Source organism: Neoarius graeffei, chromosome 9, assembly GCF_027579695.1.
Source record: "Neoarius graeffei isolate fNeoGra1 chromosome 9, fNeoGra1.pri, whole genome shotgun sequence".
Lineage (NCBI taxonomy): Eukaryota > Metazoa > Chordata > Actinopteri > Siluriformes > Ariidae > Neoarius > Neoarius graeffei.
The window spans coordinates 88,201,141-88,323,036 of record NC_083577.1 but is presented as its reverse complement, the minus strand read 5'-3'; the positions used below and the strand labels follow the sequence as shown (position 1 = coordinate 88,323,036).

General features: G+C 44.5%; 2 protein-coding genes across 2 annotated transcripts; both read right to left on the bottom strand.

The window, feature by feature from the left end:
* Positions 1-380: 380 nt before the first annotated feature.
* dars1 (aspartyl-tRNA synthetase 1) lies at positions 381-76,179 on the bottom strand. The gene is made up of 18 exons (XM_060930433.1): positions 76,031-76,179; positions 59,079-59,184; positions 58,584-58,613; positions 58,393-58,450; positions 57,980-58,072; positions 44,350-44,452; positions 31,228-31,330; positions 26,018-26,098; positions 25,796-25,855; positions 21,236-21,347; positions 19,266-19,400; positions 12,945-13,092; positions 5,156-5,302; positions 5,023-5,065; positions 4,203-4,283; positions 4,018-4,129; positions 2,603-2,674; positions 381-1,264 (listed from the first exon to the last, which is right to left on the bottom strand). Exons 1-18 carry the CDS (start codon positions 76,054-76,056, stop codon positions 1,173-1,175), a joined length of 1,602 nt encoding a protein of 533 aa, XP_060786416.1. The 5' UTR covers positions 76,057-76,179; the 3' UTR covers positions 381-1,172.
* An 11,925-nt stretch (positions 76,180-88,104) lies between these two features.
* cxcr4b (chemokine (C-X-C motif), receptor 4b) lies at positions 88,105-90,287 on the bottom strand. The gene is made up of 2 exons (XM_060928897.1): positions 90,184-90,287; positions 88,105-89,914 (listed from the first exon to the last, which is right to left on the bottom strand). The coding sequence occupies exons 1-2, from the start codon at positions 90,196-90,198 to the stop codon at positions 88,862-88,864; spliced, it is 1,068 nt and encodes a 355-aa protein (XP_060784880.1). The 5' UTR covers positions 90,199-90,287; the 3' UTR covers positions 88,105-88,861.
* Positions 90,288-121,896: the final 31,609 nt, after the last annotated feature.

Here is a 121,896-nt window from a genome sequence, read left to right as displayed (position 1 = left end):
AAAGGTTCACATACTTTTGCCACTCACAGTTATGTAATATTGGATCATTTTCCTCAATAAATAAATGACCAAGTATAATATTTTTGTCTCATTTGTTTAACTGGCTTCTCTTTATCTACTTTTAGGACTTGTGTGAAAATCTGATGATGTTTTAGGTCATATTTATGCAGAAATATAGAAAATTCTAAAGGGTTCACAAACTTAAGCACCACTGTAAGTACAATAAAGCCCATCTCTCTCTCTCTCTCTCTCTCCCTCTCTCGTTCTGTACATTTGCAGTTGTGCTATTCATCAATTTTCCTTCCTTTTTTCCTCAATTTCTTCTTTTCATTCATTTCTTTTCCTTCTTGAATAAATAAAAAGTCCAACACCTGTGACAGTCAGGAGAAAGTGCTCTTTAATTCTTTTATTTGTGTTTTAATTAATTAATCAGTTTATTAATGATGTGTTTAAAACTCCTCAGCAGAGTGAGCAGGTCAGAGCACTACTTGGTGTACTAGCTAGCAAAAATTACTTCAGTAGGAAAAACCACTGGACTGAAAGTTTATCTTCGTCAGTATAAGACCTCGGCCACGCCCAAGTCCACATCCGCTACAGCGCGTGAGAGACATGATTCTCTCACATGATTCATGATATCCACATGATTTTATACACACACACACTGTAATATCAAAATCATGGCATTTCATACACTACTATTAAACATGGCAAGTTATTAAGTACACTATTTTAAAGTCCTGGGCTGTGTCCCAAATCACATACTTGCATAATAAACTGTCGATTAAAATTCCTTTGATTTCACCCCAAATTACAGACAACAGAACTGTTGAAATCCTGCTGTAATAATCTCACACTGTTTAGTACAGCTGTGTGTGGTTTGAGACGTGACCTCACCCACCCCTTCACCAACATTAGAGCACAGATTCCCTTTAAACACTTTAAAGTACACTTATTTAATGTTCACTCTGTCCCTTCAGCAGTCAGGACTGACCTCGCGCGACACTTCAGTATCAAATGTAAAAAAAAAAAAAAATGTATATATTTATAAATAAACGAGCTGGTTTTTATTTATTACTGTTTAATCACAGAGAGACACGCCCACTTCCTGTTCCCCATTCTGTGTGTCTGTGTGAGCGCGCGCGAAGTCAGCCAGGAAGTGCCACATTTGACCTTTAGGGTGTGAGGCGCTTGGGGTCACGGGGGAACATGGAGGTCTGACGCACGTTGTGGAGGCCGAGGTACAGCATGGTGACTCGCTCCAGACCTGACAGAGGACACACACACACACACACACACACACACACACACACACATCACAGCACTCAACATATCAGAGCAGTAGGCAGTTATATCATTAGGATACGCTAATGTTCAGGGTTGTGTCCCAAATCACACAGAAGTGCACACTAAACAAACAGGGTGTTAAAATTTTTTTTTTTTAGAGATTTTTTTTTTTTTTTGGGCTTTTTCACCTTTATTGGATAGGACAGTGTAGAGACAGGAAATGAGCGGGAGAGAGAGACGGGGAGGGATCGGGAAATGACCTCGGGTCGGAATCGAACCCGGGTCCCCGGATTTATGGTATGGCGCCTTATACACCTGAGCACAACAGAAGACTTGGGCTGTGTCCCAAATCACAAACCATTTTCAGTACACTGTACTCTGCTACACTCGTATCTGGACTTGGGCTGTGTCCCAAATCACATCCTACTGTACAACAGTTGAAGGACTCTATGTGCACTATTCAGTATGGAATGATTTACACTCCATCCTAAACTCCTAATAGTGCACCCAGTCAAAGTCATGATGGTATTTGGGACATGACCCAATCCATTTACGACAAACAGGACAGAACTTTGGCCACGTCCCAAACCATATACTAGTGTCATAGACTTGAAGGAAAACTCGGGGATTTTCTGACCTGGGTCCTGTTTTCACATCTCTATTGGGACTAAATATTCTTGAAGGATGAAAACGAGTGAAATCGGTGCAGTATAGAGCTAAAACACGAGAACTGGCAACCACAAAACAGCTGTACAATGTAATTCTAAGGGGAAATCATTCTCGTCAAAGTAAAACGCTCGTTTTCACCACTGACAGGTTTATAATGTTGTTATAAACATGTGAGAACAGACTACAGACACACACCTGTGTGTTTACCTCAATAACTGGAAATAAACCGTATTCTTAAAACTAACGTCCCGTATTATTTAAACTTCACACGGTACTCTGGAAATTAATTTCTTCACAAAATCTGCGTGACTCCTCCTTCTGTAGACGTCAGAGTTTCCCTTCAAGACTAAAGTTTTACCCTGATTGTACACTCGGGTGATAAGTTTTCTGTTACAAGTACTTTGTACACTTTGGTTGTGTCCCAAATCCTACTGTGTTGTGCTAAATAGTATACATGAAGCTCCCTTATCCCACGACATTCACTTACATCCCAAAAATATTACGACTGCACACTACCAAGTCAAAACAGTGCACTGCTACTGAACCAAGTCCAGTAATATTTAGTACGTAAGGCTTGGGCTGCGTCCTAAATCGCAACCAAAAGTGCTTAAGTAGTAAAGAAAGAGAAACACAGGATATAGTTTCTCACCGATTCCTCCTCCAGCATGGGGCGGAGCTCCGTAACGGAATGAGTCGATGTAGCCTTTAATCTTCTCCAGGTCTACACACACACACACACACACACACACCTGATCAAGTACAATTCAAATTAAACAGCAGTGACTTCGCACTGAATCAATCCTGATTAACTGAAATCATTCGAATCACTTCATTTGACTCATCTGATTCTCTTCAAAAACTAGCATCGTTTATATGACTCTTTATCGTCACACAAATACACTGATTCACCACTGAATCAACTCATTTGAATCACTACACTGACACATTTGATTCAGTTCAAACACTGATATGACTTGCATGACTCACCACTGAATCAAATAATTCGAATCACTGCATTTGACACCTCTTGATTCACTTCAAAGACTAATATTTATAGGACTGCAGTTACACTTAAATATCGATTAACAACTCAATCAAATCATTTGAATATCTGCATTTGACTCATCTGATTCACTTCAAAAACTAGCGTCCTTTATATGACTCTTTATCATCACGTACACACACTGATTCACCGCTGAATCAAATCATTCAAAATCACTGCATCGATACATTTGATTCACTTGCTCCCTACTCACTATATAGGGCACTATATATAGTGAAGACGCCACTTTGTAGCGCTGTCCGAAACCTTTAGTGAGGATTATTTACACCCTATATAGTGCACTCAAAGTATCCCACAATGCATCACGGAAACTAGTGTACAATGGTCACTAACCAAAGCAATATATCCCATCATGCATTGCAGTCGCGCTGAAAGAAATCAAATTAAAAGTCTGAAATGTGATTGAATAAAAGGCAGCGGCGAAGAAGAAAGTATTCAGCCTTGATTTAAAAGAACTGAAAGCTGCAGGTACTTTGTATTGATTAATGTGTGAAATGCGCTCAGTATAATATGGATTTATCACAAAAACACACGCATGCGTTTATTATTGTGAAACCCACCAGCCGACTGATCTGGCACGTTTTAATTGTGCGACAGTAATGACGTAAATACCAGCGCGACGGACTAGTGTCCGAAAGTGTTTTTACATTTTACCAATGCGCTCACTGTATAGTCCTCTATATAGTAATTCCCTATGCATGAAAAGTGAATGAATCACCTGATTCACTTTAAAAGCTCATGTTACTTATGACTGTAAACAGTCTGAATCAAATCATTTGAATCATTGCATCGATACACTTGATTCACTTCAAACACTGATGTGATTTGTATACCTGGTTTTACTGATTCACAAATGAATCAAGTCATTTGAATCACTGCCATTTGACTCATATGATTCACTTGGGAGAATTTACACCTGCAGTACAAGTTTCACACTTGAATTAATTTGAAAACTTTAATTCAGGAACACAAAAACAGTGCTCTGCTGTGTGTAGAATTACCGATGCCGTGATGAAGTGCTCTCTGAGTGAGCAGCTGAGCATCGTGGACTCTCTGAGCTCCGGATAGGATCTCCTCTCCCCTCATGAACATGTCATACGAGTTGGAGTATTTCTGACACACACAGACACACGTTAGCCGTGCTGCTGAGGTTCAGCTGAGCAGTGTAAAGCAGACACAGACTCACCGGGTCGTGGGGATCAGGCATGGTGTAGAAAGGCCTCACCGCCAGAGGATATTTATCCAGGACGTAGAAATCTGTATCATACTGCAGCACACAGGAACATATCAACACGTTAGTGTATTTTATACACACACACACACACTCCACCCTCACCTACACAGCAGTACACTCCAGAGCCTGAATGTCACGTTTGCAGATATGGACCCTTTTCACGTGACGTCACGACAAACGCGGCCGCCATTTTGGACGTGTACTACCAGTAGTTTACCACAGCCAACATTGAGCTGTTAACATTCCATTCTAGTTTACTGTAATTATGATCTGGCAGCTATTTACACCGGATCCAGTGTAAATAGCTGCCGGAGCCAACGTCCGAGGTTCCGGGGTGCGCTAGCTCGTGGCCGACCGGGGCGCGCTCCGGCAAGCTCGGACGTTGGCTCCGGCAGCTATTTACACTGGATCCGGTGTAAATAGCTGCCAGATCATAATTACAGTAAACTAGTAAATACAGTTTTCTGCATCTCGCTCTTTTTTCTTTTATGTTTGTCGCCTTCCTCGCATTCAAACCGATTCGAGCCGAAGTCCACTACATGTCCAAAATGGCGGTCGTGTTTACGAAGGTCACGTGACTGAAAAGGGTCTATACAGACTAACAAACACGATAGAAATCAGATAAATATTCTTTTTTAGGCTGAAAATAATTCAGACCAAATTCTACAGTCACCTGTAAGAGAGAGTACTCTGGGAAAAGTCTATTTATGGAGCTTTAAATGGTCTTTACTATCACACTGTGTGAAAACGCAGAGCTACAATCAATACACACCTTTTCTTTGACGAGACGACCGAGCAGTTTCTCATTAGGCGTGCTGAGGAAGTCAAATACACTCATTAATAACTCCACTGGGTCAGAATGGAATGTAGGAATAGGGGTGTGTGTGTGTGTGTGTGTGTGTTACCTGAGATCCTCCTCATCCCCCATCTCCACTCCAGCTGAGCGCAGCAGAGCGACGGCTTCCTTGAACTCCAACCTCAACATCGGCTCCAGGAACTTAAACGGCTCGCTGGGGTACTGCTTACACACCGTCTGGATCTCCGTCTGGAACCTGGAGCGCACGCACGCACGCATGTGCACAGAAAACATGAGCAGTGTGTTTGTCATTTACTTTATTTGGCCACTAGATGGCACCAAAAGCCTTCACACTCTGATCGACAGTACTGAAGAACCAACACTTCCAGAGAATGAACACCTTTAGGAGAGTTAAAGGGGAACTGAAGTCATTTTTAAACTTGCTTTATTTCTTAACGCGTTATTCAATTACGTTTTCGGTTTTAGTAACCTTATATCGTGACTCGTATTTGCATATTATATTACACTCATCAGCCTGTTCGGTTTTTAGCCGTGTTGAATGTACGGTAGTTCGTTTGGTCCACGGCGGGCGTCGCTTATCCGCGCGATCTTCACGAGACTTGTGCGAGACTTCAAACATGAAGTGTCAGCGCCGCCATTTTGAAAACCGTTTACACAGCGGCCAGATCGCCATATCGGTCCAATTTAGATTAATTTCGAGATTTGCCAGCTTCATCAGTGATGGCGATTATTCCATACGACTTCGAACCAGCGTGGAGTAGAGAAGAGCTGGAAAGACGACAGGATAAGGACGAGTCCGTCGTGCTGGTATTTTCGTCATTACTGTCGCACAATTAAAACGTGCCGGATCAGGCGGCTGGTGGGTTTTCAAAATGATAAATACAGTGGTATGCAAAAGTTTGGGCACCCCTGATCAAAATCGCTGTTACTGTGAACAGTTAAGCAAATTGAAGATGAAATGATCTCCAAAAGGCATAAAGTTAAAGATGAAACACACTTTTCAACATTTTAAGCAATATCAGTGCATTATTTTGGTTTTGTACAATTTTAGAGTGAAAAAAGGAAAGGAGTAGCTTGCAAAAGTATGGGAACCCCAGGAGATTTGAGCACTCCGATCACTTTGACCATGGTCTCAGATCTTAATTCATTTGTTCGGGTTATGGCTTGTTCACGCTCATCATTAGGGGCTCATTTCACCGAGTACGATCTGGAAAAATCACGCGCGACTATGATCGCAGCTATGTTTTCCCGTAGTCGCGGGCAAAACCCGTGCGACCTAAACCCATTATTTTCTGTGTGCGCCCTATGTTCGATGTTATCTCGTTCGACCTTCGATGTGTGCGCTCTACCTGCGTCCTATACGCTCTGTGACGCTTTACATACAGTACAGTCCGCTCTACTATCCACTCGATCTGATGCGATCTTAACACGACCAAGGCTCGTTCTGTTGGACCAATCTGCAACATAGCGTCGATCTCTCAGCGATCAAGGCTCAATCTTGGCCGATCTAGCTATGTACGAGTTGCAACGTACCCTCGATCAATACGATTTAGCCTGCGATATAAACGTTCTAGCCTCGCTCTGTATGCTCAGTTCTCCAGCTTTTCCAGACACATTCTCGCCTGAGCTCTGCGCAAATTTGTCACGGTCGCCCGGATTTGCGCGCGACCCACTGTGACCGTATAAAAAGGCCCGGTGATCGGTGGCCGACCATCAGTTTTTGACCCGCCTCCGAAGGGACAACATGGATCCAATCGCTCTGCATCATGCTATTGCGCCCTATTTATATGACGTTCAGTACACGTGGCTTTAATCGGATTAGGCGAAGGTAGGTCGCAACTTAAGCGATGGTCGATCTTTATTGGTTGAAGAAGGTCGCACCTTAATCCTCTTTAGAATCCAATCGTGGGAAGAACAGGGAGCGTACGGGTCTAGGGAAGGTCTGGGACAGGTTGCGCGGAGCGAGGCTTGATCGCAGAAGAGTGAAGCTCGATCGCACGGATCGAGTGAGTGTGGAGGACGGGCTGAGCAGCGCAACCATGCGCGCAATCAGTTCCCGCTCGAGAAGACCGAGCATCGCTCATCCCCGTTCTAGCCTCGACTGTCTCTCGACCAGTGCGTCCTTTCCTCGACCTTGTTCGCTCTTTCGACGCTCTCTGTGCGACGTTTAGGTCGAGGCTCAGTTTTCCAAGCTACGATTCCATTCCTCGACCACGTGCAACCACAGAAGACCAAGGCGTGACCAACCCTCGGTCAACCACCGACTGCGCACGACCTGCGGCGACCAAGCCACACTCCGAGATTGCAGCGCGGTCTTCCGGGAAGATTTCTCGGTGAAATGGCCCCCTTAGGAAAGGCCAGGTGATGCAAATTTCAAAGCTTTATAAATGCCCAGTTCTTCTAAGCAGCTTCCTACCTCTCTGAAAATGAAAATGGTTGAGGCCCACAAAGCAGGAGAAGGCTATAAGAAGATAGCAAAATGTTTTCAGGTTGCCATTTCCTCAGTTCGAAATGTAATTAAGAAATGGCAGTTAATAGGAACAGTGGAGGTCAAGATAAGGTCTGGAAGACCAGGAAAAATTTCAGAGAGAGCTGCTCGTAGGATTGCTAGAAACGCAAATCAGAACCACCGCTTGACTGCAAAAGACCTTCAGGAAGATTTAGCAGACTCTGGAGTTGTGGTACATTGTTCTACTGTTCAGCAACACCTGCACATATATGGCCTTCATGGAAGAGTCATCAGAAGAAAACCTCTCCTGCGTCCTCACCACAGAACTCAGTGTCAGAAGTTTGCAAAAGAACATCTAAACAAGCCTGATGCATTTTGGAAACAAGTCCTGTGGACTGATGAAGTTAAAATGGAACTCTTTGGCAGCAACAAGCAAAGGTATGTTTGGAGAAAAAAGGGAACAGAATTTCATGAAAAGAACACCTCTCCAACCGTTAAGCATGGGTGCGGATCAATCATGCTTTGGGGTTGTGTTGCAACCAACAGCACGGGGAACATTTCACAGGTAGAGGGAAGAATGGGTTCAATGAAATTCCAGCAAATTCTGGAGCCAAACATAACCCCATCTGTAAAAAAGCTGAAGTTGAAAAGAGGATGGCTTCTACAAATGAATAATGATCCAAAACACACTTCAAAATCTACAACGGAATACCTCAAGAGGCCCAAGCTGAAGGTTTTGCCCTGGCCCTCACATGCCCCTTTTCCACCAAAGCAGTTCCAGGGCTGGTTCGGGGCCAGTGCTTAGTTTGGAACCGGGTTTTCTGTTTCCACTGACAAAGAACTGGCTCTGGGGCCAGAAAAACCGGTTCCAGGCTAGCACCAACTCTCTGCTGGGCCAGAGGAAAGAACCGCTTACGTCAGCGGGGGGGCGGAGTTGTTAAGACCAACAACAGTAACAAGACCGCGAAAGATCGCCATTTTTAAGCGACGAGAAGCCGCAGCTGTACAAACGCGAAGTCATCCTTTATTATTATTATTGTTGCTGCTGCTGCTGCTTCTTCCGTGTTGTTTTTGCTTCGATATTCGCGCCAAGGTTTAAGCAAACGTAGAGACGTAACTGACGTATACAGCGACGTAATGACGTGTCTTCCCTTAGCACCGCGAGCGATGGAAAAGCAAACTGGTTCTCAGCTGGCTCGCAAGTTGAACGAGTTGTGAACCAGAACCAGCACTGAACCAGCCCTGGAACTGATTTGGTGGAAAAGGGGCATCTGTCCCCTGACCTAAACATCATTGAAAATCGGTGGATAGATCTCAAAAGAGCAGTGCGTGCAAGACAGCCCAAGAAACTTGTAGAACTGGAAGCCTTTTGCAAAGACGAATGTGTGAAAATCCCCCAGGTAAGAACTGAAAGATTATTAGCCGGCTACAAAAAGTGTTTACAAGCTGTGATACTTGCCAAAGCGGGTGTTACTAGGTACTAACCATGCAGGGTGCCCAAACTTTTGCTTTGGGCCCTTTTCCTTTTTTGTCATTTTGAAAATATAAAAGATGAAAATAAAAAAATAGTTTTTGCTTAAAATATAAAGGGAATGAGTCGTCTTTACGCCTTTTGGAGATCATTTCATCTTCAACTTGCTTAACTGTTCACAGTAACAGCAATTTTGACCAGGGGTGCCCAAACTTTTGCAAACCACTGTACATGCATGTATTTTTGTGATAAATCCATATTATACTGAACGCATTTCCCACTTAATACTCACTAAGGTTTCGGACAGAGCTACAAAACGGCGTCCTCACTATATAGTGAGCAGGGCGCGATTTCAGACGCGGGGGAAACTTCCGGCTTGATTACGTCAGCATTCGAAAGAGGGCGTGCGCATCTTCTGACAATGCTGGCAGACGTCGGTCACTTTGATTTCCGCTGTACGTTTTACTTCCGTCCTACGATGTCTCGCACAGGTCTCAACGAATCTCGTTTACGGCCATCGCTTTGACATATGGACTGATATACAGTGGCATGCAAAAGTTTGGGCACCCTGCATGGTTAGTACCTAGTAACACCCGCTTTGGCAAGTATCACAGCTTGTAAACACTTTTTGTAGCCGGCTAATAATCTTTCAGTTCTTACCTGGGGGATTTTCACACATTCGTCCTTGCAAAAGGCTTCCAGTTCTACAAGTTTCTTGGGCTGTCTTGCACGCACTGCTCTTTTGAGATCTATCCACAGATTTTCAATGATGTTTAGGTCAGGAGACTGTGAGGGCCCGGGCAAAACCTTCAGCTTGGGCCTCTTGAGGTATTCCATTGTAGATTTTGAGGTGTGTTTTGGATCATCGTCTTACTGTAGGACCCATCCTCTTTTTAACTTCAACTTTTTTACAGATGGTGTGATGTTTGCTTCCAGAATTTGCTGGTATTTATTCGAATCCATGCTTCCCTCGACCAATGAAATGTGCCCTGTGCCACTGGCTGCAGCACAACCCCAAAGCATGATCGATCCACACCCATGCTTCAGAGTCGGAGAGGTGTTCTTTTCCTGGAATTTGGCCCCCTTTTTTCTCCAAACATACCTTTGCACATTGTGGCCAAAAAGTTCTATTTTAATTTCATCAGTCCACAGGACTTGTTTCCAAAATGCATCAGGCTTATTTAGATGTTCATTTGCAAACTTCAGACGCTGAATTTTGTGGCTAGGACGCAGGAACGGTTTTCTTCTTTGACCTCTCTCATGAAGGTCATATTTGTTCAGGTGTCGCTGCATAGTAGAACAGTGCACCACCACTCCAGGGTCTGCGAAATCTTTCTGAAGGTCTTTTGCAGTCAAACAGGGGGTTTTATTTTATTTGCCTTTCTAGCAATCCAACGAGCAGTTCTTTCAGAAAGTTTTCTTCATCTTCCAGACCTCACCTTGATCTCCACTGTTTCTGTTAACTGCCATTTCTTAATAACATTACAATCTGAGGAAACGGCTACCTGAAAACACTTTGCTATGTTCTTGTAGCCTTCTCCTGCTTTGTGAGCATCGATTATTTTATTATTCAGAATGGGAGGGAGTTGCTTAGAGGAGCCCATGGCTGTTGATTTTAGGGACACATTTGAGGAGTCAGAGAATTTATACAGCTTTGAAGTCTGCATCATTTGACCTTTCCGGAGAACTCAAATGTATTGGGGTGCCCAAACTTTCGCATTGTGCTCCTTTTCTTTTTTCACTCTCCAATTGTACAAAACAAAAATAATACATAAATCTTGCAGAAAACGCTGAAATGTGTCGTCTTTACCTTTATGCCTTTTGGTGATCGGTTCATCTTCTGTTCACTTAACCAGCGTTTCTCAACCTTTTTTCAGTCACGGCACGCTTCAGAAGTATGCAAATTCTCAAGGCGCCCCCATATAAAATATACACAGTCACGCTGACCCCGGCAGTGACGTTGTGACATGGGAAAGGGGGCCGTGAGAAATTTTGATGATGCATGAGGCGGTGATGAGCTGCATTAGTGTAACTATCGTTTTTTGGAATTTTAATTCATTTTATTTATTTCAGTGTTAGAATATATAATTTTTTGACGGCACCCCTAACGAAGCCAGACGCCGCCCCAGGGTGCCGCGGCACGCCGGTTGAGAAAGGCTGCACTTGTCTGTTACTGTGAATAGTTATTTTCAGTAAGGGTGCCGAAACTTTTGCATGCCACTGTATTACATAGCATATTTCACACACTCATCACTTGCTATAGCAGCGACAAAAAAACTATCAAAAATGCATTCCTATATTTAATAAAATGAGACAAATAGAATTTTGATGCTAAAAAATTTGCCTTGAGTTCCGCTTTAACACATCAGGTGACAACAAACACCTCCAGAGACATCTTGCTAAGATGTACACGCTAACAGATTAGATCAATTTAAAAAAAAGAAAAAAAAAAAACACGAGTATTGAAATGAAATGTTTTTCAGTCAAGTGTTGGATCTTAGGAATAAACACCATTCCCAAAAATCACACACCATTCCACAGGAAGTGACCCTGTTCTCCAGAATGGTGATGATTTCCACACCACTCTCTGAACACTGAGCACCCCCCCCCCGATAACCAACACCATTCTCCTCAACAAACACTACTGAAGAACCAAAACAATGTTGAGAGCCAACACTTTCGGAAAAAAAAAACAAACACTTAAAAACCACAGCTGTGAAAAAACACACCATTTTTGAAACACCCCGCTGGAGAACCAACAGTTAAAGAACCAAAACTTTCACAGAGTCAACACTTTTTAATATTTAACACTACAGATACCGTATTGTAGCAATAACGTTAAAACCACCAGCTCCAGAGCGCAGTTAGGAATCAACACCATCTCCGAAGATCAAACACCACTTCCCAATAACGTGACTTCCACAAAACCAAACACAGTCCATGAGAACAAACTGTTCCTGTGAACAAACACCGTTCCTGACATCCAACACTCTCAGAGAACACAAAGGTTTGAAGAACAAACACCATGCTTGAGAATTAACAATTGGACAAACACGTTCTGAACACCATTCCCAGAGTCCCAAACACTCATGAGCTCCAACACCATTCCCTTGATGAACCAACACTTGTGGAAGACACAAACATTTGGAAAACCAACACCATGCTGGATAACCAACACTTTCAGAGGGAAAAACAAACACATTTTTATATAAAAAAAAAAAAAATAGCATTTTTGAAAATCCGAAATCTCCTTTGACAAGGGAACACTCTTGGAAAAACATCCATGAGGGGGGGAAAAAAACAAAAAACCCATGATTGGAGAACCAACAATTAAAGAACCAACCCAACACCTTGAAGTGCCATCACATCCTGATCTCTCAACACCATGGACCCGACTTTCACATCACACCCCAAACAACTGTACGCTCCATTAGAACCAATACCGTTCCCCTGAACACATACCATTCAACAGTTTAGAAACAAAAAGCTTTCGAGAACCAACGCCATGCTCAAGAATTAGCAACTAGTGTGTGTGTATGTGTGTGTGTGTGGGGGGGGGGGGGGGGGGGGGGGGGGACACGACACTCATGCAAATTAAACAAAACGAGCATTTAAAAATACCACACTTGGAAAAACACACCTTTGGAAGGAATTAAATAATTAACATTCGTTTTATTGAACAAAAGCTTTTTGAGAACCAAAACTTCCTTTTTCTGAGAACCAGCTGTTCCAGAGAACACACACAGCTGGGGTTTTTCCCCCTCAGGAGTTCTAAAGAGTAAACATCTCTGGAGCATCAATATTTTGGGGAAACTAACATTTTCCCCTCTCCATCCGAACACATGATGAAACATAAATCATATTTCCTCTGAAGGTCATGCAACACTGCGCTGGAGAGGAAAAAAATAATAAATGTGTGTGTGTGTGTGTGTGTGTGTGTGTCTGTCTCTCACTCACTTGTCCCGGAGTCCTTTGAAGATCTGCACCATGGTGTCGGTGATGGAGTCAATAACCTCGTGGTAGTGATAATTAAACGCCATCTCAATATCCAGACCAACAAACTCAGTCAGGTGACGGTGTGTGTTTGAGTCCTCAGCTCTGAACACTGAGAGAGAGAGAGAGAGAGAGAGAGAGAGAGAAGAAATGTATAGTGTGAAGCCAATCTGTAGTTACTATTCATAGCAGTTAGTGTTAATTTTTTTTTCTTAATGACCTTCACTTGAGGTCATAACTCAGAATTCCCAAACTCTGACCAGGAAAAACCAAGCGAACGCCCCGTTTCCCCGGAATTTCTACAAAGGAAATTACAGTCTCCCCCTGTTACGGTTACTCCTGTTATTATTGTTCAGTTGGTGCCGTTACTGTAATTATTGCACATCAGTGCGTAGTAGAGATGCATCTGTGAAGATACTCAGTCATCCAGGTACATAGTAATCTGTGGTTGGTAGAAGAGAGCAACTGGACTTGCTTGAAAAGTCTTGAAGACGTTTCGCCTCTCGTCCGAAAGGCATCCTCAGTTCTGTCTGACTAATAGGGAGTATCAGGTATTTATGATCCATGAGAGGATAAATACTTGATACTCCCTATTAGTCAGACAGAACTGAGGATGCCTTTCGGACGAGAGGCGAAACGTCTTCAAGACTTTTCAAGCAAGTCCAGTTGCTCTCTTCTACCAACCACAGAGTAGTAGAGATGTCTTTCTGAATTTTTTTCAATCAAAAAATTAAAATATGGGGCAAAAAAAAATTCAGACGACAAGTTGATAACTAACCAGAACATCAGAATACTTAGCTCCCATCAAAAAACAAAAAAATTAATTCACTTATCTCCTTTTCAAAATCCTTACCTACGGTATACACAGCCTCAAACAGACCTGACTGGAAGCAATCCATCGTCTATTAAAAATAATCAATTCTTCCTCAGAACTGGCGACGGACCCAAATCCTTTAAACTAGCAGTTACCAAACTCCTGATTAAAAAAACTTGACCTCGACCTGTCGGCTGTCCAATTATAAGCCAGTATCAAACCTCCCCTTTATCTCCAAGATCCTAGAAAAAGCTGTGGCACAGCAGTTACCGGTATGCTCATACAGTAGTGCTTGAAAGTTTGTGAACCCTTTAGAATTTTCTATATTTCTGCATAAATATGACCTAAAACATCATCAGATTTTCACACAAGTCCTAAAAGTAGATAAAGAGAACCCAGTGAAACAAATGAGACAAAAATATTATTCTTGGTCATTTATTTATTGAGGAAAATGATCCAATATTACATATCTGTGAGTGGCAAAAGTACGTGAACCTCTAGGATTAACAGTTAATTTGAAGGTGAAATTAGAGTCAGGTGTTTTCAATCAATGGGATGACAATCAGGTGTGAGTGGGCACCCTGTTTTATTTAAAGAACAGGGATCTATCAAAGTCTGATCTTCACAACACATGTTTGTGGAAGTGTATCATGGCACGAACAAAGGAGATTTCTGAGGACCTCAGAAAAAGCGTTGTTGATGCTCATCAGGCTGGAAAAGGTTACAAAACCATCTCTAAAGAGTTTGGACTCCACCAATCCACAGTCAGACAGATTGTGTACAAATGGAGGAAATTCAAGACCATTGTTACCCTCCCTAGGAGTGGTCGACCAACAAAGATCACTCCAAGAGCAAGGCGTGTAATAGTCAGCGAGATCACAAAGGACCCCAGGGTAACTTCTAAGCAACTGAAGGCCTCTCTCACATTGGCTAATGTTAATGTTCATGAGTCCACCATCAGGAGAACACTGAACAACAATGGTGTGCATGGCAGGGTTGCAAGGAGAAAGCCACTGCTCTCCAAAAAGAACATTGCTGCTCATCTGCAGTTTGCTAAAGATCACGTGGACAAGCCAGAAGGCTATTGGAAAAATGTTTTGTGAACAGATGAGACCAAAATAGAACTTTTTGGTTTAAATGAGAAGCGTTATGTTTGCAGAAAGGAAAACACTGCATTCCAGCATAAGAACCTTATCCCATCTGTGAAACATGGTGGTGGTAGTATCATGGTTTGGGCCTGTTTTGCTGCATCTGGGCCAGGACGGCTTGATGGAACAATGAATTCTGAATTATACCAGCGAATTCTAAAGGAAAATGTCAAGACATCTGTCCATGAACTGAATCTCAAGAGAAGGTGGGTCATGCAGCAAGACAACGACCCTAAGCACACAAGTCATTCTACCAAAGAATGGTTAAAGAAGAATAAAGGTAATGTTTTGGAATGGCCAAGTCAAAGTCCTGACCTTAACCCAATGGAAATGTTGTGGAAGGACCTGAAGCGAGCAGTTCATGTGAGGAAACCCACCAACATCCCAGAGTTGAAGCTGTTCTGTACGGAGGAACGGGATAAAATTCCTCCAAGCCGGTGTGCAGGACTGATCAACAGTTACCGCAAACGTTTAGTTGCAGTTATTGCTGCACAAGGGGGTCACACCAGATACTGACAGCAAAGGTTCACATACTTTTGCCACTCACAGATATGTAATATTGGATCATTTTCCTCAATAAATAAATGACCAAGTATAATATTTTCATCTCATTTGTTTAACTGGGTTCTCTTTATCTACTTTTAGTGCTTGTGTGAAAAGCTGATGATATTTTAGGTTTATATGAGCAGTGATATGAAACAAGTTCAGTTACACAAATTGAAACGTAGCGATTTTCTATGCTATGGAAAGTGCGCACTATAATGACAGGCGTACTAACACCTTCTGCGTGCTTCGACAGTGCATTGATATGGAGCTCAGATATCGCAGAAGGTGTTAGTACACCTGTCATTATAGTGCGGACTTTCCATAGCATAGAAAATCGCCACGTTTCAATTTGTGTAACTGAACTTGTTTCATGTCACTGGTCATATAAACCTATGTAAACAGGAAAAACGCGGAAGAGTTTGGTCACATCTAACTACAGCCCCAAAAAATACCATTGGCCATGCTGAGCCTAGCTACATTGCTAACAGGAGTGACAGCGCGTCTGACTGCGTCTGACTGACTGGGAGGTCGTGCAAAGCTCGGAGAGGTACGAAGCAGCTCGTCTCAATTCAGATAAGAGCATATTTCATTATGGAAGTACGGTGGACTGTTCCTTTAATGTTCCACAAGGTTCTGTCTTCGGCCCACTGCTTTTTCTTTATACACGTTACCTCTGGGTGATGCTCTTTGTAAGCATGGCACTGTCGCCTCACAGCAAGAAGGTTCTGGGTTTGAACCTCATGGCCGGCGAGGGCCTTTCTGTGTGGAGTTTGCATGTTCTCCCCGTGTCCGTGTGGGTTTTCTCCGGGTGCTCCGGTTTCCCCCACAGTCCAAAGACATGCAGGTTAGATAAAATACACATAAGCCAGTGCATACTTAATTGGGAGGGTTGCATCAGGAAAGGCATCTGGTGTAAAACCGATGCTAAATCAAATATGTGCATCATGACAATCTGCTGTGGCGACCCCTAACAGGAACAGCTTATAGATTATACATGTCGTCCTGGCTGCTCCTGTGTGTGTGAGAGAGCAAGAGAGTGAGAGAGAACGAAAAAGAGATATTTACACGCACACATGCCCCTGCCGATAAGATATTTAAATCTGGCTATGACTCACAGATCCCTGTGGGTTTGCTGGACCCCCTCAGAGGATACTGAAAAACCACAGCAACACCACAATACTGAACTGAGTAAATATATATGAGAGAGAGAGAGAGAGAGCGCGCATGTGGGAAAGACAGAGAGAGAGCGGGAAAAAGAGCGAGAACAAGAGTGAGACCTTGGTGTTTGTTTGTGACAGAAACCTGTATAAAGTGTGTATTCATTCTATCGGATGGATGAGTAAGTGTGTGATGGAGTGAACAGCTCTGTGGTTGGGTGTTTTCTGTGGGGGAGATCCCCTGAGTTTGAGAACCCGGGGAACCCCAAACCCACTGATCTGCGTGACTGGGCGAGTCACTGACCTACAAAACACACGTCAGGAAGAGCTCCGTAAAACAGGAACGTCTCATTTCTGTCACCAACAGCATTCTCTCTGACGTCTAAATAATCCCTTTAAACGGCATATCAAGTTCTGGGGAAAAGTGAACCATATACATGACGGTGCAGACACACAGCAAGTTTGTATTATTATTTACTACTACTACACTACCGTTCAAAAGTTTGGGGTCACTTTGAAATGTCCTTATTTTTGAAAGAAAAGCACTGTTCTTTTCAATGAAGATCACTTTAAACTAATCAGAAATCCACTCTATACATTGCTAATGTGGTAAATGACTATTCTAGCTGCAAATGTCTGGTTTTTGGTGCAATATCTCCATAGGTGTATAGAGGCCCATTTCCAGCAACTCTCACTCCAGTGTTCTAATGGTACAATGTGTTTGCTCATTGCCTCAGAAGGCTAATGGAGGATTAGAAAACCCTTGTACAATCATGTTAGCACAGCTGAAAACAGTTGAGCTCTTTAGAGAAGCTATAAAACTGACCTTCCTTTGAGCAGATTGAGTTTCTGGAGCATCACATTTGTGGGGTCGATTAAATGCTCAAAATGGCCAGAGAAATGTCTCGACTATATTTTCTATTCATTTTACAACTTATGGTGGGAAATAAAAGTGTGACTTTTCATGGAAAACACAAAATTGTCTGGGTGACCCCAAACTTTTGAATGGTAGTGCACTCCTAATTTTTATTTTTCCACTCTTGGGACACTTCAGTTTCTCCTGTACAGTCATGTGACCACCAGAGGACACCAGAGCGCCGGTCTGCTTCTCCGTTTCCAACCATTCACACCAACATCCCTTCACAGTTCACTCAGAAACCGGTCGGTCCCAAACCAGCACACGCAGCTGACAAAAACATCGTTCTACTTATTGCTGAAATTTATTTTTGTGCGTTTCTTCTCCCTGAACTCGTGTACGATTTTCCAAACATAATAAGCACCAGTCAGCACCGCTGTTAAACGGCTCCACGCGGAGCCCGACCCTGAGCACGTCTCGGGGGGTGTAAACCGTAACGTGATCAGAGAGCTGGTGATGAGATCTGAGCGCTCTCTCCACCGGAGGAACAGAAGAGGACCGAGCTCTCCTGATCCAGGCCGTGACTCCAGGCTGACCTTCACGTCCTCCTCACACGCCGCCATTTTTACTTTTATCGCTTATTCCATCTTACTCCACTTCATCCAGCTGTTATTCCCACATTCACCTCCTTCCTGTTATTCATTACTGTGTTTCAGTGCAGCACAATTAATCACCATTTAATCTCCATTAGGAACCTGAGCTTCCTGAATTCATCACAACACTCATTGCAGAGAGACAGACAGCTGGGCAGATAGACAGATATAATGAAAGGCAGACAGACAGACGCATAGAAAGGTAGCGAGACAGACAGACACGGGCATGCAGAGACAGACAGATGAAGACAGCCTGTTAGACAGACAGCCTGAAAAAGATGAGGAGACAGACAGACAGACAAGAGAGAAACAGATAGACAGATACTCTGACAGACGTACAGTTGAGACTCATAAGCAGACGGACAGATTGCTTGAAAAAGATTAGCACACAGTGAGACAAACCAGACAGACAGACAGACAGACAGACAGACAAGCACACAGTGAGAAAAACCAGACAGACAGACAGAGAGACAAACCAGACAGACAGACAGACCAGACAGACAGACCAGACACAGACAGACAGACCAGACAGACAGAGAGACAAACCAGACAGACAGACCAGACAGACAGACAGACAAGCACACAGTGAGAAAAACCAGACAGACAGACAAACCAGACAGACCAGACACAGACAGACAAGCAGGCACATAGTGAGACAAACCAGACAGACAGACAGTGAGACAAACCAGACAGACAGACCAGACAGACATAGAGACAAACCAGACAGACAGACAAGCACACAGTGAGAAAAAACAGACAGACAGACAAACCAGACAGACAGACCAGACACAGACAGACAAGCAGGCACATAGTGAGAGAAACCAGTCAGACAGACCAGACAGACATAGAGACAAACCAGACAGACAGACAAGCACACAGTGAGAAAAAACAGACAGACAGACAAACCAGACAGACAGACCAGACAGACAGAGAGACAAACAGGCACATAGTGAGACAAACCAGACAGACAGACAGGCAAACTGATGGCCAGACAGATAGATGGATAAACAAGCAGAGAGGATAGAGGTGTGTGTGTGTGTGTGTGTGTGTGTGTGTGTGTGTGTGTGTGTGTGTGTGTGTGTGTGTGTGTGTGTGCGCGCGCGCACTCTACCTGGTCCGACACAGAAGACCTTGTTGAAGTCGGCACAGATACACATCTGCTTGTAGAGCTGAGGAGACTGAGCCAGGTACGCACTCGTCTTAAAGTAAGACACGGTGAAGACGTTCGCACCTCCTTCACTCGCAGCTACACACACACACACACACACACACACACACACACACCACAGTTACCACTCTTACATGTCTATGATCATGATATAAATATAAACAGAAGTGACTGGAGCTGTAACGCTTCACTCCATACAGGAAGTGATGTCATACACTACCATTCAAAAGTTTGGGATCACTTTGAAATGTCCTTATTTTTGAAAGAAAAGCACTGTTCTTTTCAATGCAGATCACTTTAAACTAATCAGAAATCCACTCTATACATTGCTAATGTGCTAAATGACTATTCTAGCTGCAAATGTCTGGTTTTTGGTGCAATATCTCCATAGGTGTATAGAGGCCCATTTCCAGCAACTCTCACTCCAGTGTTCTAATGGTACAATGTGTTTGCTCATTGCCTCAGAAGGCTAATGGATGATTAGAAAACCCTTGTACAATCATGTTAGCACAGCTGAAAACAGTTGAGCTCTTTAGAGAAGCTATAAAACTGACCTTCCTTTGAGCAGATTGAGTTTCTGGAGCATCACATTTGTGGGGTCGATTAAATGCTCAAAATGGCCAGAAAAATGTCTTGACTATATTTTCTATTCATTTTACAACTTATGGTGGGAAATAAAAGTGTGACTTTTCATGGAAAACACAAAATTGTCTGGGTGACCCCAAACTTTTGAACGGTAGTGTACATAATGGAGCGAAAACCATGGGAGATGTTGTGAGAACTGCTGTTGACGTGCGTGTGAATCCGAGTTTCTCTGTTCCAGGGCGCTGCTGCTCCTGCTGGTTAAACACGCCGACGCACTGGAGCACGAACTCGAGCAATTAGCACTAGTGAACAGTCAAAACAGGAAGCTGCTTCACCTGCGTGTCAGGATGTGACCCGCTTCTCACTACTTGTTTATGTCAGTGCTCGTTTTCAGTTTCGGATTTTAGTGCACGTGTGTGGGGGTGTGTACTGCTGGAGGAAAAGCACAGGTTTCATCGATAAGTTTGTAAGGAAGAAGCAGAGATTGTTTGCAACTCATTACTACAGGGTTTAATTTCTGCTTAATGAGTCAGTTTTAGAAGCTACATACAGCTACTACAGTTTCTCATGGGAACGGGGGGGGGGGGGGGGGGAGGATAGGCCACGCCCACAAGTGACACAGGCGAGTGTGAATATAGAGGGTTATTGTGGCCCTCTACAGATATACCGTACCGGGGGGAGGGAAACTGGGAGGTAGGGGGTGCCAAAACATTACACTGAAAACAGGCTTCAGAATGTAAATATAGCCCTGTGTCACCATAGCAACAAGACCCACTGATGTTTTTGATAAAGATGGAAAGTACGTTTTGTACAAATGTGGTCGAAAAGGACTGAGTGTTTTACTCGGGGGTGTGTGTGTGTGTGTGTGTGTGTGTGTGTGTGTGTGTCACACCGGATGTGGTTTTTCATCAGAACAATGTGTTTTTCCAACCACAGGTGGCACACCCAAGAAGAGCGCCAAGTTTGAATCTGAACACTGTGCTCCGATTGGCCGGCGGCAAAAATGAGGAATCGAAAACGACCGTTATAATTTTTTTCTCTTGTTCCCTTAATGGGGCGTAACAAAAACCACAAAACTACGCAAGTGTCACAAGTTAGAGGAGTCTAGATCTCACAACCTGATTGGTGGAACTAAAAAAGGGGACTATATAAAGATAATGTGCATGTGAGAGAGACACAGTGTGCCATGAAAGACTGACCACACACACACACACACACACACACACACACACAGTCCCTTTCTGTACCCACAACCCACAGAAACATGCTGAACTTCACTCTCTTAATGGAGGGCGATCCTGTGTGTGTGTGTGTGTGTGTGTGTGTACCAGAGATGATTTTAGGTGTCTGGATCTCGACGAAGCCCTTGTTGATGAGTGTGTCCCTGAAAAGCTGGCACACTCCTGACTGCAGACGGAAAATTGCCTGACTCGTCGTTGTCTGTGAGGAGAGAGAGGAAAAGAAAAAAAAAGTAGCCATAAATAACTGGAAATAATTCACACACACACACACACACACACACACACAGTACTGATAGACTGGCTCATCATCCAGCATGTTAGTTATGTTGTTAAATTAATGTTATTAGCGTAACCATGACAACAGACAGAATCAGTTAGACGCGATGTGGATGGGACACTCGGTGATATGAATCACTGAACATCTCATTTGTTCCCAAACTGCTTCCTCCACATTCGAATCTCCAACATCAGAAAACTCCTCATGGTTCCACTGTAACAGGCTGCATTTCCCCATCAGCGCTCTGCTCTCCTCCTTGATGTTCGGGTTCCTCCTTGAGCCTGACGACACTCAGTTCTCTCAGAAAAAAATTCTTAAACTTCTGAAATCACTCAAATTTATTTAATTTGTTATTTTTAATCTAAAGAACAAAAAGTAAATCCTTCCAAAACATCTTCATGTGACCGCTTACGGCGGCGCCGCGGGAACGGACGCCGCGCCCCGACCGCTTACGACGGCGCCGCGGGAACGGACGCCGCGCCCCGACCGCTTACGACGGCGCCGCGGGAACGGACGCCGCGCCCCGACCGCTTACGGCGGCGCCGCGGGAACGGACGCCGCGCCCCGACCGCTTACGGCGGCGCCGCGGGAACGGACGCCGCGCCCCGACCGCTTACGGCGGCGCCGCGGGAACGAAACCGCGCTCCGACCGCTTACGGCGACGCCGCGGGAACGAAACCGCGCTCAGACCTCCTACGGCGACGTCGCGGGAAGGAAACCACGCTCCGACCGCCTACAGCGACGCCGCGGGAAGGAAACCGCGCTCCGACCGCCTACAGCGACGCCGAGGGAAGGAAACCGCGCTCCGACCGCCTACAGCGACACCGCGGGAACGAAACCGCGCTCCGACCGCTTACAGCGACGCCGCGGGAACGAAACCGCGCTCCGACCGCTTACAGCGACGCCGCGGGAACGGACGCCGCGCCCCGACCGCTTACGGCGGCGCCGCGGGAACGGACGCCGCGCCCCGACCGCTTACGGCGGCGCCGCGGGAACGGACGCCGCGCCCCGACCGCTTACGGCGGCGCCGCGGGAACGAAACCGCGCCCCGACCGCTTACGGCGGCGCCGCGGGAACGAAACCGCGCCCCGACCGCTTACGGCGGCGCCGCGGGAACGAAACCGCGCTCCGACCGCTTACGGCGACGCCGCGGGAACGAAACCACGCTCAGACCTCCTACAGCGACGTCGCGGGAAGGAAACCACGCTCCGACCGCCTACAGCGACGCCGCGGGAAGGAAACCGCGCTCCGACCACCTACAGCGACGCCGCGGGAAGGAAACCGCGCTCCGACCGCCTACAGTGACACCGCGGGAACGAAACCGCGCTCCGACCGCTTACAGCGACGCCGCGGGAACGAAACCGCGCTCCGACCGCTTACGGCGACGCCGCGGGAACGGACGCCGCGCCCCGACCGCTTACGGCGGTGCCGCGGGAACGGACGCCGCGCCCCGACCGCTTACGGCGGCGCCGCGGGAACGGACGCCGCGCCCCGACCGCTTACGGCGGCGCCGCGGGAACGAAACCGCGCTCCGACCGCTTACGGCGACGCCGCGGGAACGAAACCGCGCTCCGACCGCCTACGGCGACGCCGCGGGAACGAAACCACGCTCAGACCTCCTACGGCGACGCCGCGGGAACGAAACCACGCTCAGACCTCCTACAGCGACGTCGCGGGAAGGAAACCACGCTCCGACCGCCTACAGCGACGCCGCGGGAAGGAAACCGCGCTCCGACCACCTACAGCGACGCCGCGGGAAGGAAACCGCGCTCCGACCGCCTACAGTGACACCGCGGGAACGAAACCGCGCTCCGACCGCTTACAGCGACGCCGCGGGAACGAAACCGCGCTCCGACCGCTTACAGCGACGCCGCGGGAACGAAACCGCGCTCCGACCGCTTACAGCGACGCCGCGGGAAAGAAACCGCGCTCCGACCGCTTACAGCGACGCCGCGGGAAAGAAACCGCGCTCCGACCGCTTACAGCGACGCCGCAGGAAAGAAACCGCGCTCCGACCGCTTACAGCGACGCCGCGGGAACGAAACCGCGCTCCGACCGCTTACAGCGACGCCGCGGGAACGAAACCGCGCTCCGACCGCTTACAGCGACGCCGCAGGAACGAAACCGCGCTCCGACCGCTTACAGCGACGCCGCGGGAACGAAACCGCGCTCCGACCGCTTACAGCGACGCCGCGGGAACGAAACCGCGCTCCGACCGCTTACAGCGACGCCACGGTTAAGAAACCGCGCTCCGACCGCTTACAGCGACGCCGTGGGAAAGAGACCGCACTCCGACCGCTTACAGCGACGCCGCGGGAAAGAAACCGCGCTCCGACCGCTTACAGCGACGCCGCGGGAAAGAAACCGCGCTCCGACCGCTTACAGCGACGCCGCGGGAAAGAAACCGCGCTCCGACCGCTTACAGCGACGCCGCGGGAAAGAGACCGCACTCCGACCGCTTACAGCGACGCCGCGGGAAAGAAACTGTGCTCCGACTGGTTGCCGTGGTGATGTCGACCCAAGCTGTAGCACTGGCTCTCTGTGCTTTTAGATTAAAACCCATCGTGTTGAGAGAAAACAGAAACGCTAACAAAACTTGAATAACCTCTTTTATTATCGTTCGGTGTCGGAGTGTAACTGAGGTGTGCAGTACAAACAGGAAACAGGTCAGTGTCTAGACATTATGTCACCAAAAAAAAAAAAGTGTTGCTCCTGTCCTTGTTCTTTTTTTCTCTTGTTAATTCTGTTGTGTTTTCTGGCAGTTGTTTTTTTTCTTTTACAGGAAGACAAAAAGTTCAAAAGATAAAAATCAGCAGGCACACGAGCAGGCCAGTGCAGTTCTTCCTGTCTGCCTTGCACACGTTTCTCACCCAGTTGACTTTTCTCAAGTCTTCCATGCTTTTATGAGACAGTATTCTGCGCTGGATTAAAATGTGCGAACTCTCAGCACAGGTGCGGTGTTCACACGTCCCACAGCTTACGTCAACAGGAGACGGAGTGTGAAAAACACACCATGCTCGAGTGCAGACTGAACTTCCCCCTTCGCCAGCCGACGCTCTGCTCGTGGCACGCAAGTGCTCTCTCTCTTTCACACGCACCGTGCATGTCCATCGGAAACAGCGCAGAGTCAAACCAAACCACATTCAGCTCAACACCGCGTCTTTAATCAGCGTGTGTTGGTAAGGTACAGTTTGTCCAGTAAACCTTCAGGTGTTGTGAAAATAAACTAAAGCCACACTCATGTTGAAGAGAAGTCTAAAGCACCACGCTTCACAGGTCCGAGCTCCTGGAATAAAAGTTATCCTGGATAAATATAAGGTCATCCTGCATAAATACTCCTGCTATTCAGGACAGTCACATGACCTTACTCAAGGCAAATGTGAATCCACATCCTCCATTCAGGGGACATTCGACAGGATACGAGTGCGACATCATCCAGGATAATAACAGGATGTGATCCAGGATTAAAATGACGTTACCCAGGATAGTAATGTGACATCAGAGTTACTAATCTAATCTCAGCCAGGGTTAAAGCGGGGTTATCCAGGAGAGTAAAGTGACTTCATCCAGGATTAAAGACATGCTATCAAGAAGAAAAGTGGGATATTATTCAGGATTAAACTGAGTTTATCCAGGATAAGTTTTGATGTGTTCCATCATGCAGGATTAATATTATCCAGGAGATTAATGTGACATCATCCAGGATAGTGATGTTCTGTTAACAGTTATCCAGGACCGTAATCTCACATCACCCAGGATGATCTTGCGATGCTAACACCGTGGCAATTTCAGTGGTATTTTCTTGTTTACACGCTCTGATGACTGATCTGACAAAAGCATAGTTGCACCATGAACATGTGCGTCACCATGGTTACGGTCCTTTGCCTCCACGTTGCGTCTTATCTGCTGCGTGTCAAGACATAGTACTGAACGTTCTGTACAACAGCGTCTGGTATTTCTACTTGTTTATCAACCAGAGGGAACAAAGTGACACCATGGGGCACGTGTGTGTGTGTGTGTGTGTGTGTGTGTGTGTGTGTGTGTGTGTGTGAGAGTGAGAGTGTGGGTGTGTAGATGGGGGGGTGGTGTGTGTGTGTGTGTGTGTGTGTGTGTGTGTGTGTGTGTGTGTGTGTGTGTGAGAGAGAGAGAGAGTGTGGGCGTGTAGATGGGTGATGGGGTGTGTGTGTGTGTGTGTGTGTGTGTGTGTGTGAGATTGTGTGTATGCACAACCCGAAAGTGGTTTTCTTTATGACTCAATGTGACCCATCACTAGAGTTCACCGCATCAAGAAGCAGATGACACTGGCGTGTGGTTAAGAGAGAAAAAGCCCAAACTGAGAGTAGCAGAGGGAGGAAAAGCCCCGGACTCACCCTCAGGTCGATAACACGATTATCCAGCCTGGTGTCCTGGTTCACTGTGGCTCTGCCTTCCTGCATGAAAACCCCCACAGAGAGAAAATCCTCAACCCAACACCCCTTACAGCGCAAAACTTAAACTCGACCTTTTACGGTTCTAAAATAAAGGAATGTAATCATCACAATAAAACAAAACAAACAGTGGAATTAATTTGTGGTGTGTGTGAGGGTTCGTACCTCCTCGCCTTCAACTTCAGGCCTCACAGCGTCCTCCAACTGCAGAGGCAACCGAGGCTCAGCCTGACTCACCACAAACAGCTGGGAGACAAATCCACAGAGTCAGACAAAAGAAGAGGCAGACAGACAGTGTGTCAGAGAGTCAGACAGAAAGAGTCAGACAGAGACAGTGTGTGTATCAGAGAGACAGACAGAGTGAGCCATGTCAGCATCTTGGGCCATTTCCTGGCAAGAACATTTCTCATCTCATTATCTGTAGCCGCTTTATCCTGTTCTACAGGGTCGCAGGCGAGCTGGAGCCTATCCCAGCTGACTACGGGCGAAAGGCGGGGTACACCCTGGACAAGTCGCCAGGTCATCACAGGGCTGACACATAGACACAGACAACCATTCACACTCACATTCACACCTACGCTCAATTTAGAGTCACCAGTTAACCTAACCTGCATGTCTTTGGACTGTGGGGGAAACCGGAGCACCCGGAGGAAACCCACGCGGACACGGGGAGAACATGCAAACTCCACACAGAAAGGCCCTCGCCGGCCACGGGGCTCGAACCCGGACCTTCTTGCTGTGAGGCGACAGCGCTAACCACTACACCACCGTGCCGCCACGAACATTTCTAACAGGTAAAATAATTACTTCACAAATAATTAAAACAAATTCCATAAATAAACCAATAACTGAATGAGCTGCTTCAGATCCACATGTGATTAAAATTCTAAAACGGATTTTAGCAGCACCTTGTTAAAAACAATCCGAAGTACTCTGAGAATAAAACCGTCCCCGTGCGGTGTTCGGACCGCGACAGCAGAGGAAAATACGCAGGACTGTCAGAGATCCGACAGAAACGGCACGATGGTGGATCTCAACCTTTAATAAACCCATGGGAGAGTGGGGAGTGGCCAATCCCGCCCTGGGACACACCGTGCGATCATGTCCGGTGTGAAAGGACGATGAAAGAGTCTTTACTGATGGCAGGGTTGATTTCGTACCCTTTGTTTTCAGGACGTTCATCCCACTCAGTCCCACTTCTGTGCTCACTGTTACTTATATTTATTTATATTTACTATGTCATCTTTGCACTATGCACCATACTGCACCAAAAGGGAAATCCTTTCTGTGATGAACAGCTACAATCCAGATTCATATATCAGCAATATCACTTGTAAAATATCTGCTCACTCATACCGTCATTCTGTGCACACTGGATACTTCATATTTATTTATCTATTTCATGCTTGACTTACTTTGCACAATGCACCTATTGCACCATGGTTTTTTTGTTTTGTGTATACGCTTTTTATCTGTTTGTACTAAGAGAGCTAAGTGAAACCGGAGTCAAATTCCTCATGTGCGTCCACATACCGGGCAATAAAAGTGATTCTGATTCCTGTAGTACAGGATGCCAGCGCAGGTCTGAGGCTTTTACACTCACGGACCTTCAGTGACGGAGCTTTCAGTCACAGTACCCGCCCACTACTCCTTACCCGCCCACTGCTCCTTAACCCCGCCCACTGCTCCTTAACCGCAAGGAGTTCAAGTTTATCTAAAATACTGACAATAACAGGACGATCAGTCTTTAAAAACACGAGTGTCTGGAGGGATGAGATCCAGTCTGTAACCAGTAAAGGGTTCTGTTTGGTGTTGAAATATTCCAGTGCTAACTGCAAAGCGCAGACCTCAGCTGGACAAACTGAACTCCACTCTGAAACGTGCAGTCAACACAGAGAGAGAGAGAGGGTCGGAGAGAGAAAGAGAGGGTCAGAGAGAGGGGGTCAGAGGGAGTCAGAGAGGTGGGTCGGGGGGGTCAGAGAGAGAGGGTCAGAGACGGTCAGAGAGAGAGGGTCGGGGGGTCAGAGAGAGGGGGTCAGAGGGAGTCAGAGGTGGGTCGGGGGGGTCAGAGGGAGTCAGAGAGGTGGGTCGGGGGGTCAGAGAGAGAGTCAGAGAGAGGGGGTCAGAGACGGTCAGAGAGAGAGGGTCGGGGGGTCAGAGAGAGGGGGTCAGAGGGAGTCAGAGGTGGGTCGGGGGGGTCAGAGGGAGTCAGAGAGGTGGGTCGGGGGGAGTCAGAGAGGTGGGTCGGGGGGAGTCAGAGAGGTGGGTCAGAGAGAGAGTCAGAGAGAGAGGGTCAGAGACGGTCAGAGAGAGAGGGTCGGGGGGTCAGAGAGAGGGGGTCAGAGGGAGTCAGAGGTGGGTCGGGGGGGTCAGAGGGAGTCAGAGAGGTGGGTCGGGGGGTCAGAGAGAGAGTCAGAGAGAGGGGGTCAGAGACGGTCAGAGAGAGAGGGTCGGGGGGTCAGAGAGAGGGGGTCAGAGGGGGTCAGGGGGGTCAGAGAGAGTCAGAGAGAGGGGGTCAGAGAGAGTCAGAGAGAGGGGGTCAGAGAGAGTCAGAGAGAGGGGGTCAGAGAGTGGGTCAGAGAGAGGGGGGCCAGAGGGAGTCAGAAAGAGGGGGGTCAGAGGGAGTCAGAGAGAGGGGGTCAGAGAGAGTCAGAAAGAAGGTCAGAGAGAGGGTCAGAGAGAGGGGGGTCAGAGGGAGTCAGAGAGAGGGGGTCAGAGAGAGTCAGAGAGAGGGGGTCAGAGAGAGTCAGAGAGAGGGGGTCAGAGAGAGTCAGAAAGAAGGTCAGAGAGAGGGTCAGAGAGAGGGGGTCAGAGGGAGTCAGAGAGAGGGGGTCAGAGAGAGTCAGAGAGAGGGGGTCAGAGAGAGTCAGAGAGAGGGGGTCAGAGAGAGTCAGAAAGAAGGTCAGAGAGAGGGTCAGAGAGAGAGAGTCAGAGAGAGGGGGTCAGAGAGTCAGAAAGAAGGTCAGAGAGAGGGTCAGAGAGAGGGTCAGAGAGAGAGAGTCAGAAAGAAGGTCAGAGAGAGGGTCAGAGAGAGTCAGAGAGAGGGGGTCAGAGAGAGTCAGAGAGAGGGGGGTCAGAGGGGGCTCAGAGAGAGGGGGTCAGAGAGAGTCAGAGAGGGGGTCAGAGAGGGTCAGAGAGCGGGGGGTCAGGGGGGGTCAGAGAGAGTCAGAGAGAGGGGGTCAGAGAGTCAGAAAGAAGGTCAGAGAGAGGGTCAGAGAGAGGGGGTCAGAGGGAGTCAGAGAGAGGGGGTCAGAGAGAGAGTCAGAAAGAGGGGGGTCAGAGGGGGCTCAGAGAGGGGGTCAGAGAGAGTCAGAGAGGGGGTCAGAGAGGGTCAGAGAGCGGGGGTCAGGGGGGGTCAGAGAGAGTCAGAGAGAGGGGTCAGAGAGAGTCAGAGAGAGGGGGTCAGAGAGAGTCAGAGAGAGAGAGTCAGAGAGGGGGGTCAGAGAGAGTCAAAGAGAGAGGGTCAGAGAGGGGGGTCAGAGAGAGTCAGAGAGAGGGTCAGAGAGGGGGGGTCAGAGAGAGTCAGAGAGAGAGGGTCAGAGATAGTCAGAGAAAGTCAGAGAGAGGGTCAGAGGGAGTCGGGGGGGTCAGAGAGGGGGGTCAGAGGGAGTCAGAGAGAGGGGGGTCAGAGAGAGTCAGAGAGGGGGTCAGAGGGAGTCAGAGAGAGGGTCAGAGAGAGAGAGGGTCAGAGAGAGAGAGGGCCAGAGAGTCAGAGAGAGAGGGTCAGAAAGAGAGAGAGGGCCAGAGAGAGTCTGAGAGAGGGTCAGAGAGAGAGAGGGTCAGAGAGAGAGAGGGCCAGAGAGAGTCTGAGAGAGGGTCAGAGAGTCAGAGAGAGAGGGTCAGAAAGAGAGAGAGGGCCAGAGAGAGTCTGAGAGAGGGTCAGAGAGTCAGAGAGAGAGGGTCAGAGAGAGAGAGAGAGAGAGGGCCAGAGAGAGTCAGAGAGGGTCAGAGAGGGTGAGAGAGAGGGGGGGTCAGAGAGGGTCAGAGAGAGGGGGGGGGTCAGAGAGAGTTAGAGAGAGGGGTTCAGAGAGAGTTAGAGAGAGAGGGTCAGAGAGCGGGGGTCAGAGAGAGAGTCAGAGAGAGAGGGTCAGAGAGAGTCAGAGGGGGGTCAGAGAGTTAGAGAGAGGGGGTCAGAGAGGGCCAGAGAGAGGGGGTCAGAGAGAGTCAGAGAGAGAGGGGGTCAGAGAGAGTCGGAGTGAGTCAGAGAGAGAGGGGGTCAGAGAGAGAGAGAGAGAAAAAGAGTGAGAGAGAGGGTCACAGAGAGAGAGAGAGAGAGAGAGAGAGAGAGACTGAGATGTAAGAAAGCATCACAGGCAGTATGACAGGTTCCCTCCCCCTGCACTAACAGGAGCATTCGATATCATTAGCAGTACTGTTAGTACTGTTAGTACCGTATACTGTTAGTATTAGGAACCACAGTAATAGTATTAGTAATTGAAGTAGAAGTAATATTGTTCTATCCACATTCACTGGATATGAGCAACCACACGCTCTGATTGGCTACTCTACCACTAGGATATCAGCTCATATACCATGAGGAGAGAAAAACAAAATGGCGGCTTTGTTATCAAGTATTTAAAAGAAACAGAATCAGCTAAAAGACTGTTTGTTTTCTCCCCCCCAGTACATCCTGTTCCACACTCCAGCCCAGTCGGTGGCAGTAATGCATCTTTAAGTTGGTTTACCAACTGACAAAAAACAAACAAAACCTAAAGAAGAAAAATAATAAAATGGCGGCGCGTTACTGAACCAACTGAGGACGAAATAAAAACCTACTCAAAAACAAAACCACAAAAAATACAAAAAAAAAGCAACAAAACATGGAATGAAAGGATTTGATGGTAAGAACATTTTTTAAAAAAATTTTCAAGAGTTATTATTATCACATTTTTCACAAATTGCTCCTGTCATTTCGCCGGTTTGTTTCCAAGTGGAAATGATTTTGTCAGATGTTTTGTATCAAAAGTTTTTATTTATCGAATTTGCAAAAAAATAAAAATGCTCTGTTTCTCAGTGAAGGTGGAGAGAATAACACAGTTATTCCACTCAATCTCATCGTACATGGATTAGAGACGACTCGGTGCTACGCGCCTCGTCACCTATCAGCTCATGTACGGCTGGATTTTGTGGAATAACTTAATTATTAGTAGACAGACAGATGGACAGAGAGACAATTTATTGGTCCATGAGGGGAAATCTGTGGTGGAAACAGTGTTAATTGAAATAATTTTAGCCGTTATTGATCGCAGCGTGAGTGGTCCTTGATCATAGTGAAGAATGGACAGACAGACGGATTTTTATTGATGTCCAAAGAGAAATTTGGGACAGCAGTAATATCAGTAGCGGAGTTAGTGGTGGTGTTTCATAAGTTTTACCCTCTGGATGTGCAGCTCTACATCCTGCTGAGAACAACTCTCAATCTTCTGCTCCACCTTCTGCACCACGGCCTCCACGTCCACGATACTCTCCTTCGTAATACTGAGAGAGAGAGAGAGAGAAAATTTTACGTCTTTTCCCAAATGTGGCTGAATCCCAAACAGCTGACTCTTCAGTGTGTCTGCTCACTACACAGGGTCTCGGAGAGGACATTACAGACCCGATCTCGGGCCCTACAAACACCAAACGAAAATCATTCAGTGGCTGATAACGCCAACACTCTCACTCTCCAATTTTGCTAGGAGCAAAAAATATTGGCACCCTCCGCTTTGTTTGGACCGCATGCTCACCCCGTGAGGAAGACCTCCCTCGGTCACTCTCACTAACAGAACCGTGTGGCTCTGATCCAGACCCTCGCTACGAGCGAGTGTTTTTAACCCATCCAGCCACTTCGGAAAGGTCACGCTCCATTTTCACCATGTTGATGTGTGTGTTGAGACACAGTGGTGAAACATTCGATGGAAACCCTGAGCCCATGCTGTGGTGTAACTCCACCTTGGTCTTGTTGTATATAGGTGTTTTTTTTTTTTAAGTGACTGCACAATTCCTGTTTTTCACCACTACAGTGGTTTGTCTTGGTAACCACACACTTTCACTATAGCAGCTTTCAACATACTGCAGGTATTTCAAGACCTCAGGGCCAAAAATAACAGCGGCTACGCTTTCCTCACCGCACAACACGCCACAAAGAAAAACACACACACTAATGTGTTGTTTAGTTCCTTAAATATGATGTAATAAACGGTCAGTTGAAGCCGAGCTTCCTTTTTTCCGCTTTATATCCACACAAACGCACAACAATCTGAACTGAACAAACTAGCTACTTTAGCTACCTTCGTATTAACCTCGGGCTGTACCAGTGACTTGTTACGAGTCATCACAAGAACGTTAAATACGATTAATAAAAACATGTTTGGAGAAACGTGTCTGAAATAGTGTGAACTGAATGATAGTGTATGAGTGTTGCATGTACGATCAAAACAGACATGCACAGGTTTATTGCTCTTTATTAGCTAAGCAATGCCAGAGTAACCATGGCAACCAACCAGCAGTAACCTGAGCACCTAATATTTACCACCACGGGATTAATAATAATAATAATAATAATAATAATAATAATAGGATGAGGGCCTTGCTTTTCTGACAGGGATTATGGAGGTAGCTGAATTTCGCTGCACTTCAAATCTGTTGCCATGACAACACGTCCATAAACTACGCAGTCGTAGCAGCGCCATCACATACTCATCTCTGCACAGACCGATGTTTTTGTTGAACTGTTCTTGAACCCAACGTGTTCTTTTGTTTTCTGTTCTATGCGGAGATGCTTTTCTGCTCACCAGGGTTGTAAAGAGTGATTATATGAGTTACGATATCCTTCCGGGCAAAAAAGCTCGACCCAGTCTGCCCATTTTCCTCTGATCTCCCTCATCAACAAGGCGTGCGTTTCCGCTCACTCACTCGATGTTTGTTTTTTGTTTTCCGCACCATTCTGTGTAAACTCTAGAGACTGTTGCGTGTGAAAACCCCAGGAGGAGATCAGCAGTTTCTGAAATACTCAAACCTCATACTCATCTGACTCAAACCGACACCCATACCGTAGTGAAAGAAAGTCACACAAAAATTGAGATCACAGAGATTTTTCCCATTCTGATGTTTGAACATTGTGAGCATTAACTGAAGCTCTGGATTTGCATCTGCAGGATTTGATGCATCGGCTGATCAGAGAACTGCATCAAAACTACTGAGTGTTCCTAATAAAGTGGCCAGTGTGTATATACAGTAAAAACAGGAGCTCACACTGATCTCAGACGCCTCACTCCGACTAAACTAACCCACGAACGAATAATAAATCAGTCAATCAGCACGCACTTTACTGCCGAGTCACAAATCAGGAACATCTCCGAGCTTTTAGTCCATCGAGTCAGAAAAAGCCCCGCCCACTACACGCTCATTAGCCAGTTGCTCTTAATTACCCCTTTTCGACCAACAGGGAACCCGTTCTGTTCAGGATTCGTTGATCCTTGGTGCCAGCTTGCGACCCAGCCCGTACTTTCAACAGTTTTGATCAGAATCGGTGTAATCAAGGATGAGTCATGAATAAAAGAAGGCGTGGCACAATTCACAACGGGAGCAAGATGGAGGTGCGCGCTGATTTGTTGTTGCAGATATTTATTTCCGGTCCATTTTTTTCTGAAGATGTTTCCTGTTCCATCACTGGGTTCCACTTCCTCTCCAAACTAATGACACGCTCACTGATGTCATCACGGCTCGTGGTGGAAAAACCAGCCATATTTTGGTCCCCATTTATCAGATTCTGAACCTGTTCGGTTTTGGTTGAAATGGACCAAACGGTTCAAACTTTAGTGCAGGAACAAGAACCGAACCTGTTCCGTTCCCGTTTGGTGTGAAAGGACGAACACAAGAGAAGGAAATGAAGCTCTGACACACTGCACATCAAATAAAACCCAAATTATAGTGCCTTGCGAAAGTATTCACCCCCCTTGGTGTTTGTCCTGTTTTGTCGCATTACAAGCTGGAATTAAAATGGATTTTTGGAGGGTTAGGAACGTTTAATTTACACATGCCTACAACTTTAAAAGTGAAAATTGTTGTTTTATTGTGACACAAACAATAATTAAGATGAAAAAACAGAAATCTGGAGTGTGCATAAGTATTCACCCCCCAAAGTCAATACTTTGTAGAGCCACCTTTTGCTGCAATTCCAGCTGCAAGTCTCTTGGGGTATGTCTCTATTAGCTTAGCACATCTAGCCACTGGGATTGTTGCCCATTCCTCAAGGCAAAACTGCTCCAACTCCAAGTTAGATACAGCAATCTTCAAGTTATGCCACAGATTCTCAATTGGATTGAGGTCTTGGCTTTGATTAGGCCATTCCAAGATATTTAAATGTTTCCCTTTAAACCACCCCAGTGTAGCTTTAGCAGTATGTTTAGGGTCATTGTCCTGCTGGAACGTGAACCTTTGTCCCAGTCTCAAACCTCTGGCCGACTCAAACAGGTTTTCCTCCAGAATTGCCCTGTATTTAGTGCCATCCATCTTTCCTTCAGTCCTGACCAGCTTTCCTGTCCCTGCAGATGAAAAACATCCCCACAGCATGATGCTGCCACCACCATGCTTCACTGGAGGAATGGTGTTCTCAGGGTGCTGGGTTTGCACGACAGATGGCGTTTCCCATGATGGCCAAAAAGATCAATTTTAGTCTCATTTGACCAGAGAATCTTCTCCCATGTGTTTGGGGAGTCTGCCACATGCTGCTGGGCAAACTCCAAACGTGTTTTCTTAAGCAATGGCTTTTTTCTGGCCACTCTTCCATAAAGCCCCACCTGCTCTGTGGAGTGTACGGCTTAAAGTGGTCCTATGGACAGATACTCCCATCTCCGCTGTGGATCTTTGCGGCTCCTTCAGTGTTATCTTTGGTGTCTTTGTTGCATCTCTGATTAATGCCCTCCTTGCCCGGTCTGTGAGTTTTGGTGGGCGGGGCCTTCTCTTGTCAGGTTTGTAGTGGTGCCATATTCTTTCCATTTTGCTATAATGGATTTAATGGAGCTCCCTGGGATATTCAGAGTTTGGGATATTTTTTAGAACCCAACCCTGATCTATACTTCTCCACAACTTTGTCTCTGACCTGTTTGGAGGCTCCTTGGTTTTCATGTTGCTTGCTTAGTAGTGTTGCAGAGTCAGGGTCCTTCCAGAACAGGGTGATTTATACAGACATCATGTGACACTTTGATTATACACAGGTGGATCTTAATCAACTAATTATGTGACTTATGAAGTGAATTGGTTGGAGCAGCTCTTATTTAGGGGTTTCATAAGAAAGGTGGTGAATACTTATGCAAGGGACTGTATTTCTCAAACTTCAGGTTATCAGACGGACGTCTAAACAGAGGTTGTTTAAATTTCTGAGCCATAAAGTGTGACTTTTTTTTTTTGCTTCATTTCTCTGTTGTCCCAAAAAAAAAAAGTCTAAATATGTAAAATAGTCAAAAAATAGAAACTGCATCAATAAGAACTCCTCAAATCCTGACACACAGACACACAACGCCCGCGAATGAACACCTGAGTTGCACTTTACACCTGTACACACACGATCAAAAGGTCTGAGAGAACCATGCTCTGTGTGTGTGTGTGTGTGTGTGTGTGTGTGTGTGTGTGTGTGTGTGTGAGAGAGAGAGCGCGAGTGAGAGAATGTTGCGCAGTATTTCTGATTTGAGTAAGGTTTTGTGGTTAATGTGGCAGTTGGAGCTTATTGCATCTCTTTGAAAGTGTGAAATCAAGAGTGACACAACCAGTGAGAACACACACACACACACACACACACACACACACACCTCAATTCACCCTCATACAGATAACTTCAAAACTATATCCTGCACATATCTTTCACACGCGTCTCCCCGCTGCGCTGTGGAGCTCTGAACTGTAACTGTGATTGGTGTTGATTAGTTTTCTGCAACAGCGGCTCCGACAGTCGTGCAGCTGCACATAGTGGGTTAATTTCTGATCACTGTGTTACCGTTTCTATAGCAACAGCGCACTCACACAATGGGATTTTAAAAAAAAAATGCTTTTAAAAGTCCGTAAACATTGACACGGTGCAGTTTTTATTAAAGTAAGAAGACGTTGATGTAAATTTCTTGAAGGAGTGTCCGGGTCAGGGGTCAGAGGTCAAGCTGTAACTCGGTTTTGAGACATTTTCAGGATAAAGGAGCTTGTGTTTATGATTCTTGGTTTCTCAGAAATGTGACATGCTGCTTTTTTTTTGTCATTAAGGGACAGGAGAGATGCCAGTGAGGGAACGAGTGTTTCCTGTAACTACAAACATAAAAAATGCGACGTTGTTTGAGAATTAAAACCCTTAGGGACGCGCTGTTAGAGGAAAATAACTCACGCTAAGTTTCGTTGCAGTTTCTTAGAACAGCAACACACCAGTCTATTCATTCCATGTAGTTTCATTTGCACGTGTGTGTGTGTGTGTGTGTGTGTGTGTGTGTGTACGCATCAATCTGTCATGCACAGGCAAAATTCCCCTCGGTGTTTTTCTCGCCTTCTTACCCAACCCAGTTCTCTTTTCACTTTGCTTTAATAAACAGACGATGTGTTTATATCAGACATATGACAAGCTGCGAGAGGTCAGAGGTCAGACCAGAGGAAGTTCGAGTGGAAAAGTGAAATAGGAAAGAGCAGAAAGGGAAAAAATTTTTTCACTCGTTCGCTCTGTGCTCATATTCCACTGGAACACGAGACAGACACTCACGCTATAGATCACATGAATTAATCTGAAATACCACACAGTGCACTCAGTTCTGCTGAACAGAAACACACGGCAAAAACGTCACCCGAGACTAAATATCACACATCGTCCACATGACCCGGGGTCACACGTTACAGATTTTTGTTTTGGAGGAAAAAAAAAAAATAATAATATATATATATATATATATATATATATATATATATATATATATTTTTTTTTTTTTTTAAAGAATTTTATAGCTCAAACATTTAACATCACATCGTCTGCTTGTATTTGGTTTATAATTCATAAAAAATAAAAATCAATAAAAGCTGATCGCGATAATTTACAACATCGATATCACCACATGGTCCCGAACTACTGTGGGTTTAAAATATTACTCCATAATAACCTCAGTATTTAATAATAATAATAATAATAATAATCTCGAGCTTATATGAACTCACAGTGAATCATTCTATCGATCTTTACGTCAGAAATTAAACGTATGTAATGAGTGTTATAACAGAGAGATGTGAAAAATAAAACGTGGATAAAAAAGTGGCAGAAAGTTTACAAAGCACCAAACTTAAAGAAAGAAAATCTGGACAACAGAGAAAGTTCTGTGGATCGTTTCTTACTGTAAAAGTGTGTTGTAAGTTGTGCAAAAATTAATCATTATTATTCAGTATAAATACGGAAGAGATTAGAGGAAATCGTGCGTGCTGATTGGTCGAGAGTTTCGGACTATTTCTCAATAAATCATCTCGAGTGACTCGGCAAAATCACTTGAGGCGGCCGATCGCTTCGTCACTGTAACTGAGGAAGAATTACAGATGATGAAAGAAAATGTTGTTCCTAAAAGCACTAAAGATGCTCTGAAGTTTGGTCTAAAACTATTCAAAGGTGAGGCGGGGTTGGGATTTATTTTATCGATTTCAAAACAAAGTGTTTTATGTGACTCGGCGTAGATCAGCGACACGAGTCTGCGCCGTAAAGTTATTACATTTACATGAAGATTTTGAAGTCTGAAATATTTTTTTTTTAACAAAATCACCTGTGTATTTATACTAAAACAATTATCCACCTCAGGCTCAGTGAATATCAGCGATTATTACAAACAGGCCACTTTTTCCCTGGAATAAAAACATGTTCTATTCCCTTCTACTGGGTTTACTGATGGTGTGCAATATTATCATATCGCTTATCCTCCGTGTATTACACCGCTCTCCCCAATGTCAAGACAACACGACGTCACACATCAGAGCTCATGTGAAGAACCAAGACAAAACGTTTCTGCTGCAAATGCGCATTATCATTTCTTTGTCGGCCGGGAAAGAGAGAAAACGAGGTGAATCCAGGGCTCGGTTTAAGCACTAAATAAATAAACTGAAACTAACAACGCGTTAAACACCCGAAAGGCTCCCAAAACTTCATTATATATTCTTTATGCATATTTACAAGAGAAAAACATACAACCCCGATTCCAAAAAAGTTGGGACAAAGTACAAATTGTAAATAAAAATGCAATGCAATAATTTACAAATCTCAAAAACTGATATTGTATTCACAATAGAACATAGACAACATATCAGATGTCAAAAGTGAGACATTTTGAAATTTCATGCCAAATATTGGCTCATTTGAAATTTCATGACAGCAACACATCTCAAAAAAGTTGGGACAGGGGCAATAAGAGGCTGGAAAAGTTAAAGGTACAAAAAAGGAACAGCTGGAGGACCAAATTGCAACTCATTAGGTCAATTGGCAATAGGTCATTAACATGACTGGGTATAAAAAGAGCATCTTGGAGTGGCAGCGGCTCTCAGAAGTAAAGATGGGAAGAGGATCACCAATCCCCCTAATTCTGCGCCGACAAATAGTGGAGCAATATCAGAAAGGAGTTCGACAGTGTAAAATTGCAAAGAGTTTGAACATATCATCATCTACAGTGCATAATATCATCAAAAGATTCAGAGAATCTGGAAGAATCTCTGTGCGTAAGGGTCAAGGCCGGAAAACCATACTGGGTGCCCGTGATCTTCGGGCCCTTAGACGGCACTGCATCACATACAGGCATGCTTCTGTATTGGAAATCACAAAATGGGCTCAGGAATATTTCCAGAGAACATTATCTGTGAACACAATTCACCGTGCCATCCGCCGTTGCCAGCTAAAACTCTATAGTTCAAAGAAGAAGCCGTATCTAAACATGATCCAGAAGCGCAGACGTCTTCTCTGGGCCAAGGCTCATTTAAAATGGACTGTGGCAAAGTGGAAAACTGTTCTGTGGTCAGACGAATCAAAATTTGAAGTTCTTTATGGAAATCAGGGACGCCGTGTCATTCGGACTAAAGAGGAGAAGGACGACCCGAGTTGTTATCAGCGCTCAGTTCAGAAGCCTGCATCTCTGATGGTATGGGGTTGCATTAGTGCGTGTGGCATGGGCAGCTTACACATCTGGAAAGACACCATCAATGCTGAAAGGTATATCCAGGTTCTAGAGCAACATATGCTCCCATCCAGACGACGTCTCTTTCAGGGAAGACCTTGCATTTTCCAACATGACAATGCCAAACCACATACTGCATCAATTACAGCATCATGGCTGTGTAGAAGAAGGGTTCGGGTACTGAACTGGCCAGCCTGCAGTCCAGATCTTTCACCCATAGAAAATATTTGGCGCATCATAAAACGGAAGATATGACAAAAAAGACCTAAGACAGTTGAGCAACTAGAATCCTACATTAGACAAGAATGGGTTAACATTCCTATCCCTAAACTTGAGCAACTTGTCTCCTCAGTCCCCAGACGTTTACAGACTGTTGTAAAGAGAAAAGGGGATGTCTCACAGTGGGAAACATGGCCTTGTCCCAACTTTTTTGAGATGTGTTGTTGTCATGAAATTTTAAATCACCTAATTTTTCTTTTTAAATGATACATTTTCTCAGTTTAAACATTTGATATGTCATCTATGTTCTATTCTGAATAAAATATGGAATTTTGAAACTTTCACATCATTGCATTCTGTTTTTATTTACAATTTGTACTTTATCCCAACTTTTTTGGAATCGGGGTTGTACCAACGGACATCAAAAACCTGGAAAAGAGACACATCAGCGATGTAAAACTTCCACGCTAGCGAGCGACTGGGACAATTTGTAAACAAACATGGCCGCCAGGTTTGCTTCATTAAAAGCGGAAGATTTTGAGAGAGTTTTGGCTGCCAGGTCGCTCCGTTGTGTGGAGCTGCCGATGTTGATTTTAAAAGTAACTCAGTAAATTACACAGGGAAAATAATAATAATAATAAGATTCAGCTTGACTGTGCTAGCATTGGCCTTCGCTAACACTACACTGGCTGGAAGGTAACTGGACTGCCGCGCTAACAGCACCGGGTCGCACGTAAGCTAGTGTTGGCCTTCGAGAATGTCGACATAAAGTGTGTGTGTGTATGTATTATAATAATAATAATAATAATAATAATAATAATAGGTTGTCTTATTTTTCATGGTCTATCAGATATATTCCATTCAGCTACTCATCTTCGACTCGTTCAGTATCATGCCCGCTGAATGGAATATATCTGATATACCACTCAACATTATTTAAATAATAACTTTGGCGAATAATTGTTAAACATAAACATTGTAATAATAATAATAATAATAATAATAATAATAAGGACCCAAGCTACTCTGGGTGCCTGATCATTTACTGCCGCAGCCTCCAGACTATAGAACAGTTTGCCTGTGTTTATCCGAAACACCACTAATGGAGAGGCTTTTAAACGCGTCCTGAAAACTCACCTCTTTAAGGAGGCGCATCACTGCCAGTAGAATAATTTTATCTTCATGATTATATTCTGGCATATTTAATTTTCATTTTCTTTACTATTATGGGATTAGCTAGATATAATTTGTATGTAATACATATTTAACCTCTTAGGGCTTAGCGGTCACATGCGTGGACAGCACTTTATGGAAATTCGGAACAAGAATCCACATATGTGGACATACTTTTTCTCTAAAAGTACATCTTATCAAAAGATGATGCTTAGTTTTTATTCTAATCAGGTTCTAATAAGCCTAAATAGCAAAGAGAAATAAAAAATGCATGTAAAAAAAAACAGCTTGGGCCTTAGGAGGTTAAGTGAAGTTTGTGTAATATTTATAGTTATCTATTGTAGGCCTGGGCCGAGCCGGATACAGGTGAGCAAAACCTCTTGTGTTGGGCTGGTTTGTGCCGGGTTCGGCCCGTATGCGGTGCGGGGCTTGACCCAGGCATAAGACAGGCTAACTATATTTTACTGTAATTTATTTCCTCTAATGCATGTGAGAGCTTATTCAATATAACACACACCAAGTCAATAACTTATGATGAGAATGTAACAGTGTGTTTGCTGTGTGGATCGACAGTTAAATCGATTTCTAAATCGATGTCTAAATACCAAATTTAAGGCATTTCTGTAAAACGGAGGAAAAAAATCCTGTGGTCAAACATGAAAGTTCTGTAAAAATGGTTAATAATAATAATAATAATAATACAGGGATGAGAATGGGACATTTAAAAAAAAAAAAAAAAAACTCTGAAATGTCTGGCATCTTTCCCACATAATGTGTGTGTGAGCGATAATGGAGGTAACCGTAATGATATATTAGATTCCTCCTGACTCTATCTTTGACAATTTAAGTAAAACGTACCTTTGTGCTTTTTTGTTTTGATGTGCTCCTGGATGTTTCTAGCTCCTCTGTTTCCATAATTGATCATATCTGAGCACAGAATACACAGAACCTTTCCCGGCACGCCCACTTTTCGGATATGTTCCGTCAGGCACGTCGTCACAGTTTGTGTCCCTATCTGCACGGTAACGCTACTATCAAGCCATGCCCATCGGAAACAGTTCTTTATCCCGTTCGATTTATCGATTTCCCTGGCACGATCCTCATTTTTGCGGTCCAAAACTTTCGCCATATTGGCGAAGTAACTTTGAAAACTAACCAAAATAACTGGAACTTAAGAAGTGATCAAAACCGTGTATGTATAGCTTGTTTCTCAGCGAATTGTAGAAGTGAGCTGAAACTAGCGCCAAAACGTTGCCAGAAATCGTCGTGAGTTGTCGTTAGCATAAATATTGAAGAAAGCAATGACGATTTCCGTTATCACAGCTGCAACTAATTTTGTGATGAGCGTTGCCGAAAGATGCTGGCGGGCGGTCGGTCGGTCCTGCTTGTGCCACCACAAGCCTCGCCTCGCGCCGACCCCCCCCCGAAATTTTCTCAACGGATTTACACGTTTCACAAAAATGACATTTTCAGCGGGAAAAACTCGGAATTCTGCAGATCCGCGGAAAATTCTCATCCCTGATAATAATAATGTGTTTGTTGTGTTTATAATTCCTTTGTCAGCTTTCTACCATTTTTCCCCCATTCATTTTTAATTCAGCTCATTTCACAGCCTGAACATTAAAGATGTCCCGTTTATTCTGTTTGGTGAAAGCTTGTTAAACGTTGTATAACACTAATAGTCTAAAAACAGTGTGTGTTGTGTGTACATATAGTTCCACTGTACTTTTATATAAACTAATTGCAAAACCTAAACTCCTGGATATCAGAGGGGGCATAAAAGAACTTTTGAATAAAATATGATGGTGTGTGAGATTATTCCTTCACAACCTTTTTTTTTTTTTTTTTAAATTGCAGCAATGATAAGATCCAACTTCATTTCATGTTAAAAGTGTGATATGTGGGCTGCGAAAAATGTTGTGTAGGTCGACAGTGAAACACAGTGTCCAAATACTGAATTTACAGCATTTCTGTAAACCGGAAAAAAACCTGCAGCTCATTTTCTTCCTGTACTGTTTAAAGTTCTGTAAAAAGTATTTAATGTGATAATATAATATAAAGGTGTGTGTGTTGTGCATACAGTTGTGTACAACCCCGATTCCAAAAGAGTTGGGACAAAGTACAAATTATAAATAAAAACGGAATGCAATGATGTGGAAGTTTCAAAATTCCATATTTTATTCAGAATAGAACATAGATGACATATCAAATGTTTAAACTGAGAAAATGTATCATTTAAAGAGAAAAATTAGGTGATTTTAAATTTCATGACAACAACACATCTCAAAAAAGTTGGGACAAGGCCATGTTTCCCACTGTGAGACATCCCCTTTTCTCTTTACAACAGTCTGTAAACGTCTGGGGACTGAGGAGACAAGTTGCTCAAGTTTAGGGATAGGAATGTTAACCCATTCTTGTCTAATGTAGGATTCTAGTTGCTCAACTGTCTTAGGTCTTTTTTGTCGTATCTTCCGTTTTATGATGCGCCAAATGTTTTCTATGGGTGAAAGATCTGGACTGCAGGCTGGCCAGTTCAGTACCCGAACCCTTCTTCTACACAGCCATGATGCTGTAATTGATGCAGTATGTGGTTTGGCATCGTCATGTTGGAAAATGCAAGGTCTTCCCTGAAAGAGACGTCGTCTGGATGGGAGCATATGTTGCTCTAGAACCTGGATATACCTTTCAGCATTGATGGTGTCTTTCCAGATGTGTAAGCTGCCCATGCCACATGCACTAATGCAACCCCATACCATCAGAGATGCAGGCTTCTGAACTGAGCGCTGATAACAACTTGGGTCGTCCTTCTCCTCTTTAGTCCGAATGACACGGCGTCCCTGATTTCCATAAAGAACTTCACATTTTGATTCGTCTGACCACAGAACAGTTTTCCACTTTGCCACAGTCCATTTTAAATGAGCCTTGGCCCAGAGAAGACGTCTGCGCTTCTGGATCATGTTTAGATACGGCTTCTTCTTTGAACTATAGAGTTTTAGCTGGCAACGGCGGATGGCACGGTGAATTGTGTTCACAGATAATGTTCTCTGGAAATATTCCTGAGCCCATTTTGTGATTTCCAATACAGAAGCATGCCTGTATGTGATGCAGTGCCGTCTAAGGGCCCGAAGATCACGGGCACCCAGTATGGTTTTCCGGCCTTGACCCTTACGCACAGAGATTCTTCCAGATTCTCTGAATCTTTTGATGATATTATGCACTGTAGATGATGATATGTTCAAACTCTTTGCAATTTTACACTGTCGAACTCCTTTCTGATATTGCTCCACTATTTGTCGGCGCAGAATTAGGGGGATTGGTGATCCTCTTCCCATCTTTACTTCTGAGAGCCGCTGCCACTCCAAGATGCTCTTTTTATACCCAGTCATGTTAATGACCTATTGCCAATTGACCTGATGAGTTGCAATTTGGTCCTCCAGCTGTTCCTTTTTTGTACCTTTAACTTTTCCAGTCTCTTATTGCCCCTGTCCCAACTTTTTTGAGACGTGTTGCTGTCATGAAATTTCAAAATGTCTCACTTTCGACATTTGATATGCTGTCTATGTTCTATTGTGAATACAATATCAGTTTTTGAGATTTGTAAATTATTGATGTAATGACAAAAATATAATTTTAAAGACAGAAAAAGTTTGTGGGTTGAACTGTTCATATTGTGATGTTAATGCAGGAATAACGTGTGTGTGTGTGTGTGTGTGTGTGTCCGTCCCTCATGTGACCCCGAACACGCACTAATTCATTACGCCGAGGCTTTTAAACTCCTTCCGTCGCTCTAATCACGCTGCTGTTTGTTTTCGTTGAGGCGATACGACTCATTTGTGCGACGGTGAAACAGTGTTATCGATTCGGAGAGAAACTTTAGTGAAAAGAGAAATGGAAGTTCAGAGTGTTAGCGATTTTTCCCACCATTGTTCTGCAGGACAGGAAGGAGCTTTCTGTACTCACTTAGCGGCAAATTTCACCATCTGCTTGCTGGCTTGCTCTCCCACAGCCACCAGAGCCTGGACATTAAACTGCTGCTGACGCAGGACCAAGAAACACTGCTTCCCTGAAACACACACACACACACACACACACAGGTGAAAAACTTCAAAAGCTTGACTCGTTTAATGACACAATACTACAATAAAACCCAAAGGTAACAAAGCTTTTCCAACGTTGACGAGCTCCACATGATACGAGCTCGCGTTTCCTTATCAAACATTAGCTACCTGCAACACTGGCTAGGGTTTTTTTTTTAATTTATTAGGCATTTCAAACATTAACCAGAGATTTTTTTTTTCACTAAATTAGCTCTCCAAGTTTTTATTCCTAAACTGTCTAGCTATATACAGTGGTGTGAAAAAGTGTTTGCCCCCTTCCTGATTTCTTTTTTTTTTTTGCATGTTTGTCACACTTAAATGTTTCAGATCATCAAACAAATTTAAATATTAGACAAAGATAACACAAGTAAACACAAAATGCAGTTTTTAAATGAAGGTTTTTATTATTACGGGAAAAAAATCCAAACCTACATGACCCTGTGTGAAAAAGTGATTGCGTCCCCTTAACTGTGGTTTATCACATCTTTGGAAAGCTGAGTTCAATTTCTCTAGCCACGCCCAGGCCTGATTACTGCCACTAGGGATGTTAACCGATGACCGTTTGACCGGTGGTTGACCGAATCAACGTCAACCGGTTAATTTTTTTTTGGTTGTCGGTTAAAAAAAAATCAATCGTTTTGAAGCTGCCGATTTTGGAGCGGAGAACCTGGAATTCTGTGTTGTAAACGCTTGGGGCGTGCCATGCGGTGCAAGGACGACAGCTGACAAATCAGAAACACCCATTCAGTCATGTCCCGCCCTCCCGCCCCAGCTGAAGACAGCTGCCACTCGGCGAAAGGAAAGTGTAGACACAGGCTTTTTAGCTTACAAATTACTATTCTGTTTTTTTTTTTTTATTATTATTAGAAGGCGCATGGAGTTTAGTCCTGCCTTGGCCAGTGCATTCTGAAAGTATGTTTCGGTCTGTAGCCAACAATGCATGTTATTGCAGATCAGATCTCTCCACACAAACTAAAGGCGCAGATGCCGACTTTTGGAGGGAAGGGGAGAGAATGAAATGACAGCGGTGTGTGGAGGGGGAGTGACAAACGCAGCTTTTATGTCTGTGAGCCAAGTCGGTGACGGCTTCAGAGCAACTTCAATACCATGCAGTAATGGCGTGTTGATATTGGTAACGGCGTTATAACGATTGTAGCCAATTAATTAGATTACCCGGCGTTATAACAGCCTTTATTTTAACGCCGTTATTCCCATCACTGAATGTTATGTACTTCTTCTAGCACTTGACTTTATTTTCAACGCCATCATGGCCAACTGAAACTGTCTCTAAGCTGGAGCCATTTGTCCTCCGCTCCGATACAAACCCCTCGACATCAGTGCCGCATTTGACTAAATGTTTCGCGCTGTAGAAAAGGTAATGTGAGTGGAGGGCAGCGACTGGGACTGAATGTGCGGATGCTCGCGGTTGGATTTAGAATAGATTCTAATAATTCCAATTCTAGAATTTTAAACAGGGATGCAAACGTGTGCAGCTTTCTGATTTACTGTTTTCTTCTCATACTTCTGTAACGGCATTTGCTTATTTAGTAATTTTAATACAGAATTTACTCTGATGAAATTATTCAGACACTCCAACGCCCCCCCTAAAAAAAAAAAAAAACGGATCTGCACGATTCAGCCGTGAAAAAGGCGGCATCCGCCAAAAGGCGCGCCGTTTGCATCCCTGTTTAAACTCATAGGTTAACCGACTTTAACCAGCTAATGAGGCTCCGTGGTCGGTCAAGATTTTTTTTAGTTTTCGTCATCCCTAACTGCCACACCTGTTCTCCATCAAGAAGTCACTTAAATAGGACCTGCCTGACAAAGTGAAGTAGACCAAAAGATCCTCAGAAGCTAGACATCATGCTGCGATCCAAAGAAATTCAGGAACAAATGAGAAACAAAGTAATTGAGATCTATCAGTCTGGAAAAGGTTATAAAGCCATTTCTAAAGCTTTGGGACTCCAGCGAACCACAGTGAGAGTCATTATCTACAAATGGCGACAACATGGAACAGTAGCGAACCTTCCCAGGAGTGGCCGGCCGACCAAAATTACCCCAAGAGGTCACAAAAGACCCCACAACAACATCCAAAGAACTGCAGGCCTCAGTTAAGGTCAGTGTTCTTGACTCCACCATAAGAAAGAGACGGGGCAAAAATGGCCTGCATGGCAGAGTTCCAAGACGAAAACCACTGCTGAGCAAAAAGAACATAAAGGCTCATCTCAGTTTTGCCAGAAAACATCTTGATGATCCCCAAGACTTTTGGGGAAATACTCTGTGGACTGACGAGACAAAAGTTAAACTTTTTGGAAGGTGTATGTCCCTTTTCATCTGGCGTAAAGGTAACAGCATTTCAGAAAAGGAACATCGTACCAACAGTAAAACATGGTGGTGGTAGTGTGATGGTCTGGGGCTGTTTTGCTGCTTCAGGACCTGGAAGACTTGCTGTGGTAAATGGAACCAAGGATTCTGCTGTCTACCAAAAAATCCTGAAGGACTTTTAAAGTGGCTTGAAAGCTACTTGACGGACAGGCATCAACGGGTTGTTCTTGACGGCACATTTTCGGAGTGGTTGCCCGTCACTTCTGGAGTCCCTCAGGGATCCATCTTGGGTCCATTACTGTTTTTGATACATGTTAACGATATGCCAAGGTATCTTGAGTACGGGTCGAGCTTCGCCCTCTTTGCAGATGATAGCAAGCTTTATTGCCCCATTGAATCTGCAAGTTCTGGCGTCTCTTTGCAGAGCGACTTGAACTGTCTCCATGACTGGAGTATGGATTATGGAATGCAGTTTAACATCTCTAAATGCAAGGTTTTGCACATGTCAAAGCTGAGATCACAAAAAGGGACTCCAAATAATTATCAACTAGCTGGGAAGGTACTGGAAACAGCCTCTGAAACTTTCAATCTTGGGGTGGTTGTTTCTAATAAGCACACGTGGGCTACCCATATTGAGGAACTTTGTGCTAAGGGAAACAAAGTGTTAGGTCTTGTGAAGCGCGTTTGTAGGCGTGATATTTACGATGTATCAACTAGGAAGTTACTGTATATGACTTTAGTTAGGCCAGTATTAGAATATGCATCGCCTTTGTGGTCCCCTTATACAGTTAAACATCGAAAGCTGTTGGAAAACATCCAGCGTCGCGCCACAAAGTTTATTCTAAACTATCTGGCCATAGAGTTTACATACAATGACAGGCCGTAAGCTAAATTTACTCCCTCTAGAATTTTGTAGGGAGATACATGACTTAGTCCTCCTATTCAAACTCAAGGTTGGGATAATAACAGCAAATTTTGTCAATTTGTCGTCACCTGCAACCAGCCATTATAGAACTCGTAACTATTGCCGCTTTTCCACTACAAACGCGGCTGAGCCGTGCCGTGCCGAGTCGAGCTGAGTCGAGCTGAGCGGGGCTGTTGGAGTTGCATTTCGACTACAACCGCGCTGAACCGTGCTGGCTGGAAGTGGGTGGACACATTGGGTGGAGTTAGCGAAAGTGGGTGGACGTCATGTGATGCCGTTAAGCAGCGCAAACAGTGACATCAGTGACAGTGGCGGAACAAGTCAGAGCCGGGCCGGGGGCGGGGCAAATGACCGGGCCCTTTATTAAAGCTTATCATAACATCATTTTAGGCTACAAAATGTCCGCAACTGCGGTGTTTACCAATTTCAACACTACCGGGTGCAACTATGTTATTTAGTACATCAAGTCCTTCAAACGGACATGTAACTCAGAAACAAAAAACATTAGGATACTGTACATGGCTCATAATAAAACATCAATAGCCTATACTGCGCACATTATTTGAAGGGCATACGAATGAGCGCTCAGAGGTTGCAACGGTGACAGGAAGAGTCAGAAATAAAAGGAGGGCGGTGCAAACCTCACTGAATGCACTGTGTTTACCAATTTCAACACTCCGGGGTGCAACTATGTTATTTTGTACATTAAGTCCTTCAAACGAGCATGTAACTCAGAAACAAAAAAAACATTAGGCGACATACTGTACATGGCTCATAATAAAACATCAATAGCCTACTGCGCGCATTATTTGAAGGGCATACGACAAGCCTTGCGCTCCGCGAACTCGTCCACGATGCTCTGTATGTCACTGATTCAGTGATCTTTTAAGCAGTAGTCTCACGACCCGAATAGTAAACAATAAACATGGAGGACATGGAGTCGTTAGTGTTGCTGGTCTTGGTGCTGTGGCTTGACAACGCGGACAGATACTGGCAAGAGCGTATAGATGAGGCGAGGCGCATAAGGCTTCAGAAATTCTCGTAATTCATAATTATTCTTCTTCCGGGTTTGCGGTGTTTACAGATCCCAGCGTGCTCGCGGGGCGTGTGTGGGCATGTGAGGACACGCCTCCTCACCAATCAGTGCACAGGGGAGTGTCTGCTCACGCCCCCAACCTCACTCGGCACGGTTTGGCTCGCTTCAGCCCCACTCCAAAACGGTGCGAGTTTTAGGGGCTAAGCAGGGCTGAAACGAGCTGAGTCGTGCTGGTTTTTGGTAGTCGAAACGCGAGCCGTGTCGGGCTGAAGTGAGCTGAAGCGAGCTGAAGCGAGCTGAAAAAGGGTAGTGGAAAAGGGCCATATGATTTTAACAACTTTTGTCCTTTTACGTCACATAAGCAAGATTATTTCACTAACTCATATTTTCCTCAAACTATAAAATTATGGAACAGTCTCCCTAGTTATATAAAGCAGTCTACGTCAGTTCCTGAGTTCAAAAAACTACTTCGTAGCCATTATAATTCAAGATTGCGCTCATACCGGGCACCATGACCTATATTTATTTAACTTGGATATTTTTGTTACTTAGTCAATTGATAATTATTTTTTATATTTATTGTTTTTAATCATCTAAATAAGTTTTGTAATGTTTTGTATTTTGTTAAGGGGTTGAATGTTAATTGGGGCTTTGCCCTGTATTCTTCTCCTGCCACTTTTGCTATTTATGTATTTATTGTGGCAAACCTCAATCAAAGAAAAGAAAAAGGAGAATGTCCGGCCATCTGTTTGTGACCTCAAGCTGAAGCGCACTTGGGTTCTGCAGCAGGACAATGATCCAAAACACACCAGCAAGTCCAACTCTGAACGGCTTAAGAAAAACAAAACGAAGACTTTGGAGTGGCCGAGTCAAAGTCCTGACCTGAATCCGATTGAGATGCTGTGGTATGACCTTAAAAAGGCGGTTCGTGCTCGAAAACCCTCCAATGTGGCTGAAGTACAACAATTCTGCAAAGATGAGTGGGCCAAAATTCCTCCACAGCGCTGTAAAAGACTCACTGCCAGTTATCGCAAACGCTTGATTGCAGTTATTGCTGCTAAGGGTGGCCCAACCCGTTATTAGGTTTAGGGGGCAATCACTTTTTCACACAGGGTCATGTAGGTTTGGATTTTTTTTCCCCCTTAATAATAAAAACCATTTAAAAACTGCATTTTGTGTTTGTGTTATCTTTGTCAAATATTTAAATTTGTTTGATCTGAAAACATTCAATTGTGGCACATGCAAAAAAAAAAAAAGAACTCAAGAAGGGGGCCAACACTTTTTCACACCACTGTACAACATTATTAAACTCTATAATAAAACTGGTAAGGTACCTGCTGAATCGGCCAAGTTTTTACTAAAACTAGCTCAGTACCGACAGCCTTGACTACGGGTTTTTTGTTGTTTTTACTAAAATTAGCGAGGTACTTACAAACTTTTTGGGGTTTGACACTTTTTCCCCTTTTCTATACATTTATTATTTTTATTTATTTAAAGTGAATGAATGATAATGGCCTCAGACTGAGATGGAAAAGCTACAATGCTTGAGCACGTAATTTATCTGGCGAAGCTTTCTATTCAATAGATTACTGATGCCCGATTGTTGCTATGGTTACATCTCAGAGAATGTTCTGCCGTTGTTCTTGTTGATTTTAATGAAAACATTTTCCACACTGGAACCTAAAGTTGTTCATTTCTGTGAAACTCCATGAGTTTTCCAACCACGCAAGAAAATAAACAGCAGTAACCATGAGCAAATCCAGCGTGTGAACACGAACATCATGGCATCTCAGACAAAGAGCTGTCAATCAAGTGTGCCCATTAGAATATTAGGCCACGCCCATGAGCACAGCTTGAAGATCCAGTTTAACTGCAGTTTTAGTGTTTTATCACATTCCATTTGAAAGCTTTCAGAATGTTTAAAGATAAACGTTTCAGTTCCACTCCACTGCCTGAGACGTTTAGTGAACACTCATCCCGAGCTCTGCATCGGACTCAACGCCACCGTGCTGATAACACACCTGAGTAAACCAAGGAGTGTGTTTTGGGTTTTTATGGAGCTGAGATCAGAGTGTGCTCGGACTCTTTGATGCTCTGCTGTGAGGAAAAACCCAATCAGGATGTTATTGTGCTCTTCTATTCTTGCTATTCTGCTCTCAAGGACATCCTTCAAACAGAGAAGCAGGTCAACTGGGTCGCGATATGGAAGCAGTCCAGGAAGGAAACCACAACAACACAGACGAGGATCGGATACAGTATTCCCAACTCAGGAATGTGCAGGTCGCGATCTGCTCAGAGTCAAAAACCACCGTTTATTATTTTATACACAACTGTAGCTGATTATTCTGCACGGCTGTCCATCTCTCTGCCGGTCTTTGCACCTGTTCGTCCGTCTGTCTGTCCGTTCGTCTCCCCGGGTGCCTGCCTGTCTCCCTGCCCGCCCGTCCTTGCACCTGACCGTCCCCCTGCCCGCCCGTCCTTGCACCTGCTCGTCCCCCTGCCCGCCCGTCCTTGCACCTGCTCGTCTCCATGCCCGTCCTTGCACCTGCTCGTCTCCCTGCCCGTCCTTGCACCTGACCGTCCCCCTGCCCGCCCGTCCTTGCACCTGACCGTCCCCCTGCCCGCCCGTCCTTGCACCTGTCCGTCCCCCTGCCCGCCCGTCCTTGCACCTGTCCGTCCCCCTGCCCGCCCGTCCTTGCACCTGTCCGTCCCCCTGCCCGCCCGTCCTTGCACCTGTCCGTCCCCCTGCCCGCCCGTCCTTGCACCTGTCCGTCCCCCTGCCCGCCCGGCCTTGCACCTGTCCGTCCCCCTGCCCGCCCGGCCTTGCACCTGTCCGTCCCCCTGCCCGCCCGGCCTTGCACCTGTCCTTCCCCCTGCCCGCCCGGCCTTGCACCTGTCCGTCCCCCTGCCCGCCCGGCCTTGCACCTGTCCGTCTCCCTGCCCGCCCGGCCTTGCACCTGTCCGTCTCCCTGCCCGGCCTTGCACCTGTCCGTCTCCCCGCCCGGCCTTGCACCTGTTCGTCTCCCTGTCCGTCTCCCCGCCCGCCATTGCACCTGTTCGTCTCCCTGTCCGTCTCCCCGCCCGCCATTGCACCTCTTCGTCTCCCTGTCCGTCTCCCCGCCCGTCATTGCACCTCTTCGTCTCCCTGTCCGTCTCCCCGCCCGTCATTGCACCTCTTCGTCTCCCTGTCCGTCTCCCCGCCCGTCATTGCACCTCTTCGTCTCCCTGTCCGTCTCCCCGCCCGTCATTGCACCTCTTCGTCTCCCTGTCCGTCTCCCCGCCCGTCATTGCACCTCTTCGTCTCCCTGTCCGTCTCCCCGCCCGTCATTGCACCTCTTCGTCTCCCTGTCCGTCTCCCCGCCCGTCATTGCACCTCTTCGTCTCCCTGTCCGTCTCCCCGCCCGTCATTGCACCTCTTCGTCTCCCTGTCCGTCTCCCCGCCCGTCATTGCACCTCTTCGTCTCCCTGTCCGTCTCCCCGCCCGTCATTGCACCTCTTCGTCTCCCTGTCCGTCTCCCCGCCCGTCATTGCACCTGTTCGTCTCCCTGTCCGTCTCCCCGCCCGTCATTGCACCTGTTCGTCTCCCTGTCCGTCTCCCCGCCCGTCATTGCACCTGTTCGTCTCCCTGTCCGTCTCCCCGCCCGTCATTGCACCTGTTCGTCTCCCTGTCCGTCTCCCCGCCCGTCATTGCACCTGTTCGTCTCCCTGTCCGTCTCCCCGCCCGTCATTGCACCTGTTCGTCTCCCTGTCCGTCTCCCCGCCCGTCATTGCACCTGTTCGTCTCCCTGTCCGTCTCCCCGCCCGTCATTGCACCTGTTCGTCTCCCTGTCCGTCTCCCCGCCCGTCATTGCACCTGTTCGTCTCCCTGTCCGTCTCCCCGCCCGTCATTGCACCTGTTCGTCTCCCTGTCCGTCTCCCCGCCCGTCATTGCACCTCTTCGTCTCCCTGTCCGTCTCCCCGCCCGTCATTGCACCTGTTCGTCTCCCTGTCCGTCTCCCCGCCCGTCATTGCACCTGTTCGTCTCCCTGTCCGTCTCCCCGCCCGTCATTGCACCTGTTCGTCTCCCTGTCCGTCTCCCCGCCCGTCATTGCACCTCTTCGTCTCCCTGTCCGTCTCCCCGCCCGTCATTGCACCTCTTCGTCTCCCTGTCCGTCTCCCCGCCCGCCATTGCACCTCTTCGTCTCCCTGTCCGTCTCCCCGCCCGCCATTGCACCTCTTCGTCTCCCTGTCCGTCTCCCCGCCCGCCATTGCACCTCTTCGTCTCCCTGTCCGTCTCCCCGCCCGCCATTGCACCTCTTCGTCTCCCTGTCCGTCTCCCCGCCCGCCATTGCACCTGTTCGTCTCCCTGTCCGTCTCCCCGCCCGCCATTGCACCTCTTCGTCTCCCTGTCCGTCTCCCCGCCCGCCATTGCACCTCTTCGTCTCCCTGTCCGTCTCCCCGCCCGCCATTGCACCTCTTCGTCTCCCTGTCCGTCTCCCCGCCCGCCATTGCACCTCTTCGTCTCCCTGTCCGTCTCCCTGTTCGTCTCCCTGTCCGTCTCCCCGCCCGTCATTGCACCTGTTCGTCTCCCTGTCCGTCTCCCCGCCCGTCATTGCACCTGTTCGTCTCCCTGTCCGTCTCCCCGCCCGTCATTGCACCTCTTCGTCTCCCTGTCCGTCTCCCCGCCCGTCATTGCACCTCTTCGTCTCCCTGTCCGTCTCCCCGCCCGTCATTGCACCTCTTCGTCTCCCTGTCCGTCTCCCCGCCCGTCATTGCACCTGTTCGTCTCCCTGTCCGTCTCCCCGCCCGTCATTGCACCTGTTCGTCTCCCTGTCCGTCTCCCCGCCCGTCATTGCACCTGTTCGTCTCCCTGTCCGTCTCCCCGCCCGTCATTGCACCTGTTCGTCTCCCTGCCCGTCATTGCACCTCTTCGTCTCCCTGTCCGTCTCCCTGCCCGTCATTGCACCTCTTCGTCTCCCTGTCCGTCTCCCTGCCCGTCATTGCACCTCTTCGTCTCCCTGTCCGTCTCCCTGCCCGTCATTGCACCTCTTCGTCTCCCTGTCCGTCTCCCTGCCCGTCATTGCACCTCTTCGTCTCCCTGTCCGTCTCCCTGCCCGTCATTGCACCTCTTCGTCTCCCTGTCCGTCTCCCTGCCCGTCATTGCACCTCTTCGTCTCCCTGTCCGTCTCCCTGCCCGTCATTGCACCTCTTCGTCTCCCTGTCCGTCTCCCTGCCCGTCATTGCACCTCTTCGTCTCCCTGTCCGTCTCCCTGCCCGTCATTGCACCTCTTCGTCTCCCTGTCCGTCTCCCTGCCCGTCATTGCACCTCTTCGTCTCCCTGTCCGTCTCCCTGCCCGTCATTGCACCTCTTCGTCTCCCTGTCCGTCTCCCTGCCCGTCATTGCACCTCTTCGTCTCCCTGTCCGTCTCCCTGCCCGTCATTGCACCTCTTCGTCTCCCTGTCCGTCTCCCTGCCCGTCATTGCACCTCTTCGTCTCCCTGTCCGTCTCCCTGCCCGTCATTGCACCTCTTCGTCTCCCTGTCCGTCTCCCTGCCCGTCATTGCACCTCTTCGTCTCCCTGTCCGTCTCCCTGCCCGTCATTGCACCTCTTCGTCTCCCTGTCCGTCTCCCTGCCCGTCATTGCACCTCTTCGTCTCCCTGTCCGTCTCCCTGCCCGTCATTGCACCTCTTCGTCTCCCTGTCCGTCTCCCTGCCCGTCATTGCACCTCTTCGTCTCCCTGTCCGTCTCCCTGCCCGTCATTGCACCTGTCCGTCTCCCTGTCCGTCTCCCTGCCCGTCATTGCACCTGTCCGTCTCCCTGCCCGTCATTGCACCTGTTCGTCTCCCTGCCCGTCATTGCACCTGTTCGTCTCCCTGTCCGTCTCCCTGCCCGTCATTGCACCTGTTCGTCTCCCTGTCCGTCTCCCTGCCCGTCATTGCACCTGTTCGTCTCCCTGTCCGTCTCCCTGCCCGTCATTGCACCTGTTCGTCTCCCTGTCCGTCTCCCTGCCCGTCATTGCACCTGTTCGTCTCCCTGTCCGTCTCCCTGCCCGTCATTGCACCTGTTCGTCTCCCTGTCCGTCTCCCTGCCCGTCATTGCACCTGTTCGTCTCCCTGTCCGTCTCCCTGCCCGTCATTGCACCTGTTCGTCTCCCTGTCCGTCTCCCTGCCCGTCATTGCACCTGTTCGTCTCCCTGTCCGTCTCCCTGCCCGTCATTGCACCTGTCCGTCTCCCTGTCCGTCTCCCTGCCCGTCATTGCACCTGTCCGTCTCCCTGTCCGTCTCCCTGCCCGTCATTGCACCTGTCCGTCTCCCTGTCCGTCTCCCTGCCCGTCATTGCACCTGTCCGTCTCCCTGTCCGTCTCCCTGCCCGTCATTGCACCTGTCCGTCTCCCTGCCCGTCATTGCACCTGTCCGTCTCCCTGCCCGTCATTGCACCTGTCCGTCTCCCTGCCCGTCATTGCACCTGTTCGTCTCCCTGTCCGTCTCCCTGCCCGTCATTGCACCTGTTCGTCTCCCTGTCCGTCTCCCTGCCCGTCATTGCACCTGTTCGTCTCCCTGTCCGTCTCCCTGCCCGTCATTGCACCTGTTCGTCTCCCTGTCCGTCTCCCTGCCCGTCATTGCACCTGTTCGTCTCCCTGTCCGTCTCCCTGCCCGTCATTGCACCTGTCCGTCTCCCTGCCCGTCATTGCACCTGTTCGTCTCCCTGTCCGTCTCCCTGTCATTGCACCTGTTCGTCTCCCTGTCCGTCTCCCTGTCATTGCACCTGTTCCTCTCCCTGTCCGTCTCCGTCATTGCACCTGTCCGTCTCCCTGTCATTGCACCTGTCCGTCTCCCTGTCATTGCACCTGTTCGTCTCCCTGTCATTGCACCTGTTCGTCTCCCTGTCATTGCACCTGTTCGTCTCCCTGTCATTGCACCTGTTCGTCTCCCTGTCATTGCACCTGTTCGTCTCCCTGTCATTGCACCTGTTCGTCTCCCTGTCATTGCACCTGTTCGTCTCCCTGTCATTGCACCTGTTCGTCTCCCTGTCATTGCACCTGTTCGTCTCCCTGTCATTGCACCTGTTCGTCTCCCTGTCATTGCACCTGTTCGTCTCCCTGTCATTGCACCTGTTCGTCTCCCTGTCATTGCACCTGTTCGTCTCCCTGTCATTGCACCTGTTCGTCTCCCTGTCATTGCACCTGTCCGTCTCCCTGTCCGTCTCCCTGTCATTGCACCTGTTCGTCTCCCTGTCCGTCTCCCTGTCCTTGCACCTGTTCGTCTCCCTGTCCGTCTCCCTGTCATTGCACCTGTTCGTCTCCCTGTCCGTCTCCCTGCCCGTCTTTGCACCTGTTCGTCTCCCTGTCGTTGCACCTGTTCGTCTCCTTGTCCGTCTCCCTGCCCGCCTCCGTCATTGCACCTGTTCGTCTCCCTGTCCGTCTTCCTGCCCGTCTCCGCACCTGTCCGTCTCCCTGCCCGCCTTTGCACCTGCCTGTCTCCCTGCCCGCCTCCGTCATTGCACCTGCCCGTCTCCCTGTCCGTCTCCCTGCCCGCCTTTGCACCTGCCCGTCTCCCTGCCCGCCTCCGTCATTGCACCTGTCCGTCTCCGCACCTGCCCGTCTCCGCACCTGCCCGTCTCCCTGCCCGTCTCCGCACCTGTCCGTCTCCCTGCCCGTCTCCGCACCTGTCCGTCTCCCTGCCCGCCTTTGCACCTGCCCGTCTCCCTGCCCGCCTCCGTCATTGCACCTGTCCGTCTCCCTGCCCGTCTCCGCACCTGTCCGTCTCCCTGCCCGTCTCCGCACCTGCCCGTCTCCGCACCTGTCCGTCTCCCTGCCCGTCTCCGCACCTGTCCGTCTCCCTGCCCTTCTCCGCACCTGTCCGTCTCCCTGCCCGCCTTTGCACCTGCCCGTCTCCCTGCCCGCCTCCGTCATTGCACCTGCCCGTCTCCCTGTCCATCTCCCTGCCCGCCTTTGCACCTGCCCGTCTCCCTGCCCGCCTCCGTCATTGCACCTGTCCGTCTCCCTGCCCGTCTCCGCACCTGCCCGTCTCCGCACCTGTCCGTCTCCCTGCCCGTCTCCGCACCTGTCCGTCTCCCTGCCCTTCTCCGCACCTGTCCGTCTCCCTGCCCGCCTTTGCACCTGCCTGTCTCCCTGCCCACCTCCGTCATTGCACCTGCCCGTCTCCCTGTCCGTCTCCCTGCCCGCCTTTGCACCTGCCCGTCTCCCTGCCCGCCTCCGTCATTGCACCTGCCCGTCTCCCTGTCCGTCTCCCTGCCCGCCTTTGCACCTGCCCGTCTCCCTGCCCGCCTCCGTCATTGCACCTGCCCGTCTCCGCACCTGTCCGTCTCCCTGCCCGTCTCCGCACCTGTCCGTCTCCCTGCCCGTCTCCGCACCTGTCCGTCTCCCTGCCCGTCTCCGCACCTGTCCGTCTCCCTGCCCGTCTCCGCACCTGTCCGTCTCCCTGCCCGTCTCCGCACCTGTCCGTCTCCCTGCCCGTCTCCGCACCTGTCCGTCTCCGCACCTGTCCGTCTCCCTGCCCGTCTCCGCACCTGTCCCTCTCCCTGCCCGTCTCCGCACCTGTCCCTCTCCCTGCCCGTCTCCGCACCTGTCCCTCTCCCTGCCCGTCTCCGCACCTGTCCCTCTCCCTGCCCGTCTCCGCACCTGTCCATCTCTCTGCCCGTCTCCCTGCCCGTCTCCGCACCTGTCCGTCGCCCTGCCCGTCCGCACCTGTCCGTCTCCGTCTTTGCACCTGTCCATCTCCCTGCCTGTCTTTGCATCAGTTCGTCTACGTCTGTCTCCCTGTCTTTGCACCTGTTTGTCTCCGTTTGTCTCCCTGTTTTTGCACCTGTTTTTCTCCGTTCGTCTCCCTGCCTGTCTCTGCACCTGTTTGTCTCCCTGTCTGTCTGCCTGCCTGTCCTTGCACCTGTTCGTCTCCCTGCCTGCCTGTCTTTGCACCTGTTCGTCTCCCCATCTGCCTTTGCACCTGTTTGTCTCCCTGTCTGTCTGCCTACCTGCCTGTCTTTGCACCGGTTCTTCTCCCTGTCTGCCTTTGCACCTGTCCATTTTCCTGTCTGTGCACCTGTTTGCCTGCCTGCCCACCTGTCTGTCTGTGCCTCTCTCTATATCACACACTTATTAACCGCATTCTGTCTGTCAGACTGAAATGTCTCTCTGAACATCCAGCCTGAGGACAGAGACGGTGTAATTACATACACACACAATCTCTCTTTCTCACACTCACTCTTACCTTTAGCTCTGCTGGTGTGAACCCTGGCACGCACCCACACCGTCTGACCCGCTCCATCCGGAGTCAGCTCACACACCCGCACCAGAGACCTGTCTGTCTCAGAGACACACACAGTCAGTTTACAGGAGTGTGATGGGTCACGTCAAAGTTTCACTCACACAGCATGTGGCTCACTTTACTAAGGTGTGCAGCTGGACTTTACATCAGGGCCAGGTGTGTGTGTGTGTGTGTGCGTGTGTGTGTGTGTGTGTGTGTGGTGGGGGGGGTCTTTAACACTGTTATTACTCAAGTGGGGGTCTTTAACTCTTATTACCCTGTTATTGGGGCAATTTACAGGAGCTCTGTTGGTGGTCTTAGAGAGAGACAGAGAGAGAGAGAGAGAGAGAGAGAGCGAGCGAGCGAGCAGCACTCACCCAGTTTCTCCTGCGACTGCAGCATTACACACACACCGTAACGATCCCGTGCAAAGTCCTGACACACACACACACACACAATATCCATCAATCACATAAGAACATCATGATTAATGTGAAATACAGAGCGTGTGTGTGTGAGAGAGAGAGAGAGAGAGAGATTTTTGCAGTAAAGTTATCAGTGTACTCACATCCTCCTCCGCAGTCTGCTGATCAGCTGCCTGTAAGCACGCGCACACACACACAGAAATATATGAGGTATTGTTTAAAAATCCCTCACTGACTTTAGCCCTCAGGTCAGACACGAGTTAGTTTCTGGTCGTGTGTGTGTTACTCTCACTTCTCTACCTGTATTGTGACTGTGTATGTGACTCTACATCTGCTTTCCATCCATAGGTCGGTCTGTGTCTCTCTGTCCTTTCAGCCATCCTGTTGGTCATCTATCTGTCCATCTGTTTGTCTTTATGTCATTTTATCTTTACATCTGTCTGCCCGCACTTTTTGTCCAGTCATCTGACCTGTTCGTCTGAACCTTAATAAGGTCACTACTTTTCCACACTAGCATGTAGGACGTCGTCGTTCGGCCTGTGAACTTGAGGTTGTTTTTTATTTACACAAACAGTCAAAGTGCAGGAATTAGTAGACAATGGTGTCTGCATCACCCACGCACACACACACGCACACACCAGCTTGGCCTGCTTCTCAGCCTTCTTGGCTGCTTTCTCCGCTTCTTTCTGCTGTTTCTTCAGCGCTTTCTTCGACTGGGCCGCCTGCTGCTCCTCCTCGGCTGAGCTGCGACAGGAAAAGGGCACGGAGACACCGTTTCAGAGCGATTGTTTGGGGTGGGTGTGATATAAGTGAAAAACGTTCCTACATTGTTCACACCGGAGCAGAGGAAAGAGCAGGCAGTGGGAGGATTTCCTCTCTTTAGATAGATATTTACCCAAAACCTCAGCTCGGTCGAGCGCAGCCAGGCATTAAAACTCAAAAATATCACCACGTGTGCTTTGTGTTCTGTGTAATATACGTGTTACAGGTCAAAAAATTTTCAACCGAGGAGGGTTTTTTTGTTTTTGTACCTGGGTTAAAATTTTTAACCTACTTCATAATTTCCTAAAGATCATAAAGATTCTTTAAAGGGATTTTATCATCACTACTTCTGTCTCTCTTTCTCCCATCCACTTCCTCTCCGTCTACCCCTACTGAGTATTTCCTCTTATCTGTCTGTCTGTTCCTATCCACCTAATTAGCATGTTTTTTTTAAATATCTTTTCCCATACTTAGACCCCGTCCACACGTAGCCGGGTATCTGCTAAATCGAAGATATTTTTCTACGTTTTGGCCTGTCATCCACATGAAAACACATCAAAAACGAATATTTAAAAAAACTCCGGGCAAAGTGAAGATTTTTGAAAACTCCGTGTATGCCTTTTCGTGTAGACAGAGATAACCGGAGTTTTGCGTTTTAGAACGTCACAATCTGCGCCAAAAAAATGACAACAAATCTGCCCTGACGTCAAACGTGCGACCTTTGTTTACTGCAGAAGCCAGATTAAGCATGGACTTAAGCTAGCCGCACACTACGGCGATCCACGCGGTACCGAACCGACCCATTTCAGAGCCGACTCCCGACTGTTGACGAGTGCAGTCGCGATTGAAGCGACACGTGACAGCTTAATAGCTTTGTGATTGGCTATTGGATATAGTTACTGTTAAATCCAACACTTGAAGATGCTACAGGCTGAATTACAAATGACACAACATGGAATATGTAGCGCACTATCTAGGCTGCATGAGCTATTATTCCCAACCTTAAATAGTGCACTTATATAGGGGAGTTAAAGCGATTTGGAATTCAGCCACACAACTTGAGCAGAGTGGCTTTCCAGCCCACTGTGTCTATGAATAAAGCTTCAGTCTATGGAATTACAGTATATACCTGCATTAGGTGCTACCAGCACGTATTCCTCACGCTAGAAATTGTGTTTAATGATGTCACGTGTTATATGCGAAAGATATGATTGGCTATTGCTCGCGACTCTCGCCGATCAGTCTGGCTCCCGATTAGTTTTTCGAATCGGCTGTGAGATGAGTCGGTACCATCGAAAACTAGTCTTTACGCCTGACTCGCGACTTCAGTTGGCTCGGTACGCTGAAAATCGGCGTAGTGTGCGGCTAGCTAAAGAGTAATGGATCGGAGTAGTGCCTTGAAAGTGTTAATTATTGTGCAGGTGCTATTTACATGTTTAATTTTAGAAGCCCAACTACTGCTCCAAGAGCACAGGCGATGTGATTAGGGGGTAGGATTTGGGGAAATAACCATCTACAGGTTGGGAACGCTTATGAATGTGATTGAAAACGCAGATGTTCGGTTATGTGTGGAAGGGATTTTTTTCGAAGACGAGGTGGTGTGGATAAAACATTTTTATAAACGGAGGGGGGAAAAATGTTCGGTTTTAAAAATACCCGGCTACGTGTGTACATGGCATCAATCATAATTTGAACTCGGAACCTTCTAATTCTTAACCCAACACCTTAACCACTAGACCAGCGACGACTGCAACAGATGGAGTGATGATTTTATATATATATATATATATATATATATATATATATATATATATATATATATATATATATATTTTTTTTTTTTTTTTTGAATTTATTAAGGAGTCCAGTCTTGTTACATCATCAAGTACTTTAAAATACAAAGTCTTCCCAAATCTGAACCCAAGATACAGCAAGTCTCTCTAATACAAGGAGAAAATTCTGAACTGTGTTAACCCCGGTGAAAACCTTCCAAGGATCTTCAAGGATCTGTAAAGTTCTTTGTGAGGGTCTTTGAGGATCTCAACAAAGACCCTCAAGGATCTTTAAAATTCTTGGCAAGATCTTCAAGGATCTACAAAGATCCCCCCCGCCAAGGTCTTCAAGGATCTTGAATATCCTTGAGGAGATCTCCAAGAATCTGAAAAAATAAACACCACATTCAATTCCAAACAATTCTTTAGTGATGCCATCATATATACACTGACATTTCCAGTAGAAGTAGTCAATTGATTGACCAAGAGATCCTTCCAAGATCTCTGAAACCTTGAAAATCATGCAAGATCCTTTTAACATGTTGGCTATTCAGGATTCTGTGGTATATCCTTATCCAATTCTTATCAATCATAATTACCTAAAGTTTCAATCTATTTCCATCCTCGCCAATTCCGCTGAGTTAAGATCTTTAGAAGATCCTGAAAAGGATCCTTTTAAGATCTTTGAAAGATCCTTGCTGAATCCTTGAGGATCTTAAAGGATCCTTGCAAAGATCTTTGTGGGGATCATTATAAGGATCTTTAAAATATCTTTGTCAAATCCTTGAGGATCTTTACAAATGATTTTGCAGATGAAGATCTTTAAGATCCTTTAACGATCCTATAAAGATGCTCGTCTTTAAGGATCTTTGGCAGGTCTTTGACAATCCTCAGGTGAGGATTTTTCACCAGGGAAAGATTCTGACCTCGACTGAAAATTTCCACTTGATCTACAACTCTGACTTGGAACACACACACCAAGACAAACCTTATAGTGTATATGAACACTCAGGACTGAAATAATGACTGTTAAAAGGTTTGTGAAGATCCAGTTCTGCTGGAACATCTTCAGGCTAACTTTGAAGCGACGAGCGTTCAAACCCCTCGAATGTTCCGTCACTTTATAATCATAGAAAACGCTGAGAAACTTCAGCACGATGGTTTTACTGCAGTGATCAGGAACAGTTTGGGTCCACATCGTTTTAAATAACTACATGGCTTACGGTTTTGCCGCTGAACTGATTTTCCGAGCCGAGAACATTAACACTGTTAGTAAAGTTAAAGCTGTGAAGCACGGTGGTGGCAGCATCATGGCTGGAAAGGTCTACAGCTCCTCACCGTCATGGAAGACGGATTAGCAGCTACAGGAAACATTCGCTGAAGAGCACTGCTGCTGATTCGTGTGTGTTTTATTGTCTTGCATAAGACTCCATCATGATTTCCTGTCGAGTGATTTTACCCAGAATGATCTTAAACCTGATAAAAATATTACAGCACGACATCAAAGAGTTTATCTTCAATACAGGCTTCACTGTGAAAGTCTTCTGGCCCTAACTGCAGGTCAAAGGTCAACTGAAGTGCCTCCTTCCGCCTCAGCCATGATTTAAACACAGAAACTAAAACGTACACACCATCCCTGTGAAGCCAAAAATGCATGAAAAGGCAAATCCCGATCAACTTTAATTGCTAAAGACACTTCCTGGTTTTATTCCGTCTGTTGTGTAAGGAAGGAAACACTCGGGGTTGTGCTGTGAAAGGAAAATAATGAGCAGCAGCAGGGTGTGATGAAGCCTGACACTCAAACGCTGATTATTTTCCTTGAACACCACACCCTGGAGTGTTTTATTCCTCTTATACTGCAGCAGTTCACCAACGATTACTGTTTTCGTATCTATTCTACAACCCCGATTCCAAAAAAGTTGGGACAAAGTACAAATTGTAAATAAAAACGGAATGCAATGATGTGGAAGTTTCAAAATTCCATATTTTATTCAGAATAGAACATAGATGGCATATCAAATGTTTAAACTGAGAAAATGTATCATTTAAAGAGAAAAATTAGGTGATTTTAAATTTCATGACAACAACACATCTCAAAAAAGTTGGGACAAGGCCATGTTTCCCACTGTGAGACATCCCCTTTTCTCTTTACAACAGTCTGTAAACGTCTGGGGACTGAGGAGACAAGTTGCTCAAGTTTAGGGATAGGAATGTTAACCCATTCTTGTCTAATGTAGGATTCTAGTTGATCAACTGTCTTAGGTCTTTTTTGTCGTATCTTCCGTTTTATGATGCGCCAAATGTTTTCTATGGGTGAAAGATCTGGACTGCAGGCTGGCCAGTTCAGTACCCGGACCCTTCTTCTACACAGCCATGATGCTGTAATTGATGCAGTATGTGGTTTGGCATTGTCATGTTGGAAAATGCAAGGTCTTCCCTGAAAGAGACGTCGTCTGGATGGGAGCATATGTTGCTCTAGAACCTGGATATACCTTTCAGCATTGATGGTGTCTTTCCAGATGTGTAAGCTGCCCATGCCACACGCACTAATGCAACCCCATACCATCAGAGATGCAGGCTTCTGAACTGAGCGCTGATAACAACTTGGGTCGTCCTTCTCCTCTTTAGTCCAAGTCTCTGATTTCCATAAAGAACTTCAAATTTTGATTCGTCTGACCACAGAACAGTTTTCCACTTTGCCACAGTCCATTTTAAATGAGCCTTGGCCCAGAGAAGACGTCTGCGCTTCTGGATCATGTTTAGATACGGCTTCTTCTTTGAACTATAGAGTTTTAGCTGGCAACGGCGGATGGCACGGTGAATTGTGTTCACAGATAATGTTCTCTGGAAATATTCCTGAGCCCATTTTGTGATTTCCAATACAGAAGCATGCCTGTATGTGATGCAGTGCCGTCTAAGGGCCCGAAGATCACGGGCACCCAGTATGGTTTTCCGGCCTTGACCCTTACGCACAGAGATTCTTCCAGATTCTCTGAATCTTTTGATGATATTATGCACTGTAGATGATGATATGTTCAAACTCTTTGCAATTTTACACTGTCGAACTCCTTTCTGATATTGCTCCACTATTTGTCGGCGCAGAATTAGGGGGATTGGTGATCCTCTTCCCATCTTTACTTCTGAGAGCCGCTGCCACTCCAAGATGCTCTTTTTATACCCAGTCATGTTAATGACCTATTGCCAATTGACCTAATGAGTTGCAATTTGGTCCTCCAGCTGTTCCTTTTTTGTACCTTTAACTTTTCCAGCCTCTTATTGCCCCCGTCCCAACTTTTTTGAGATGTGTTGCTGTCATGAAATTTCAAATATGAGAATATTTGGCATGAAATTTCAAAATCTCACTTTCGACATTTGATATGTTGTCTATGTTCTATTGTGAATAAAATATCAGTTTTTGAGATCTGTAAATGATTGCATTCCGTTTTTATTTGCAATTTGTACTTTGTCCCAACTTTTTTGGAATCGGGGTTGTAAAACAAAACTTTCCCCCCCATTTAATGTTGTGGAACATCCATGAAGGGAGTTAGTTCCTGTTCTCGCTAATGTTACAGCGGTTATAAACAAACCGTCATTCCCTCACCAGCCGCTCTTTATCCACTCTCAAAGTTAACATGACCAAAAAAAAAAAAGTGCTTCATGTTCCAGCTTCACCTCTGATACTGGAGACTCCTTCCAGAAACGTTACACCAATTAAAGAAAACGTGAACATTTCAACGATTAGTTTTTATCCGTTTGCATGGCGCGTCCTGAGGGGGAATAATAATGATCTTCCGTTTCAGAAAATGACCAATTCTGTTTTTTTTCCTGTTCTCTGTAACAAATTTAAGAACAAAACTAGCGAGATCATAAACTGACGTCTCGACGCCACTGACATCATCAGAGTAAAACAGTGTTTAAGTAAGTGATTATAAAAACTTGAATGGACTCTTAAAGAGCGCATCAAGTAAAAACCTTGGCACGTACAGAATCAGACTGGATGTTTAATTTTGGCTTTTTTGCTTGGATGAGCAACACCTCATGAATCAAACAGTCCAGCTGCTTCCCAGTGCATTTTCATAGAATAATAAATTAATTGCCCAAATCAGGGACATCTAGGAAATACGGAAGCCGAGAGAGGCCCTTCATATAATCCTTTTTTTTTTTTTTATTCACCTTGTTATCCCAAGATAACGACATAATTAATTCAGGATCTCGAGAAAACAACACAACTAATTCGAGATCTCGAGAAAACAAAACCGTTATTCCGTGATCTCGAGTAAACAGCTGAGAAATGGTTCATTCAGGAGCGCCAAGAGACTTGTGATATGCTGACTTTGGGGCTATTTCTCATTCTGTATAGACGCAACTTTGGTCATTAGAATGTCTGGAATAATCGATCACCTAATAAGGCAATATTCTGATCAGGGGTTGACACAGGAAGAGATTGCATTAAGTCTTTTAATAAGGGATCATTTCAATATTAGTCCGCGGCACCTCCGCAGAAGACTGGCCCGGCTTCGTCTCAGCTCTGCTAGAAATCTCAGCTGTTTTCTCGAGATCATGAAATAATTGTCTTGTTTTCTCGAGATCTCGAATTAGTTGTGTTGTTTTCTCGACATCCTAAATTAATTATGTCGTTATCTCGGGATAACAAGGTGAATAAAAAAAAAGATTATATGAAGGGCCTCTCGCGGCTTCCGTAAGGAAACCATGCTCAGTATTAAAGGAACAGTCCACCGTACTTCCATAATGAAATATGCTCTTATCTGAATTGAGACGAGCTGCTCCGTACCTCTCCGAGCTTTGCGCGACCTCCCAGTCAGTCAGACGCGCTGTCACTCCTGTTAGCAATGTAGCTAGGCTCAGCATGGCCAATGGTATTTTTTGGGGCTGTAGTTAGATGCGACCAAACTCTTCCGCGTTTTTCCTGTTTACATAGGTTTATATGACCAGTGATATGAAACAAGTTCAGTTACACAAATTGAAACGTAGCGATTTTCTATGCTATGGAAAGTGCGCACTATAATGACAGGCGTACTAACACCTTCTGCGCGCTTCGGCAGCGCATTGATACGGAGCTCAGATATCAATATTAACAAAAAAAGTTACTTTTTTTTGCCGTTCTGCCATGCTAGTGCGTTTTGCCGGGACACAAGATTTCAGCATTTTTATTCTTCTCGGTCTGTAGCTTGAATAAAGTTTAGGCTACTGAATAACACTTTCAGTTAAAGCTGAGTCTGGTGCTTTTGTGCTGACGCTACAATAGCCTACCATCACAATAAATATCCCCCGTAACAGTTCCCGCTTTCTACTCATCTTTCTGTGATTGCCCCTCTTTCCCACGGTTGTATGTTGTGGGTGTGGCATTAGGTGGGAAAAGTGCTTTTTAGGGATTCATCAGATCATTCAACTGAGAGATAACCGAGAGCTGGTTCGGACCGAGCTGAGAAATATATTCGCTATGCAGAGAATAACGGCGTTTTTTAAAAGCAACGATGGTGGAAACAAGAATAAAAGAACGGACGAGGAAGAAAGTGTAGTGAAGAAAGCTAGAACGACGGGAGAAGGTGCGGGAAAATGATATAATGAGATGGAAAGCACACACCCCAGTGCAAACATTTAGATGGGAACATACAACACAGCAGAAAAACAAATAATATACAGTATATACAAATGGTGCACGTCACAACACAGCAGAAAAACAAAGAATATATACACAACTGGGCGTGTTGAGGTGCAGACGTTAATTGCACATTATGCCGCTTTTCCACTACAAACGCGGCTGAGCCGTGCCGTGCTGAGTCGAGCTGAGTCGGGCTGAGCGGGGCTGTTGGAGTTGCATTTCGACTACAACCGCGCTGAACCGTGCTGGCTGGAAGTGGGTGGACACATTGGGTGGAGTTAGCGAAAGTGGGTGGACGTCACGTGATGTCGTTAAGCAGCGCAAACAGTGACATCAGTGACAGTGGCGGAACAAGTCAGAGCCGGGCCGGGGGCGGGGCAAATGACCGGGCCCTTTATTAAAGCTTATCATAACATCATTTTAGGCTACAAAATGTCCGCAACTGCGGTGTTTACCAATTTCAACACTACCGGGTGCAACTATATGTTATTTAGTACATCAAGTCCTTCAAACGGACATGTAACTCAGAAACAAAAAACATTAGGATACTGTACATGGCTCATAATAAAACATCAATAGCCTATACTGCGCACATTATTTGAAGGGCATACGAATGAGCGCTCAGAGGTTGCAACGGTGACGGGAAGAGTCAGAAATAAAAGGAGGGCGGTGCAAACCTCACTGAATGCACTGTGTTTACCAATTTCAACACTACGGGGTGCAACTATGTTATTTTGTACATTAAGTCCTTCAAACGAACATGTAACTCAGAAACAAAAAAACATTAGGCGACATACTGTACATGGCTCATAATAAAACATCAATAGCCTACTGCGCGCATTATTTGAAGGGCATACGACGAGCCTTGCGCTCCGCGAACTCGTGCACGATGCTCTGTATGTCACTGATTCAGTGAGCTTTTAAGCGGTAGTCTCACGACCCGAATAGTAAACAATAAACATGGAGGACATGGAGTCGTTAGTGTTGCTGGTCTTGGTGCTGTGGCTTGTTGTCACCGACAACGCCAACAGATACTGACTGGCAAGAGCGTATAGATGAGGCGAGGCGCATAAGGCTTCAGAAATTCTCGTAATTCGTAATTCTTCTTCTTCCGGGTTTGCGGTGTTTACAGATCCCAGCGCGCTCGTGGGGCGTGTGTGGGCATGTGAGGACACTCCTCCTCACCAATCAGTGCACAGGGGAGTGTCTGCTCACGCCCCCAACCTCACTCGGCACGGCTTGGCTCGCTTCAGCCCCACTCCAAAACGGTGCGAGTTTTAGGGGCTAAGCAGGGCTGAAACGAGCTGAGTCGTGCTGGTTTTTGGTAGTCGAAACGCAAGCCGTGTCGGGCTGAAGTGAGCTGAAAAAGGGTAGTGGAAAAGGGCCATTAGTTATAGAAACTCAGCTCAGCTACAAAACTCAGGATATTGCACTGTATTTGGTATTGCACTGTATTGGGTATGGATGTAAAAGTGTAGAAATATAAATATACAAAAGCTATAAAAACTAAAAAGTTGCTGTGTGAGGTTGCACTGTAATAAGTATTGCACTGTATCAGGTAAGTGTGAGAATCTTGTCCTTTTAGGTCCTTGTTGGTGCATTGTTGCACCTGCCAGAAGTGGCATCAGTCAGTGCATGTAATTAGCCTTTTTCACATTACGTCACTTGCAGAAGAACCTCACATCCGCAGGGTTTCCCATACGTAGACCATTGTGTTGCGCAGCGCCACACAATGGATTCCTAGCGCCACACAATCAGACTCGCAATTTTGGAAAAAAAAAAAATGTTGCGCTAATTAAAAATAACGCAGCCTTCCCGAATCGCCTTCCGACCGCTTATTTTAAAAGGAAGCCTACGTCGTGCTCGTGATGAGCTTTATCATAGCCTTCTTGGCTTACAGGAAACGGACGTCCCTGAGTCAGGCTATAAACCAATTTTGATGCAGACAGTAGCAGCTTGACGCGAGGAACCGGCCTTATTGCATTATCCCGTTTATCCCGCTTCAGCAATCACTTCCCTTACGATAGGGCACTGGAGTTTCTTTCAGGAAGCCACGCAGAATTAAATGTTCTGATAGGGCATGCAGGCTTTGCACCAATTAGTGTAATGCTTTTTCATTATTGTTAGTTGCCTTGGTGTTACCTTAAGTGGTTTCTTACATCTAATTATGATATTTTATTATTTTGTTGTTACATTATACTATTTATTTCATTTTAGAATTGGTTGAGGTAAGTGTTGAGTTCAATATTTAAAATAAAAACCTCCAGCTTGTTTTTTGCAATTTATTCCTTGAATGTCAATTAAAGAATGATTGAAAGATTGCCACCAAAAAGGCAAAAAACTAAGGTCAAAACCAGAGATGCACCGATTGACCGGCTGCCGATCGGAATCGGCCGATTTTCACGTGATCGGCCATGACCGGCGACCGGCCGGGCAAAATTAAAATATGCCGATTTTCTGCCGATCAAAACTTATGTATCACATAGAGATGAAAGTGGAAATACTCGTAATTTACAACTAAAAAGACTGCAGCTCCACTGGCAGCTTGAACATGCTTTCTACTGCGATTGTGTTGCGCTTGCGCAGAACAGTGTCAGTCCTGCGCGCCGAACAAGCTCCGGCGCGCACGCCATTAACAAACAAACAAACAAACAAACAAACAAACTATACTTGGATATCCACATATAGTGATTTTTTTTTGTGTGCCAGATATTGGATGTGAAAAGAAGAAAATGTTTGTGGTTGTGTGAATTTCCCATTACAGGAATGTTAGCCTATTACCAAACATCTAGTTAGATTTGTACAAAGAGAGAAAGAAAAAAATGTCTTTTTGTTTGTTTTACAGCCTTGGTTGCACTTGATTCCATTGGAAATTACTCTACAAATACACATTTGACAAAGATGACAGAATGGCTATGGTATAAGTATGACTGGAAATTATTTTTGTATTTTGATACTGAATGAAGAAATGGGCTGTTCTATAAGGCAGAAGTTTTCAGATCTAAACAGGCTTATGAAAGTGTGTTCCATAGCAGTAGGCAAATAATATATGAGGGGGAAGTTGTTTTTGTGCCAGATATTGGATGGGAAAAGAAAAAATGTTTGTGTGAATTTCCTATTTCAGGAATTAATATGTTAATACCAAACATGAAGAAAGATTTTACAAAGAACAATGTCTTTTTGTTTGTTTTCAACCTTTGAGGTGTTTTTATTACTGAATTATATACTGAATTTATTACTGAAAATCTGGCAGAATGTTCTATTAAAGAAAAGATAAAAAGAAAATAGTTTGTGTGTGCTGTGAAGTGGTTTGAAAAAATGAAATCGGAATCGGTCAAAATCGGTATCGGCAGGTCACACGCCATGGAAAATCGGAATCGGCCCAAAAAATTGCAATCGGTGCATCTCTAGTAAAAACTAAACTTTAACTTCAATTTTGGTGAGTAATTTTCATAAATTTAAAAGACAGGTTTTCCACCAACATCAAGCCCAGCAAACTAATGGCCTGCCCTGTAATGTAAAGTTGGGTTGAGGAATGAAACCAGGCAGGGTTCTGGGAAAAATTGTTTTAGCTGTCTTCTCTGAAAGAACTTAAAAGAATTTAGATTGAACTGAATAATCTCAAATGCTTCTTGTAGCTTTAAAATAGTTCCAGCAGGTGACTCTGAAGAAAAATACTGTGTGTTTGAACACCGCCCGCTGTAAACACTTTGCATTATACACCCCAATGACCGACTCCACCGACCGCCACGACACCACCACGCACGATTCCCTCATCGGCACAGTGGAGCACCACAAATTGCTACCTGGTCTGTGGGAAACACTGATCCGTTTTCAGCCTTTTGAATGGAAGAAGCGGCGGCATGCTAATCTGCTGGCTAACAAGTAGCAACCATAGAAAATCAGTAAACTTTCTTTCCAAAACAAGGCAGATAGGTGACTGGAACGGTCGCTAACAATACATAATGATAAACAACAATGCGCAATATTATCATCAATCTTATCTGTGAACGACACAATTTTGTTAACATATGTTGCCGCCGTATACCTCTTCTTCCATTCAAAAGGCTGAAAACAGATACGAGTTCCCCTGCAAGTGACGTAATGTGAAAAAGGCTAATTGTTCAAGGTGGTTATGGCCTGTGGGAAAAAACTGTTTTTGAGTCTGTTGGTCCTTGCTTTGATGCACCTGTAACGCCTGCCTGAGGGCAACAAGTCAAAGAACTCAAAGCCAGGGTGGGAGCTGTCCTTGATGATGTTGTTAGCTCTGCTGAGCTCTGCTCTCTGTTTAGCTACCGTTTGTTCATTCATTCAGTCGTTCATTCTCAATTTAATTTTGCGTTTTATGTGTTGGTATGTCTAAGGTTTGCGCTGCAATAAACCTTTAAAATGAAAACCTACTTGTGCTTGTGCCCCCATTTTTTTTTCCCTGTGCTCCTAAAATTTTTAACTTAGGAGCACGTGTGCTCCTGAAAAAAAAAAAAAAGTTAGTGTAGAGCCCTGGACGTGAGGTTTTGGTCTTGATGGACTGCAACCTCCTGCAGGAGGGCAGCGTCTCCAAGAGTTTATGTCCGGGGTGGGAGGGATCGGCCCCAATCGTTCCTACCCGCCTCAGTGTCCTGTAGGCAAACAGGTCCTCAAGTGAAGGCAAACTGCAGCCGATCACCGCCTCTGCCGAGCGAATGATACCCTGCAGCCTACCCTTGGCCCTGGCAGAAAATCATCATCCTTACAGCCCTGATGTGAAGGAGCTGTTACTATAGAAACGATAACGTACTCCGTTTCAGACGAGTGTATTAATATAAACCTGTGATTTCCAGCTGCACTCCTGGATAGAAAATTAATCAACACCTTCTGACCAATCACAATCCAGAACTCCACAGCACCGTGGTGTAAAGACTATTTCGTTCTGTTCTTGTCACGCTCTGAACGGTCGCTGTCAGCTCCTCAGCTGTTCCACTCACAGGAATTTTAATCCTAAAACCAGAAAAACCGCACTGCAGGAACACTGGATCTCCCGTCCATACGGTCCCACAGCCGGGCTCTGAGACGGGACACGCCCTCAGCACAGCTGCTGGAACCCGAGACGCCGAAACTCAGAGCTCTGGGGTTATAATCATCAGGATCAACATACAGGACAGGATTAATAACAGACACGAAGAAGATATCAGGAATCGGAATGAGCCATTGGATCTCTTTATGGGACACTAAACAGGGTGTAAAACCTTTGAACATTTACACACACACACAGGGCTCGAAATTAACTTTTTTTCTTTGTGTCCCCCAGTGGTCCCGAATTCTGTGTTGTATTGTCCCGAATGGAAGCAATAGTGTCCCCATTTTTTTCCTCTCTGAAATAACCAGTGGTTAATATTATCATATGAAGTTACTATTATATTTGTAACTATGCGATTTTATGTGTCAGCCCTGTGATGACCTGGCGACTTGTCCAGGGTGTACCCCGCCTTTCGCCCGTAGTCAGCTGGGATAGGCTCCAGCTTGCCTGCGACCCTGTAGAAGGATAAAGCGGCTAGAGATAATGAGATGAGATGAGAACTAGCTCATTCAGAAAATGTTTCAACTCCCTACATCTGCAGTACACTTTAGTTGAAAATAAGACCCCTTTTATGTTCATTTCATCTACTTATACCTTGAACATCTGTTGGCACTTATAAGGCCAACTTATAATTTTCACCATTACCGTTATCCATTTTTATGAACTTTCCGTTATCCATTTTATGAACTTTCGCTGCCGAAACGTGGGTGCAAATGTTAGCAACATCAGCATAGTGCCAGGTCCGAGCCTAGTTGTGCTGCTGACTGACTAAACTTTGTGAACTAGAAAGACACCAAGAAAACTCACTTATTCTGTTGAACGGTATCTTCCGTCAATATCATCCACATCATTCCTGCTGTATTTTATAACGTGTCTAACAGTGTTCATTCAGTTCATTCAGTTGCTAGCGTTGCCTGCAGACCAGGCGATGACACTTTGGATCCTGAAGGTCCCGGAGACGTTATGTCTGGGCTTTCAGTTTCTTCCCCGCGGTCGGTCCGCTTCAGCCACTTAAGCATTTTTGTTCTGGCAAGAGTCGGCGCAGCGTGTGCGCTAGCAATTCCATTCCAAGTCCATATAATGCGGACACCGGCCGAAGATTCTAGAACAGAATGCGCTGCTCTGTAGCCTACGGATGCAGGGGCATCGAAAGTGAAGCTACTATGTATTTTTCGCTGTTAACGTTTTAAAATTAAAATTGACAAATTAGGTGAATGTCTACGTATGTGTTACGGCTTTGTAAATAATATTAATGTAGAACTTTTTTTCTAGATCTATTTTTTTTCCATTGTCCCGGGATTGTCCCAGATATGATAATTGTGTGTCCCGATGACATTTTTTATGGTCCCCGGGACATCGGGACACCGTTAGTTTCGAGCGCTGCACACACACACAGGATGTCCAGTGGTGTGAAAAAGTGTTTGCCCCCTTCCTGATTTCTTTTTTTTTTTGCATGTTTGTCACACTTAAATGTTTCAGATCATCAAACAAATTTAAATATTAGACAAAGATAACACAAGTAAACACAAAATGCAGTTTTTAAATGAAGGTTTTTATTATTAAGGGGAAAAAAAAAGCAAACCTACATGACCCTGTGTGAAAAAGTGATTGCGCCCCTGTTAAAACAAACCACAGTTAATTTATCACATCTTTGGAAAGCAGAGTCCAATTTCTCGAGCCACGCCCAGGCCTGATTACTGCCACACCTGTTCTCCATCAAGAAATCACTTAAATAGGACCTGCCTGACAAAGTGAAGTAGACCAAAAGATCCTCAGAAGCTAGACACCATGCTGCGATCCAAAGAAATTCAGGAACAAATGAGAAAAAGTAATTGAGATCCATCCAGGGCTCTACACTAACTTCCATGTCATTGGTGGAAAAGGGGCAAAAATGAAGACTTGAGTGGCCGAGTCAAAGTCCTGACCTGAATCCGATTGAGATGCTGTGGCATGACCTTAAAAAGGCGGTTTGTGCTCGAAAACCCTCCAATGTGGCTGAAGTACAACAATTCTGCAAAGATGAGTGGGCCAAAATTCCTCCACAGCGCTGTAAAAGACTCACTGCCAGTTATCGCAAACGCTTGACTGCAGTCATAGACCTCTTGCAGTCACGTGACCGGAATGTAAACAGCCGCCATCTTGTCGGTAAAAAACACAGCTGAATATTGCTGCACTCGTGTACAAAATGGATCAATTTCAACCGACGGACTACACGGCTCATTTTTCTAATGAACAGATAACTAGATATATGTCTAAAATAAACGATCTACAGATTAGTGACCCTTATGGCTTACCGGACGTAGTTTTCACGACCATGTCAATGGATATTGACCTGCCAGAGGTGGAATACCCAGATGTGTATAATTACCTCATTAACTTTCCCTCGCTGTTCAGTGGTGAAGCACTGTGTGCTTATAAATCTCTGGACCGTTATCTTTACAGAAATTCAGGATTTGTCAGCGACTCAGATGTGGCATCTTGTAAACAAGAAAATAACAATCCTCATTGGACAGGTAAGTCACTTAAGTATTGAGTACTAGTACTGATACTAGATAGATCAGTAGTATCTAGTATAGCACTGACCAGCCGATTATAGAATAGAATAAGGTAATTCCAGCTGTAATTCCAAATCGTCCGTCTTGTTTACATGGATCTGGCGTTGGAGAGGTCGAGGCTTGGCAGTGGAGGTTTGAGTGGCTGTTTTCTGAGCTTAGTCAACAGGCCGGCTCTGCAGCCTCGCTTTTGCTTCCTCTCCCGACGCCGCCTCCTTCGCCTGCCAGACCTGATAACAATTCACAGAGACCCCGCTGGTCTCGCTAGCTCGTCCGGAATGTTGTGCATGCGATGGAAATCGCTACAAACCGTCATTTTCTGCTGGAAACCAATGTCCAGTAAGTCCATACGGTTGTAGTGGATATTGAAGTCCGGTACAGACAAACAACACACAAAAATACACACAAACAAAAAACGTGCACAGGTAGGGAGAGCTTGTAGCCGCAGCCGTTGTAGTAGAATTGTGTATATAGTAGGGTTTTCCAGAAGAAAAGGTAGATGTAGAAGCAGAAGTAGAACCAGAACCAGAAGTAGAAGGCAGAAATATGGCGTTTGACCGACAAGATGGCGTCTGTTACAATCTGGATCGGCTGTGACGTCACATGCAAGATCTCTATTGCTGCTAAGGGCTTCTGCATGCTCTTGCGACAAGGCTTTTGCAGATAGCTTTTCGCAGACAGTTGTAATTTATCGTTGAGCGGGGAGTAATAGGCGTGCGCGATGTTATTCACCGCCACAACGCAAGGGGGCGCGAAGTCGCGAAATCGCTAGGAGTAGTTGGTGGGTGTGGTTAGTGGAGTGTTTATCCTCCGGTTACTTATAATGATTAGAACTGGAGTCGTATAGATGTACGTACTTCTTCACTTCCTCGATCAACCGCTCTTCATGCTGCTCCATCTTCGCTTGTGTTTTTAAAAATGGCGGTAGTGAAAACAAACCAAACCGGGAAAGCAGGGAAGCGGAAGTGCGTGTACAGCAGATGTAGAGTGGACCAATCAGAGCCCTCTTGTCTGCGAGGCTTCTGTGGCAGTAACAATTTTTGGAAGGTGCGCGCAGAGCGTCTGCGAATGTAGGGGGGCTACGCAGACGCCATCTGTGACGCTATCTGCGAGGACTGCGTTGTCAGCATAAATTGGCCTTAAGGGTGGCCCAACCCATTATTAGGTTTAGGGGGCAATCACTTTTTCACACAGGGTCATGTAGATTTGGATTTTTTTCCCCCTTAATAATAAAAACCTTCATTTAAAAACTGCATTTTGTGTTTAACTTGTCTAATATTTAAATTTGTTTGATCTGAAAACATTCAACTGTGACATGCAAAACAAATAAGAACTCAGGAAGGGGGCCAACACTTTTTCACACCACTTAAACCTATGAGGAGTTTTCAGGTGAGTTTTGTAAAACTGTGTAACTTCGCTACAAACTTTTAAACACGGTGCTAAACCTGCGCGCTACCCGATAACAAAATATTTCACTTCTTTAAAAAAAAAAAAAAAAGTTAATGCAGAACTCAGTAAAACAAAGCAGCTGTTCCAAACGCTGACGCAATCAACAGCCACTGCTGTTTCCCCCACACCATTCCAGCAAACCCCGCCCCCCTCGCTCTGACTGGGTCACAGTATCTCGCCTTCTACGCTCCGATTGGTCAGCACTGCAATCACTCCTGAGCAGTCCAATCAGAAAGCAGCTTTAAACAAATCACGGAAAGAAAGGCGACATGCACCGGAATACAGGTGGAGAAATGGCAGAAACGCGTTCACGCCACACTGGAGTAGTGAGTGAGTGTAAGCGCGCAGGTGAGAGTGAGCGCAGTGAATCACTCACCGATCCACCTGTTCCTTCGTCATCATGTAAACGCGCTGCTTCTCCGGGGCACAAAAGAGTCGATTCAGTGCAGACACACAGCCGAGCCACAGGAACGCGTGAAGAAAAGGAAGGAGCGATTTCACCTGCGCACCGGAACACGGGTCTGAGGGCGGTCCGGGTGGAAACACAGGCGGAGATAAAGGTTCCGCCTGACTGACTGTCTCAGTGGCGGATAATGCCCTGAATAAAACACTGCTGAACTAAACAATACAACACTTCTCTTCTCATCTCATCTCATCATCTGTAGCCGCTTTATCCTGTTCTACAGGGTTGCAGGCAAGCTGGAGCCTATCCCAGCTGACTACGGGCGAAAGGCGGGGTACACCCTGGACAAGTCGCCAGGTCATCACAGGGCTGACACATAGACACAGACAACCATTCACACTCACATTCACACCTACGCTCAATTTAGAGTCACCAGTTAACCTAACCTGCATGTCTTTGGACTGTGGGGGAAACCGGAGCACCCGGAGGAAACCCACGCGGACACGGGGAGAACATGCAAACTCCGCACAGAAAGGCCCTCGCCGGCCACGGGGATCGAACCCAGGACCTTCTTGCTGTGAGGCGACAGCGCTAACCACTACACCACTGTGCTGCCCCCAATACAACACTTAAAAAAAAAAAAAGGCGGCACGGTGGTGTAGTGGTTAGTGCTGTCGCCTCACAGCAAGAAGGTTCTGGGTTCGAACCCAGCGGCCGGCAAGGGCCTTTCTGTGTGGAGTTTGCATGTTCTCCCCATGTCTGTGTGGGTTTCCTCTGGGCGCTCCGGTTTCCCCCACAGTCCAAAGACATGCAGTTAGGTTGACGTGGGGCGGCCTTGGGCTGAGGTGCCCTTGAGCGAGGTACCGAACCCCTGACTGCTCCCCAGGCGCTCTGGTGTTGCTGCCCACTGCTCTGGGTGTGTGTGCATGTGTTCACTGCTTCAGATGGGTTAAATGCAGAGGATGAATTTCACTGTGCTTGAAGTGTGCATGTGACAAATAAAGGTTTCTTAACACAACAGTTTAAAGTGCATATCCTGGACCAATTTTGTTTTTTTATCTGAAAGTCTGTCCCTTTACACACTCATCCGGAAGGGTAATTTTGCACAAGGCCATCTGTCTACAGCAGAAAAAAATAAAATAACAAAACACGTCTGGAAAAATCCCAAGGGAGTCTGGAGCCAGATTCGTGACGTCACCTGCGGAAGCGCCAGCAGGCTGCGAGAGCTTTGCACAGTTTCAGTGCACAGCCTGTGTAGACCAAGTTTAGCAGCTAGCGATTTTGCATTGAAATATGGAACTGTCACCTGAGCGCAATGTTACTTCACCTTTGGATGAAGAATGTAATGAGATGTCGGAATTATTTCTTACCCTGGCAACAGTCAACTTGTGAATTGCAGATTTTCTTGGTCCTCGGCTTTGAGGGCCTCAGTGGATGTGGGACGTCGCCTTCTGTCGGGGAGACGAACATGGCTGGATCCTTTGGTGACGCTGACACAGATGGAGACGGTGTTGCTTTGGGCATTCTGACAGATGGAACTGCGTCTTTTTTCAGATCAAGTTGCTTCTTGAAGCCGATTTCCCACTGCGAATAGTTCTCAAAGTCGTCGGGCTTTATGAAGTGAGCCCCGCAAATAATGCTGTAGTCAGTAGCATGTAGCCAATTTTTCCGGGTGCCTCGCACAAAGCGCTCCCATTTCTCTCTCATTGTCCGGTCTTTTGGGAAACGATGAGTACTAATCCCATCAAGATTGGTGTTGCTACACCCTCCTACGATACATCTGTTAACCATTTTAATAATTACGCGATAACATTGAAGAAATTTGCAGAAAACCACCAGGTCGTTTTCTCATAAACAAACCAGCGCTGATGTAGGATTCAGAGGGAGGCGTCCCGCACGCGACGTCATGAAAATCAAAGTTTGCCAGGAAATCCAAATGCCAAGTTTTTTCAGAGGCGGACCAATTCGCCTCAAATGGCTTGATTTCAACTGAATTTTTCTGGTATTGCGCAAGGTAAAACAATTGCAGAGAATGCAGAATGTTACAGATATTTGACCAAAGTTTAATATAAAATAGGAGAATTACATTGATCTTGGGGCGGCACGGTGGTGTAGTGGTTAGCGCCGTCGCCTCACAGCAAGAAGGTCCTGGGTTCGAGCCCCGGGGCCGGCGAGGGCCTTTCTGTGTGGAGTTTGCATGTTCTCCCCGTGTCCGCGTGGGTTTCCTCCGGGTGCTCCGGTTTCCCCCACAGTCCAAAGACATGCAGGTTAGGTTAACTGGTGACTCTAAATTGAGCGTAGGTGTGAATGTGAGTGTGAATGGTTGTCTGTGTCTATGTGTCAGCCCTGTGATGACCTGGCGACTTGTCCAGGGTGAACCCCGCCTTTCACCCGTAGTCAGCTGGGATAGGCTCCAGCTCGCCTGCGACCCTGTAGAACAGGATAAAGCGGCTACAGATAATGAGATGAGACATTGATCTTGCTCCTGAATTTACCCGTGATATGCACTTTAAAATCATTCAGTGTTTATCATAAAGTACATACAGTGCTGGGCCATGTCTATTATCGTTTAAAATTAAGTGCTTAATTTTCATGACTCATAATTTAAATGATTCCCAGAGGGTCAGTGGAAGTGTCTGTCTGTATTACAGTGGTGTCAATTTCCTTCAGACATTTTATTTGTTTGTTTGTTTGTTTGTTTTTAATATTACAGTGGTGATATTTCTTATCAATCACTATGAAAGTTTGTTTTTGTATTACAGTGGTGTCAATTTCCATCAAACTTTTGTTTGTTTGTTTGTTTGTTTGTTGTGTCACAGTGGTGTTATCTCTCTGAACATATCCAGTTTTATTTAGTTATTATATTTAAGTTTAATTGATTAATTACAACAAAATGGTGATAAAAACACAGTCATAGAGTGACTGAGGGGAATCACTGGAGAGAAAAAAAAACAAAGGGATTTTTCTCGAAACTGCTGAACCACTGATTCAGAGGAATAAAATAAACCAGACCTGAACTTCCATATTTCTGTGAGGTTGAGAAACGTCACTGTGACCTCATCACTGTTCTTCAGCTCTGTCAGATGGTTTCATCATTTTATTGAGAAATAATGATTTTATATTTTTATTGTAGAATATGTTTTTATATGGGCGGCACGGTGGTGTAGTGGTTAGCGCTGTCGCCTCACAGCAAGAAGGTCCGGGTTCGAGCCCCGGGGCCGGCGAGGGCCTTTCTGTGCGGAGTTTGCATGTTCTCCCCGTGTCCGCGTGGGTTTCCTCCGGGTGCTCCGGTTTCCCCCACAGTCCAAAGACATGCAGGTTAGGTTAACTGGTGACTCTAAATTGACCGTAGGTGTGAATGTGAGTGTGAATGGTTGTCTGTGTCTATGTGTCAGCCCTGTGATGACCTGGCGACTTGTCCAGGGTGTACCCCGCCTTTCGCCCGTAGTCAGCTGGGATAGGCTCCAGCTTGCCTGCGACCCTGTAGAACAGGATAAAGCGGCTACAGATAATGAGATGAGATTATCTATACATGCTCTTAATTATCCTTTTACTGCTTTGTTTTACTTTTATTATTTCTGTTCGATGAGATGTTTCTCTCTTCTCACACACTTTATTGACGTTTCTATAATTCTGTCATGTGACTGGATTCTTTCTGTCAGTTATTTTATTGGGAGATTATTGAAATTTTACTGTTTTATTTTTGATTGCATTTTATTTGGCTGTGTTTCTCTCAGAGTGTGTCGTACATACAGCTGTATGTGTATATATCTGATGTTGGTGTGTGTGTGTGTGTGTGTGTGTGTGTGTAAGAGCAGAATGGATGGTGTATTCCCACAATGTAGAGAGGTTTGTTTTGGCCTGGCGGAGTTTCTTATCTCAGCTCTGTCTCGGGGTTACAGACACGGCCCAGGGGAAGCAACACAACTTCTACTGCCTCAGCTCTGAGCTCAGAGATCATCACCATCATCATCACCATCATCACCTTCACCCTCATAATCATCACTGTCGTCATCATCATCTTCACCGTCGTCATCACCATCCTCGTAATGTCATCATCAACATCGTCATCATCATCACCATCATCTTAACCATCATCGCCATCATCATCATCATCTTCTTCTTTTTCATAATGTCACCATCACCATCATTGTCTTCAACATCGTCTTCACTGTTGTCACTGTCATCACCATCATCATAACCGTTATCATCATCATCATCATCATTAACAGCTTCTCACTGAATGTCTGTTTGACTCTCTGTCCCGTCTCTGGTTGTTACGGTCCCTTTGCCGGTTCAGTGACTTGTAATTTCCTGACTGATTAATAATGCATATAGTTAAGTACTCAGGAAGTGTGTGTGTGTGTGTGTGTGTGTGTGTGTGTGTTGGAGTGTAGTTGCATCAGTGATGACAGGAAGTGGCTCTCATTTCCCAGCTGGAGCCGTTTAGTGTTCACTACATCACACACGTCTTACATAAAGGTCAGAGGTTCAAGCTGGGGATGAATAACGCATGTACGTAGGATACCACACACACTAATATTCACACCCTTCTGTACTCTAAAGCTATTACGACACACTGTATATTTGCTATATGTCGTGCTTACCAGAGATGTTTCAGTCGTTATAGTCTGAAATATTAGGGGGTTTTTTTTATGAATATTCTGAGCAATAGAAATTTCCACAGTGTCTTCAGTGTTTTGTTGAAGTTTTATTCCATGTTTCTTGTTCACGGTGCTCTGACCCGACTGTGTTCAATGAGCACGCTGTATCAGACGTCCCGCTGGAACAAAACATCATTATTTTATCTGTTTATTGGACCTTATCTGTGTTTCCTCAACATGTTTATATTCTGATGCATTTCTCAGAAGGATGTGTCTCAGGCTCCTCCAGGAACAGCACACGGAGCTTCTTATCTCAGCTGTGTCTCTGACTCCACATCTCAGGCGTGAATAAACCGTCTCCTGTGTCCAAACGGTGTCTTTTTCATCTTCATTTATTACGGTTCTTGTTTTTCACACCATTAATGCACAGTCACCTGTACAAAACACACACACACACACACACACACACACATATATATATATATATATATATAATCAGTGGCGGCTGGTAGTCTTTCAAACAGGGGAGGCTGGTCGGTTACGATATTTCCAGATTTTAAAAGAAAAAAGAAAAAACACATCAATTTTGCCCATACTCTTGCCTCTGATCTGGCTGATTGTTGGCAGCGTCACAAACTGTGAAATAACAGGTTCTTTTGGCCCATTAGCCTACTGTCCAATATACATGATGGTGGTGTTGGGGGGTATATTTTAACATTTTATATTTTAAAATCGTGGCATGTTGTTTAAAAATTGATCATTATTGAAAGCAGCTCTTTGTCAGGAACCTCAGCAGTAACAGCAGAGTGTTCTGGAATAGGCACAAGCACTGACCTTGGGGAGCCAAACATAGAGCTGGGGGCCACACATTTCATTCAATGACACTTTCCCTATATTTTACTTATTTTGACTGAGAAATGTTTTATTGACAATTTTGATAACCCTTCACTTTTAATCCAGGTCTGTAGTGTGAAATGTTCTCGGCTGTGTTTTTGTTTAAAAATCTTTTCCAAATTGTAGCTGTGTTTAATTCATATCCAGAGAAATATATATTCCAATATAATATACTCAGCATAAACATTTTAAATAGATTCTATATTTTTGGTCCATCCATGACATATTACTAAAGTAGCCTATTTACTGTTGTTGATGTGGGTCACTTGCTGTTAGCCAATTCACTTTCTCGTACCAGGAGAGCTGAAAGGAACGAGTATTATTCCCTGCCTTTTTCACCAAGTCAATTTGAGGCGTTGGTCTACCCTGCTCTTTAATTTTAATTTTTTCCTCGAAAGGAAGACTGGCAAATGGCTTCGCCAAAATTAAATCAGCAATGCTTGGCATCCGTGCGCAGCTTTCTTGCTAGCTGACTAGCCCCCTCAAGTTCAAGTTCAGTCATTCAAATAAACGAAATTTCTGGAACTAAGATAGCAAACTTGACAACACTATATTTACACTTTATTTACAATGAAAATATATACAAACTAAAAAAGCTGGTAGAAACCGTATGTAATGAATGAAATCGAAATGTAAGCCGATCTCTTACAATACACCACAGCACTCGCGAATCCGCATGGGACTGAACTGAGATTCACCGCTGCCTGTCTATATTTGAAATGAGCTGTCAATCAAAGAAAATATCCGGCCGCTTTCACCAATCACCAGTCTCCTCGCGGAAACTGCCATGTCCCTCCCACTGTGAGGCTGGGAGTCCGTGGGCGGGCATTTTCGCAGTATTTGTCCAATAATTGTCTTGCATTTTGAGATTGAAAAGCGCAGAGCTCCCAAATGCCATTGAAGTCCACTGAGGCTGGGCTGCATCGCGCTGTCATGAGGGGGAAAAACTCATGCACACATTAGGCGAACTGAGGAAAGTTATAGCGGAATGATTTCGCACTGTAGTGGGTTGAGCACATATATTTCTATGATTCTGGATCTGAAATAGCAATGTTATAAGGTCGGCTATAACGTAAGCCTAGTGCAATTCATCCTATGTTCGTCATTTTTAGAGGAGGCTGAGCCTCCCTTGTTGTCTTAGAGCAATCGCCCGTGATATATATATATATATATATATATATATATATATATATATATATATATATATACACTACCGTTCAAAAGTTTGGGGTCACTTTGAAATGTCCTTATTTTTGAAAGAAAAGCACTGTTCTTTTCAATGCAGATCACTTTAAACTAATCAGAAATCCACTCTATACATTGCTAATGTGGTAAATGACTATTCTAGCTGCAAATGTCTGGTTTTTGGTGCAATATCTCCATAGGTGTATAGAGGCCCATTTCCAGCAACTCTCACTCCAGTGTTCTAATGGTACAATGTGTTTGCTCATTGCCTCAGAAGGCTAATGGATGATTAGAAAACCCTTGTACAATCATGTTAGCACAGCTGAAAACAGTTGAGCTCTTTAGAGAAGCTATAAAACTGACCTTCCTTTGAGCAGATTGAGTTTCTGGAGCATCACATTTGTGGGGTCGATTAAATGCTCAAAATGGCCAGAAAAATGTCTCGACTATATTTTCTATTCATTTTACAACTTATGGTGGGAAATAAAAGTGTGACTTTTCATGGAAAACACAAAATTGTCTGGGTGACCCCAAACTTTTGAACGGTAGTGTGTGTATATATATATATATATATATATATATATATATATATATATATATATATATATAAAATTGTTAAATTTTTATCTGTATGTTGTAGTCGGCTAGGTCTTAGGATTTTTTTTCCATCTAAATTCTATTTTATGTTTATTTTATGTTCCAGTTTATGTTTTTTTAATGTGTGTCTTATTTTTGCATATCTGATAACTTGCTGCTGTAACATAACAAATTCCCAGCTTGAGATCAATAAAGTAAATCTATCTATCTATCTATCTATCTATCTATCTATCTATCTATCTATCTATCTATCTATCTATCTATCGTGTGAATTAGATGAGTTCCAGAACATGACCGGTGTGTGCAGTACATTTCAGCTGACTGACATGAAAACACTGAGCAAACTTACAGAAAACTTACAGTTTATTCTCAGGAAAAGAAAAAAAATCCAGCATTTAATAAGAATGTGCACGTAAACAATTCGAGTGTCGACATCTTAAAAGGAAACAAAAACAGAAGTGGCAGCTTCTTCCTGCTCAGAGTGTTTGGTGGTTTCCATAAAACCCCCAAAACACCTTCTGAAAGCACCCCAGTGCCGTCACTGCCTCAGAGAGGTTCAGCCCGAAATACAAGTGTGTGTGAGTGTGTGTATATACAGTACCAGTCAAAAGTTTGTACACCCCTACTCTACTTATTCATAGGTTTTTCTGTACACTGTCAGAAACAGGAGTACAGTAGGAGTCCAATTCTGTTCCCCAAGGTCCAATCTATACTAATGTACCCACTACAGCTCAGTACTGGACCTCAAGGTAACTGTGTGTCCCTTTTTAGGGCCAAAATGTGACATACACATTCCTAAGAAGTATATAATGGAAACAAATAAGTACCTTAGAGGGTACTCATCCAGTAACAAGCTGTTGTTCACTTAAAAGTACAATAATGAACTTTATTTTCTGAGAGTTTGATATTCTGACTATTCTCTACATTCTAGAACAAAACTGAAGATATAAAAACTATGAAATAACAGATGGAATATATTTATTAACAGATATTCCACAAAATCGAGTCACATATGAGCTGGTAGCTGACAAGGCGTGTAGCACCGAGTTGTCTATAATCCGTGTACGACGAGACTGAGTGGAATAACTGTTTTATTCTCTCCACATTCACTGGATTTTGAGAAACAGAGCATTTTTTTTTGCAAATTCAATAAATAAAAACTTTATACAAAATGTCCGACAAAATCATTTCCGCTTAGAATGTAAACAAACCGGTGAAATGACAGGAGCAATTTGTGAAAAATGCGATAATAATAATAATTCTTGAAAAATAAAAAAAGATGTGTTCTTACCATCAAATACTCTCATTCCATATTTTGTTGTGGGTTTTTTTGTATTTTTTGGGTTTTGTTTTTGAGTCGAGTTTTTATTTCGTCTTCGGCTTTCTTCTTCTTTTGAGTTTTTTGGTGGTTGGCAAACCAACTTAAAGGTGCGTTACTGCCACTGACTGGGCTGGAGTGTGGAACAGGTGATACAGGGGGGTACATTCTTTTAGCTATTTCTCATCTCATCTCATTATCTCTAGCCGCTTTATCCTGTCCTACAGGGTCGCAGGCAAGCTGGAGCCTATCCCAGCTGACTCCGGGCGAAAGGCGGGGTACACCCTGGACAAGTCGCCAGGTCATCACAGGGCTTTAGCTATTTCTGTTTCTTTTAAATAATTGATAACAAAAGCTGTGTTCACACTTATACCGGTACGAAAGTGGTATAACTGTATACCGTACAAAGTATCCCGGTACAGTTTAGTGCATCTGTCCACACTAGCGAGAAATGTTTGCGGTTTTCTTTCACGGTAGTTGAAATGCACATGCGCGAAATGTTTCCGTGGTTACCGAGTAACTTCCTTCCGAGAATATGGTGGATGAAACAACGTGTGTGTGTGCTTTTTGTTGTCAATGTACAGTCTGTATTTCTGGTGGTCACTTATTCAGTCGAATTGTATAAAACGCGCGAGGCAGTTGAGAAAGAAACAAACGAATCTCTGTTCTTCACTATTTTATTCAGCGAAGACATCGATTGAGGTGTGTGACTTTGCACATGCGCATTATATTTGTATCGATACAGAACCGCTTCATCTGTCCACACTACAGCGAAGCGCTACAGTACCGATACTGTACCGGTATGAAACCCATACATTTGTGGGTTTTGTACCGATACAGTTATACCGCTACAGTACCGGTATAGTTGCTAGTGTGGACAGGTGTTGCGGTACGAAAGTAGTTTCGTATCGGTACAAAATCCCTAGTGTGGACAGGGTAAAAGTGATATACCTGACTTGATGCGCTCCACCATTTTGTTTTTCTCTACTCACGGTATATGAGCTGATATCCTAGTAGTTGAGTAGCCAATCAGAGTGCGCGATTGCTCATATCCAGTGAATGTGGATAAAATATATAAATGTATACATAGACACTGTTATAGACAACAGTTGAGACGACCAGAGGACATTGGGGTGTGGACACACACACTTGTTGAGGTTAATAGCAGAGTCATTCCTCCACATTACCAAGTAAAAACCTGGAGCAGGAGCCAGAGATCAGGAGATAAAGCCCAGCCTCGACGCTCTGATGGAACTGATTAACACTTCTTTGGACCCTTAAGTAGTGTTCACTCCACCACGGTGGCCCAAGAGTGCGTCATGATAGTGAGTGTGCTGTAAGAGGTGTTGGTTTCTGAGCACAGACTCTCAGGAGCCTGGGATCTTTAAGAGTTCACTGGATCATGAAAGGTTTTGGTGTCACTAAAAAGCAAAACGTTGTGGTTCAGTTCTCCAGAGAACCTTTAGGAGAACATTTCCTGTCAGAGTGCCATGTCAGATTTGTGTTCGGAGACGTCAGAAGAGCTGGTCGTCTTTATTATATTCATTTTTACTGAAGAACATCAGAGCAACTCACGAAGAGGACAGGATTATCTTTCATTTCATTTTATTTGATTTGATTTTATCCACATGAAAGTAAATAAAGAACGAAGAGGATGAAGGTCAGATGAAGGACGAAGTACATAGTACAAGTGACAGCCAGAGAAAATAACATGTGGAAATAATGAGACAATGAAAGATTTCTTACACTGAGGTGTTCATATTGAGATGTGGCTGCAAAAAAAAAAAAAAGTTGCCAGATTGGATAAAATCCCCACTCTGTATCCTCAACAGTGGAAATAAATCAGTTGTGTGTTGGTTGTGTAACTCAGTGCTATTGGAATAAAATGATAAATATTATATTTAAAATCTGCAGACAAACATTGAATCATGCAATAGCCTCATTACTGAAAGTATTACTATTACAATTTTAATTATTAGTGCCTATTAATATTAATATTCTGATGATACAGAAGTATTATTGTCTGGAAAAGCATCTGGAATCCAGATAATGGCTGATACTGAATAATCTGACCTGCTTATCCAGTAATTATAAGCTTATCCAACCTAATTTATGACTTTTTTATTCATTAGTATTCATTTTAAATCAAGTAAAATTACTTCATCGTGCTTCGTTTTCGCATCTTTCCTATGATTTTTTAAATCAGTTTCTTACACAAATTTGCCTGAACATTAATAACCGTTTGAGTAATTACATGTAAAATTTCCCCAAAATATTTCTAGAAGCAAAAATGTCCAGAAATAGGATGAATATTCAAGCTCAGTGTGTGTGTATTATATCATTTAAATCATAAAAAGCTCTTTTTTTAATGAAAATGAAGCAATAAACTAAAAATGTTCAGTCTTTTTAAAACATGTAGACACCTGAAGTCCTTCATGATGTTTATGTTAGTCACGCCTCACTTCAGTGTGTTTATATGAGGGGGAAAAAAGATAAAACTATCTAACATTGAGGTGTTCATGCTGAGGTGTGGCTGCAGGCAGGGTTGCCAGATTGGAGGATTGGGTGTCACTCAGGACAATAAAATGACAAAACCTGATTCTAATATTTAAATGATGCACATGCAGATAAAAGGACGTGCAACTTTAAAGGAGGATTATTTGTATTGTTATTCTACATGTGACTGAAGCTTCTGCACAGTCAAAAAATGAAAAAGTATAATTTAAAAGCTTTAACACTGAATGATACCGGACCTCGTCACTGTATCACAGGTTCCAGCTTTAAGTCTGATGTGTGGGTAAAAAAAAAAAAATTAGAATATAAAAATATGACATTGGGTGTGGTTGGACACAGGGTTGCCAGATTAGATGGTTTCTCAAGAACGTCTTGAATCATGGAAAAGATCTGGATAAAATACACTGCACACACAGCCTTAAAATTACTATTAATTGTACACTGTTCATGCGTCTGGGAAAGCAAATGAAGGCTCAGAACATCAAGTTGAGACTTTACGGCATAAAATTGAATTACATTAAAGCAAAAATTTAAACACGTAGATGGTTGAAAACCTTCATGATGGAACATTGTTGAGGTTTATGCTAATCGGAGTGCCCCAGAGTCTACCTCAGACACGTGTGTAAAATCCAACCCAGTCCCTTGGGACGCTGGTCTTCCGTCAGTAAATTTAGGGTGTCTGGTGTCACTAGGTGCTTTAAAGAGTTTAAGTGGGACAGATGTTCCTCAGATCAGGTGGAGCTTTTGTTTGGTGTTGATAACTTGACAGACCTTCACTTCAGCCTCCTTCCCCTCCCCCACACCACCCTCCCCTCCCCCCCGCCCAGGCCACACCAGCAGGTTTTTTTTTTTTTTGTGTGTGTGTGTGTGTGTGTGTGTGTGTGTGTGTGTGTGTGTATAGAGGGGGAAGGTAAGGAATTGCAAAGTGACAGCCATTCAAAACACATCAAGCCTTTTATTCTGAACAACACGGCACAAAAACACCACAAAGCTAAAAAAAAAAAAAAAAAAAAAGTTCTCAATGTAAGCGACTGGGTTTGTTTCTCTTCAATAAATAGATCAACTGCAAAAAAATAAAGACACACAAAACTATATACAACATACAGTATTTACACCACTTTCACATTGAGCAAAAAAAACAAAAACAACCTCATCCTCATGGACACGAAAAAACAGACAGGGTTGTGTTTTAGATGATAAAACATGAGGACTCTAAAGCTACATAACACTTAGAAAAATTTCACTGCAAAAAAAAAAAAAAAAACCCTGAATGCAGCTTGTTGGTTCTTTACACTTCTGAAAGACTTAAAATTATCTATCAAGTGAAATGACTTCACTTCAAAATTTCTAATCATCATTCAACAAACCTTCCTGACGTTATATGAACATGTCTAAATACACCTCAAAGTCCAAAAACACTTAGAGATGAAGCCAAGTTCCAAAAAAGGTTGAATAAAATATCAGATTTACTCACTGAAACTCAGCAAGCATAATGGTTTTTTTTTGCAGAGAAATATTTTAAAAAAAAAAAAGGTACATTGTGTACATTTTGTCCAACAAATGTATGTAGTTATCAACTTCAAAAAAATATATATACAAAAGTCTTTGGTTTTGGACACAAGTGTCACTCAAGGACACTTTAAAACCTTTCCGAACAGTCTGAAGAAAAACAAAACACCGAGTTACAGCATGCTAACTAGAGAGGACGCTCGAGGACTCCGACTCGGTGGATACTGAAGACACGTGCCCTCGTTTCTTGGTGAGGAACTTCTGGCTGGACTTGCTGCTGATGCTCAGGGCGCTCCGTGCTGATTTGTTGAAGCGGACCCCCAGGAAGGCGTAGAGGATGGGGTTGAGGCAGCAGTGGAAGTAGGCGAGCGCCTCGGTGACGAGCAGCCACTTCTCCAAACCTCGCTCCAGGGAGCATCCGGCAGAAATCACCTCAAGCATGACCAACGTGTCCACCAGGATGCCAATGCAGTAGGGCAGCCAGCACACGAAGAAGCACAGCACCAAGATGATGGTGGTCTTCAGCGCCTTCCTCTTTAGCAACTGACCCTTGGAGCCTTTTGAGAGCCTGGAGATGATGATACAGTAGCAGATCAGGATGACTAAACCAGGCAGCATGAACCCCACAAAGATGCGCTGGAAGCGGAAAGCCACCGTCCAGACCATGTTGTTTTCAACAGGGTAGAACCGATCGCAGAGGTCCCGGTCACCGGTGTGTTCGACTTGAGCGAACACCAGATCAGGAATGGTCAAGATCATCGCTGGAAGCCAGACCCCCACATAGATCACACGCTCAGCCAGGAGCTTCCTCTTTGGCATGCTGTTTGTAGCACGCACTACGGCTAAATATCGGTCCAGACTGATGAAGGCAAGGATGAGGACGCTGCTGTACAAGTTCACGGTGTAGATCATGTTCACAGCGACGCACATAAACTTCCCAAAGTACCACGAGCTCACAGCTTCCACGGCCCAGAACGGCAGCGTCAGCACGAACAACAGATCAGCCACTGAAAGATGCAGCCTGTATTTATCAGTCATGTTTTTGGACTTGTTCTGAAATCCCATCACCAGTACCACCAGTCCGTTCCCCACAATTCCTAAAATGAAGATGATCCCATACACAGCAGGGAGGAAATGTTTTTGGAAATCCTGGCTGACCCGGAGATCGCAGAGATCCTCCAGATCAATACTCCCAGATCCTTCAGTGCCATTTTCAAGGTCTCCGAAGAGAAAGGTCTGTGGAAGAATGGAGAAAAAAAATGCACGTTAGTTTCAGTCAGTACGCAAGTGGAAAGGAGCAGAGATCAGACAATGATATTCACAAAAAAGTCCCACAGGAAGATTCTATGAACGTTTGAAGACAAATGAGCAGGAACTTATGACCATTCACACACATGTTCTAAGCTCAAACCCTAAAAACAGATTTAGAAATGATCCTGTTGTGTTTCTAGCACACATTCAAATAGGAAAACCACAATAAACAAACAAATAAAGTCCACACTCACTTCAACCAGAGCCATGATGCTCACACACCACTCAGTCCACTGTGCATAACCTCGCAACCTCTCAGCAACTCCAGCTCAAGCTGTCAGATCCAAGCTGGAGCGCAACACTGGCCTATTTATCTGATGTCAGGCCACGCCCATAACATCATGCTTATTTGATAGTAACGGAGTAGGCGGGGCCAGAGTCCTTTGATGAACCCTACAAGAGTGTGTGTGTGTGAGAGAGAGTCCATGTTTCACACCAACATGATCAGATTCTGCAGAGAAAATGAAAAAAAAAGTATAAATATATATTTATATTATTCTAATGATATACATACAATTATGTATTTATAAAAACAACTTAATTTAATTTCAAAATATATATAAATCCTGTACATGTTCATGTAAAGGTGTGTTTGTATCCATGGATGCCAAAAAGTGTACAGTATATTTATGTGCAGTTTATCACAATTAAGGACATCATGATTGAAAAATAAAATTAATTAATTTATTAATTTATTAATTAGCAATGTGTTTAAAATAATGGGACTGGGTTCTTCTTGATTTTGGGGTAAAATAAGTGAGAGGGAAAGAGACTGGGGTCTCCAGGAACCCCCTCACCAAGGTGTGGCCGCGCACAGGGTTGCCAGATTGGACATATTCGATCACTGCTGGCATTACTGGACTCAAAGAAAGATTATAATTTGGGATTTGTTTGTTTGTTTGTTTGTTTTACAGTAAAAACTCAGCAGTGATGTTATAGTTTAATACGTGAACAATGAAACGCACACATTCATCTTTTACAGGCTGCAGATCAACACGGAGGTAAAACCCCTCCCCCACCCCCCAGACTTCATACAGTCTATTCAAGCATTGAGTATGGGTTGCCAGGTTGTGTAGCGAGAATGCGTAAATACACATTCGGATCACTTTATCTGTGATTTTACAATATTTAACATTTTATTTTAATTCGTTATGCACCAGGAGTAAACCTGGATCAGGATCAGGGTGTTTTACTTTACAGAGGGTTTAAATTAGAGAAGGCACAAAGCACCAGCACACCTCAGGGTTGCCAGATTCACTTCCTGTTTTTACCCTTTAATGGATTTACAATGTACACTACAGCACAGAGTCGACGCAGAATAGAAATGGGTTTTATCCATCCATCCATCCATCCATCCATCCATCCATCCATCATCTGTAGCCGCTTTATCCTGTTCTACAGGGTCGCAGGCAAGCTGGAGCCTATCCCAGCTGACTACGGGCGAAAGGCGGGGTACACCCTGGACAAGTCGCCAGGTCATCACAGGGCTGACACTTGTGCCGCTTTTCCACTACCAACGCGGCTGAGTTGGGCTGAGTCTAGCTGAGTGGGGCTGTTGGAGTTGCATTTCGACTACAACCGCGCTGAACCGTGCTGGCTGGAAGTGGGTGGACACATTGGGTGGAGTTAGCGAAAGTGGGTGTAACGGCCAAAGTAGAATTCATATAGATGTGAATTACAATTTATGTTACATGGTGTATATATATAATTTCATTTGAGTGTGTAATTTCATATAAGTAGTTTATTTCATGATTAAGATGATGAATAATATGTGGCAAGGTTAAAAGAATCAGAATTCATATGTTAAGAATTAGAACTGCCTCACGCTTCTTAAGAATTCATATGTGAAGAATTAGAACAAGAATTAGAACTGTCTCACACTTCTCAAGAATTAGAATTAGAATTCATTCAGCTATATAAGAACGGTCTCGCGCTTCTCAGGGTAGAGCTCGAGAAGCCGTGGAAGCGAACAGTTTTTCTTACCTGACTCTCTGACTCTCTGATATTGACTCACCGACTCTCTGTATCTTAGAACCTTTGTAATAGTTAAACGAGGATTAAAGTTCAACTTTCAAGACGTTTCAAGTGGATTTATTGCAAGGCACAGGGACACTGAGAGTGGAAACAGTTATTTTGGGACAGAGACTTCGTCAGCGTAAGCTATAGCACTTTTCTCAAGGTCTCACTACGAACGAGCCTCTACAGTGGGTGGACGTCACGTGATGTCGTTAGGCGGCGCAAACAGTGACATCAGTGAGCTTTTAAGCGGTAGTCTCACGATCCGGATAGTAAACAATAAACATGGAGGACATGGAGTCGTTAGTGTTGCTGGTCTTGGTGCTGTGGCTTGTTGTCACCGACAACGCCAACAGATACTGGCAAGAGCGTATAGATGAGGCGAGGCGCATAAGGCTTCAGAAATTCTCGTAATTCGTAATTCTTCTTCTTCCGGGTTTACGGTGTTTACAGATCCCAGCGTGCTCGCGGGGTGTGTGTGGGCATGTGAGGACACTCCTCCTCACCAATCAGTGCACAGGGGCATGTCTCCCCACGCCCCTAGCCCCACTCGGCTCGGTTTGTCTTGCTTCAGCCCCACTCCAAAACCGTGCGAGTTTTGGGGGCTGAGCAGGGCTGAAGCGAGCTGAGTCATGCTGCTCTGAGGTAGTCGAAACACGAGCCGTGTCGGGCTGAAGTGAGCTGAAAAAGGGCCAATAGACACAGACAACCATTCACACTCACATTCACACCTACGGTCAATTTAGAGTCACCAGTTAACCTAACCTGCATGTCTTTGGACTGTGGGGGAAACCGGAGCACCCGGAGGAAACCCACGCGGACACGGGGAGAACATGCAAACTCCACACAGAAAGGCCCTCGCCGGCCACGGCGCTCGAACCCGGACCTTCTTGCTGTGAGCCGACAGCACTAACCACTACTCCACCATGTTGCCCTATATATATATATATATATATATATATATATATATATATATATATATATATATATATATATATATATATAAGCTTTGAATGTCTGTATTATTCTAGTTAATCAGCTTGCGTGGCCTGAATCCCTTTTTCGTGGACGGTGTTGGAATATTGTTGGCACAGCATTGGGTTTGAGTCGAACATGACCTGTGTAGTCCAAGAGATTCCTTTCAAAGCAATCGGGCTCAAAAAGGTCCTCGCAAACAACAGAATTTCTATCAAAGGAGAGAGTTTATAAAGTGTGATCTGTTCCCAAGACGTATAGCCACTGTTTAGCAAGTTGTTTACATCGCTCTGTTGTTGGCAATGGAACACAGAAGAAAATGATTTCCCTTATTATTATCACATTTATTATTTTGCAGCCATGGGCTTTACACTCCGCCAATTTTCAAGAATGTTTTGTCCATCCGGCTACATCGTGGTGTCAGGAGCAGCGAGACAATCAAAATACAGGAAACCTATTAATGATTCAATGATTCTACATCATGCTGACCTTTGACTCCACCCACAAAATGGCTGCACCCTAAAGTGGAACTTAAAGCAGATACGCAGAACAATCACGTTCTGAAGCAAATTAAATAATCTTATACCGGTAACTTAAATACACAATACAAGTTACATGTATTAATCTAAATGCAACATGTTGTTTTTGTTGTTTTTTATCCAAATGAGAGTCGGAGCTTACCCATCTGTGTTCTCGCTTCTTGAAGGCCAATCTTGTGGCCGATTGTTTTGAAACAATCTGATTTTCAGTTGTTCTTTCAGTTCTCTGTTCATTCACTTCTTCCACGTAAGGGCGAGATGGCAGCGATATCCAGTTTAGAAATCAGACGGCTGGACCGCTCATTCTCTCCATATTGAGTACTCCGCCATTACTGCTGGGCTCAGGCAATTACTAAAACCCAGGATGGAACAGGATGTCACTGGTTTTAGCAACAACCGCAGGGAGGTCACTGACCGAGCGATACGTCCCGCACTGTTCCGTCCCGGGTTTTTCCTTTTCTTGTTTTATTTTCCTTTAATTGTTAGTATTGTACCCTCTTTCAATCTGGGCTTATAGCCAACGCTCCTTAACAGATCAGAGGTCTCGTACGAGTCTTCAGTAAAATGTGCAGAGCAGAGGAGAGACCACTTCGTAGGCGCCCAATGTGCCCGTGAACTTCTCGCAAAACGCATCCAAATCTTTGCAGTTTGAACGTTCTTGGGCCATGAATGCAACGTAAATCCACCTTCTGTCATGTTGCTGTACCAGCCAACAACACATCTATGTGGCATGGCGATAAATTAGCTCAAAATGGAGGCTCGGCGTTGCAGTCAGCTCTGTGTTTTAGCATAGAGGAAATGGCGATGAGACCGATAAACTTCCTGCTGTGACGTTACAGACGTCAAGGTCATTCACTCAGACCGCTACCTATATAAATCACTTTAATCATAAAAATTCCTATATTAGAGTTATTGTTCACACTTCAAACTATTCCTGTGCCATTCTTGAGGTCTCAAGGCATTTATAAACGAAAGTGAGGCCATGGCTCTGCGTATTTACTTTAAGTGAGCATTACATTACAGGCATTTAGCAGACACTCTTATCCAGAGTGACACACACACACACACACTGGGCCTATGGACCACTTGCATGTGACGTCACAGCCGATCCAGATTGTAAACAGACGCCATCTTGTCGGTCAAAACTTTCCGCCTTCTACTTCTACTTCTGGTTCCACTTCTACTTCTGCTTCTACTTCTACCTTTTCTTCTGGAAAACCCTACTATATACAATTCTACTACAACGTCAACTCCACTGAAAATCAATAAAACATAAGACGAGTGGAATCCTGTGTCCGAGTCCTTCCCTTTCAAGTGTGGGAAGCCCATGATGCTCACATACACTTGACAGTAGGCTGCCACGGGACGCTGACAGGCATGCAAAATGGATTGCTGCTATCAGGTATACCATATATACAGTAATAGTGATAGACTACTGATACTTGATCTAACTGATAGTATAAAATATTCAACCATAATAGTGGATATGGCGGCGCATGATGGGGATGCTGCGGCTACAAGCTCTCCCTACCTGTGCACGTTTTTTATGTTTTTTGTGTGTATTTTTGCGTGTTGTTTGTCTGTACTGGACTTCAATATCCACTACAACCGTATGGACTTACTGGACATTGGTTTCCAGCAGAAAATGACGGTTTGTAGCGATTTCCATCGCATGCACAACATTCCGGACGAGATAGCGAGACCAGCGGGGTCTCCGTGGATTGTTATCGGGTCGGGCAGGCGAAGGAGGCGGCGTCGGGAGAGGAAGCAAAAGCGAGGCTGCAGAGCCGGCCTGTTGACTAAGCTCAGAAAACAGCCACTCAAACCTCCACTGCCAAGCCTCTACCTCTCCAACGCCAGATCCATGGTAAACAAGACGGACGATTTGGAATTACAGCTGGAATTACCTTATTCTATTCTATTCTATTCTATTCTATAATCGGCTGGTCAGTGCTATACTAGATACTACTGATATATCTAGTATCAGTACTAGTACTCAATACTTAAGTGACTTACCCATCCAATGAGGATTGTTATTTTCTTGTTTACAAGATGCCACATCTGAGTCGCTGACAAATCCTGAATTTCTGTAAAGATAACTGTCCAGAGATTTATAAGCACACAGTGCTTCACCACTGAACAGCGAGGGAAAGTTAATGAGGTAATTATACACGTCTGGGTATTCCACCTCTGGCAGTTCAATATCCACTGACACGGTCGTGAAAACTACGTCCGGTAAGCGATAAAGGCCAATCCTTTATGCTGACAACCCAGTCCTCGCAGACGGTGTCGCAGACAGTGTCTGCGTAGCCCCCCCCTTCGCAGACGCTCTGCGCGCACCTCCCAAAAATTGTGACCACCGCAGAAGCCTCGCAGACAGCGTCGCAGACAAGAGGGCTCTGATTGGTCCACTCTACATCCGCTGTACACGCACTTCTGCTTCACTACTTTCCCGGTTTGTTTTGTTTTCACGACCGGCATGTTTAAAAACACGAGCGAAGATGGAGCAGCACGAAGAGCGGTTGATTGAGGAAGTACGTACATCTATACGACTCCAGTTCTAGTCATTATAAAAAAAAAAAGTTCTAGTCATTATAAGTAACCGGAGGACAAACACTCCACTAACCACACCCACCAACTACTCCTAGTGACTTCGCGCCCCCTTGCGTTGTGCCGGTGAATAACATCGCGCACGCCTATTACTCCCCGCTCAACAATAAATTACAACTGTCTGCGAAAAGCTATCTGCGAAAGCCTTGTCGCACGAGCATGCAGAGGCCTTTAGGGTCACTAATCTGTAGGTCGTTTATTTTAGACATATATCTAGTTATCTGTTCATTAGAAAAATGAGCCGTGTAGTCCGTCGGTTGAAATTGATCCATTTTGTACACGAGTGCAGCAGGATTCAGCTGTGTTTTTTACCGACAAGATGGCGGCTGTTTACATTCCGGTCACGTGACTGCAAGAAGTCTATGACTGCAATCAAGCGTTTGCGATAACTGGCAGTGAGTCTTTTACAGCGCTGTGGAGGAATTTTGGCCCACTCATCTTTGCAGAATTGTTGTACTTCAGCCTTGCTCAAGGGCATTGAAGCCATGCACTATCCTGCCAGTCCAGGGAACCAAACCAGCAACCCTCTGGGTCCAAGGCTGCATCTCTAACCTTTAGGCCATGGCTACACCTACAGCGGGAATACAAAAGAATTTTAAAGCACTATTTTATGCAGCACAGTGTCACAGTACAGCAGAGTCAAAATGCATTTGTACAAAGTGAGATGAGTAATATTTCTCGCCTGTGTTTCTTTCTCGCTGCAGGTTTCCTTTAACACAACGACTGAACACTTTTTTTTTTTACATTTACTCTGGGTTGCCAGGTACTGCGTTTTCCCTACACTTTGTTATAATGTGCAGAGGGAATATGTAGTGATTAAAGGAGAACTGAAGTCATTTTTAAACTTGCTTTATTTCTTAATGAACGTGTTATTCAATTACGTTTTCGGTTTTAGTAACCTTATATCGTGACTCGTATTGGCAAATAATTGCAATTAAATATTATACTTATCGGTCTATTCGGTTTTTAGCCGTGTTGAATTTAGTTCGTTCGGTCCACGGCAGGCATCGCTTATCTGCGCGATCTTCACGAGACTTGTGCGAGACTTTGAAACGTGAAGCGTCAGCCAGGTGTCAGTGCCGCCATTTTGAAAAGTGTTTTCCAAAAGAAATATTGTACAAAAACGAGTTTAAATGACGATTACTGTCTACTTTTTTCAAACTTTCCTGATTGCTATCAAAACAAACACAACTTCCGGCTTGATTACATCAGCATTCGAAAGAGGGCGCGCGCGGCTTTTGACAACGTTGGCAGATGTTGGTCACTTTCCCTGTGTCTGAAATCACTCCATTCTCTGTCTGAAACCTTAGTGAGGATTATTTACACCCTATATAGTGCACTCAAAGTATCCCACAATGCATCACGGAAAGTAGGGTACAATGATGGTCACTAACCAAAGCAATATATCCCATCATGCTTTGCTGTCACGCTGAAAGAAATCAAATTAAAAGTCTGAAATGTGATTTAATAAAAGGCAGCGGCGAAGAAGAAAGTATTCAGCCTTGATTTAAAAGAACTGAAAGCTGCAGGTGCTTTGTATTGATTAATGTGTGAAATGCGCTCAGTATAATATGGATTTATCACAAAAACACATGTATTTATTATTTCGAAACCCACCAGCCGACTGATCTGGCACGTTTTAATTGTGCGACAGTAATGACGTAAATACCAGCGCGATGGACTAGTGTCCGAAAGAGTTTTTACATTTTACCAATGAGCTCACTGTATAGTCCTCTATATAGTAATTCCCTATATAGGGAGTAGGGAGTAGTGAACGAGTGAGCGATTTCGGACACAGGGAACGTTGGCAGATGTCGGTCACTTTGATTTCCGCTGTACATTTTACTTCCGTCCTACGATGTCTCGCACAGGTCTCAGCGAATCTCGTTTACAGCCATTGCTTTGACATATGGACTGATATATTACAGAGCATTCAAACACTCATAACTTGCTATAGCAGCGACAAAATAGCGATCAAACATGCATTCCTATATTTAATAAAATGAGATAAATAGAATTTTGATGATAAAAAAATTTGCTTTCAGTTCCTTTTTAAAAGACACACTTCAGGATGTATATTAGATTTTAAATCCTGATCGTGGAAGCTGTTTTGTATTTATTGTTTTTATTTGTAGTGTTTGTACTTAATGATATGTTTGTGCTCAGATCTGTTCAGTGTGAGTGTTTGTGAGCGTTGAAACTGAATTAAACTAGGACCACCTTGTGTGTGTGTGTGTGTTCACTGATAGCCCACAGCCTGCACATGCCGCATGATAATAGAGACAGTAAAGACCTTCAGCACAGGGGGTTTAACAGAAACGGCCCCAGTGCCTCAGTACAGACGCCTCGTGATCCGACACACTGCAGGCAATAAACACCTCCTGAAGTGTGTAATACAGCTGATATTACTGTACTGTACGCCATATTCTCTTTATCTCCTTATCCGTACACTGCTGTGTCACCGCTCTCACACTGAAACATTAATGAATCTGTAAAGTCATTAATAACACAATTAAAGGTTTATTTCATTATAAACACAGTTAAAGGTTCCTTCACAAAATCCTCAGTGTTTTAGATTCATGTTTGATTTAATTATAAATTAAAAAAAAGTCCTCACAGCCAACAATAACTACATTTTACCTTTAAATATACTCATTAAAATACTTCAGAGTATTATTATTTTTGCATTAAAATGTGAAACCAGTTAATGTGTTTAACTTTAACCCAGGAACTTATTCCAGGAAATTTATCCTAGAAATTTTAGCCAGAGACCTTACCTCAAGAACTTCAACTCACAAACTTTATTCTCTAGCTCAGGAACTTTATTCTCTAGCTCAGGAACTTTATTCTCTAGTTCAGGAACTTTAAGCTCTTCTTCAGGCACTTTATTTTTGAATTCAGGAACTTTATTCTCTCATTCAGTAACGTTATTCTTTAGTTCAGGAAGTTTAATCTTTAGTTCAAGAACTTAATTCTCTAGTTCAGGAACTTTATTCTTTAGTTCAAGAACTTTATTCTCTAGCTCAGGAACTTTATTCTCTAGTTCAGGAACTTTAAGCTCTTCTTCAGGCACTTTATTTTTGAATTCAGGAACTTTATTCTCTCATTCAGTAACGTTATTCTTTAGTTCAGGAAGTTTAATCTTTAGTTCAAGAACTTAATTCTCTAGTTCAGGAATTTTATTCTTTAGTTCAAGAACTTTATTCTCTAGCTCAGGAACTTTATTCTCTAGTTCAAGAACTTTAAGCTCTTGTTCAGGCACTTTATTCTTTAATTCAGGAACTTTAAATCTTTAGTTCAGGAACTTTATTCTCTTGCTCAGGAACTTTATTCTTTAGTTCAGGAACTTTATTCTTTAGTACAGGAAGTTTATTCTCCAGTTCAGTAACTTTATTCGTTAGTTCAGGAACTTTGTTCTTTAGTTCAGGAACTTATTCTCCAGTTCAGGAACTTTATTCTTTAGTACAGGAACTTTAAGCTCTTCTTCAGGCACTTTATTTTTGAATTCAGGAACTTTATTCTCCAGTTCAGTAACTTTATTCTTTAGTTCAGGAACTTTATTCTTTAGTACATGAACTTTATTCTTTAGTACAGGAAGTTTATTATTTGGTTCAGGAACTTTATTCTTTAGTACAGGAAGTTTATTCTTTAGTTCAGGAACTTTATTATTTAGTACAGGAAGTTTATTCTTTAGTTCAGGAACTTTATTATTTAGTTCAGGAACTTTATTCTCCAGTTCAGTAACTTTATTCTTTAGTTCAGGAACTTTATTCTTTAGTACAGGAACTTTATTCTTTAGTACAGGAAGTTTATTCTTTGGTTCAGGAACTTTATTCTTTAGTACAGGAACTTTATTCTTTAGTTCAGGAACTTTATTCTTTAGTACAGGAAGTTTATTCTTTGGTTCAGGAACTTTATTCTTTAGTACAGGAAGTTTATTCTTTGGTTCAGGAACTTTATTCTTTAGTACAGGAAGTTTATTCTTTAGTCCAGGAAGTTTATTCTTTAGTCCAGTAACTTTATTTTTTAGTTCAGGAACTTTGAACTTTTATTTCAAGAATTTTTATTCCATGAACTTAATATAAAGAACTTTGTGTCTAAACTCTCAGCAGTGAGGGCTGTAATGTTAGCTCTTTATAATCAAGGCTGTTTGTTTCATTTGCACTCGCTGTGATGTCATGTTCGTGACTGTTGGAGTCTGTCGCATGTTTGTTTGGCATTTTGATGATTTCTATGTTATTTCTGCAACACTACAGCATGTTCAATAAAAAAATGTATTATTTGTGCACCATTTGTGTTACCTGGGCCTGACTACCACTGAGCTGTGAATTGTTCAATCTGGCAACCCAGAGTGCTGTTTGTTTTCAGTGACCCTCCTCAAGTCCATCATTACTGTTTACACTGAGATGAAAATCTGATACAGTGAGGGCTGTAAAGTAAACAGTGCAGTTGTGTTGGTGTGAAATGTTCTGATGTGCCTCCCCCGGGGCCAAACACAGGAATACAGGAGAGTGCTAAGTAGTGAACACTACATCAGTATTAATGATCTCCATCACGGTGACACGACAGACACGAGGCCGGGGGCTTCTGGGGCTCTTTGATATCCGAGCCGTGTGGTGTGGGTGAGTTAGTCGAGTTAGCCGATCTGTCGTCCTGCTCCACTCCCAGCGCTGGTGTACACAAGAGGACACGAAGAACTGAGATGCTCCTCTTCCTCCTCCTCCTCCTCCTCTATTGTGTTTCTCTGAGCTGCAGCCTGAAGGCTGAAACAGATCTACACTCACACTCACTCAGAGCCGGCGAGCTGAGAACCTGGGCCTCGGCGCCTGATGACAGGGAGGAATCTGCTTTTATGTGTGTGTGTGTGTGTGTGTGTGTGTGTGTGTGTGTGGTATAATACAGAGATTTGTCGTCCCACACATTCCTTAACATTTGTACCTATAACAGGATAAAAAAAACAATCTGGCAACCATAATCCCTGTCAGTTTGTTGGGGTGTAATATTTTTGTTTCCCTCCTGATTTCACACACTTCCTCTGGTCAGATATGAAGGAGTTTCTCTCTCTCTCTCTCTCTCTCTCTCTCTCTCTCATTCCTGATTCATGCTGTTCTTTCTAACACAGGGTTTGGATCAGAAATGAATTCCTCCCAAAGTTCATTCTTTATTGACGTGCAACAAACACTGCGAGGAGAGAGAGAGAGAGAGAGAGAGAGAGAGGTTTGTTTGGATAATTCCCTTTGCAGCGTCTCTTTTTTTCTGTAATTAACGTGTCAGACTCAGAAACAGACGGGTCTTTATCAGCGTCAGGTATAGAAACACACACACACACACAGTTGTCTGTAGACTGCAGCTTTTCCTCTGTGGTACATTCTCATCATTATTGTCAGTAGTATGACAGATAGTAGTATAAATACAATGCCACTTTATAAGGAACACCTGCTTATGCATGTCACTCTCCAATCAGCCAATCATGTAGCAGCAGCAGCAGCAGCAGTGCAGTGTATAAATCATGCAGAGGAGAACACGGCCAGATCATTTCAAACTGACAGGAAGGTGACAGTAACTCAAAAAACTACGTTTTACACACGCAGTGAGCAGAAAAGCATCTCAGAACACAGAAACCTTTAGAAGACCACATCAGCTTTCACTCCTGTCAGCTCAGAGATGATGATGAGGATGATGATGGTGATGATGATAGGAGGTGTTTCCTGTAACTCCACAGTGTTGATGTGGCTTTGGCATGGTCACATGATCAGCTTTTATCTCTGCACACTTTCATCTCTGCACACTCCACCTGTCTGATCCTCACCGCAGTTCTCTGCACACTCCACCTGTCTGATCCTCACCGCAGTTCTCTGCACACTCCACCTGTCTGATCCTCACCGCAGTTCTCTGCACACTCCACCTGTCTGATCCTCACCGCAGTTCTGAGAGTGGCAGAGAAACCTGGTGAACCCAGCAGATTCACCATAATCACACACACACACAATCACACACACACAGATTTACAATAAGCATTGTAAAATAAAATGGTTTAAAAGTTTTAAAATTGTATAATTAAAAATTTATCCAGATTTATCCAAGTATTAAATACAAATAAAACTTGATCTACTTTAAACACCTTTTCAATAAAAATCTGTTTAAAAAAGAAAAATACATATCCATCTATTTAAAAGATAAAAAAGGAAATACATGCATTAAAATGCATAAAAAAATCTCCACCACTTTTTTTTTTTTAAATTAAAAATCCTTTTTAAAAAATGGTAAAAAAGGAAAGGACTTCTTTCAACTTAATCAACTTAAATACTTAAAAGCCAACCAAAACAAACAAATAATAAATCAAATAAATGATAGATAGATAGATAGATAGATAGATAGATAGATAGATAGATAGATAGATAGATAGATAGATAGATAGATAGATAGATAGATAAATAAACCCATATTGTTCATTTTCACCAATATTTATATTCAGAAAATCCATTTAAAATTTGTGTAAAAAAATCCATAATATTTCATAAAACATTATTCATCTATTTATCTGTAAAAGAAAAAAAATAGAAAATTAAATAAATGAAGAATATCATAAATAAAACAAAAACATAAAAATGCAAATGCAACCAGAAAATACTATTTCCATAACCATGATCTATGAAAAAAACTGAATTTAAATTGACATTAAAAATGACATTACAGAGTGGACTCCACGCCAGGCGCTGAGATCCTCCAGACCCTTGTCAGCACCCACTAAATCCAACATCAGGCCCTATTGCACTCTGTGAAGAACAGGAGCAGCACTTCTCAGCTCTGCTCTAGCCCCATAGGGAGGAACATCAGGTGATCCAAAGTCTGGTCCAGCCAGTGAATACTCAAGTGGCAGCTATAATGGATGCTTCAGCCCCATCCCATATCATGCTGCTCATGACAGGTCCACAGGACAACCCTGAGGTCTTCAGGGAGCTGTTTGTGTCACTGAAGTGAGCTCGTGGCCATGCTTGCAGTAGTCAGTCTGCCTATTGCCACTCCTATCACTGCTCCACAGCTCCCAGCAACCAACCTGCTGGAATATCTGGACCTGACGTGGGCTATTGTGCAGCAGGTCAGCTGTACCCCAGAACAACATCACCAGTGCTTCCATGTGTTGGCATACAGTGAGACTTGCTGCCTGTTCACCTTTCCCAACAACTCTGAGATGTTTGCCAATGGTGGCTGTTGTCAGAAGAGTGTGATGCCGATGACATCATCAGTTGAGTGGTACTGGAGCAGTTTATCATTCGGCTGTTGGAAGGAGTGGTGACCTGGGTCCAGTACCACCGTCTAGTGTCGGTGGAGGAAGCGGTCCTGCTGGTAGAGGACCATCTGGTGATGTTTCCAGAAGTAGGTGCCCCCTTCCTTCCCCTGTGTCTTCTCACCCCTCCCCTATCCCTGTACCATGAAAGTGAGGGGCAATTCCCCCGAAACCCATGCCCTGAACTTGTGTCCCTTCACCCCTTTTTGCCTCTGTGCCAGTCCTGCCACTAACTGCCTCTCTCTCTCTTTCTCTCTCTCCAATTAATCGATATCAGATTGAGTAAATTGATTTGTACCAGAATGTACTGAATCAGATGTTTAAAAACCTGATTTGTAAGTTCATTCATGGGGACGCTAGAAATTGGGACAGGTGGCCCCTCTTATTTGCTGAATGAGAGGTTCTCCCCATTTGAATTATTTTATGGTTGCAAGCCTTGTTACATCTTGGATATCATTAGGGCAAATTGGGGGCAGGGACCTTCTGTGAATAAAAAGGAAATTCAGTACATTCTTGACCTGAGAGCAAAACTCCACATACTGAGTTACCTAACCCAGGAGAAACTGCTGCGGGTACAAGAATGGCAATTCTGGCTGCATAATGGGGGACTTGAATACAGGAATTTGCACTGGGAGATAAAGTGCTCATTTTGTTTCCTACGTCGATCTCTAAATTACTCACAAAGTCGCAAGGACCCTTTGAAGTCACACAGCAAGTCAGAGAAGTTGACTAGAAAGAAAGAAAGAAAGAAAGCACAACTTTATTCATCACACACTTGTGAAATTCCTCTCTGCATTTAACCCATCTGAAGCAGTGAACACACATATGCACACACACGTGAGCAATGAGCACACACACATACCCAGAGCAGTGGGCAGCCATGCTAACAGCACCCGGGGAGCAGTTGGGAGTTCGGTGCCTCGCTCAAGGGCACCTCAGCTCAAGGCCATCCCATATTAACCTAACCACATGTCTTTGGACTGTAGGAGAAACCAGAGCACCCAGAGGTCAGGTAAATAGATACAGGCGATGCACTTCAGATTTACCACCTTAATTTCCTGAAACCATGGAGAGAGGAGGTTCCTGTAGCTCTAGTGATAGTGGTTCCTGAGAGAGAGGAGCTGGGACTGGAGGTACTGTAAGTCTAAAAAATGTGGCCCAATTCACCCTGGTCCCCTGTGGAGATCACCTTCCACTGTCCCAGAGAGTACAGGTTGTGAGGGGACAGGAGGGATTCTCAGATGTGTTTTCACCTCTACTCAGTTGCACTACCCTGATAGATCACCACATTCAGACTCCTCCAGATGTGGTGGTCTGCAGCTGCCCATTCTGGCTACCTGAACACAAAAAAAGTAGTTCTGTAAAATGTGAACTTCAAGGCTATGGTCAACATAGGGGTAATTGAGTCACACAGCAAATGGAGCAGCTCGGTGGGTTTGGTTCCCAAAACCGACAGGTCAGTCCGGTTCTGTATGGACTTTAGAAAAGACAATGCAGTGTCTAAATGCATATCTGATGCCTTGTATTGATGAATTGCTCAATCGGTTAGGCGTGGCTCACTTTTATTCAGCACTGGATCTCATCTCATCTCATTATCTCTAGCCGCTTTATCCTGTTCTACAGGGTCGCAGGCGAGCTGGAGCCTATCCCAGCTGACTACGGGCGAAAGGCGGGGTACACCCTGGACAAGTCGCCAGGTCATCACAGGGCTGACAAGCACTGGATCTGACTAAGTGATATTGAAAGATTCCCTTGACTCCAATATCATGAGAAAAACAACAACAACCTTTTCCACTCCATTTGGGCTACACCAATTTGTCACACTTCTGTTTAGGTTGTTTGCAGCCCCAGCAACCTTTCAACAACTCATGGACAGAATCCTCCACCCACACAGTGCATCTGTCACTACCTATTAAGATTACATCCTTATTTACAGTAATGATAGGCAGCAGCATTGACAACATCTGAGGTCTGTCCTGAAATCATTGAGATGCACGGGACTCCCAGCAAACCCAAAGAAGTGTGCAGCTGGGCAGATGGAAGGATGGTATCTGGGTTTCCACTTGAGTCATGGGCAGATGTGTCTCCAAATTGATAAGACTGCAGCAATTGCGGCCTTCCTGAGACCCAAGACCAAAAAGGGAGTGAAGCAGTTCCTGGGACTGACTGGCTATTACAGGAGGTTGGTATGTAATTTTTCAGACATCACCAGCCTGCAGACTGACCTCACTGAAAAGGGGGCACCAGATCCGGTCCAGTGGATGGAGCAGTGCAAACAGATTTTTGCTCAGGTAAAGACAGTTTTGTGTGGGGGCCTACTGCTGCATTCCCCTGACTTTTCTTTCCCTTTTGTCTTGCAGACTGGAGCATTGGACAGAGGGCTGGGGGCCATTCTGTCCCCGGTGGTAGAGGGGGAGGAGTGCCTGGTACTGTACATCAGCCGCAAGCTCTTGGTGTGGGATAGTAAGTACAGCACAATTAAGAAGGAGTGTCTGGCCATCAAATGGGTGGTCCTCACTCTCCAATACTATCTTCTGGGATGCCCTCACTCTCTGTTCTGACCACACCCCACTCCAAGGGCTCCACTGCATGAAGGATGCCAACACATGGATCACTGGTTGGTATCTGGCTCTTCATCCCTTTAAGTTCGAGCTGGTCCACAGACTTGGGGTGAAGATGGTGTTGTTAGATTACCTCTCCCACCAAGCTCCCTGGCCTGATTTGGGCAGTGGGGGCATGTGTTTTTAGGGGGCATGATTGGATGTGATCAAGCGCCAGCTGTGGGCGGTGAAGAGTCAGTTAGAACTGGCAGGTAACATGTGATGAGTTTCACCTGTGTCTGATTACTGGCAACCCACTGCCGTGTGTGTGTGTGTGTGTGTGTGTGTGTGTGTGTGTGTGTGTGTGTGTGTGTGTTACCCCTTTTCCACCAAATCAGTTCCAGGGCTGGTTCGGAGCCAGTGCTGGTGCTGGTTCACAACTCGTTCAACTTGCGAGCCAGCTGAGAACCAGTTTGCTTTTCCATCGCTCGCGGTGCCACGTCATTACATTGCTGTATACGTCATTACGTCGCTGTATACGTCAGTTACATCGCTACGTTTGCTTAAACCTTGGCGCGAATATCGAAGCAAAAACAACACGGAAGAAGCAGCAGCAACAACAACAATAATAATAATAATAATAATGGATGACTTCGCGTTTGTACAGCTGCGGCTTCAAGCCTCTTAAAAATGGCGATCTTTCGCGGTCTTGTTATTGTTGTTGGTCTTAACAACTCCGCCCCCCCCGCTGATGTAAGCGGTTCTTTCCTCTGGCCCAGCAGAGAGTTGGTGCTAGCCTGGAACCGGTTTTTCTGGCCCCAGAGCCAGTTCTTTGTCAGTGGAAACAGAAAACCCGGTTCCAAACTAAGCACTGGCCCCGAACCAGCCCTGGAACTGATTTGGTGGAAAAGGGGCATATGTGTGTGTGTGTGTGTGTGTGTGTGTGTGTGTGTGTGTGTGTGTGTGTGTGCACCTACCGGTATATAAAGTCACTGAAAAAGTGAATGTAAACTGAGAATAAACGCGCCTTGTGTAGTCACAAACCTGTCTTTCAGTTCCACATTACCTGAGCTGCTAGTTTTACAGTCATATGACATTTTTATGACAATAAATAATTTTTTTATATCCAAGAAAATTGATCAAATAAATTATTACTGGGTAAAAAAAAAGTCTCTAAGGCACCTCTGTTCTTCAACTTAACATTGAGATTCAGCCTTTTAACAAATACACAGTGATTATTATGTAGTGTAGACTGCATGAATTTAATCAGATAGGGACAATGCGATTCTAATCTCGTCTCCTCTGTACATTCCTTTTCTCAACTTTCTCTTTCTGTCTCTCTTTTTTATCCTTTTATTCCCCCTCCCTCTCTCAGGGTGAACTACTGAGCACGAGACACAGCGAGCTTGTTCTAATGGTGGCAACCCAAATAAAGCCGTAGGTGCCAATACTTTTATCCCATTGGGGAAAGAAAGAAAGAAAGAAAGAAAGCACACACTTAGCCAGGTGATGTTAGCCAGGCAAAACCTCTGATAGCATTCTCGCTACCATTATGCTGTTATGGTTAGTTAGTTCAGCTAGCATTAGGGAGCGCTTACATTGCTAGCTGATATTAAAGCCAGTAAACAGTTATGCTAGCAGGTGTTAGCCTTCACCATAACTGGCTGGTGGCTTTAGTGTGATAGATATTCTCATTTCCATGCACATTAGGTATCACGCCGTAAAGGAGCAAAAAAAAACCCCAAAAACCAAAATCCAAATGATCAGCTCGAGTGATTCCTCGGACCGATCATATGGCGTGTGTGGTCTGACATCCACTCAGTTCCCTGCTCACAACTTTAGTTCCTACTTGCAATTATTTCCCATAAACATGGAAGAAAATCTTCTGAGCGTGGTTTCGTCTTATCCTGTCATATACAAGCTTTCATTAGAGACATTATGAAGAAAAATAAAGCTTGAAAGGAAGTAGCAGAGATTGTTGGCTCTTCTAGTGAGTGTACATATAATCTGAGACAAAGCTAATATGAAGCAGATTGTTTAACATGAAAATGTGAGTGTAGGGTTAAAATAAACTTTAATAAATACAGCTGTAATAAGGTTTGATGAAAGCATGGTTAAATGAATTGGCTGGCTAAATATCGTTCTGGGGCGGCACGGTGGTGTAGTGGTTAGCGCTGTCGCCTCACAGCAAGAAGGTCCTGGGTTCGAGCCCCGTGGCCGGCGAGGGCCTTTCTGTGCGGAGTTTGCATGTTCTCCCTGTGTCCGCGTGGGTTTCCTCCGGGTGCTTCGGTTTCCCCCACAGTCCAAAGACATGCAGGTTAGGTTAACTGGTGACTCTAAGGCTACGTTTACACTAGACCGTATCTGTCTCGTTTTCTTCGCGGATGCACTGTCCGTTTACATTAACCCCCCTGAAAAAGCGGGGAAACGGGAATCCGCCAGCGTCCACGTATTCAATCTAGATCGTATCAGCTCCGGTACTGTGTAAACATTGCGAATACGCTGTGCTGAGCTCTAGCTGGCGTCTCATTGGACAACGTCACTGTGACATCCACCTTCCTGATTCGCTGGCGTTGGTCATGTGACGCGACTGCTGAAAAACGGCGCAGACTTCCGCCTTGTATCACCTTTCATTAAAGAGTATAAAAGTATGAAAATACTGCAAATACTGATGCAAATACTGCCCATTGTGTAGTTATGATTGTCTTTAGGCTTGCCATCCTTCCACTTGCAAGTAATAAGTGATATGCGCTGGGGTCACACACACAGCGGCTCAGTCCCGAATCGTGGCTTGTTCACTTCACTCGCGTGCTCTGTGAGCTGCGCAGGGCCGGAGTGCACACCCTCCAGAGGGCACTCGCTGTTCAGGGTGGAGTGATTTGGAGCGCAGGATGCCTGCGGAGCCGAGCGTATCCGCGTATTGGTGTTGCTGTGTGCACGGCTAACGGTTTTAGTGTAAACGCGAATCGTTTTAAGAACGTTAATCTGATGATCCGCTGATTCGACGTAATGTAAACGTAGCCTAAATTGAGCGTAGGTGTGAATGTGAGTGTGAATGGTTGTCTGTGTCTATGTGTCAGCCCTGTGATGACCTGGCGACTTGTCCAGGGTGAACCCCGCCTTTCGCCCGTAGTCAGCTGGGATAGGCTCCAGCTTGCCTGCGACCCTGTAGAACAGGATAAAGCGGCTACAGATAATGGATGGATAGATGGACTGTAATCATGATTTGGTACAAAATCAGTATCCAGGAAAAGCCTAGACTTTGAGGAGTAAAGATGGGCCAAGGATCTCCAGTTTGTCAACAAATGTGTGAGAAAATTATTGAACTGTTTAAAAACAATGTTCCTCAAAGAAAGACAGGAAGGGGTTTGGATATTTCACCCTCTATGGTGTATAATATCATTAAACGATTCAAGGAACCTGGAGAAATTTTGGTGTGTAAAGGGCTCAAGCCTAATCTGAACCCCCGTGCTTTCCGATCCCCCACTGCATCAAGAACCATCATTCATCTACACCTGATAGAACCACATGGGCTCAGGATTACTTTGGCAAACCTTTGTCAAGCTACAATACAGAGTTACATCCACAAACACCAGTTAAAATTTTACTGTGCAAAAAGGAAGCCTTATGTCAACTGTGTCCTGAAGTGCCGTCGACTTCTCTGGGCTCAGAGGCGTCTGGGATGGACCATCACACAGTGGGAACGGGTATTGTGGTCAGACGAATCAATATTCCAGGTCTTTTGTTTTTTTTTTTGGAAGAAATGGACACTGTGTGCTCTGGACCAAAGGCAAAAAGGCCCATCCAGACTGTTACCAGGAACAAGTCCAAAAGCCAGCATGTGTCGTGGTATGGGGTTGGGTCAGTGCCCTTGGCAAAGGTAACTTACACTTCTGGGATGGAGCATTAATGCAGAAAAGTCCACTGAGATTTTGGAGCAACATCTGCTGCCTTCAAGACGACATCTTTTCCAGGGAGATTTCAACAAGACGATGCAAAACCACATTGTGCTCACATTATAAAGGTGTGGCCATGGAAGAAAAGGGCGTGGCTGCTCTGTCCCCAATAGAGAATGTGTGGAGAATTTAGAAATGAAAAATATGACAGTGACGACCCCGAATTGTTACACACCTTAAGACCTGTTTACAGGAAGAACGGGACAAAAATAACACCTGAAACACTTCATCACTTGGAGTCTTCAGTCCATAAACATCTTTTACATGTTGGGAGAAGGAACGGGAACATTATAAAGTGGGAAATGGTTTACTGTCCTAACTATTTATTTTAAATGTGTTGCAAGAATCAGAATTGAAATGTGTTTATTTAAAAAAAAACAATGAAATTAATGAAGTAAAACATAAAATAATGTGCTGTTGTATTGTTTTGAATGAAATACAGGCTAAAGATTATTTACAAATAATTTACATCAGTTTTAATTTCAGTTTCAACACACTGTCCCAAATTTTTCTGATTTGGAGTTGTATGTAAATGACTCTCTAACTGACTCTCCGAATTGATTAATGACTTTTTTAATATGTCTGAAAAGCAGACGATTCATTCTATGAATATCTGAATGGCTTACATTACTGTCTGTACGGCTCACTGAATAAATTAAATGGCTCTTGTACGGTATCTGAATAACAAACAATTCACTGCACCAATATCTTAAATGACTCCCTACTTAGGGCGGCACGGTGGTGTAGTGGTTAGCGCTGTCGCCTCACAGCAAGAAAGTCCGGGTTCGAGCCCCGTGGCCGGCGAGGGCCTTTCTGTGTGGAGTTTGCATGTTCTCCCCGTGTCCGCGTGGGTTTCCTCCGGGTGCTCCGGTTTCCCCCACAGTCCAAAGACATGCAGGTTAGGTTAACTGGTGACTCTAAATTGAGCGTAGGTGTGAATGTGAGTGTGAATGGTTGTCTGTGTCTATGTGTCAGCCCTGTGATGACCTGGCGACTTGTCCAGGGTGAACCCCGCCTTTCGCCTGTAGTCAGCTGGGATAGGCTCCAGCTTGCCTGCGACCCTGTAGGACAGGATAAAGCGGCTACAGATAATGAGATGAGATGAGATGAGACTCTGACTCGAGATGAATCTCTGAAAAGAGGCTGACAGGCTAAAGGAATTTTTTCAAGAACACATTCATGAGCATGTTGTGAACGATAATTCTTTGGCTAATCCTTGACTAATCCTTGGTGTTGTTCCTTGATAAGTACTTCCTGTTTGGGTATTTAGCATGAATTTAGTGACTTAATGAAAGCTCTTAGGCCTCATTATGACACAAACACACATTGACAGTCCTTTATATTAGCAAAGACACTGATGAGATTAGCATGACTGAGGCCCTGTCCACACGGCAACGGATTCAGGTGACTCCGATACAATTGCTTATCGTTTAGGCCTGGCGTCCACACGGCACCGGCGTTTTGGGTGCCCAAAACGCAATCTTTTTGAGAACGGGTTCCAGAGTGGAAAGATCTGGCAACGTTGCCGTTGTGAAGTCGTCTGGATGAGTAGAACGGATTTGTTTACGATGACGTCACAACCACATGACTGTGAGTGCTTCACGCCGGGTAGAAGTGTAACGAATATCACCAGGAAAAAGCCTTACAGAGCACTAGTGAGAGTGAAACACGAGCTTGGATATTATTATTATTATTATTATTATGTTCAGTGTTAGTTCACAGTAGTAATGCAAGAAGCAGAATAGTGACAGTAATAGTGAAGCAAAAACATGCAATTGTACAAACACTGCAGCTCTACAGCAAAATATTCATTTATGAAATGGTCTGATTCTTAACACCAGTAGTGCCAATGATCTTCTCATTGCGATGCGATGCGAGTTGTCAACAAATCCTATAACTTGGTTCATGAAACGCGCTTACAAAATATTTTCACTGTGAATATTTATTGTGTAATGGTGCAAAGAGAGAGAGAGAGAGAGAGAGAGAGAGAGAGAGAGAGAGAATAGCCCTTAGGGCAGAGTCAATCCCACCAGCAAAAATAGGGAAAAAAAGGAGCGATCTCACCTCTTCAGATGTTGATTTAAGTCCGACAATACATTCCTCAAAAAGGGCGTAGAGGAGCAAATTAATCCATCAACGTGTAGCATTCAATTTATTCCGGACCATTAAAGACGCCGCCTTCCGTGTAGAATCATACGTCATCCTCGCCGCCATATTGGATAGGTCAAAGCGGAGAATAAAGATTCATGTGCTGCCTTTAACTGTACCAACAGGTTTACCGTCCAAACGAGATCACATGGGATTACCTTTCACAGGTGAGAAACAACAAATTAATCCATCAACGTGTAGTATTCAATTTATTCCGGACCATTAAAGACGCCGCCTTCCGTGTAGAATCATACGTCATCCTCGCCGCCATATTGGAGAGGTCAAAGCGGAGAATAAAGATTAGCTGCGTTTAACTGTACCAACAGGTTTGCCGTCCAAACGAGATCACATGGGATTACCTTTCACAGGTGAGACTGGAAAAATACTTTTCATTGTATTTGGTCATTATAATGTAATTTTACGAACAGATTTTCCTGACTTTGTGGCTAATATGAAGTCTCGTGCATAATAGTTTATGTGCATGCGTCCTTACTTCTTCTATTGTTCTGGTGTCTCCGAAGGGACTGTCTTACAGCGCCCCTAGAGGTGTGGCATGTGTATCGCATCGTTTTCAGCAAGCGTTGCGTTACCATATGGACCTGATATTTTACTGATCGTTGCCCATTTGGACGCGATATATTTTTAAATAACATCTCGTTGCCGTTGTCGTGTGGATGTAGCCTTACTCTTTTGGGCTAACTGGATAATCCAGGGTCCCAAATGCTTGTGTTTGAGTGCACTCAAGAGAAGTGTTCTTAAGTATGATGGATTCTTGTACTTAGCAGGGATTGCTAAAAGTTATTGAAGTATTTAGATACTATGGTACAAAGAGCAGTTATAAATAAAGAAAACAGAAAACTTTTAGCTATTGTCACCTATTCATTAGCTAAAAGCATGCATGCTAATCAGCTAATTAGCAGTTCACTTGAGCCTTACAGAAGACACAGTTACAAATCCTTAATCCCGTCATGGTCATGTGATCCATATGATTTCCAGCAGCACTGATGTTTGTTGATGTTTCTCAATGATTCAGAACAAACAGGAGTTAGCGGTTGATGCTAAGTGTAATTAAAGTGTAATATTAATGATCTTGAGCGTTTTCTCACACATTTATCAACACATCTGAGGAAAATGTTGACGTTTCCATTATTTCTGTCTCATTCTGACTGTCTCTATGTATTTACACTGTGTATCAAGACATAATACTGATGTGCTAATTAACCGCAGGCTTTATTAGCTTATGCCCAAGGGCCAGTTGCTAAGCTACAGCCTTGTCTGTAAATTTTCTGTGAAACTGAGTTACTAGCGAGCTAATTCATGCACCGTTAGCATTAAGCACAACAGTAAAATTAAATTATATAGTTTAATCCAGCTTTTATGTGACCCAGACATTAAGTTAAGCATTTTGTAAGATACCAGTTCAAAGTTTTAAGAATTTGAGATCTATTTTGCTTGCTGTCAGAATAGGTTACTAGCGAGTTAGTGAACTAGCAAACCATACAAAATGTGATCTGAAATATGGCCTAATCCATCCATCCATCCATTATCTGTAGCTGCTTATCCTGTTCTACAGGGTCGCAGGCAAGCTGGAGCCTATCCCAGCTGACTACGGGCGAAAGGCGGGGTACACCCTGGACAAGTCGCCAGGTCATCACAGACATAGACACATCATAGACACAGACAACCATTCACACCTACGGTCAATTTAGAGTCACCAGTTAACCTAACCTGCATGTCTTTGGACTGTGGGGGAAACCGGAGCACCCGGAGGAAACCCACGCAGACACGGGGAGAACATGCAAACTCCGCACAGAAAGGCCCTCGCCGGCCACGGGGCTCGAACCCGGACCTTCTTGCTGTGAGGCGACAGCACTAACCACTACACCACCGTGCTGTGCCGCCTGGTCTAATCCAGCCTTCATAATGTCTAAGCATGAATTTTGATCATACACCACAGAGGATGCCAGATGTTTTAAAGACGAGCATTGAGACGACCCTCAAGCCAGTAATTCCAAATCCAACCTCAATCCAGTATGTTTAATTAAAAAAAAAAAAAGATCTTTCTGTATTAGCATTCTTATTTGGGGAAGTTTCTTGGCTCTGTAATACTGATTTCCAAAGGAAGTGTGTATATTTAACACTCACTACCAGTCATGTGTGTTTTCTACACATGTGACAGACTAGGGAAGAGAAAATAAAAAAAGCGACATGTTGTACTGTGAGAACGAGTGTGTGGGTGCCTACAAAACAGGAAGCTGGTATGTGAGAATGTACCGCATGTGCCAGGCCTCAATGTCCTGAAATAGCTTTAAAGAAAAAAAAAGTAGAGGTGACGTGAAATAGAGATAGTGAACCTCCAGCCGAGAGCCAGAAGGAACCACAGCTCAGACATGATGGGTTGGAGAACATTATTGTTTTTTTCTTTTAAAAGGGAAGAGTGTTTGTTGCTCACTTCATGATAAGTTATGAGCTCTTGTTCCTCCTTCAATCCAGTTTTAACGGCCACACTGAGGTTTTAATGACCTCTACACGGCCACGGTTTAACTGTGTGATAGAGGCATTATTGAAACCGCGTACTTTATTGGCTGATCATTTTTAACTTCTGCTTTTAGTGTCTCAGCATGTAAATTTTTATTATGCAGCTTCTATACAGTATATCAGCAGTGCTAGTGCATTTAAAACATTTAGAATATCATAAAAAAGTTCAATATTTTCCATCAGTTATTTAAGAAAGTGAAAATTTAATATATTCTAGACTCATTGCATGGAAACAAATGCTTCAAGCATTTTTTAATTGTAATTGTGATAATTATGGCCTGGGGGCGGCACGGTGGTGTAGTGGTTAGCGCTGGCGCCTCACAGCAATAAGGTCCGGGTTCGAGCCCCGGGGCCGGCGAGGGCCTTTCTGTGTGGAGTTTGCATGTTCTCCCCGTGTCCGCGTGGGTTTCCTCCGGGTGCTCCGGTTTCCCCCACAGTCCAAAGACATGCAGGTTAGGTTAACTGGTGACTCTAAATTGAGCGTAGGTGTGAATGTGAGTGTGAATGGTTGTCTGTGTCTATGTGTCAGCCCTGTGATGACCTGGCGACTTGTCCAGGGTGTACCCCGTCTTTCGCCCGTAGTCAGCTGGGATAGGCTCCAGCTTGCCTGCGACCCTGTAGAAGGATAAAGTGGTTAGAGATAATGAGATGAGATGAGATAATTATGGCCTACAGTGCAAAAAGTATCTCAAATTATTAGAATATTTCATTTGGAGTTTGAGTAAAACAGTATAAATTCCATGTATCTCTCGGTCTAATTCAGTCCATGCAACCACAATCATGGAGAAGACCGCTGACTTGACAGTTGTCCAGAACAGCCTTTCTCAACCGGGGTGCCGCGGCGCTGTCTGGCTTCGTTAGGGGTGCCGTCAAAAAATTATATATTCTAACATTGAAATCAATAAAATGAATTAGAATTCCAAAAAACTATAGTTACACTAATGCAGATCATCGCCGCCTCATGCATCATCAAAATTTGTCTCACGGCCCCCTTTCCCATGTCACAACGTCACTGCCGGGGTCAGCGTATGGTCAGCATGACTGCGTATATTTTATATGAGGGCGCCTTGAGAATATGCATACTTCTGAAGCGTGCCGTGACTGAAAAAAGGTTGAGAAACGCTGGCCCAGAAGACGACCTTCGACACCTTCCACAAGGAGGGAGGGCCACAGAAGGTCATTGCTGAAAAGGCTGGCTGGAAAAGGTGCACAAGCAACAGGGATGAGTACAGCCTTGAGAGGATTGTCAAGAAAAGTCAATTCAAGAGCTTGGGAGAGCTTCACAAGGAGTAGACTGAGGCTGGTGTCAGTGCATCAAGAGCCACCACGCTCAGATGTCTTCAGGAAAGGGGCTACAACTGTTGCGTTCCTAATATCAAGGCCCTCCTGAACCAGAGACAGCGTCAGAAGCGTCTTACCTGGGCTAAGGAGAGAAAGAACTGAACTGTTGGTCAGTGGTCCAAAATCCTCTTTTCAGTAAATTTTGCATTTCATTTGGAAATCAAGATCCTAGAGTCTGGAGGAAGAGAGGAGTGCTGGTGCTGGATCAGAGCTGGTTCATCATGTGAACCTTCTCAGAACAGATTTGATTTTCAGCAACGGCGGACTACATCATCTCCTTTTTCTTCTCTGGATTAGTCACATGAGACACTACACTAGCTGTTTGAAAGACTCAGGATTACCACTGTTCTTGACACAAAAGGGATTAAAACTAAAGAAATGGTTAAAAATCTTGGTGTTTTCATTGACAGCGAGCTAAACTTTGACAGTCACATGAAAGCAATCACTAAAACGGCATTTTATCACCTAAAAAACATTTCCAAACTAAGAGGACTTATGTCAAAAAATGATCTGGAAAAACTAATACATGCCTTCATCTCTAGTAGGGTTGATTACTGCAATGGCCTTTTCACAGGCCTGCCAAAAAAGACCATCAAACGACTTCAGCTGGTTCAAAATGCAGCGGCGAGGGTTCTCACACGAACAAAAAGAACAGAGCACATTACTCCAATTCTAAGGTCCCTTCACTGGCTTCCAGTAAGCTACAGAATTGACTTTAAAGCATTGCTGCTGGTGTACAAATCTCTAAATGGTACAGGGCCCAATTACCTCTCTGATATGTTGCAGCGGCCTAACCCAATCAGATCTACCAGATCGCAGCAGAAAAATTTACTATTAAAACCTGTTGTTAAAACAAAGTGTGGTGAAGCAGCTTTTAGCTACTATGCAGTGCAGCTATGGAACCAACTGCCAGAGGACATTAAAAATGCTCCTGCTGTTGGCAGCTTCAAATCTAGGTTAAAGACCAAGCTGTTCTCAGATGCTTTCTGTTAAATAATTAATATTGTCTTCTTTACATTTTTTATAATCTTTACTTTCTCTGCATGTTTTAAATTTACTTTAACTTTATTCTATTTTATTCTTTATTCTATTCTGCTGGTTTCTTTTTTCTCCTCCTATTTGAACTACTACTTCATTTTATTATTTTATTTCTACTATTGTTTAATTCTTATTATTTTCTTTTAATTCTTTTAATTAATTGTTTTAGAATAAAAATAAAATTATTTTATGTAATTTTATTTCTCTATTGTTTACTGTTTTTGTTTTTACTTCTGTAAAGCACACTGAACTGCCATTGTGTATGAAATGTGCTATATAAATAAACTTGCCTTGCCTTTTTGAACAATGCAGTGTTAGAGAAATCTGGGTATAAAATTTACATTTAAAATGATGCCTAATGAGCAGGTCCAAGGTGACGAGTGTCTTTAAACTCCACCCTGAAACATTTTTGGTGTGTTTAGTGCTTTTTGTGGTTAATTTGTTGGTTGGTGCCGTATTTTCATTATTCTTGCGAGAAATTAACGGTCGAGAGCTGGACAGAGTAAAGGACTAAAGCACTGCTACATCGCTCACTTTAGGTAGTGTGTGTGTATATGTGTGTGTGTGTATGTGTGTGTGTGTATATGTGTGTGTGTTGATCTGTTTAACTGAGTGAAATTCCAGCAGATGTTGCACATTTGGTGGAAAAGGAGTTTCTGGTGATGAAATATTAGATGCTGGGAAACTCTTGGTCCACCTCCTCTGTGCTGGTTAAGTGACTGAACCACACACTCGCTTTCATTGTGTCTCTATTTTTTTTTTTTTGTGTGTGTGTGTGTGTACGTACACCCTAGGAGATCTCAGTAACAGAAGGTCTGAAAGAACTCCAACCTCTCACCCCCTGTCTCAAATCTTCCCTCCTGTAAATCCCTCCATATGGCCCAAGATACACACACACACACACACGGAAATAAAACATAAATTAGTGCAGACCCTCTCCAGCTGGGGTTAAATCCCTTTTAATCCTTTTTATTCATTTTACAAAAATAAAGATATGTTTATTATTTTATTTTGTATTACTGTATATATTTCAGATATTTTATTTTTAATTTTTGAGTTATATTATTTATAGTACCTATAAGGTATATTTAGATATATTTCACACACACACACACACACACACACACACACACAGCTTAAATAAAACATTCATTACAAAGCAAAAATAATAAGAAAATATATAATAGTAAATAATAAGTTTGGAAGTTTACATATTTTACTTGTTTACGTGTTTTTCATTTTTTATTTTATTTTATTTTTAAAGTTATATTACAGCTTTATTTCATTTACATTCATATTTTTAAATATTCCGTATCATCCTTATTATCATCCAAATTCACAAAATCATTCATCAAAGCTTGTTTTTTTTTTTGTTATCTTGTGTCTCTTGGTAATAAACGTTCTGTTCGAGTGTCGGTTCACAACCAGACCGAGAAGATACGAGATAAACTTTAACAATGAGAAATGTTTTTGTTTGGAGTAAACCTGTGTAACGCTGAGTGTCGAGCAGATGTGGGCGATGTGATGTGACTCGTGTACACAAGGCACTTTAAAGTGAGGGCTGAGTGTCGGACGCACGTTCCTCTCCACGGTCTGTTTCTCTGACGCCTGAAAGACGACACTAGGGCTGAAGAGAAAACAAACACATCTTCTTCCTCAGAGAGAGAGAGAGAGAGAGAGACGTGCATTAACTTGTTTACACTCTCAGGCTGTAAGTCTCATCTCTGAGTGGCTGATTTTATAAACGCTGCACTTAAAACACATCAGTTCAGGAAAACAGGTTTCATTTAAGTCGAATTTTACAGTTTTTATTCATTACACTTGACTGTGTTGCATGTCAACATTTTCATCCATTCCATGCAAAAAAACCCCTGAAATATTTAACAGTTATTCCACGAAATCGAGTCGTACATGAGCTGATAGCCGACGAGGCGCGTCGCACCGAGTTGTCTATAATCCATGTACGACGAGATTGAGTGGAATAACTGTTTTATTCAATCCACATTCACTGGATTTTGAGAAACAGAGCTTTTTTATTTTTTTGCAAATTCAATAAATAAGAACTTTCCACAAAATTATCTCATCATCTCTAGCCGCTTTATCCTGTTCTACAGGGTCGCAGGCAAGCTGGAGCCTATCCCAGCTGACTATGGGCGAAAGGCGGGGTACACCCTGGACAAGTCGCCAGGTCATCACAGGGCTGACACATAGGTGGGGTTTACATTAGACCGTATCAGCGGATCATCAGATTAACGTTTTTAAAACGATTAGCGTGCACACAGCAACACCAATACACGATTCGCGTGCACACAGCAACACCAATACACGGATACGCTCAGCTCCGCAGGCATCCTGCGCTCCAAATCACTCTGCCCTGAACAGCGAGTGCCCTCTGGAGGGTGTGCACTCTGGCCCTGCGCAGCTCACACAGCGCGCGAGTGAAGTGCACGAGCAGTGATTTGGGACTGAGCCGCTGTGTGTGTGATCCCAGCGCATATCACTTACCACTTGCAAGTGGAAGGATGGCAAGCCTAAAGACAATCATAACTACACAATGGGCAGTATTTGCATCAGTATTTGCAGTATTTTCATACTTTTATACTCTTTAATGAAAGGTGATACAAGGCGGAAGTCCGCGCCGTTTTTCAGCAGTCGCGTCACATGACCAACGCCAGCGAATCAGGAAGGTGGATGTCACAGTGACGTTGTCCAATGACGACGCCAGCTAGAGCTCAGCACAGCGTATCCGCGTATTCTCAATGTTTACACAGCACCGGAGCTGATACGATCTAGATTGAATACGTGGACGCTGGCGGATTCCCGTTTCCTGGCGTTTCCAGGCGGTTTAATGTAAACGGACAGTGCATCCGCGAAGAAAACGAGACAGATACGGTCTAATGTAAACTTGGCCATAGACACAGACAACCATTCACACCTACGGTCAATTTAGAGTCACCAGTTAACCTAACCTGCATGTCTTTGGACTGTGGGGGAAACCGGAGCACCCGGAGGAAACATGCAAACTCCACACAGAAAGGCCCTCGCCGGCCACGGGGCTCGAACCCGGACCTTCTTACTGTGAGGCGATAGCGCTAACCACTACACCACCCTGCCGCCCACTTTCCACAAAATGTCTGACAACATCATTTCTGCTTAGAATGTAAACAAACCGGCAAAATGACAGGAGCAATTTGTGAAAAATGTGATAATAATTATTGAAAAATAAAAAAAAGATATGTTCTTACCATCAAATACTTTCATTCCATATTTTGTTGCTTTTTTAAAATATTTTTTGGGGTTTTGTTTTCAAGTAGAGTTTTTATTTCATCCTCCGTTGGTTCAGCAACATGCGCCGCCATTTTGTTTTTCCTCTTCAGGATGATTTTAGCGGTTGGCAAACCAACTTAAAGGTGCATCACTGCCACTGACTGGGCTGGAGTGTGGAACAGGACATACTGGGGGGGAAAGAACTATATTCTTTTAGCCATTTCTGTTTCTTTTAAATACTTGATAACAAAGTGATATATCTGACTTGGGGCGGCACGGTGGTGTAGTGGTTAGCGCTGTCGCCTCACAGCAAGAAGGCCCGGGTTCGAGCCCCGTGGCCAGCGAGGGCCTTTCTGTGCGGAGTTTGCATGTTCTCCCCGTGTCCGCGTGGGTTTCCTCCGGGTGCTCCGGTTTCCCCCACAGTCCAAAGACATGCAGGTTAGGTTAACTGGTGACTCTAAATTGACCGTAGGTGTGAATGTGAGTGTGAATGGTTGTCTGTGTCTATGTGTCAGCCCTGTGATGACCTGGCGACTTGTCCAGGGTGAACCCCGCCTTTCGCCCGTAGTCAGCTGGGATAGGCTCCAGCTTGCCTGCGGCTAGAGATAATGAGATGAGATATCTGACTTGATGTGTGCTGCCATTTTGTTTTTCTCTCCTCACAGCATATGAGCTGATATCCTAGTAGTAGAGTAGCCAATCAGAGCGTATGATTGCTCATATACAGTGAATGTGGATAGAATAATAATATATATAAACAACGACTAGCTCAGTAGTGATGCGCAGATATGTTCACTCAGGAACATTAGCAAAACATTCCCTCAACATTACAGTATCAACGTTTGCTTCTGGTTTCTGTCATATGTTCAGTGTGTTCAGCTCATGCTCAAGTGTTTTATTCCTCTTACACCACAGCACAGCAGTTTACCAACAATTTTTACCATCATTTACATTTAACAACATTTTATTTATTAAAGAATGATGCGTCTGTCTTACTTTTTATCCTTTCATAGTTACATTCCTACTCTGAAACAGTCATTCTCTCTCTTTCTCAGTGTCTCTTGAAGATCCTCATCAGGCGAAAAATAAAACCGCAGTTTGTCACGTTACCGAGAAACGTCAAAGCGTAAACTCGTCTGGTGAAAACATAAAGTTTACTTTACTTCTGATTGTTACAAAGCGCTGATACTGGAGACTCCTTCCATAAATGTAAAATAAGCGTCTCCTGATAGAAAACTTCACCACGTAAACAATTACATGTTTTTAAAATCAGTTTATTATCAGTGGAGCATCTGTTATAAGTACATGTCCCTGTGAATGAGCTGTTACGATAGAAACGATAACATATTTGAACGAGCCCATGAATTATAAATGAAGAGTTTGGTTTCAAAACGCGATAAACACCAAATTTGAAAAATTGAAACTCCCGCCACCAAACCATCAGCAATTATCATATCTTAGAGGAGAGTGGGGGAAAAAGCCCCCCTTAAGGAAAATTCAGTTTTTCTCCAAGTTGAAATGAACCATGTGTTTAATTTTAATCATAGTTTTGACAACAGTGACATGAACAATAATGCCACCTAAAGTTTGCCTAAAGTTAATACTTAATTTTTTTTTTTAACAAAAACAAACATTGTGCCAAGGGGAAACC

Excerpts from the sequence above, each read along its gene's own strand:
- dars1 (XM_060930433.1), bottom strand. The coding sequence starts at position 76,056 with ATGATGACGAAGGAACAGGTGGATCG. Across the intron at positions 13,093-19,265 it reads GGTCTTCTGTGTCGGACCAG|TGTTCAGAGCTGAGGACTCA; the intron begins GTAGAGTGCGCG and ends TCTCTCTCTCAG. Across the intron at positions 5,303-12,944 it reads TTCAAAGGACTCCGGGACAA|GTTCCAGACGGAGATCCAGA; the intron begins GTGAGTGAGAGA and ends CGTGCGCTCCAG.